Source organism: Lutra lutra, chromosome 2 (genome assembly GCF_902655055.1).
Source record: "Lutra lutra chromosome 2, mLutLut1.2, whole genome shotgun sequence".
Lineage (NCBI taxonomy): Eukaryota > Metazoa > Chordata > Mammalia > Carnivora > Mustelidae > Lutra > Lutra lutra.
The window spans coordinates 81,855,078-81,999,256 of record NC_062279.1 but is presented as its reverse complement, the minus strand read 5'-3'; the positions used below and the strand labels follow the sequence as shown (position 1 = coordinate 81,999,256).

Genomic DNA, 144,179 nt, shown 5'->3' with positions numbered 1-144,179 from the left:
CAAGTTGTCTTGTTTAATTAAAGTTAATCATTCGTGATAGTTGTTTGAATTCACATATCTTATAAATTCAGAAACCTTTATTTTATTGAGAACTTCTTTTTTTTTAAGATTTTATTTATTTATTTGACAGAGAAAGACACAGCGAGAGGGGAAACACAAGCAGGGGGAGTGGGAGAGGGAGAAGCAGGCTCCCCGCCAAGCAAGGAGCCTGATGCAGAGCTTGATCCCAGGACCCTGAGATCATGACCAGAGGCCAATGCAGATTGCTTAATGACTGAGCCACCCAGGCACCCCTATTGGGACTTTCTGGAAAAAAAAAAAAAAAAAGAATGCAACAAAAGAAAATCACAGGCAAAGTGCTGTTCATCATGATGTGTCTCTTTTTCGAATCATGAAAATACTTTGGTCAACATAAGAAGACAAAACCTTAATAAAGGCAGCTCTCCAGGAGTGGAACTAGATATCCACGCATTGTAACTGCAAATTGTGATGGGGTTAATCCAATTTTAAAAATAAAGATAAAAATTAATCTAACCATTACTGTATATGCCAACCCAAAGATATTTAATATTATTATAAAATTAAAAAAATAGTTTAGTTCTCAAGGTTTCAGAACCACTCACTGTGGCCTCCTATGAAACTGAGAAAAATCTCACTTCATACATACTGTGTATTTCATCACCTTTAACATTAATAGTAAATTGTTTTATGACAGTGAAATGTATTAACATGTCAAATGTAAGAATTATCACTGTGAGTCTTAGGTAGATCATTTGAATATAATTATGTTCTACATATTTGTTCTTGAAGATGAGTATTCATTTCTTTACAAAATGCCAAGATTCTAAGATAAACAGTTCTTGTAAAGATGTATAGGGCTTGGTTCAGGCTCTGAAGATAATTAGAAAGTTTCACAAATGGGCTGGTCCTGAATTCCAACTCTTGAGATAAACCAGGGATCCAAATAAAATAAGCTAATCTGGCTCAAGTCTTATAAAATCATGCCAAAATTCCATCTTTAACTGGTTAAAAATACAATATACTTTGTGGTGGCCAAATAAAAAATAATCACATTATTTTGTGATGAAGACTATGGTCCATGTCTTTCTTTGAAGTGAGATTAAATTTATTTTTCTTTTGGCTCAGCTTCCTCAGTTCCAAGATCGCAATTTGTATACCTGAATTATTAAAGAATCACTTAAAGTGAAATAAAAAATTTTAAACTTTTAAGCTTGTAGACCTTCAAGGAGACCTTTCCTCTCACTCACTTAACTCTCACAGAGATCTTTTCCCTCTTGCTATATTTGATACTACTTTCTAAAGCTGAAAGACAGGATATTAAGAAGCATATGTATATATGATAAAACTAAATCACCCCCTCCCCACACTGGTTCCCAGTTGGCAAGCTGCATTAACTAAAATTTCACCATTAGAAACCTATGACTTTATCCTAAATCATATAGTTTCTAAACATCAGTTTTTGTGTTGCAAAGTCCTGGGGTAGTTTTCATTTACATTCTACCCTATGAATTCGTTTATCAGATGGCTTACCTCCAGCTGTGACAGGTTACTTGAGTTTTAAGGACTGTGACTGGGAATATATGGGACAGAAGGATCATACTAGAGCCTAGAGCACTACCTAAGGATGACAGGCTTGGCCAGGGTCCTAAGGGGACAACCTGAGCTGCCTGGTACTCTGGGATGACTTGGATGAAGAGCAATGTATTAGAAAGAGAAGGTGAAGAAACAGGTTCAAATTTTATTTATGTCCCATTTTACCCAGAACTATATATGAAGAGACTATTAGCTGAACTAGAGCTTCCTAATTCAGTCAGGAACCCTGCATCTAAAGTCTGTTGCTTGGGGAGCCTAGGTAGCTCAGTCAGTTACGCATACAAACCTTAGTTTCATCTCAGGTCATGATCTCAGGGTTGTAAGATTGCGCCTGTTGGGATCCCACCTCAGCACAGAATCTGCTTGATATTCTCTGCCTCTCCCTCTCTCTCTGTCCCTCTCCCAACTCATGCGCGTATGCATGCTCTCTCTTTCTTATATAAATAAAGGAAAAAAAGAAAGAAAAATCTTTAATAAAGAATAAATGAAGTCTGAGGCTTGGTGAATTTTAAAGACTAAGCTTATTAATTAAGCAGATGGAGTTTCAATTCAAAGATTATGCCAAGTAAAGTATACAAAGCAGCAAAGGCTTTTCAAATACCAATAGAGATGATTCAAATAAACACTCTTTTTAAAAAAAAAAATTGGATATTTGTGAGAAAATATTTTTTGTCTGAACAATGTGCTGGTAATTCTCTCAAATATCCACTTCACTGTCACACAGCTCATGGTCCAAGACAGTAGCTGTATTATAATTCACATACTTCTGGACTATAATAGAATAGTCAATGCTGTCTTACCAGTGAAAGTATCATAGTAAAACACTTTAATAAAAAATAATAAATAAAAGAGAAGAATACATTTTAGTAATTGAAAATTATAAATATATACTGTTGTAATTTTCCAGCTTGTTTTGTACAATTAAACAAATTAGCCATTTGCCGTAATTATTTATGCTGTTAGGGAAAATAGTTTTTCTAAAATTGTATGAAATAAAATGCATAAATAAATGCATAGAGAATAACATAATCAAATAAATGTATGGAGAGCAGAATTGACAGTAATATAAATTCTAAGAGAACATAAAATTGCCTATAAAATTATCAAAAAACTACATTTCCAGGAATCACAAAAATTCACCTGGATAAAAATGAACTATATTACAAAAACTAATCATTATACTTAAGATTATATAAAAAGATTCCTACCTGTAAAAACTTGCATTTAAAAAATCTAACACTCTTTGTATATCTTTATGATACTATGCATCAATGCGATGAGAACCACCTGTAGCAAAAAGTTAAAAACAACAGTTTTGAAAACACGAAGATTTTTATATTTCCAGAGTAATATTATATTCTGTTTATAAATTAACAAAAAATTATAAACATTTATTTTATTCATTCTAGTTACTAAGGCTTCCTAGGAATTCTTAAAAAATACATGTGCTGCAGGAGATATATTAAATCATTTTTAATTAGCAGAAGTACTTCCATGCTTATATAAGCATTTTTAAATAGTTATATTTATAGACAACTAATACTTGGCTAGCTAACTTACACTTCTTGAATTCCAAAACTATATGCTAGGAAACATAACAACATTTTAATTTTACATCCCCTCACAATTCCACAAATATCTGACTTAGTTGCACTGCTTTAACATAAACTATAAATATTCAACAGTAAATTTTTAAAAACAAAAGTAGTCATTTATATTTTCCATTGAGTACTTATAAAAATATACTGTGCATTTTATACACACTTTGTATAAATATTTTAAAGGTAGTACTTTACACAGAGCTACATGTGATATACTCATGAACCATTAAGGGATTTTAAAGGATAATCTGATTGAACCATATTTCTGTTTTGCATATTAGCTTTAAAGTCTAATTCTGGCATAAGATCTGTTATTTTCTGTTATTCGTTATTTAGGTGACGTTTATTTCTTCCAAGGAAGGTAGACATTTAGACATTAAGTCTTCCAATTTTCTCTGTCTCTTTCTAACTCTGATAAAATGATAGAGAATTCTGAATTTAAAAGTACAAAATCCCCAATAATGCTGATAAACAGATGTCAAGTTTTCTTGATGTGGATAACCTTATGTGTCAGGCGTCAGAAGTTTTCAAACAGGAGGATTTAATACAGAGATTTTGCCACTCACATGTAGTGGGCTATTTAGGAGCAAAGGGAACCAACAAGGAGTTAGAGCAGAAAGTAGCTACCACCTTGGGGTTGGGGTGTAAAAGGAAGAGCAGCGAAAGTGGAAGCTGGAGGCAGACCCTTGGGCAACCCGTGCTCCCTGACTGCCGCTGAGCCCTCGAAGCCTGAAGAGGGAAGCAGAAGAGGCTAAATGTTAAAACCACCTACCACTTGCTGGCATGATGGTGGCAGGCACTGAAAACAGTAATGAAGAAATCCCTCCTCCCTTCTCCCATCTTCCAACCTCCCTCTAGTTCTTCCTTTTTGGCAAAAACAAATGGAAAGTTGCTGGTGAAGAAGTCTATGAAGTGTAACCTGTAGAGTTCCAGCTATAGCTTTAGAGCCCCTTATAGAAGATGAATTTGGAACTGAGATACAAAGGATCAAAAACCCACAACTATGAAAGCAATGATCAGCAATGTTTAGCTATTACATTCTTTGGATATCCTATCAAAGTACACTTACTTCTAAATACAAATAATGTTTACATCAAATTAACCAATACTGATAAAGTCTTTTTTCTGCTACAAAGCTACAACTTTTACACTCTTTGATACTTAAGTTCTTCCTGTATTCATAGACTTACAATGTCTACATATTAGTCATATTTAACTCTACATTTCGTTAAAAGTTAATGAAATGGCAAGTTCAGAATATGGTGGTATGGAGAAGAAAGAACCTTAGATTTTACATCAGAAAAGCTGTTTTTTTTTTTTTAAAGATTTTATTTATTTATTTGTCAGAGAGAGAGAGGGAGAGAGAGCAAGCACAGGCAGACAGAATGGCAGGCAGAGGCAGAGGGAGAAGCAGGCTCCCCAATGAGTAAGGAGCCCGATGCGGGACTCGATCCCAGGACGCTGGGATCATGACCTGAGCCGAAGGCAGCTGCTTAACCAACTGAGCCACCCAGGCGTCCCAGAAAAGCTGGTTTTTAATCCAATTTCAATCATTAATTAATTTTGGACAAATTTAAATTGCCCGAATCTCATATCCCTCATTGTGGGGTTTATTTAATGATATTGAATGTTATTTCAAGATTCATGGATTAAAAAGTATTTGATTCAATGAATTATAGAAGAGCAATGCAATAAATTTTGTTGTTTTCAGAACTGTGTGGTGATATGCTATAGAAGTGACTTCACATAAATTAATGGGGTTATAAAACTATGAAGAAATTATTTGATCCACTTATTTGCTTTCAAATACATAGATGTCTTGGCATATAAAATGAAAAGAAAATATTCTCTTTTGTTAAAGCACTTTGTTGAAAGAAGTATAATAGAAATGGGTCTTTGTTTTGCATAAAATTGTTGCATCATTGTTAAAGTTGGAGAAAATACAATCAGATATGCCCAGAATCAGAAAGACATTGTTAGTTATTGTCTAAATTTTGCTTTTCTTCATAAATGTTATGATACTGTGAGGAGTACAAAGTAGTTACTTTAAAAGTCAATAAATAGAAATCCCTAAATAATCAATCTAGCATACATAAAGGAGCTGATATGTGGAATAACTTAGCATTTAGAAATCTTGCCATTTTGCTGAAATGTCAAAATAAGAATCAAAGTGACATTAGCAAAAATATTGGTTTCTAAAGCACAATAAAATTCAGTAGAAATTAAAAAAAAATGGAAAGGACCGACCAGGCAAAAATATAAAAGAAAAACCTGGAGTCTTGATGCTGAACCCAAGCTATTATGATTCTGGAATTTATTAAAAGGAATAATTCATGGGACATTTGGAAGTAATCTTTCTGCTATATTATGCATTCATGAGCTCTTTATTAGGATATTGTGGCTACTTTTTGGTCACTGCACTTTTTAAAAGACATGGACAAACTGGAACAGATCAGTGAAGAATGAGGAAAATGAATAAAGGGATAGAAAATAATAACCTGAGAAAAGGTTTAAAGAATTGTGTCGCTTATAATAGAGAAGAAAATCCCACAGGGCAGTCTGATTATTGTAATTAGATACATGAAGTATTTTCACAAGATTATAACTAATTATTTTTTCTTCATGTGAATGTTAGCTAGAACAAAAGAAAGGTATGTAATCAAAGAGCATTTTATTGTATACATATATCCCCCAAATTAAATTTATATTTGTTTGTTTTTCCATTCCTTTGATCTAGTGAGAGAAATACAAGAAAGTTCCCTCAGTAATCTTTAAGAAGACAAATTTCCTTTGAGATCTGAAAATAGATCCCTCTTTCTTTCTAAGCAAACAGAGTGGCCTCCTTTATCTAGGAAATGGGCTACCTAGGCATTTTGTGTTTTAGGTGGTGTTGGCCCAGGACATTTAGTCTAACAATTCTTAAGAAAGCAGGTAGATAAACTGAGAAGAAAAGATATCTGGGGTCCTTTGAGTTTTGAGAAGTTTAAAGGCAAGGCTCTGGGGATGTTCAAAACTGCAGAAAAATTTCCTGAAAAATTTTTGAAACAGCACTCCCACAGTCTGGGTAATGGCTGAGTATGGCTGAGAAAGATAAGCACAAGTGCCTTGACTATATCAATCAAAACCGTGTAGATCCTTGTTCCATAAAATTCTCAGAGAGTAGAGTAGACTGCTTTGGACATTTATGGACTTCATCACCTGGCTGATTGTGGAGGACCAGTTGTCAACGGAGACACCATGTGGCAGGGAGAAGCAACAGCAGTAAGAGAATAATGAGAAACTCAACTTTCCCACTAAAGTGGGAGGCATTGAAGCTCAATGAAGAGAACTGGATTTTCCTTCTAATATGGGTATTTCAGACTGTAATAGAAATATGGTTTTGTTTACAGCCCGTCCTGGAGAAGGAGCTATGTAGAAAAGCAGCTGTGTTAAGAGAATATTTTTAAAGAAAAAAGAAATAAATAAAAGATAGAAAGATAAGTTGAAAACATTAAATTATTTCAAATATTGTTTCCTCAAGAAAATCTTTTTTAATCTGCCTGGATGAGATTTCCCATTACCAGCTCTCGTGGCACCATGAACCTCTACTCACAAGTCATTAAAATTGAAATCCTGTATTTATTACTGTATTATAGACAAAAGTCGATCTCCCTCTTTAGAATGTATATATTCTACAAGAGCATATCTCACCTTAGGATCTTCAGAACAGGCTCCCTTTAGGCTCACAGGATCCCCACTGTATTGTCAACCTCTGTCACAATGGTGCATAACACATTCTATACATAACTTGACAGATAACATACATTCAGTAAACAGGGACTGAATATCATTCTTTAAAAGTCTAGAAATTAAAATTGAATACATTATTAAAAGAAAAATTCTCCTCACAGTAGAAATCCCAGACCCAGAAAATTTCACTGGCATACCCTTCCAAACATTTATAGAAGTAATGAAAATAATAATTAATACCAGTCAGACATAAATTCTTCCAGGAAGTGGGAAAAAAAAAAAGACAGAAGAAGAGGGGAGGAATAATTCCTTATACAAATAGCATCCAATGTTTGATTCAAAACCCTGGCAAAGAAATTACAAGAAAGGAGCATTACAGATCAATTGTAAACGTGAGTGCAAAAATCTTTAACAAGGGGCACCTGGGTGGCTCAATGGGCTGAGCCTCTGCCTTCCGCTCTGGTCATGATTTCTGGGTCCTAGGGTTGAGCCCCGCATCGGGTTCTCTGCTCAGCCGGGACCCTGCTCACCAGTCCCCCTGCTCTGCCTGCCTCTCTGCCCACCTGTGATCTCTCTCTGTCAAATAAATAAATAAAATCTTAAAAAAAATCTTTAACAAAATATTAGCAATTAGAATTTAGTACAGTTGACCGTTGAACAACACAGGTTTGAGCAACACAGATTCACTTATATGCAGATTTTTTTTTCAATTACTACAGTATAGTTTACTTTATTGTAAGAGTAGAATATATAATACATATACAAGATATGTGTCAATCAACTATTTATGTTATCTATAAAGCTCCCCATCAACAGTAGGCAATTAGGAGTTAAGTTTTGAGGGAGTCAAAAGTTATATGTAGATTTCTGACTGCCAAGGCAGGAGATAGGGGGTCGGGGGGGTCGGGTCGGGTGGTGGTGGTTCTGCTTTGCAAACCACTACATTATTCATGGGTCAACTGCATATATATATATATATATATATATATATATATATATATATATCCCCCAATACCAAGTGGGTTTTGTCTATTTATAAATTTAGTTTAACATTTGATCAATCTTCTTAATTTACCACACTAAAAAAAAATAAATAGGGAAAGGGAGAAAAATCACATAATTATTTTGATGGAGTTATAAAAATCATTTGACAGAATTTAACACTCCTAATAGAAATTCTGAGAATACTAGGAATAGTAGGGAAATCTGTAAGTAATTTATAAGTAATAATCTGTAAGTAATCTATAAGAATAAGTGCAAACATCTGGGGTGCCTGGGTGGCTCAGTGGGTTAAAGCCTCTGCTTTTGGCTCAGGTCATGATCCCAGGGTCCTGGGATCGAGCCCCGCATCTGGCTCTCTGCTCAGCGGGGAGCCTGCTTCCCCCCTCTCTCTCTGCCTGCCTCTCTGTCTACTTGTGAGCTCTCTCTGTCAAATAAATAAATAAAATCTTAAAAAAAAAAGAATAAGTGCAAACATCTTATATAGTGCTGAAATATTGAAAAGATTTCCCTTCAAATTAGGAGTGAGACAAGGATGTTCACTATCACTATTTCACTCACTGTTGCACTGGAAGTTTAGTCAGTAAATAGGGGCAAGAAAAAAGGGATATAATAACCTGAAAAGACGAAATGAAATGATCACTATCCATAGACCTAATAATTGTGTACCTAGGAAATATAAAAAGCTTACATTTAGAATTAATGACTGAATTGAGCAAGGGTATCGGATATGTGTCCAATCTATAAAAATTGTGTGGATTCTAGCTACAAGACTATAAGAAAATGAAACAGAAAAAAAATGTGTCATTATAATAGCACCCACAAGCATCCAATGTCTAGGAATAAATGTATCAAAAGATATTCAAAGCCTCTACACGAGAAACTAAAATTCTTGGGATGAAGAAGGAGGAGGGGTAGTTTGTTTATTGGAATTCACAGTATTGTAAAGATATCAATTTTCCCCCAAGTATGTATAGATTCTATGCGATCACAACCAAAATCCCAGCAGTTTCTTTTAAATCAAAAGTGATAAGCTTATTTTAAAATGTATATGAAAAGAACTAACAATATCAATATCAAAGGAAAAAAAAGATGCTGGGCGCTACCAAGACCTATTTTAAAACTACTGTAATTATTAAAACATGACATTTGTGCAAGGACGGAAAAGTTGAATAAAGGAATTGAATAGAAAGCGTGGGAACAGTCCCTATATACTGTCCTCTTATGGTGGTGGGTACTCTGATGTGCAGCTGATATTTTCTTTAATAAATGAAGGACTTCTTATTTCAGTAGCTGGTAAGGTTGCTGAAAGATTGTTCAGCCCTTTATGGGGATTGTCTTGGCTAAAGGAAACTGTCTCATTGGAGGTTGCATTTATGTCAAGGGTTAGCCAGCTTCCAGTGACTGACCAGCACAGAGACACAAAGGTCCAACACTCTTTTCCTATATCAAGACAACTCTGAGGAGACCATTCTAGCTCCAGGACTTTCCGTGGAATCCAAAGGCTCTTGTTGGGGCAGCATTATGGAACAACTTCTCTCTTTGTCCAGTCTTCTCTCCTTTCTATCTCATTTACATTTCTGGGTTCCCAAGAGCACTCCTTAATACATGTCTGGCAAGCTAATCTTTATATCAGAGACTGTTTAACAGAGGAGCCAAATTGCAGCACTTAGTGCCAGGAATGTTCAAAAAAGCAGATGCTGATATGCAATTTCAGAGCTGGATCATCTGTCGCCTGACTGGAGGGTAACTGGACTGCCACAGAGTCAACCAGGTAGGAGCCCAAATTGTAGCTGCTGAGCCAGATGTGGTTGTCTCTCTAGAGCGGAATAAGAGGAGCATGGTATATCGCCATTGACTTAATGAATGTGTTCTTTTCCATTCTTATCAGAAAAGAGGATTATAAACAGTATTTACTTGGAATAGAGGAGACATTTATAGACATTTGGAGTTTTGTACCAGGGGTATGTTAACTCTCTTACACTGTACCATGATATAGTCCAAGGGGATCTGTACCTATGAACATCCCACAGAACATCATTGGTCTACTTTATCGATGCCATTATGCTGATTGGACAGAATGGATCGAAGGCCTCAAGAAGACCCATGTGGGAAAAATGAAGAAAGACAAAACCATAGAGGGAGACAAACCATAAGAGACTTTTAATCACAGGAAACAAACTGAAAGTTGCTGGAGGGGAGGGGGATTGGGGGATGGGGGGATGGAGTGGCTGGGTGATAGACACTGGGGAGGGTATGTGTTGTGGTGAGTAGTGTGTATTGTGTAAGACTGATGAATCACAGACCTATATCCCTGAAACAAATAATACATTATATGTTAATAATAAAAATTATACATATATATATATGTGTATGTATATATGTATATATATATCCATGTGTATGTGTGTATATTTGTGTGTGTGTGTGTGTGTGTGTGTGTGTGTGTATACACACACACACATATCCATATGTTCCAAAGGGTGGGAAATAAAACCTGCAAAGATTCAGGGACCCATTGCATCAGTAAAAATTTCAGGGGTCCAGTGATCTTTTACTCTCCAAAGTAAAGGGTAGATTACTGTGTTTTGTATCACTAAATAAAAAGGACTGTGGTATGCAGGCTCATTTGTGTTATGGAGGCATCATGTGGCATATCTAGGAATTTTCTCTGATTTCTGTATCAAGTAACACAAGAGTTGGTCACCTTTGAGTAGGGCACTGAGCAGAAAAGGGCTTCAGAGTCTGGTCTCTAGATAAGCTCTAGAGTATTAAAACTGACAGACCCTACAGTATTTAATGTATCAGTAGTAAAAGATGCCATGAGAAATTTTTGGAAAGTCTCAATGAAAAAATTATAACAGACCCTTAGGGTTTCTAGCAAGACCATGTTCTTTTCAGTGGATAATTACATTCTTTTTGAAAAGAAGCCTCCCGGTTGAAATCACTGAATTAAAGTTAAAAAGATTAATGAAACAGCATAGAGAGTCCAGAAGCCGTTTCATAGATCCAAATTAGCATGGAAGAGATGGACTAAACTTTGAATAATCAACTAAATGTTCAGGTAAAAAATAAAATTAAGTAAGACTACTTTTTTCACACTAGCACCAAAGTTAACTCCATATGGATTAAGACCTAACTGTTAAGATAATAACCTTTGGGCCTCCAAACTTCTTGAGGATTTCATTGACTTTACAGATTAATTTGGAAAGTGTCATCATCTTTATAGTATTGAATAATTCCCATTTAGGAGTATGGTCTGATACTTCATTTATGTTGGTCTTTCTTTACACTCTTCAGTAGGGTTTTAAAGTTTTCTTGATGTACATGTTACTTATTTGTTTTTTGGGGTTTTATTCCTAAGTTTTTTGTTTTTCTTATTACTCTTATAAATTAAATCTTTTTAAAATTACATTTTTCTCATTTCTTTTTAAAGATTTTACTTATTTATTTGACAGAGAGAGAGAAAGAGATCACAAGTAAGCAGAGAGGCAGGCAGAGAGAGGGGGAGAAGCAGGGTCCCCGCTGAGCAGAGAACCCAATGCGGGGTTCGATCCCAGGATGCTGAGATCATGACCTGAGCTGAAGGCAGAGGCTTAACCCACTGAGCCACCCAGGCACCCCTACATTTTTCTCATTTCGTATGTACTGAAAATGTTCTGTCTTTTAGAATATTTTTGTATGTTGTATTTACAATATGTATTATTTGTCACTACAGGTTTAAAAAAAACCTTGTTGGTATCTTGAGGTTCTCTTCCCAAATGTCACCATTCCTCTTTCCCCAGGTTCTACATAAACAAAGAAACTAAAGAGATGGGAAATGGAGGCCAAAATGAAAATGCTAAGCTAAAAATCTCTAAGCTAGAGAATGTAACTTGATGGGAGAGCCAAACAGGCTTACTGACTCAATCCTACAATTTGGCCAATGTAACCCACCTAGTTACAAGCTCTGATAAACTGTCTGCAATTGATTCTGAACAATAATGGCTTACTCCTATTCTTCCCCTGTTTATATCACATGTGAGTTTCTGTTGTTTGCTGTTTCTGTTGTTTGTGGACTCTAACCCATGCCAGAAGTAAATTTTGGAAAATATAATCCAGGCTACTCCTCTGAAATATAGAGGGACCTGAAGAAAGAGTAGCAATGATTTGAGTTGACATTAGACAGGGGACCTAGGGGCTATTCCATCCTGCCACATGCTTTTTTCAAACACAGCCACTCAAAGGAATTTTCTATAACTACTTTCATGCTGCAATGGCAGAGTTGAGTATTTGCAACAGAGAGTCTTGTTGACAAAGCCTCAAATGTTAATTATCTGGCCCTGTGGAGGAAAAAATTGGTCAACCTTTGCAATAGAAAATCCGGTATGCTTTTCAGTATATTCTGTGCGTATCGGTCTTTGTGTTTTCTATGTCTTCTTGAGTCAATTTTCATTACATATCTCCTTGAATACCAGCTATGGCATCTACATTTATCCTGTATCTTTTAAATTTCTCATAGTAATATGTAATATGTTTCTAATATCTTTCGTTTTGGGACAAAATAAGACTTTGCCAGAAGTTATTTCACTTAGTTGATATAATCTGTTATTTATTTTAATGAATTTTTGCTTTTGTTTTTATATTTTCTTTTATATTTAAAGGAAATAAGCTTGTTCTTTTTATATAACTTCTTGGATTGAATGTCTAACTCATTTTTTTCAAGTGTTCTTGTGTTCTAATAAATACACTTACAAATTTTTGTCTTGGTACTGCTTTGGTCTAAATCCATTACTTCTGAAATACAGAGATTCATGATTAATTTTGAAAGATTATATTTTTAGTTTTGATTTTCTCTTTTACTCAAGTTGTGTATTGAAATGTGTCTTTAATTTTGGAAATTAAGGGCTTTATGTATGTGTGTATGTTTCTAGTCATTTATAGTTAATTTCTAGTTTATGGCATTGTAGCTTGAAAATGAAGGCTGTGTAGATTTTTTTCCCCTGAAATTAGTTGAGTTATTTACTATGGCGTTATAAAGAGTCATTATCTACTATTGCAGATGCAAAGAATTTGGGTTTGGGTAAGATTAGATGTAAATTTAAAAAATGTAACGTTTTTCTTTTATTAGTTATAAAATTCTCTCTGTATTAAATCAGTCCTGTTAATTGTGCCATTCAAATTTTATCTTCACATCATGTGGTCCTAAACCAGACAGAGATGGGAAAGGGGAAGGGAAGGGAAGGGAAAATTGACAGCAGGAAGACAAAATTTAGGGTGGTTTCAGTTACTCTATGTTTCAGTCATCACAGACCAATTCAGGTGCAAATAGGATCATGTATCTTATAAATAAAAGAAACAGAAGAAACAAAAAAAACTGAACAAACTAACTCTATATCTTTCAGGTTTTTTTGTCCATATGATCTGACAATTTTTGAAAGAGATATGTCAAGAATCTTCCACCATGATTGTAGAATTGTGTACTTCTCCTTTTATTAGAAAATTTATTATTATTACTATTATAAAGTGTTTATTTGGGGTCTTAGAATTGCAATTTGAGATCAGAGATTCAGGAAACAACCCAAATTGTGTTCTAGTAGGAAATAAAATTTAGGGGTTTTTAAAGACAAAAGGGAATGCCACATATGTTGTTTACAAATAATTGTGATTGATGTTTGTGGCAGAAATCTATTCTTGGCTAAACAGAATTGGTTGCTAAGGCTGTCACTGAGTAAAAGTCCATTACCGCAGCAAGTTGCAAGTGTTCCTGCGGAGCCCCGGGAATATTTGTGGTTTGGCCTTGTTCAGAAGGTTATGGTCCACCTTAAAGACTTAACCAAAAAACTACTAGAACTGATAAATGAATTCAGAAAGGGATCAGGATATAAAATCAATATACAGAAATCCATTGCATTTCTATACACTAATAATGAACCAGCAGAAAGAAAAAATAAGAAAACAGTCCCATTTATAAGTGCATCAAAGATAATAAAATACCTAGGAATAAACAAAGAAGTGAAAGACCTGTACTATGAAAACTGTAAGACACTGATGAAAGGAATTCAAAACAATGCAAAAAAATGAAAAAAAGGCATTTCCATGTTTATGGGTTGGAAGAACATATAGTGTTGAAATGTGTATACTACCCGAAGCAATCTACAGATTTAATGAAATCTCTATTAAAATGCAAGCAGTATTTTTCACAGAACTAGAACAAAGAATCCAATGACCTCAAATTGCCAAAGCAATCTTGACAAAGAAAAACAAACCTGGAGGCATCACAATTCCAGGCTTCCAGCTCTATTACAAAGCTGTAGTGACCAAAACAGTATGGTATTGGCACAAAAACAGACACAGAGTTCAGTGGAACAGAGCAGAAACCCGACAAATAAACCTGCAATTATATGGTCAATTAGTCTTCTCTCTCTCTTTTTTTGATTAGCAGAAATTTTTGTTATAAATGTCTTAACTATAGAATGTGGTGAAGGAAAGTTTATGATCTCATTCTCTAGCTAAGTTGTGTCTCGTGTTCTAATGAGGTCATCAGAAGTGTTCCTCATTTCTGATATTCTTATCTTTTTTTACTTTGTTTCAATTTTTTTCTTTTTTATTATAGTGTAGTTAATACACAATGTTACATTGGTTTTCAGGAAACAACATAATAATTTGAGAAGTCGGCTTCTTATGCTATGCTCGCCACACGAGTGGCTACCATCTGTCACCATACAATGCTATTGCAATACCACTGACTGTATTGACTACATTGTACCTTTCACTCCTGTGACTTATTCCCTGACTGGAAGCCTGTACCACCTGCTCTCCTTCACCCATTTTGCCCATCCCCTCAGAGAGAATTTTCATCTGTCTGCCTGTATTACACCTCTATTCTTTGCACGTTGCTGCTTTTCCCATTAGAGCCCTTACCATATCCATCATAGCTATTTTAAATTCCCTGTTGGATAATTCCAACACCTGTATCCTATCTGAGTCTGGTTTCTGATGCTTACTTCGTCTCTTTTGATTGTTTTGTTCTTGTTTTATATTGTGCTTTGTGGTTTTTTCATGAAAGCTGTACACGTTTTATTGGGTAATAGCAACTGAGGTAAATGGTCTTTAGTGTGAAGTTTAATGTTAATCTGGTTAACAGTTGGACTTTACTTACTGTTGACTTAGTTATAGATGCCAAAAACTTCCAAAATCTTTCCTGTGTTCCTATTGTTGTCTCCTTTTCTGACCTAAAAAAAAAAAAGAAAGAAAGGATGAATCCCCAAGTTTTGTAGCAACATGGATGGGACTGGAAGAGATTATGCTGAGTGAAATAAGTCAAGCAGAGAGAGTCAATTATCATATGGTTTCACTTATTTGTGGAGCATAACAAATAGCATGGAGGACAAGGGGAGATGGAGAGGAGAAGGGAGTTGAGGGCAATTGGAAGGGGAGGTGAACCATGAGAGACTATGGACTCTGAAAAACGATCTGAGAATTTTGAAGGGGTGGGGGGTGGGAGGTTGGGGGCACCAGGTGGTGGGTATTGTAGAGGGCACGGATTGCATGGAGCACTGGGTGTGGTGCAAAAATAATGAATACTGTTATGCTGAAAAAAAAATAAAAAAAAAACACTTAGTTAAGAAAAAAAAAAAAAAGTACTTTTCAGGGAAAGTCTGTTTCTCTCAGCTTTAACACACCATTATTATCCAGGAGACCTTAAAGCGTGACAGGAATGGATGAGGGAGGGCATTTTATAATCTCCCAATTAAATCTCAGTCTTTCACTGGGGCCTGTGTATCTGGCGCATGACCTTCACAGGTGTTTCTTCTTGTACAGCTTCCCCCATAGGTGGACAAGGAAGGCTGCAGGGAGCAGAACAGCTTTTCCCACTGCTCTAGAATAAGGCTCTGATCAAGCCTTTGTCCCTGGAGAGTAGATCTTTGTTACAGAGAAGGCTCTGGGTGTCCATCACTAGCGTTACTCCTCCTTCCCCACTCTCTCCAGTCTTCACTGTGACAACCTGTGGGGACTCTTCAAGGTAAAATCCATGAAATGTGGAACTCTCTGGGATATCTGCCCCCAGGAGTATCTCACTCTCATGTTAGTCCACACTCAGCCTCCAGTAATTTCTCAAAATTACCATTAAAGCTTTCTACCAGCATATGTCTCCAGGAGTTTCTGTCCCACGGGAGCAGATTTCCTGTGAGAATCTGGATTTTCCTGTCTCTCCAAACTGCAGGGTGGAGGTTAGCAGTACAAACTTAGTTCTCTGAAAGGCCTAAGAAAAACCATTGATTTCCAGTGTATCCAGTTTCCTCTTGTAAGGATAGGATTGGCAACTTCCAAGTTCTTTACATCTGAAATTGGAAACCCTTAATCTAGTCTTTATCATTATAAATATGCTTGTTTGGGGCCTCATTTAATGCTTTTAGCTTTATATCTTACTCTAACTGATTTTTAAAAGTATCATTTGTTTAGGACATTCTTAGTCATGTCATTAATGTTAGCCTTTCTATGTAATTTTATTTTGTGCCTCATAAAAAGCACATAGTTGGATTCATTCCTTAATCTAATCTGACATTTATCTATTAATAAGGTAATTCAACCCATTACTCTTGTACTGTCATTGCTTTGTGCTGTGAGGATTCTGACATTTGATTTTCCAAATTGATGATTTGCTTTTAGCAGTCTATTTTTAAATTTTCTTTATTAACCTTTTTTATACAAAAAATCATGTTATTATTTTTAACATTGTAAAGCCTCTTTTTTCTTCTCTTCTAATTTCTTTGAAATGTTTTCTTATATTATCTTAAGGATTCATTTTTATTTCCTTATGCTTTTCTGGGGGATGTCTTAGCCAGGTGCTAAGAATTTAAAAATGAATTCAGTCACAAGTTGGCTAAGAATCCAGGGACTGGCAAGCTGTCCTACCCAGGTTGAGAGCTCTGTTTGGAAGACTCTGGGTTGCTAAGCTCTTATGGAGTGAGAAGTAAGATGCATTTTTCTCCTGGCTTCCCATTTCCCTGGCACAGTCCTTTCTTTTAGTGGGATACAATAGGCAAGTGCATTACACTTTTCCCTGTGCAGTGATCACCATGCAGAGAAGAACAGTTCCTCTGTGAAAGCCAGGGCATGGGATGGTGTCACTCCAATTTCCTCATGCAGGTTCTCCTTTCAGACTACATGGTCTTGCATGACAGAAATTGCTCCTTACAGAGTCTCCTTATAAAAGAAAACTGTTTTGAGATTGATTCCCATGTTGGGGCACCTGGGTGGCTCAGTCGGTTATGCCTCTGCCTTCAATGCAAGTCATGATCCTTGGATCCTGGGTAGAGTTCTGTGTGGGGGTCCCTGCTCAGTGGGGAGCCTGCTCTCCCTATGCCCTCCCCACTCCACCTGTACCTGCTCTCTCTCTCTCTCATGCTCCCCCCTCAAATAAATAAAGTCTTTAAAAAAAATACTGATCCCCATGTGAGGTGGATGGGGAGAGGGTGTAACTGGGTGATGGACATTAAAGAGGGCACTTGATATAATGAGCACTGGGTGTTGTATGCAACTGATGAATCACTAAATTCTATCCCTGGAACTAATAATACACTATATGTTAACTAAATTGAATTTAAGTTAAAAAAAAAAGAGAGAGAGAGAGAGAGATTGATCCCTATGCTTCTCCTTAAGGTAGATCCCTTGGCCCAATCCCCCAACACAATTTCTCAATACACACACACACTCACACACTATTACCAAAGAGGTAATTTTTAAAAGAAATTATTTATTAGTACCCTAAGAAGCCCTATTTATATGATCTCATTAGTCATTATTAACTCGTTCCATCTTCTTGAATAATAATATTAGATAAAGTACCTTTCATATTGGAGTCTGTTTAAATACAACAATGTATAGCTGAGAAAGACTGAAGAGGTTTTTTTTTTTTTTTTAAAGATTTTATTTATTTATTTGAAACAGAGAGAGAGATCACAAGTATGCAGAGAGGCAGGCATAGAGAGAGAGAGGAGAAAGCAGGCTCCCCGCTGAGCAGAGAGCCCGATTCGGGCCTCGATCCCAGGACCCTGAGATCATGACCTGAGCCGAAGGCAGAGGCTTAACCCACTGAGCCACCCAGGCGCCCAAGACTGAAGAGTTTTTATATTTTGTTCTTTGTAAGGAAAAGAGAGCCTTACATGTGAACTAGCCAGAGTAAAGAAATATATCTGTATCTATGTAGTTAGAAAAATGCTTCAATTTTTATATGTATCTAGCCAAGTTAAAACCCTTACATCAGACATGCCCTACTTATCCTCAAAACTACCCTGATAAATAGTGAAAATGAAGAGACCTATTTCTTGAAATGTATTTATGTCTACTTGTCAATGTGGAGATAATAAAGTACATCACTTCAAAAACAATGGAAAAATATTAAATTAACCAAGCTTTATTCACATGTTAACATTCCAGTTTCTTTTGATCTTCTTAAATTTTGGCATACTTCTTCCTTCTCTGCTTTTCTCATCTTCTTCCAGATCAATTCCATTTGGAGCTACAAATTTGTTAAAAGCAACATCTAAGTGTTCATAATGAGATCAGTGAAACTGCACTAAATGCCATCTATTGTAAATTTTAAAATATATTCTTTCACTAACCTAATAAAATCTCTATTGCTTTTAGCTATTTCATCAGTAACACTGAACCTGATTTGGCATCTGTTTGAGATACCTTCTGTCTTGGTTTTCAAAAGGAAGGAATTAACTCAGTCAATTGTTCATAGTTTCCCTAGGAATTACACTAACTAAAATAGAATGGCAATATATGAAGAATTATTTTATGCATTCCTATATTTCTTCTGATAACACACTAAAACACAAACAAGAACAACAACAAAATCCCCAAAATTTTCTAAGAGGCACAGACACAGGTCTCAATTATCATATTTACCTCTTTTATATTTGTTTTCTTAAATATGTCTCATTTTGTTCTATATTAGACAAAATTTGATAAATATTTTATCCTTAGGAAAGTCAATTTTGTGATTCATCTGGGAATTTTCCATGATCCATGGACAGAGATTTATGTTAAATAACTAAGAATTCTGAACTTTTTTTTTATAGATTTCTTAAAAAATTAGGCAGATGAAATCTTGGCCTCAAATCTAATGGAAAAGATTTCCTAGGGATGCTCCAAATCCCAAGTCTCAGGATGAATGACTCTCTTCCTCTTCTTTACATATTCCCTGTCTGTCTGTTGCATGCAAATATGCAACCTTCTTTTTGTGCATCTGCCTTTTGTTTTGGCCTCAGTTTTTAGTGGCTCAGAGATTCCACAGGTTACTGGCAAAGCAGTCAAGGTGGACGTTCTTTGAATAACACTGATGTCTGTTAGACCGGCCGTTCTTGCCAATAAAATTTTTATTTTCAATTTTAAGATACGAAATTGTTTTGTAAATGGCATTGGGATAGAGCCAGTTATCAATGAAGAATACAGGTTGACTGATTGACACCGAAGTTTTGTACATAATTCACTAGTGGAGACATTTACATCCTTAAAAAATTCCATAAATAACCCCGTAAATCAGCTTTACAGCTATTTAACAAAAATTCCACGGGGCGCCTGGGTGGTTCAGTGGGTTAAAGCCTCTGCCTTCGGCTCGGGTCATGGTCCCAGGGTCCTGGGATCGAGCCCCACGTCGGGCTCTCTGCTTAGCAGGGAGCCTGCTTCCTCCTCTCTCTCTCTGCCTGCCTCTCTGCCTACTTGTGATCTGTCTGTAAAATGAATAAATAAAATCTTTAAAAAAAAAAATTCCAAAAAGGAATTAATAGGTCACAAAATTGAAACAACAATGATAGGCTATTTTGAAATCACAGTGTTACATCAAAAGTGGTTTTCTTTCAGTGCAAATTCACCACATCGTTTGCTTAAACTATTTTATTGAAACCCTTTAATATTTGGAAACAATTCAAAATCAACATATTCTTTTTTTGAATCATACTTCTTCAATGTAACTCTGCTCATATTTCATCTCCTGCTTAAGATTTTACCTCGTTAGGGATGCCTGGGTGGCTCGGTTGGTTGGGCAGCTGCCTTCGGCTCAGGTCATGATCCCGGCATCCTGGGATCGAGTCCCACATCGGGCTCCTTGCTTGGCGGGGAGCCTGCTTCTCCCTCTGCCTCTGTCTGCCTGTGCTCACTCTCGCTTCTCTCTCTATGACAGATAAATAAATAAAATTTAAAAAAAAAAAAAGATTTTACCTCGTTAGCATGGTGCTCAATGCTCTTCATTTCCTGATCTGACTTACCTCTCTAGTTTTTATCTCCTTCCACTTTCCTATCTGTTTCAGCCATCCTGTAGTTCTGAGTACCTGTTGGGCTCACACTCAGTTCAAATGTCCATATACATCCTGCTCTGTATCTTTGGAAAAAAATCTCTGCACCAGAAGGTCTTTCATCCAGCAAACTTCTAATTATTTTACAAGGTTCATTGCAATCACCTCTTTTGGGAAACCTTCAGGATTCCTCCCATATGAGCTATGTGTTGCTAGTATGCTCTGCATTTACCTGTGTGACAACTCTTAACCACACTGTTTGACAAATGTCTGTTTCCTCACTTTCGATCACTTACAGGTATCTATCATTTCTTACCAGTTTTTTTTTTTTTTAAAGATTTTATTTATTTATTTGTCAGAGAGAGAGAGGGAGAGAGAGCAAGCACAGGCAGACAGAATGGCAGGCAGAGGCAGAGGGAGAAGCAGGCTCCCTGATGAGCAAGGAGCCCGATGTGGGACTCGATCCCAGGACGCTGGGATCATGACCTGAGCCGAAGGCAGCTGCTTAACCAACTGAGCCACCCAGGTGTCCCCTCTTACCAGTTTTTATACTTAAGTTGCCTATAGAAGTTTGGCATATGGTAAATATCCCAAACATGTTTTTATTCAAATAAAAATGAATTAAAGTGAACTATATAATATTCCTTCAGCGATTATTAGTAATTTTCTTACTTAGAAAGTACTGTTTAGAGTGCCTGGGTGAGTCAGTCAGTTAAGTATCTGCTTTAGGCTGAGGTCATGATTTCAGGATCCCGGGTTTGAGCCTGAGTCAGGCTCCCTACTCAGTAGTGAGTCTGCTTTTCCCTTTCCTTTTACCCCTCCCCCTGCTCATGCTTTCTCTCTCTCACACTCCCTCTCTCAAATAAAAATCTTAAAAAAAAAATTACTGTCTAGTGATGTCGTTCTAGCCCTCCAGCATTTCTATCTTTATAAACTTTTAATGATCAGGTCACTCCTAGGTTTGATTAATTTACAAAGAAAGTGTAGGAAATTGAGTTGAAGTAAATGGAATTAATAAATAAAAGAAATTGAACACAAGAATAAGAAATAAATATCAAAAGTGCATTAACTATTTTGTCTTGGAATAAAAAGTTTTTACTTTGAATATCAATTTTGACTAATGACAAAGTCCATAAAAGCTTATGGAATTCTCTTCCTATTGGCACTTAATTACATAAATATGATGTTGAAAAATTTCAGACTTTGCACTCTGTTAATATTTTTGGAGACTATATCTCTATCCACTTATCTGTTTTTACCAATTCTATTTTCCCTTCAGTACTGTGTTTTGGCTTTCCATATATTGTCTTTAAAGTTCTATATAGATAATTTATTATAACTCATTTATACAAAGCAGAATATGAAAATGAAAAAATCTAGATTTCAGTTATGACTCTAGTACATAGAAAAAAATGAGAAAAGATATCTACCCCCAGAGTTAGAAATACTGTACATAAAGCTTCTGGTGTAGGGTAAATGATTTTATGCTTGTTTTGGGTTTTTTTATCTCATTCCCACATCTTTTTCCAATTAACGTCATTTCAGTTATTGAAGATGACAGACTACAACCTTTTGCTATGTTAATCATTGTTTTCTCTTTCAAAATCTCTCCTCTCTGTACTTACCTTAATTTTATTTCCTTATCTATTTTAATAATTTTTTCCATCTTTCCTTTAAGTGGAAGACTCTCTATCAATATAGCCTGTCTCCTTCCTCTCCATTTTCCCTCAGTGTATCAGTTGGTATTGTGCTTTATATTACATTGTCCATCCTTGGCTTTCTCCTAAGCATAGGTTTTCCATTTCTTACAGCCTGCCAGACATCACTATTTGGTGCCTCAATCTCAGTGCATATGAAGTAGAACATTTCATCTTTCTTTCCACAATTGCATTTCTTCTTCTCTTCCATACTTCTAAAATATCCCATGAACTACCTACTAGTCCAAGTTCAAAAACCATGAGCTCTACCTGAGTGTTTTTCACTACTCTTCACATGGAATCTCATTATAAATAACATGGATCCTTCTTTTGAAATCTCTCTCACATATATTCTCTTTTCTATTTCAGCTCCTTTTTCAAAGTCCTATCACACATCTATCTCTAGGTATTATGCCCAAAGTCCAAAATGGTGGATCTGAAACTTTTCCCTCTACCTTAACAATAAGAAAATACATTAATATATTAATAATTAATAACTAATAATGATAATTATTATTAATATAACTAATAATAATAATAAATAATTAATAACAATATCTAAGTAGTCAATAAAGTTGTGAGAGTCTTCACTGTGCTCCTGTTTTATATCTGTGCATAGTGTCATGGGCTAAATTATGCTCCTTCCCAAATGTCTACATTGAAGTCCCAACCCCTCATACCTGAGAATGTAACAGTATTGGGAGATAAGATCTTTAAAGAGGTGATTAAATTAAAAGGAGATGGTTAGGAAGAAGCCATAATCCAATAAGACTAGTGTTCTTAGAGGAAGAGGGAGGGGGGAAAAAGGGCAGGAGTTGGGGGGGGGTGCCCGGCAGATCAGTTGGTAAAGCATGTGACTCTTGATCTCTGGGCTGTGGGTTTGAGCCCCATGTTCGGTATAGAGATTACATAAAAATCAAAATCTAGGGGCACCTGGGTGGCTCAGTGGGTTAAAGCCTCTGCCTTCGGCTCAGGTCATGATCCCAGAGTCCTGGGATCGAGCCCCGCATCGGGCTCTCTGCTCCACGGGGAGCCTGCTTCCCCCTTCTCTCTCCGCCTGCCTCTCTGCCTGCTTGTGATCTCTGTCTGTCAAATGAATAAATAAAATATTTAAAAAAAATCAAAATCTAAGAAGAAGAAAAAGGAGGAGGAGGAGGAGGAGGGAGTGGGAGGGGGAAGAGGAGGAAGAAGAGAAGGGACACCAGGGACATGTGTGCATACATTGGGATGACCATATGACCATATGAAGAGGCAGCAAGTGGGCCAAAAAAAGAGACTTTAAAGGAAACCAACTCTGCTGGCACCTTGATCTTGGACTTCCAGGCCCCAGAACTCTTAGAAAATTAATTTCTGTTGTTATTTTGTTATGATGGTCCTAGAAAAGTAATATGATTTTGAACTTGGGTCAAATACTTTCCAGTCAGTAGGGATTCTAATGTTCTTCCTCTACATAGTAAAGTTGATCATGGAAAGGGAGAGAAAGAAAGTTCTAGCCAAAGAAGAAAGCAAAACTGTAGATGCAGAGCTTCAGAGTCAGAATGTTTTTTACCCACTGTTTTATTTTTATTTGATATTAAAGTTTATTGTGGATTACTTAGCCTTTCTGAAGAAGTTTTCTGTTTTTAAATATCTGAAGGCTTTGGTATGTTTAATGATCGAGTTAGTAGAGAAAGGGAAGGTGAAAGTAAAGAGAGAGGAGAATGGATGTGTTATACTTCCTGAATATTATACAGGTGATAAAATTCAAAGAACAGGTAAGGGAGTTGATCTTGGAGAGGACAAGAAGCATAGAAGAAGAAATGTTTTATCTAACTGAATGGAAGGGAAAAGAAAAGTTCTTATCATGAGCAGGTTTGTTGAATAAACCTTGAAGAATATCCATTCTGATGGCTTCCAATTTCTCATGAGTTGAGAATAGGGAGGAAGTGGGATGCATGGAGGTTTGAGGAGAATGGAGAATGTATGAAATAACTATGGAAAACAAGAGCAAACATAGTAATATTGTTGTGCTTTTAAAGGGCCAATCTAGTATAAATGTCATTTAAGCTATTGTTAAGTAATTCATCTGTTCACTCAGTTTTTGGAGAATGCAGGTTGTTGGGTTTACCCAGGATTGGAATTTTATCAAAGGGATACAGCAGAAGAAGAAAGAAGCAGTGTAGCTCAGGATATTAATTAAAACGTTATTCCTTGAAACTGCCTAACCATAATTTATATTCCTGTTTCGGCCACTGAACTGAAATAAAACAAACAAAATACACAAAATAACTACACCATTATTCTTATGTTTTTGGTCAACCACATGCTTGGTTCTGCCATCTTCAAACTGTCCATGTTCCATTATGCATTCCTCAACATCTAATCATCACCTCTCCTGGGAATTTTGCTTCATAGGTATCTCTTATAATTTCTGGCTTCTTTTATTTTCCAAGATTTTCCTTATGTTTGGACCCATATTATCTTGTATACTTTTACAACCTCCTCAGTGGTCTTCTTGTTCCTTGTTTTGTCTCTTATCATTGTCTCTAAATGGCTTCAAGTAATCATTTTACAAGACAAATCTGATCCTGTAATTCCCTTTTTTTATGACACTTTGCTGCTAATTAAGGAGGGCACATGATGTGATGAGCACTGGGTGTTACATGCAACTGATAAATTATTGAGCACTACATCTGAAACTAATGATGTACTACATGTTGGCTAATTGAATTTAAATAATAAAAATAGGGGATCCTGGATGGCTCAGTGGGTTAAAGCCTCTGCCTTAGGCTCAGGTCATGATCCCAGGGTGCCGGGATCGAGTCCCACATTAGGCTCTCTGCTCAGCAGGGAGCCTGCTTCCTCCTTTCTCTCTGCCTGCCTCTCTGCTTACTTGTGATCTCTGTCAAATAAATAAATAAAATCTTTAAAAAATAATAAAAATAAATGTAAATATAGCCTAGGAAATGAATATTGTTGTATATTTGGCCTTCCATAATCTGGCCCATCCTAATTTCTCTAGCTGTTTTCTGTCCCTCTCTCTTTTACTCATGTCATTAACTCTTCATATTCCAGCAAAATAAAACTGTAGAAATATGGATATATCATGTAATCTACATCTATGTCCCACACATGTTTTTCTACTTGTTTTGAATTCCCTTTTCCCTTTGGTCAGTCCCGCATATTGATTTTATAAAACCAAACGCAGGCATCATTTTCATGAAAAACAGCAATCCTTCCCTCATAGCCTTGAGCCAGTTAATAACTCACTCTCAGGAGGCCATGAATGCCTGGTACATGAGTTTTTTTTTTTTTATTGTAATGATGATACTCTTAAGTTACACTCTTAGGAAGTGGTGCATTTAAAAGAGGGGGTAGTATTGTGTTTGACTCATTTTACTATTGATTGATGGACATGATATTCTTTGGTGTGACCATTGTGGACCTGCACCCCATCTTGTTCATTTTTAGTGAAAACTCTTAACTTTCCTTTTCTAAGGCTATAGTCTTGGAATCATTGTGGAATTTTTCTTCCCTTCTATCTGTTACTAAGTTCTCATTTTTCTCTTTGCTAGCAATGCTGCCCTCTATTCTTGCTCTTGGCAAAGACCCTACACCTGACTGAAGATATTTTGCTAATTATTATTGACTATCCACTGCATTTACTATTAGCACCCTCAAGATTTAATGCTAGATGTTGAACTCTCTCATATTGCTTGTAGTTTCTCAAATCTATGTTTGCTATGGCTCTCACAGAGGGATCGCCCATTAAGGAAATTACTATGTTTTATACTTTCTAGAACTATTTGTATAAACTATTGCATAAACTTTCTGAATTAAGAGTTCTCCATTGTCTCTCCAGAATATCTACAAGATTTCATCATTTCTATTTACTTTCATGGACTTCATTTCATCTAGTCCTTCACCTGAGGCCATGATTACTCTAAAATCCTTTTAGACAGGCACTGTGCCACTAGTCTCTTATTTTAGCTAATATTCTATTCTTATATAAACACAAAAAACATTATTTTCAACATCCCTCTTCTCTATCAGGAGCCTATTCTTATACTGCTTGTTTTGTATTATTTGTTTTTGTTTTTTTATGGAGCAGCCTTTTCTGAATACTATTTCTTGGAACACTAGGTCTATAGAAATTTAAACTTGTGACATTAAAAAAAAAAAGAAAAAAAACCTTGGACAAACATGTTACAGAGATATTGAGTTAAATGACCTTAATATGTTTCTTTATGACATAGCAAAACATGGAATATGTTAAAAGAATATAAATCTGAGTAGGTACAATAGACAAAAATTTCCAAGTTTCTTTATTCATTGACTATTTCTATTTTCTCATGAAGCATACTGAAGCCTAATGTTGCACAGAATATACTTTAGGAAATGTCAATTGAGAGATTTTATCCATTTTGTTATTATTATTTTTTTAATATTTTATTCATTATTTATTTGACAGACAGAGATCACAAGTAGGCAGAGAGAGAGGAAGGAAAGCAGGCTCCCTGAGGAGCAGAGAGCCCTATGTGGGGCTCGATTCCAGGGCTCTGGGATCATGACCTGAACCCAAGGTAGAGGCTTTAACCCACTGAGCCACCCAGGTGCCCCATATCCATTTTATTCTGATCCCATTTTCCCTAAGTCAACCCAATGCTTCATTGACTATCTTTTTGGCTTCTCTCTCCCAATCAAGCCAGTCTCAGAACCGAGTCTTTATCTGTCACCCCTCACCCCTTCTGTTGACGCTGCTGCCTTAAAACAAATGTTTTTCTCCTACACCAATGCTATATATAAATTCTATTGATAAAATAAGTTTTAAAACTTGGGCTAGAGAGACATAAACCTTACAATCCACAGCAAACTTAAATAGTGAATAATGACGTGAACTTAATATCCTTGGTGAGCCTGATTTTAATATTTTACTTTAAAAAAACCATAATAATTTGATAAATACCATGGTTTTCTTTATATAAATTACCTTTAGTATTCACAGGATCATTATGCATTTACTTGCTTATTCTTAAAAGAAACCTGCTAAAATAGAATGTTCTTATTCATCATCTCTTATTCCATATACATAAATTATAAATGGGGTTTACTGGTGTGGTAAATATGAAACATTTGCCACAAAGGCATAGATTTAGAATCTATTATTTGCATGCTTTAAACTTTCAGTTGCTGTAGCTTGATATTAGAAAACCTAGAGGAATAAATTTTTAATATTGATCATACACAGTACTTCAATATTAATTATTCAACTATGTCTTTAAAAAAAGAGAGACAATAATGTCAAACCTGACATTGTTTCAGGTTTTGAAAAAAAGAGATTCTTGGATTGCTTTTTAAACTGATGTGACATATTTGCTTTGGATACTGGAGAAGAGGGTAAGTTGTCATAAACATTTAAGAGTTGAATTCCTGGCTGCTGGAGGAAAGCGTGACCTCTCAGATCTGCAGCAATTCTGATAGGCAGATTCAAAGCTTGTCAAAAGAGGCAACTCTAACTTTTCTCAGACTTGGTTAAAACTGCAAGTACTTTTGAAAGAGATCCCATCTGAATGGAAGATCTGTGGGTCTCTTAGTAGTCACACTCTTCTGCCGTAATAATTGTTACTATTGCTCCAGAAGAAGGTATGACTTTGAGTAGTCCTGAATGAGCCAACCTATCACGTGCTAACTATAAAATAACTTTGGATGACAGTTGTTCTGTAATATCTACCTGGATGCAAAGAGCTTTGGCTAAAATCAATAATTTTGATATAATTGTTATTGGACTAACCTTGATGACTCTCAATAATAGGCTTATTTGTTTTTTCCTAAAGCACACTCTTAAAGTACAGTAACAGTATCATGTTATTTCCATAGAGGTCAGTAATTTTTTGCCTTTTTTCCCCCTAAGAACAGGGATCATATATCTGATTTATCTAAAAACTATTATCATATCATGTAGGCATTTTTGCAGTAAATATTCTGACAGAACATTAAAATCTTGATCTATTTTTAGTCCCTGCACATCCATCCGCAGATTGTTTTTCTCCATTCGAGTAAGGGCTGATGATGGACTGATAGATGGTACAGGGGACCTTTAATTGTTCAGAACTGTTCCTCAATTAGATGAAACGGTACAATGCTCAAATTCATAAACAGGAAGATCTTACTCATAGTTCTTATTTTATCTTCTCAAAATTACATTACAATTAATGTGGTGTTTTGGTTGCATATAAATGTTATTCTAGGTGTCATGGGATATGATTGAATATATAATTTGCAGTCACACACCCACACAAATATTTTAAGGGCCAGTTTCCAGAATTAGACATACTTCATCGCATAGTTCTTGCAATCATTTATTAGCAAAGTTATTAGCAAAATCTGTAAGAGCTGTATGATGCCCCTGAATCTCCATCTATAAATTGTAATAAAAATAGTACTGTCCACATAAAGTTGTTGAGGAAATAATGACGGTAACATGCTTTCTGCATATCTGAGAAATAGCACACCTCAATCAATAATGGTAATTAGTATTATTGCCATTATGTCAAACAAACAAAAAAAAATAAGGGAAAAGTGATTCTCACATTAGTTCATATTTAGGCCTAACCTGGACTTGGAAGTAAGAGCCTGAATCTATACTACAACAGTCTCTTTGACTCCAGCTTCCTAGTCTATAGTCAGAGTTCTGTATAAGCCATGTCTATGTCTAAAAACCAAGCTGCTTTAGATCACCTCTATGTAACCAGAATCAGAGTCTTTTAGTTTGCTTGTTTTTTTTTGGTTTGTTTGTTTTTGTTTTTGTTTTAAAGATTTTATTTATTTATTTGACAGAGAGAGTCAGAGAGAGAGGGAACACAAGCAGGGGGAGTGGGAAAGAGAGAAGGAGGCTTCCTGCAGAGCAGAGAGCCTGATGCGGGGCTGGATAGGAGAACCCTGGGATCATGACCTGAGCCAAAGACAGAAGCTTAAAGACTGAGCCACCCAGGTGCCCCTCAGAATCAGAGTCTTAATGTTTTACAGGACGTTAAAGATGGAACAATCCCATCTCTTCACCTTCCAACTCTATTATACTATATGAGTGGATTTATCTTTGAAGTGTTTGGTTTCTCATAAAAAATACAAGTATAAGAATAACTTGCCAAGATATCTTGAAGTTTTTAAAGCATAATTCAATGACATTTCTTGCAATTAATCAATAAAAAGTGGCTATCATTTAAAAGTTAGTTTTAAAATAATTAGGAGATTGGAAAATATTTTAAGGATAATACACTATTTGAAAAAACATGGAAGTGATCTTGGGCTATCAAGTATTGTTTTTGTTATTCCAGTATGTTAAAATTGACTGCTCATTGAAATTTCCTAATACAAATTTTGTTCTCTTTTTGAAATCGTGAATAGTACTTAAGAGATTCTGAATAACTGACACATTATCTAATTATTCTCTGTTGTAATCTTCCCTTTATATTTTAGTCCCATTATCTATTTTTGAATCATTTTTAAAGATGATGAATTGGGGAAAAACACATCTAAAGTAGCTGGACATGGGGGTGTCTGGATAGCTCAGTGGGTGGAGCCTGCTACTCTTGACCTCAGAGTTGTGAGTTCAAGCCCCACATTGGGTGTGGAGCCTACTTAAAATAAATTGATTTAAAAACTAATAAGAAAGCTGGACATAGTGGAAGAACTGGATAAAGGCGTCAAAGGGTACAAACTTTCAGTTTTAAGGTAAGTAAGTTTTGGGGATGGAAAGCACAACACGATGTCTATAGTTAACATAGTATATTGTATATTTGAAAGTTAAAAGTTCTCCTCACAAGGAAAACAATGTGTGAAGTATGCATGGTGATGGATATAGTAATAATCATTTTGCAATATATACAGATATCAAAATATTATGTTATACACCTGAAACCTATACAATATTGTAGGTCAATTGTATCTCAATAAAATGGGGAAAAATAAAGGAGCTGGACATGCTTTTCTTAAAAATCTGTGGTGGTAATAATAGAATTTGGACTGAAGTTATGATGAAAAATCTCATTATGACTTACAATTTGGACTAATGTTAATAAATCAGCATGACCTGCATAGAGAAAAAATAAAAAGGGAATAAATGTATGTATTCCAGACTAATGTTTTAAAGCTACTTAAGCCATAGCAAGAGTGTTAAGTGCTTATGTCATATAAACAAATAATATGGCAAGAAACTTGTCTTTTCTTCTAATGTTTGGCTACTCAGTCTAACACAGGATATTTAGGACAGCATTTACATTTGATTTTCAAGTAAAATAGATATTATAAGCCACATAAAGCTGGGTACATAAGAAATAGGGTTCTTATTGGATATGTTGAGCTAGGTTTCCTAAAATGATTCCAGGTAGATGTAAGTAAAGGCACAAACAAGCAGAAAGAAATGTAAAACAGGATCTTATTAATAAAAAAAAAAGTATCATTCCGTTAAGCAAATAAAATTCTGTTTAGTTCTTAGAACAATCTGAAACTTATGTACTGTTCTTTTCATTTTGCTGATAAGAAAACACAACATTTAAAGAGATTAAGCAAGTAGGCCAAGATTTATTCATCTACTCAACCTTGTTTTAGGTGCTTGGGCAGTATCAATTGACAAAAACAGACACAAACCTCTCCCTTCATTGAGCTTACATTTTAGTGTGGAAAGAGAAGCAACACATACATTAATAAGTCATGTAATATATTAAAAGGCAATAAGTACTATGAAAAAGAAAAAGAAAAGCAGGAAAAACGGGATCAGAAATCCTTGGAGATGGGACAGTTTTCACTTTAAAAAAATATTAGATAAATGCCTTGAGAGGGTTACATCTCAGAAACAACTGAAGAGGGACGCCTGGGTGGCTCAGTTGGTTAAGCGGCTGCCTTCGGCTCAGGTCATGATCCCAGCGTCCTGGGATCGAGTCCCGCATCGGGCTCCTTGCTCAGCGGGGAGCCTGCTTCTCCCTCTGCCTCTGCCTGCCACTCTGTCTGCCTGTGCTCACTCTCTCTTACAAATAAATAAATAAAAATTAAAAAAAAAAAAAGAAACAACTGAAGAAATTAGGGAACTAGACATGATTGTCTGGAGGAAGAGCATATTCATTCATTTATTTATTTATTTATTTATTTATTTTCAGTGTAACAGAATTTGGAGGAAGAGCATTTTAAGCAAAGAGAACAGCGGTAGCCAACAGCCTAAGGCGGGCTCTGTGTGGCATTGGCAAGTTGGAGAAGCAGCAAGATCAGTATGGATGGAACCAAGGGATCAAGGGGAAGAGGGAGAGAAGACAGTATTTGGAGAGGGTACATGACATTAGGAACCTTGTGAACTACTGTGAACACTTTGGTTTAGAATCCAAATAAAATGAGGAGCCATTGCTGGGTTCTGGGTTGAGGAATGACATCATCTGACATATGACTTGTTTTAAACATTTCTGTTGCTGTGCTGAGAATATTAGAGGATAGGGGAGACCAATGGCAGAGGAAAGGAGAGCAAACAGGAAGCTATTACAATAATCCAACCTAGAGATGAAGGTGACTCAGTCCGTGTTTGTTATAGTAAAAGTGGTGAGAAACAGTTTCCTCATAGTTTGGATGTGAGGAGGGAGACTAAGAGAGGAATCAAGAACAACTTTTAAGAAATTTTGGCCTAAGCAACTGGAAGGAAGTGGTCGTCATCAATTAAGAAGAAGACTGAATTGGAGCAGATTTGGGGGAGAAGAACATTAGCTCCATTTTGGACGTGTTGAGTACAAAGTGTTTATTAAATGTGCAAGCTGAGACATTGAGAAAGCAATTGGATATTTGAGTCTAGAGTTCTGGAAAGAAGTCTTGTTTGGAGAAATAAATTTGGGAGTCATCAACAATGATGCTGAAAGCTACATACCTGGATGAAATTACTAAAACAGTGAAAGAAGATTTAAAGAAAAATAGAGAAAGTTGGCCAACTCTTGATAGGATTGGGGAAAATCAGATTATTTCATGACATTATTGGGAAGGTTTCCCTTTGACAACATAATACAAAAAAAAAAGCTATATAAATATAGGTGACTTGATCATCTTCATAGAAAATATTAAAAATTCTGAACTTCATGGCTTCACAAGCCTGGAAGAGGTCTTTCTAGGTCACCAACTGTTCTTTTTAAACTTTGGGCAAAAGAAAATGAACCCAAACATATCTAAACAGTTGGACATGCTTTTCTTATAGATAACTAATTCTCCAATAATACATCGATAGATGGCATAATTACAAAATAATACTAGGGGAGGTAAACCAGTCAATTTTAGGTATTTGCACACATAAGCTCTTCTAAATGTGTTTCTAAGATTTTTGTAAGCAGAAGGTGGGTATATTTCATTACAGGAATCTGAGTATCCTATTATTCCAAACTTTTAGTGATACCTTGATTATGAGAAAACAAAGTTTATGGTTTTCTTTGACCTCTGAACTCCCTTGGTTGCATGAAACTTTTCTTTTGTCCTTCTGTAGGGGATGAAAAAAAAATTTCCCTTTACCCTTCTAGGTTCTTGGCTAAGAACCACCTCCCCCTGTCCTCTCCCCTAATAAAAGATTAACAGGAGAAAAACAAACAAAAGTTTAATAACATGTATACTTCTTATATACTTGGGAGGCATCCAGGAAAACTGAGTAACTCTCTAAAATGGCCCAAGCCATGGTCTTAAATACCATTTACTGCTAAAGACAAAAGAAGATATTGGGGGGCAAGAGGTTGTCAGGAAGGCCAGTTGTGGAGGTTACCAGGAATAGCACAGTAACTAAGGGTATGTTGTTATACAGATTTAAGTCAGTAACTTCTCCATCAACAAGAGTTTCTAGAGATTTAGTCACCCTCCTCCTCTCCCTGGTATAGAGAAAGAGAGAAAGGGAGAAAGACAGAGAGTGAGACAGAGACAGAAACAGAGAAAGAGAAACACCTTTGCAAATGGAGACTTCCCTTATAAATGTGAATTTTATTATTATTATTTTTTACAAAAGGTAACTTTTTCCCCAGTTTTCAGAGCTTCTCTTATGTCTGCTGTTTTGTAAAAATAATCAGCTCAAAGTAATCCTTATTCCAAAGACATATATCTTGGGGTAGCAAATTCTGTTCCCATTCATTTTCTTACATGACTTGTTCGCCAAAACTTATATATTATTAAACTTATATGATCAATGAAATTCTCCTTTATACACTGGTAAAATCCAAGATCCTATCCTGATCCAATTTGAAGACTCCAATAGGATAGCTCTTTATTTTTTTTTTAAAGATTTCATTTATTTATTTGACAGACGGAGAAGCGGGCTCCCTGCTGAGCAGAGAGCCTGATGCCGGACTTGATCCCAGGATCCTAGAATCATGACCTGAGCCAAAGGCAGAGGTTTTAACCCACTGAGCCACCCAGGTGCCCAGGATAGCTCTTTAAATAAAATAATGATCAAATGCTAACCTTAGGCAGCAGAGCACCTTGTGAGCTTATAGAACATGGTTATACATAGGAAATATTCCCTTCCTGGCATAGATATGGGTTGAAGTATTTATTAGTGAATACATGTGTAGGTCCAAATATATGATGCAAAGTGGTGCTCACCTGAAACAATGATTTTTTTTTTTTAAGGTTTATTTATTTGAGAGACAGAGAGCACCCACAGAGGGGGAGTAGCAGAGGGGAAGAGCTAGGAGAGAGAATTTCAAGTAGACTCCCTGCTGAGCCCAAAGTCCAACACAGGACTCCATCCCACCACCATGAGATCATGACCTGAGCCAAAATCAAGAGTCCCACAATTAACTGACTGAGCCACTCAAGTGCCCCTGAGACAATGCTTTCTTAATTAAAAAAAAAAAAGTCAATTAGCCCTAGCATCAAGAGGTAATGGGAAAGTTTTGCCACCCACAGGTGCTTTGTCAAATGAAAGCCTTCATCTTAGAAAACGACCACAACCAACACTTGGCTACCAGAAGGCAAAGGTCATACCTGACTCAAAACTGTAAACATCAGACTGAGTCTCTGGTAAATTCCATTCAAAATATGTAACACTAAATAATCCCTTAATGTATTTGAACTTCACTTTCTTCATCTGCAAAACGGGAATGACGACATAAAACTTGCCCAGGAATGAACCTTGTGAGGGCCAAAGGAGACAATGCAGGGCAAGGGTTTTGAAACTGTCAAGTGCAGGATTACATGATTTCAGTGATTTTGACTAGTTTACGTTTGCTTAGAAAGGTCAGGCTTTTGGAAATTGTTGGTAAGACTCAGAGATTACGTTAGATGTCAGGAGTCTGATGATTAAATTAGAGAAACTGAGTGTTGTCCGCCCTGGTCCAAGAAGGTCATCCGTTATTCTCCTGTTTCTGTTACTAGTGATTCAAAGGTGACCCTAAAAGAATTCCAGCCCCTTGAAAAGCACCCCCCCTCTTCTGTATCAAAACGGTCCTCAACCCCCATTCCCCGCGCCCGTCTTTTCTAGTCCCTTGCAGGGGGACTACATTTCACAGAAACCGCTCAGTGCCGGAGGGGAAGGTGCTGTGACGTCCTTCCACGCGCTATCGGAACACCTTTTCCCTCCTCCGGCCCGCCGGCCCGCCGTCACGCCAGTCCGCCGTCCCGCCAGCCTTCCGTCCCTGGCTCGCGGCAGCGTGGCCCGCGGACCCGCAGCGGCTCGGAGCGCGGCTGCGGACGCCCGGCGGCGGGGCGCCACGGCGCAGGCTCCGCGGCCCGAGCAGGCGCGTCAGCCGAGCTCGGCGGTGGCGCGGGCGGCGGGGACGCAGCTGCCCCCGCTCTGCTCCCGCCGCACCCCCAGAAGCCACCGCCGTCTGGGCCCCGAGCCGCCGCGTCCTCGCCTGGCGGCTGCGGGCGGGGGCGCCTCGGGTAGGTGTCGGGGGCTCTTGGCTGGGGTGAGGGAGGAGGGCAGGAGAGGACCCGCAGTAGGAGGCGGCGGTGGTCTGGGGACGGGAATAAACGCTCTGCGGAAGGACCGGGTCAAGCCTGGGGTGGTGGAGGCGCGGGGAGCACTGCGGCGTGCAGGGGGAGGAGGCGAGTGCTGCCCTGCGTGGGTAAAGGGGCGCGGGGCGCCCGGCAGCCGAGTCAGGGATGCACCGATCCGGTGGCGTCCGCGGATACGCTCCGGATGGAAGGATGCTGAGAGCCGGGGGGAAACTGGGAAAACGCAGGATTTGCGGGGAGGGCTCCTTGCGTTGTTTTGTGAAGCTCCTTCAGTCATTGCAGCTGTCCCCTTTGAAAGGTTGGAGGTGAAGACAGGGAGCATAGGGTTGGATTTCTCTGGACCCTTCAAACCATTGGGACGGCCCGCCTGTTTTCCTGGGGAAGAATGTAGAGGTGGGAGAAGTACCTGCTGCTGTGGGCAGAGGTGTGTGGAAGCTGATGCCACCGTAGGATGGGGGAAGGGAACGTCCAGTGGGAAGTTGACAGAGGAGAACCTTCTGTTGTTGCTCTGGGCATGATAAGCCCCCTCTGGTCCTCGGAGAGGGGGCCTGGGAAGAAGCCCTCTGGCTTGCCATAGGTGCTGTAAAGGATACATGGGAGAAAATAAGAATTCCTGGGAGAAAGGGTGGTGAAAAATATGACACAGGAGAAGCAAAATTATAAGGGTGAGATAGGAATTAAGAGAATGGTGAGGAGTCTGATAGATCTCTTAGTCTGCAGAAAACAATGATGGAGAAAAAATTTATGGTTTGGAAATGAAGGACTTCAATAAATATTCTAGTGTTACTAGACGCTTAAAGTTCTTCTTCGTCGTCGTCGTCTTCTTTTTTTTTTTTCTTGATGAATCGGACCGGCAAGAATATAATTATAATTTGAGCATAGAAAGTGTTATTAAAATAGGTCTAAGAAGATTATTTTGAAGGGTCTGACTATACTTGCTAGTTTTTTTTTTCATATTATGTTACCTAGAATGTAGAGTCAAAAATCATCTTCGATCAATCTTAATATCATCAAAGTGGGAAAGCCAATAAAATACCTTAAATCAATATGCACCCTTTTTGGGTAAAAGGTAACTTGCAAATTTAATGTGTTTAAATAAAAACAACGAATTTAAAGTGTGAAATTTTGATGCTAATATTTTTCTTTTATCTCTGTCAATTCTTTAATCTTTGCGATTAGAATAGTTTTATTATTTTTGAAAAAATATACATGCAAAGTTCAAAAATATAGAAATTGAAAAAGGAAATAAAAAATCCAAATGTACAAGAAGAAGGAAACCATTTTAACACTGTGTTAAACATTCTTGCAGGTAGTTTTCTAAGCATATATTGAATATTGTGCAATTCAATGTCAACTTACGATTTTCTCTAACTATAAAATCAGAAATTTTGCATACTTATCTTTTATACCTCCTTGGGGTTGTATTTTCTAAGAACCGTTATTCCATTTAACCTTTACTCACAAATATATAATGAAGGCCAACCACATAGGTTTGAGCAATGAGAATTTCATGTACAAATGTACTTGTCCTTTGGGTAGTAATGGTCATACTCCTTAGAGTCGTATTGTTATCATGTTATGTAAACCTTTTCTTGTTCTTTCTTGTAGATTGATCTCCTGAAACTTAACTTTCAAGATGAAGTTTTTATTGGCGATTGCCTTTTTTATTTTAATTTCCTTGTGGGTTGAAGAAGCTTATTCTAAAGAGAAGTCTTCAAAGAAAGGGAAGGGGAAAAAGAAGCAGTATCTATGCCCATCGTACGTCCTTCATGTCTTATATTATTATATGGAGAAATGTTATTGCATTTTTTATCAAAGTAAGGTGGTTTGTTGAAACATATCAGCAGAACTTTTCATATCAGAATATGTACCCATTGGTTTCACAAGAGAGGTTTAGAATGTGATAGCTAATACCTAGTGCTTAAGATAAAGTTTTATAAAGTTTTGTTCATGCTCTAGGATTACATAATTTATGTACATATTTTATAAAATTAGGAAAAAATTACTATTTCTTTCTTACCATAAATATGGAGCTATAATTGGATACTAGAATTCCATGTTTTGAGCAACAACAGTTCAAAAGGATGGTTTTAAAAATTCCTAAAAATGAATATCAATTTAAAAATTAGCTAAAGTATGATTTTTAAGGTATATTTCATTTATGTTGATGCATGGAAGAAGAAAATTCACATGGTAGATCAGTTTTCTATTTCAATATTTTTCTGCAAAGGGCTTAGATTGGAAAATTATTTTTTTCAAAATTGGATATTTTTCAAAAAAGATGTTTTTCCTTTTCAAAAAAGGAATATTTTTTCAAATATTTCAAATATTTTTCAGAAAAGGATATTTTTCAAAAAATATATCACTAAATTTGAAGTTACTTGTAAAAACAAAATCTAAATCTGAAACACCAACTCCTCCTTTTGTGGTTTGGACTTTTTTTTTTTTTGAATAGGGATGGTTAATATTACTGGAAAATCACAGCATATTTTTTATAATACCTAATGGTTACAGCAATTGAAGAGTTTGTAAGTAAATAACTTTCATAAATATAAGGGATCTTTAGGTAATAAGATCACATACGCAGTGATCTGGAATAAAAATTAATTTGCTGTTACAGGTCATTTTTTAATTAAGATGTTTTAAATGTCATATTGATCATGGGTGACATCTCAGAATCAACATTATTTTAAGGTAGACCATGATAGTTTTGTAGATATTCCGTATGAGATAGGAACATTTTGGGAAGTTTATTTTGTTAAGAAAGGATATTAAAATTGGTATTTTGGGATGGATATCTGTCTGACCATGTGAGACTGGAAGTCTAGAGTCAGTATCATGTACATATAGGTTAGCATTAAATAAAGTTCCTGATTTAGAAGTATCTCTTGGTTTTCAAGTTTATTAGTCCTACTTATTTCAGTGCTGCAGAGTCTGATGTCAGGGCCAGATTTCTGTGTGTATTACGGGATGGCCCTGAGTTACATTCATGTGTCCCTCCTTAGCTGTCTGCCCAGTTGGATATGAAGTATCTGATGGGGTAGATTTAGGAATAATCACCATCTGCAATTATTACTATTCTTCAGTGTTCAGAGTTTTTGTGTCACAACCAGGAGATAAGCCTGTTAGGAAAATGGACGTTGTCAGGCCTTACTCCTCCCAAGGGAAAGGACACATTCTCATGTTTTAGCTCTTTTTGTATTTTTTACTTGATGAATGTTGGCATATTGATACAAACTGTTGCATACATGTTACAGTCATGGTGACTCTATGTGTGGGTCAGGCCAGCTTTAATCAGTCAGGTTTCTCTATATGTGGAAGTTGATAGAACTCTCTTCCACTACCTCTTGCCTGTCTCCCACCCCCCATCCCCAATCAAATGTCATGAATCAAAGAGTTCGGAAGATGGCAACACAAGTCTTAGAACTACCATATATCTTTTTTTTTTTTTTAAGATTTTAAAGATTTTAAGATTTTATTTATTTATTTGACAGAGAGAGACAGAGAGAGAGATCACAAGTAGGCAGAGAGGCAGACAGAGAGAAAGGGAGAAGCAGGCTCCCCACTAAGCAGAGAACCTGATTCCAGGCTTGATCCCAGGACCCTGAGATCATGACCTGAGCTAAAGGCTCTGCCTTCCCTGCAGAGCTTCCCTTCCCCCCAAGCTTTCTGATAAATTTCCTTTCAAAAACTTTAGAAATTTAAAACACATTAAGATATAAGAAATAAACTATAAATGAGAAAAAAATTGATTACGTCCTTGGATATGGTAAGCTTTTTATTTACAGCTTGAATTTGATGTTAACCTTCATTTATTGGTCTCTCCTCTTTCTATACAGTCGGCCTGAGTGATTCCATCCAAATCTATGGCTGTAACTACCATGTATTCACTGTTAGCTCCTAAGGCTCTATGTCCATCTCAGACTTCTTTGAAGAATGCCATATCCATACATCCAATATTTTCTACCTGGCTATCCTATTTTGACCTTAAACTCAACTTCAAATGATAACACCTGAATTCAGAAATCCTCCCCATCACTCCTGATGCAGGAGTAATGCATTCCTTATCTAGGAAATGCATTATCTAGGAAATGATACCATTATCTCTTTTACCAACCAAAATGCTGGGCATCTCCTTAGACCTTCTCTTTCTACTGAAGCATCTCAAATTCAGTAGTGTCCAAGACTTCTCAATTCCATCTTTCTCACCTCCAGAATATGTCCTTCATTTTCACTTCCCTGTGGGCACTGCGTTAATTACTTCTCCTCACCCATTTTCATGAACTCTTTATTAGTCTCCCTTCTTCTTGTCTTCCTCCATCAATTCATATTGGACCTGACCCTAGAGGATGTGTTCTAAATCTTCAGTCTAGGCAAGTAATTCTAATGCTTAGAACCCTTCAAGGGCCTCCATAGCTTTCTGTGGCTCCATAGAAAAAGCTCTTGCTGATCTGGCCTCTGGCTCATTTATTGGTTGCACATTTCTTGGCTCCACACACACAGCTCTTGCTGAACTGGCCTCTGACACCTCCATCTGTGTCTTTTTATCCAGCCCCCCTCACATATGAGTCAGGTCTCATATACACTTGATCTTTCACACCTCTTGGAAGTATGCTTTCCTTTACCTAAAATGCCAATGCTTTCCTTTTATCTTTAGTTAATTCCTGCCCCAGTGGTCTTGTCCAAATCTGTGGCTATAAATATCATCTTTCACTGTTGACTCTTCTTAGAAAACAATATTCAGCTGAGTAAACTGGAAGATCTAATTGGCTTTATTAAGAAATTCAAGAATTGGGCAGTATTCCATCTAGCAAGTAGAGAGATGCTCTGAAGAGTTATACAAAATGGAAGGTTTTTATGGGAAGGGCAATGTGGTAAGAAGTTATTAGCAAAAGAAAGGATTGCTTCAGGCAAGGCTACCTTCCCTTAAGGGGAAGAGCAAGGGATTTTATTGGGTGGATTACCTCATCTTTTGGGCGATGGAGAGGGCACATGTGACAGATTCCTCATTGATGCTGGTCAGGAAATTCCTGACTGACCAGTTAACACTACATTTTTAGGGTAGGTTGAAATGTAGTCAGGTAAGGTATTAGGTCCATATTTGGTCACTTGATTGAAGTGACACCATTTTGAGCCAGTGGTTTTCTTTTTAAGACACCTAAGTCTGTATGCCTGGCCCGGACCTCTCTCTGAAGAGCACCACACCCATATAACCAGATTTTAATCTGACTGACCCACAGTGACCTCAAACTCAAACCTTGGCTATCTCCTTTGGGAAATCTTTCCTAATCTGATAGTTTGATTTAGATAATTACACTCTATACTTCCATATTTCCCTAATTGTCTATCATGTTTATAATACTATGGCAATCATCAATTATAATTTTTGCTTTCCCCACCTGATTGTAAGCTTCTTGGGAGTAGCATCTAATTGACTCAATCACCAGAGATGATATCAATTTAGTGCATGACACAAAGTATACATACAATAAAAATTTGCTTAAAGAGTGAATAAAAATACAAAGATTTTTGGCTCTTATAAATCTTATATTTAGATTTTGTTAAGGAACTTGAATATAACTTATATAGTCCCTATCGACCATATTTAGAAGTATGGTCTCAGTATAGGGATAACTAGATAAGTTAACAACTGGGTAATTAGTGAAACATTTCCAACCTGGATGATGTTTCCTGATGAAATTTTGGCCTTATCATGTTTAACATTTTATCAATGACTAAAATAAGACTGTATGGAGGAGATACTTATCCAAACTGAGAATCGTGTGACTTAGGGACATAAAATGAATATCTGAGACAGAATTAGTATCCACTATGATCTTGAAGGGTCAAAGTAATGGACTGAAACTAAAAAAGATAGATGGAAGTATAAATTGCACTTTTGCCCAGAAATCATCTGTGCAAGTATAGGATGAGGGAAACACAGTATGGTAGAGATCATTTGAAGGAAAAAAATAGATAATACAGTAATGATTTATATACATATATATGTATTACATGTAAACAATATATATGATACAAATGAGTGTACATACTTAAATTAATATTTTTATTTTACCAATTTTATGTTTACTCTATTACTTCACTTAATAGGATGATATTTAAAGCAAGACTTACAGAGATTTCTTCATTGTGCTAGTTGTATTTTCAGGGGAGAGAAATAAGAACAATTGAGATCATTAAAATCATTATCATATTAGGGAGACTGAAAAAAACTGAGATATTTAAAGTTGTTTTCAAATCATTGAAAAACTATAATGTAGATGAGAAAGTAGACTTGGCAGTTGGCACCAATAATGAAAACCAGGACTAATAAGCTGAAGCTATGGGTAGGATATTTTTAGCTCTCAGGAAGAACTTTCTGATAAGAGTTCTGCCTAAATATAATTGACCGGGAAGGGAAGTAGTAGAGTTCTATATGACTGGTGTCACTTGGCATTGAGGGGTAATTATTTGGCAGACATTTTATAGAAAGTTTGAACATTGGTTGGGTGGTTAGACCAGATGGTGATTCTTAAGGTCATTTCAATTTGTCAGATTTTTAAGATTCTTTGATTCTAATATATTGTATTTGATTATGGCCTTACTATTGTCCAATAGAATGAGATAGAATAATTTGAAAATTTTATCTCAATATATGTTTAGACAGATCTGCCTTTATTTTTGGTGCATTGCCTTGGGATGCGCTACCATATAAAGTAAATATTAGCTTGGTCCTGTATTAATAATAAGGATTTAAAAAGCTTCAGTAGTAGAATTTCATCTTGGAATTTCATGAATAATCATATTTTAAAAGTATCTCTTTCAAACCCAGAAAATACTTCTCTTTTCTGATCTAAACCAATAGGCAGAAGTATGTCTTACATAGTGATTGGGGGATGGCAGACATAAGTGATCCAATTAATGCTTACCATAATTTATAAGCAGGTGTAGGTTTGCAAACTTATATTTATATGTGTATTATATATGAAACCAGAACATGTTAAAATATACTTTCAGTGTTGCCTGAGTGGCTCAGTCAGTTAAGCATCTACTTTCAGCTCAGGTCGTTATTCTGGGGTCCTGGGATGGAGCCACGCATCAGGCTCCCTGCTCAGTGGGGAGTCTGCTTCTCCTTCTGCTGCTCTCTCTCTGTCAAATAAATAAATAAAACCTTTCAAAAAATAAAATAAAATACACTTGCAGAATTTTTGTTTGAATAAACAAAAATAAAACAAGACAGAATTATCTCAGGAAAAACATTACTTGTCATTTCTATTTGTGTTCCCAGCAGATATAATAACATTTCTAAATACTGAATTTAGGGGCACCTGGGCCACTCAGTTGGTGAACTCTTGATTTTGAACTCTTGATTTTGGCTCAGGTCGTGATCTCAGGGTTGTGAGATCCAGCCCCATATTGGGCTCTGTGCTCTGCTGGAAGTCTGCTTGAGATTCTCCCTCTCCCTCTACCCTCCCCCACTCACATGTGCTCTCTCCCATGCTCTTCTCTCAAGTAAATAAACAAATCTTTAAAATTAATACATACATACATACTGAATTTGACCAGGCTGTAACCTCTTGGCACGTGCTGCCATAGTTTACTATCATTGAGCTTAGGGAACCTTCCACCATTTGTTGAGGACTATTTGAATTTCAAGTGTCTGATAGCTTATAGTAACTGCACTAATATGTTTACAAGTTAAATTTAAAATCACTTTTCTCCTACTTGGCCCAAACTTGTATCTTAGGTATGGAGAAGCTTAATAATGAGCCCTAAATTAATGCTAGGTGAGGGCTGCTATTACTTACATTAGTTTGTGGTCATGTTAACATGAATTTATCCTGTCTTCTTCATGATCTTTCCTCCAGACCATTGGTACTCTACCTTTAAAATCACGACAAGGAAATTTTTACTGTGATTCTGTGTGCACTAATGGAAAAATTATGATTTCTTTATATTAGTTTGTTCATATACTAAAAAAAATGTGGGTTAAAGTGTTGCTCTCTGTTATGAGAAATTTTTTGTCTCCTTTAGAGAGATACTGTACCACTTGATAATAATATTTGTACCCATCAGTTTTATGTGGTAGAAGGGTAGGAATACTGAATAATCAAAAAGCTACTCTGTATTGTGTAAGTATACTATTAGCCATTTTCTTCCTATTCTAATTTACTTACCTACTATTGATTTATAGAATAGAATAGGTTGATTTTAGTTTAGTTCTAGTTTCTTCCTAGTGGAAATGTTGAAGATAACTACATTGGCCAAAAGATGAAAGGCAATTGCAAAAGGGTATGGGTAATCTTGGTAATGAATACGGTTGGAAATTGCCTACATTATTCTTACTATAACATATTTAGGTTGAATATTTCACTGATGTTCAGTTATATATTTTCTTACTACCTATTGAACAGTCCCAGCTGAGTGGCATGCTTTTCTTTTGCCATCGGCTGAATTAATGATCTCCCCTTTCCAAATAATTTCCCAGGTTTTAAAACTGGCATCCTCATTACTCTAGCTACTCAGGCATGAAATTTAAATGGAACCTGTCTTTCTTTCTCTTAGAATGATTTCCTATATCTGTCATGTTCATTGCATCTCCACTTACCATCATTTTGAACAGTTTTCATCAATATTTTTCTAATTATTTACCCTATTTTTTTCTGTTCATTATCATTCATTTTGCATATGGTTTCCATTTTCATCTTGTTAATATTATATTCAAGACCCACAGTGTCTTCTTATTGCCTGATGGGTCCCAGTGCAGACTCTCTACTTTGACTTTCAAGGGCCTCTCTAATTTGCATCCCAAACTTTATGTGAAACTACCCTATTTTATTTTATTTTTCCTTTTGTAGATTTTTTTTTCTCATCTGTTTTTTTGTTGTTGTTGTTTTAAATTTAATTTTTTTTCAGTGTTCCAAAATTCATTATGTACCACACCCAGTGCTCCATGCAATACGTGCCCTCCTTAATACCCACCGTCAGGCTCACCCAACCCTCTACCCCCGTCCGCTCCAAAACCCTCAGCGTGTTTCTCAGAGTCCACAGTCTCTCATGGTTTCTCTCCCCATCCAATTTCTCCCAACTCACTTGTTTTAGAAAGGCTGATCTGTCCTTGCTCCTAAACTTCTTTTGCCATTGTTTATGCTTAGACTTCTTTATGTGTAGAATGACAACTTCCTGCATAGTCCTTCAGGACTCATCTCAAGTAGTACCTGGTCTTATGAAAGTTTTAAAATAATTAGAAGTTTCAGTTGAGAATAAGATTAATATAAATTGATAGTATGTGATGGGTATTTAATACTTTGGTCTTGGACACTGATAGAAATACTACGTTTAGAAAGGAAAAAAAAGTTAATATGGTGGGTATAATTTCTGGTTGCCATTGTGTGTGGTGGTTAGAATTACATCAGAGTTTGTTCAGGGAATCATGATCAGGGTTTGAAGGAACATGAAAATTTGTTGTTTGATCAATTGCACTGTGGGTTGTTTTTCTTGAAAAATAGAAGAATAATTACTTGCTGCTTGAGGAATTATCACATGAGGTAAACTTGACTTCTTTTGTATGATGTCAAGTTACAGAACCAAGACCAAAGAGAAACATTGAGGAAGACAAGTTCAATTTTAAAGGATATGATAGAACTGTCCAAAAATAAAATGAATTTCTTTGGGTGGTTCTTTGTTGCTACAGTGATTAAACATAGTTTGGGTAGGGATATTACCCAAGTCAAGCATCACTGGAAAGTTACAGAATGTGAAAGTTCTTTTTGTCCTCAAAATTTCATGAGTCTATGATTAGAACGTATGTTCACTCCCTCTTCTTTTTTTTATTTTTTAAAAATTTTTTTAAAATTTATTTATTTATTTATTTGACAGACAGAGATCACAAGTAGTCAGAGAGGTGTCAGGGAGAGAGAGGAGGAAGTAGGCTTTCTGCAGAGCAGAGAGCCCGATGTGGGGCTCGATCCCAGGACCCTGGGATCACGACGTGAGCCGAAGGCAGAGGCTTTAACCCACTGAGCCACCCAGGTGCCCCTTCACTCCCTCTTCTTGATCTTTTGAATCCCTTTTGACCATACTGTATTATTTTTAAAGATTTTATTTATTTATTTGACAGAGAGAGACACAGCGGGAGAGGGAACACAAGCAGGGGGTTTGGGAGAGGGAGAAGCAGGCTTCTAGCCAAGCAGATATCCCGGTGTGGGGCTCGATCCCACGACCCTGGGATCATGACCTGAGCTGAAGGCAGACACTTAATGACTGAGCCACCCAGGCTACCCATACTGTATGTTTTGACATTTGATTTTATTTAATACAAGTATTCTTTATATGATATCTTTTATTTTCTAGTTGAACTGTATTATGTATGTATTAACTCTAATACATGTATATATACACATCTAATATATATATGTGTATATATACACATACACCCATCTCATCTCAAATATTTACAATTTATTTAGATTGTTAACACAATGTATTAACTCTAACCATATATAACAAGTGTGTTCATACACACTTATTATGTAGCATACATAAATGAGACTCTTATGCAAAGAATCTTGAAGTGGGCAAAACATAAAAGTGTGTGTGTATATATATATTCATGCATGTATGTTTAACCTATATGTGAAAGTGTGTGTGTGTGTGTGTGTGTGTACACAGATACATACATAGTTTTATATTCTGCTTGCTTCAAAATTCTTTCCTTAAGAGCCTCACTTATGCTTGCTAAATCAAGCGGAATAAAATGGGTCACTGACTCTAAAGAAAAAAACAAGTCTTTTGATTGGTCAGTGGCTCACTGGAACTGTGATTAAAGGTAGCACTTCTAAACCTGTATTAAATGTTTAAAGTTCCCTTTGTATGTCTGCTAACTCATGATGGCATGGTAGTATAGGAGAAAGAACACTGCTGTATCTCAATTAGAACTGTTGTTGAGTGGCTTTATGACTTTCAGTAATTCACTAATTTTAGGGGGCATCTCATTTGTATAAGGAGGTTTGATCCCAGTGGTCTCCTAATTTCACTCATTCATTCATTTATGACAGCTGTATCTTGTAAGACTTTATCAAGTTTTATTCATGATTTTATTCATGATTCTTTATATCCTGTGTTAACTATTTTTGTTTTTGTCACTGTTTTGCTTTCAGATTCAAAACCAGTCAAGCCAAACCAACAGAAAAATACACAAAACTCTGTTTCTTGACCAAGTTAATTACAAAGAGATCTAAATTTCGAACTTGGTTTATCAAAATGTAAGCATTTAACTGAATCCCAAAGTAGAATAATGTATGCGGAAGTTGAACTGTTTGCTTTCTTAGCTTACCAATTTTTCACAAATTAAAGAGTTTAACTTATGAAAATGTACTTTTTTTCCCTTTTTGGAGATGAATAATACAATAATATAGTAAAGTCTTTTCAGAATATATTTGCAGAACTCTTCTCTATTCTCTTTGTGCTACTACCTAAAAGAGGCACATCGCTTCTGTGTTCCAGAAAGCAGAGAACCTTTTTAAATGAGTTCCTTTACCATAGATATTTCATGGAAATTTACAGTTAGAATTCATGAAGCAAATTATTCAAATTTATGTACATGCAAATAGCTCCTCTGAGAGATGATGTAAATACAAAATAATATTTCTAGAGCTCTGATTGGAATAACGGCAAAACACTGATTAAATCACTAATAGAATATGTTGGGTAACTTGAAACATCTGACCTTTATTAGTCCTCTTGTGAGAGAACAATAGTATGAATTTGTGATATTTAGGGAAGATTACTATTCTGATTCCTGAGAATAACCTATAAAAAGGCCAACTTATTAATGACTGGATGTGTAGTGAGTATTCTTCTCCACTGATAGTTAGCTTTCCATTATACCATGGGGGTGGCTGACAAAACGATCCAGGGGTCTAACTGTAACACTCCTTAATATCATCCAGAAGTTTCGTACTCATTTGATTATAATATTTTTGGCTTAATTCTACAGATGTAGATGTTTTCAGTTATTAAGAATCTGTATTGATTTATTTTGTGTGGTGATCTAGTCTTGGCTGGGTCCTCACTATGTTTCCAATAATCCTTGTACTTGGCCCTTAGTGCTCTATTTTTCTCTCTGTCTCTCTAATAATTGTATCATCCTTTATCCTGAATCTTAGCATACACGCTTAGCTTTTGCTTAAAAAAAAAAATAGAAGCCATTGGGCAGGAACTTGACCAGTGTCTCCCTGTCTTCACGCTAAAGCTACCTATAACATTATCCTTTCTTTTCTCCTTTGCTTCTGACTTAACAGGAAGTGACTTCTTTTGTTCAGTCCCTGTTCCATCTCTTCCACCCTTTTCTGACACCTATCTCTATTATCTTACCTTTGCTGTCTCAACTTTTCAATATGCTTTTCTTCTTTGGCTCTTTTTTTTTTTTTTTTTCCTCTGAGGGCTTACAAAATTACAGAAGGGTCTCTCAGTTGAGAAAAAAAGAAAGTTTTTATAGTCCTGTTGCATTAACTTTGTTTTGTTTTCCCTGTGTTCACTGCCATATGTCTTAAACTAATTGACTACAATGGTCTATACTTTCTCAGGGATATTCATTATTTATTTTTCCCTTCCCTTCCTTTTCCTTCACTTCCCTTCTCTTCCCTTTCCTTTCCTTTCCTTTCCTTTCCTTTCCTTGAATTTCTTTAAATTATGAAAGCCGTACACTATTGGGGTAACACATGAAACAATATGTACCACTTAGTATTCTGAATACTTACTCTCCTGTTGACGTTATCTCCTGCTCCATTGTACTTTTTGGCAAAGATACTTTATTCCTTTTAACCAAATCTACTGACTTTTCTTTGAGTCCTTCTATTACTTGGTAAGAACTAATGATTGTATGTTACATCCTGACACAGTCTCCTGCCTGACCCACCCAGCTTTTGGCTACTAGTGCTTGACCCACTCCTGGAGCTATTTTTCTACCTCTCTGACTACAACTGATTAGCCATCTTCACTTGCTATTCCTTTTTGTCTGTCCTGAAATACTGGCTTTTACCAGATATTCATTCTTGGTCCTTTTAGTTTCTTACTCATCAATTTTCCCCTGAGTAATTTCTGCTTTATCTGTAGCTCCTTCCACATCTTTACCTCTAGGTGTAACTACTCCTGTGAGTTCCCGATAATTATTTTCAGTATCCTACTGGACCCCAGAGTTAATGTATGGAACCAGCCCTTCCGTCTGCGTTTCTCAGCTTTGTATGCAGTCATTCGTGAGAAACAGCTGAAGCAACTTTCTTCCATGAGATGTCTCCCTGATTATCTCATCAGTTACTTATCCTGTTGATTCTTGTTTAGAAATGACTCTTGCATCTGGCTGTTTGTCCCCATCCCCACTAGTATGGTCTTCGCCAGGCTCTCATCATTTCACCTGGAATCTCTTATTGCAATTACTTACCTGGAAGCCTGAATTCTGTCCTGTCTTCTCCACTTTAGTTCATATTGCATGGCAGTGGCTCTCAAATTGTTGGTCTGGGCACCCCTTTATAATCTGAAACATTGTTAAGGACACAAAGAGCTTTAGTTCCTGTGAGTTATAGCTACTCATACAGCCTTATTATAAATTGAGACAAATTTTTTAAACATTTATTAAATCACTTAAAATAAGCCTACTCATCACACGTTAACATAAACAACTTAATTCTTATGAAAATAACTATATTTTCAAAAATAAAAATAGTAGGGAGAGTAACCATTGTTTAACATTGTTGCATATCTCTTTCAGGCTGGCTTAAGGGAAGACAGCCAGAGTCTCATATTGGCCTTGTGATATATTGCTTTGATTGAAATAAGTAAAGAAAATATGACATCAGACATGTAATTAGAAAAGGGAAGAGTATTTTAATAGCCTTTCCATAGCTGAATATTCTTTAATGCCATGTCAAAATTTAACAAGTGATAGTTGCAGTGTAAATTCTGAAATCAGATTAGTGAACACTCTATTTTCTGTTGCAATAAAATCCACTCGTTTTACACTTTTTCTTAGAGTTTCTTACTTTTATTACTGTTCACATTTTTTTGGTGTCTTAATTATTTTCAAACAATTTAATTTCCGCTTTTTTTCCAGTTTTATTGAGATGTACTTGACTTATAACATTGTATTTGTCTAAGGTGTACAACATAGTTATTTGATATATGTAAATAGGGTGAATGGATTATAATTAAGTTTAGATAATATCCATTAAACCTCACAAAGTTACACATTTTTTTTCTTGTGATGAGAACTTTTAAGATTCACTCTCTCAGCAATTTTCAAATATACAGTATAGTCTTATTAACTGTAGTTACAGTGAATGGCTATTCTGCCCAAACCTGATTTTATAACATCCTGCATTGGTCATTAGGAAAATATAGGTATGCTGGACTTTGCAAATGTTGACACATTTCCTTATAGAATATCAAAAAGTCACATCCATTTAATGTCACTTCTGATCTCATTGGAAAGTCTATTAAGTATTGAAAAGCTGTCAGGGTCATGGTGATGAATATTAAGTTTCCCCAAATTCCACATTTTGTGTGAAAATTTACATTATTTTATTGGCAACAAATGCTATTCCCTTTTTAATTTTTGTTGAAGTTGTAAGCTGTCTTGATTTGCTGTTGAAAAGTTATTTGTTAAATATCTTAAGACTAAATGCCCATAGCTTTTCTGTGGTGTTCCATGAAAATACCTAGTTTAGCTAAGAACATCAGTCACCTGAGTGCTTTTCATAGGAACAGTTAACATAGTTCAGTATGCCGCAGAAGTGCTGTATGGATACTTCCCATTTTTTCACACAGAATATTAAAACAATGTGGGCTAAAATTTTAAAATTCAATACACTTAGAATTTTTTAATTGCTCCTTCAAGAACATCACTTATGAACACTATTTTTAAATTATTTATTTATTTAATTCCTGCTAGCATGCAGTAGTAAAGAATACAATGACTATTAGTGCAGATTAATATTATTTTCTTGATTTGTGCAGCAGCAGTTTTATCCACTATTGCTTTTGCACCATCAGTGCAAATGTCAGTATTGTGAAACAAAGTAAATAGTATTTTAAAATAATTATTATTATTATGAAAATAGTTTTGACTCTGTGGACCACTAGAAAAGGTCTTGGGTACCTTCAGATCCTTGTGGACTACACTTTGAGACTTACTGTTTTATAGTGTCAACAGGTTTGTAATGCTCAATGTATATGCAAACATTTATTTCTCTCTCTTTTTTGAAAGATGTATTTATTTGATTAAGAGTGTTGTGGGGAGGGGCGCCTGGGTGGCTCAGCGGGTTAAGCCTCTGCCTTAGGCTCAGGTCATGATCTCAGGGTCCTGGGATCAAGCCCCGCATTGGGCTCTCTGCTCAGCAGGGAGCCTACTTCCTCCTCTCTCTCTCTGCCTGCCTCTCTGCCTACTTGTGATCTCTGTCCATCAAATAAATAAATAAAATCTTTATTTTATTTATTTATTTCAGTAATTCTAGTATCATCTTTTAGTTGCTTTGTACAGTCAATCTGTCTCTCTTTCCGTGTGTATATATGCAGGTGTTTGTGTCTGTCCATGTAGGTGTAAACACACATACAGTTAAACCCAAAAGTTGTTTATGTGTGTATTGTTTTAAACATTCTGAATCCCAATATGCATACAGAAAAATGCACTAATCATAAGTATACAGCTTAAGTTCACATTTAACCATGTAATCAGCACTTGAGACCTAGAGATAGCACATTACTCAAAAGCTTAGAAGCCACTTCATGTCCTCTTCCAATTATTCATTGCCTTCCTGAAGATTACCATACAGTATATTAAACTTGCCTTTCAACTACATATAAATGGAATAATCCAGTAAATATCTTTAATGAGTAACTTATTTTGTTCATTTTACCTATGAGATTCATCTGCAATATTCAGTAGCTCATTACTGCATAGTATTCTATGAACCACTACACTTTATTTTTCTCGTCTACTTTGGAGACTTTGGGTTGTTTCCAAATACATGGACATACACAAAAATAAAGACTTTTATTAAGGACATATGAAAAACTAGAGATTATTGAGAAAAAAGGCAGGCAACCTAATTGAAAATGACTAAAAGTCTATAGACAAAAGGCCATGAGCATCTTCACTAGTGATTAAGGAAATGTGAATTAAAATCACAATGGGATACTATTACACATCTGCCAGAATGGCTAAAATTAAAAAAAAAGTGGGGGGAATACCAAGTGTTAGTCAGAATGTGAACTACAGCTCTCAAACACTGCTGGTGAAAGTTCAGATTGGCATAACACTAGGTAAATTGACAGCATCTAAAAAAAACCCTGAAAATTCATATTCCCTATCATTCAGCCATTCTGTTTCTCTCTCTCTATATATATACACTCAGTGGCAATGTGTACATATTTACTCAAAGATATGTACAAGAGTGTTCTTAGAAACACTATATGTAATTACCAAAAATATGATTCATTTTTTAAAGTTTGGATGTGGTTTTTTTGATTCAAAAAATACAAATTTTTAGATAAAATAATATTTGGCATTGCATAAAGAATTAGAACTTTGGTAATACTAATATAGATGTCTAGAATGAGAATTATATGAAAAAGGTGAAAGAGCCATTTGGAGCTGTGGTTAAAATATTCAAGATAAAGATGGACTCCTGTAAGTTATTTCTGGAAGTGTGCGTCTTCTTGCTTATCAAAATTAGGTAGGTATAGTCAATGCTGGCTTATCATTGGAATGGAAGAAAGTAGTTTTTTTTTTTTAAGTATTTTTTTAAGACTTTATTTACTTGACAGAAATTAGAAGTAGACAGAGAGGCAGGCAGAGAGAAAGGGGGAAGCAGGCTTCCGTTGAGCGGAGAGCCCAATGTGGGGCTCGATCCCAAGACCCTGAGATCATGACCCGAGCCGAAGACAAAGGCTTAAACCACTGAGCCACCCAGGTGCCCCTGGAAGAGAATAGTTTTAAAGGTAGCTTTAAATAAAAGGCTCAAGGGCCCCTGGGTGGCACAGTCAGTTAAATGACTGACTCTTGGTTTCGGCTCAGGTGTTAACTTCAGGTTGTGAGATCAAGCCCTGTGTTAGGCTTCATGCTTGGCGGGGAGTCTGCTTGGGATTCTCTCTACTTGTGCTTTCTCTCTCTCTCAAGTGAATCTTTAAAAACAGACAAGTGGTGGGGCGCCTGGGTGGCTCAGTGGGTTAAGCCTCTGCCTTCGGCTCAGGTCATGATCCCAGTGTCCTGGGATCGAGCCCCGCGTCGGGCTCTCTGCTCCGCGGGGAGCCTGCCTCCACCTCTCTCTCTCTGCCTGCCTCTCTGCCTACTTGTGATCTCTGTCTGTCAAATAAATAAATAAAATCTTTAAAAAAAAAAAAAACAGACAAATGGCAAAATCATTACTCTTTTGAATACATCTATATTATTTCACAATTCTTAATGCAAATTTTCAACTTAGAATAAACAATCTCTTTCTGACCCTTAATGAACATACTGTCTACTTCTCATTTCATGTCTTAAAAATTAATCACTTTGGGGCGCCTGGGTGGCTCAGTGGGTTAAGCTGCTGCCTTCGGCTCAGGTCATGATCTCAGGGTCCTGGGATCGAGTCCCGCATCGGGTTCTCTGCTCCGCAGAGATCCTGCTTCCCTCTCTCTCTCTCTCTGCCTGCCTCTCCATCTACTTCTGATCTCTCTCTGTCAAATAAATAAATAAAATCTTTAAAAAAAAATTAATCACTTTTTCACTTAATCTTTATTGAGCATTTAGTTTGTGCCAGGCACTGACCCAGGTGCTTGGGATATAGCTGAGACCAAAACAAAGTTCTTTGCCCTCAGGAAGTTTGATTCTAGTAAGAGACAGAACATGAACATGTAAACATGAATTTTTTTAAAATTAAATTTTTTTTCAGTGTTCTAAAATTCATTGTTTCTGCACCATACCCAGTGCTCCATGCAATACGTGCCCTCCACAATACCAGCAATCAGTGCTGTGGGGAAAAATAGAGCAGGATAAGGAGAATCGGGGGTGTGAGGGAATTGCTATTTTATGCATGTTAGTTAAAAATATCTTTCTGATAAGGTAAGATTTGAATAGAAAGCTAAAAGAAGTAAAGAAGAAAGCCATGGCAATCTCTAGAGGAACATTGATTAAGGGAAAGAGACACCCAATACCAAAGTCCTGAAGCAGGCTTTATGTGTTCAAACAACAGTCTGGAGTCCAAGAACAGAGTGATGATGGAAGAGTCAGAAAGCTTATAGGTCACTGTAAGGGTGATTCTCATGCTTTGTGTCTGAGCAACAGAAAGCATGAAGTTTTTTCATTTACTGAGAGGTCTATCAAAGATTACATTAAGAGTAGATAGATAGGAAGTGAGGGAAAAATCAGGAGTTTGGTTTTGGTCCAATCATTTGGGGGTCTCTATTAGACTTTAAAGAGGAAATGTCTCCTAAGCTGTTGAATATAGATCAGAAATTCCAGGGAATGGTGCAGTCTGGAGGTATAATTTGCAAGTTATAAATTAATGATGTGGATGAGGTCGTGTAGAAAATGTCTTAGGAAAGTAAAAACATCTGAGAAATGACTGGAGATGACGTTGAAGAAATGAAGAACAGCAGGCAAAGGTGAATGGGAAGGAGCAGCTAGTGAAAGAAAGACTGGAATTAAAGGGCGTGTCTTTTACTTGAACTCAAGTCAAATTAAAAAAATCTTTTAAGAAGGTGGGTAGGGAATAATAATGTCAGATACTGCTGTTAGCTGGAGAGAGGTGAACATTGAGAATAGGTCATTACATTTGACAACATCATTGACCTTGATAAGACTTTTTTCTATAGATGGTTACAAAACTCGCTATATTGGATTTAATAGACATTAGTGAAGAAATGGAGGCTGAGGGGCGCCTGGGTGGCTCAGTGGGTTAAGCCGCTGCCTTCGGCGCAGGTCATGATCTCAGGGTCCTGGGATCGAGTCCCACATCGGGCTCTCTGCTCAGCAGGGAGCCTGCTTCCCTCTCTCTCTCTGCCTGCCTCTCTGTCTACCTGTGATCTCTGTCTGTCAAATAAATAAATAAAATCTTTAAAAAAAAAAAGAAATGGAGGCTGAAAGTATTAAAATTCTTCTGAGGAATTTTGATGTAAAAGGAAGCAGAGTAGTAATGAGCTATAGTCAGAAAGAAGTTAGGGTCAAGAGGAAAGTTTTTACAGATGGGGGATGATAAAGGATATTTACAAGGTGGTGAAAAGGTTCTGGTAAAAAGAGAAAGCTCGTGATGCAGGAGAGCAGGGACAGTTGCTGGAGTGATTCCACAATGGCAGAAACTCACAAAGAAGTAGAAAATGTAACCTTCAGTAGCATTTTTATCTTTTTTTTTCCAGCTTGTCTACAAGGTTCACAATGGTGGAAGAAAAGTAGACAATTGTTTTGTTTAAGAGTCTTATTACATGGGAAACATAAAAAGGGACTTCATCTGGTAACAGTATATTGCACTTACTATCCTTGCCACTTATTCTGGGCTAGAACACAGATGCCAAAACAAAATCTTCTGATATACACCAGTGCGTCAACTATATTTCTCTTAAGTCTCCATTACATAACCATGCAGGATCTGTACAACCCACACAGGTTTTAATTGACTGATACTTCTATACCATGCAGTAGATAACTGGTTATGGTTCATTGGTCTGTCTCTGTGGGCTCCAGAAGATTAGTTTACAGAGCTGCAGATTGTTATTTTTTCCATATACTTGTTTGTCTTTGGAATCCCGTTTCTAAGCCATATTGCACAAATTGCCTTTCAACAGTGTGTGAAATTTTAGGGAAAAAACCGCTTGAACAGGAATATTAATTAAGGCTTTCTTTTTTTCCCCAATTCTTTTGTTTTATTTCTTTCAGTGTTCCAGAATTCATTGTTTATGCACCACAGCCAGTGCTCCATGCAGTACATGCCCTCCATACTATCCACCACCAGGCTCACCCAACTCCCCACCCTCTCCCCTCCAAAACCCTCAGTTTGTTTCTCAGAGTCCACAGTCTCTCATGGTTTGTCTCCTCCTCCGATTTCCCTCAACTCCCTTCTCCTCTCCATCTCCCAATGTCCTCCGTGTTATTCCTTATGCTCCACAAATAAGTGAAACCATATAATAATTGACTCTCTCTGCTTGACTAATTTCACACAGTATAATCTCTTCCAGTCCCATCCATGTTGATACAAAAGTTGGGTATTATCCTTTCTGATGGAGGCATAATATTCCATTGTATATATGGACCATATCTTCTTTATCCATTCGTCTGTTGAAGGGCATCTTGGTTCTTTCCACAGTTTGGTGACTGGGGCCATTGGTGCTATGAACATTGGTGTACAGATGGCCCTTCTTTTCACTACATCAGTATTTTTGGGGTAAATACCCAGTAGTGCAATTGCAGGGTCATAGGGAAGCTCTATTTTTAATTTCTTGAGGAATCTCCGCACTGTTCTCCAAAGTGGCTGCACCAACTTGCATTCCCACCAACAGTGTAAGAGGGTTCCCCTTTCTCCACATCCTCTCCAACACACGTTGTTTCCTGTCTTGCTGATTTTGGCCATTTTAACTGGTGTAAGGTGGTATCTCAATGTGGTTTTGATTTGAATCTCTCTGATTGCTAGTGATGATGAACATTTTTTCATGTGTCTGTTAGCCATTTGTATGTCTTTTGAGAAGTGTCTGTTCATGTCTTTTGCCCATTTATTGATGTAATTATCTGTTTTGTGTATGTTGAGTTTGAGGAGTTCTTTATAGATCTTGGATATCAGCCCTTTGTCTGTAGTGTCATTTGTGAATATCTTCTCCCATTCTGTGGGTTGCCTCTTTGTTTTGTTGACTCTTTCCTTTGCTGTGCAAAGGAACTTGATGAAGTTCCAAAAGTTCATTTCCACTTTTGTTTCCTTTGCCTTTGGAGACATATCTTGAAAGAAGTTGCTATGGCTGATGTCAAAGAGGTTACTGCCTTTATTCTCTAGAATTTATAATTAAGACTTTCTTTGGATAGCAGTGATCTTATAGAGGAAGAAATAGAATTTATAAGACATGAACTGTTCTTATTTTTACATATTAATCTAAACTCTTCATATTTAAATAAAATAGAGGTGGTATTTTTGAAATAGAGGTTTTTTGAGCTCTTCCCATAGAAATGACTGATTGTTTATTTACCTATTAATTAGGACAAAGCACTTTTATTTAAATAGAGAGGCAAGTTATTAAAATTCTAATTTGTAATTTCATAATTCTTTAATCTTAGCTCATGAAAATTCTTAAATCTCTACTTCAGTTAAGTCTGCCTGTTTCAATTCATAATCACCTTCTGTATATGAAAGTCTTTTATGCCTATGTGATGTCCTACCAGAATCCAAATTATAGAAATCATAATTGATTATTTGGTATTAAGGAGCATCTTGCTACTTTAAACTTCAAAAATGTAATTACTTGTATTTAATTTTAAGTAAATATTAACATTTACTTTATTAATTAAATAAATAGTCTATAATTACCTACCTTTTCTGTTAAAAAGGACCACTAAGAGCAGTTAAAATTTAATTTAGTTTATCAGGAAGTTGAAGTAGGATTCTTTCTGACTCAGTCTTGGATGAAGCGCTAAAGGCCACAAACAAAATGATAGGTGCCTCGATGGCCTTACTGGGTTAAGACTGAGACCAAGTAGAAGAAATTCTTTGGAGAAAGTTGCTGGAGCCCAGTGGCATTTTCCATACCCTTTGCCACTGGAGATGGGAGGAAAATGTATTTCCTCATTCTCAAATCCTAGTGAGAGGCAGAACCATATCTGTCCCCTGTATTTTGGGGGGCTCATAGTAGACTGGTTTCTGACTCACATCAGAGAAGTCAAAGGCAGGGCTGTGACCATGGGTTAGAGGAGATACAGCAGAGAGAAGAGGGCTACCACAGGAGATTCACTTTCTGTTTGTCAGGAAAAAGAATACTTGAGTAGTCGCTTGACTCTATGATAGAGACCAAGAGAAGTAGACAGTGACAGCGAGAGCAAAGTGAGCAAGAACATGCCCACTTGATGTTTAAATGGTATTTTTTTTTAAAGATTTTATTTATTTATTTGACAGAGAGAAATCACAAGTAAGCAGAGAGGCAGGCAGAGAGAGAGAGGAGGAAGCAGGCTCCCAGCTGAGCAGAAAGCCCGATGCGGGGCTCGAACCCAGGACCTGGGATCATGACCTGAGCCGAAGGCAGCAGCTTAACCCACTGAGCCACCCAGGCGCCCCCCACTTGATGTTTAAAACCAAGGAACTTTGCTCCAAAGGGCCTAGGAGTGTGTTGAAACCCAGTAGTGGGTCTGTGAGGTGTGGACTGCAGAATACCTGGGGTGAAGGTTAGAATCAGGAGCTGTTGGCTGAAGAAAAGCCATGGCCATTTCATGGTCATTGAAATGAGAGGTTCTCAAAGAGAGGATTTTGAGAAACCCACAAATATGCTGTAAACTAACAAGGCAGGAGAACAGAACAAAAGCTAGTCTAGCCCGCAGCACCTTTCTGAGGAAGGCTTGTCTAGGGGAGGGAGGGCATATCATTTTTGAATCAAGCTGAGGATTTTTATTATTACCAGGGACTGGGCAACTGAATTATAAAAGTGACAATTCTAGAGGGACTTAAAGTGCCATGGAGACCTTTTATTATCTGAGAGTGACTGTAAATATTATGAGATCTGCTGGAGATTTCATGCAAGTACTAGCTCACAAAGTGAATTTGGATGGGTGTAGAGGGAAAAGCAGAGTATGTTTGTGTATATATATATATATATATATATATATATATAGAGAGAGAGAGAGAGAGAGAGAGAGAGAGAGAGAGAGTGTGTGTCTTCTAGAGTCTAGCTCATTCAATAAAAAGTTACATTGGTTTCCAAACAGTGGCTGATAAGAACAACAACAACAAAAGGCTTATCTTTCATTATCCAGATGCCACCATGTACTGCAAGGAAGCAGTTCATCTCACTGAATGACATTCATACTTGTTGCCTTTGTATTTTTAGTGGGATGTTTGTCTGAGACACTTATCATTGTTCAGACATGTGTGACTGTGGATGTTTTAATGAAGATATCATTCAAAAGAGAGAGTTTTCTGATCTCTATCTCACAAATAATCTTATACCTTAGAAATGCTGCAAAGAGAAGCTACAAAGAGCAGTTACAGCAGAAACAGGGTCAATAATGACAGCTTTTCCCCGGCTCACTCAGCTCACTCCTGAGCAGCAGAAGCCCCTTTATCCAAAAGCTCGGCAGTATCTCTTGGAGCTCTTTACTCTAAAGGGCTGTGAGGCTTAAATTGTTTGTTTCAGTTCCCAATTTCTGCTCTGGTCTCTCAATAGCTTGTTTTTAAGTTTTGGTTTGTATTAGCAAGAAAACTACTTCCTTTTGTTAGCTCAGTACCATAATTTTCTAGAAAGCAGTAGAACTAGAGTATTGCTTTGGAAAATGAACTCACAATATGTATATATGTAAGAAATGAGAATATTTTACATATTTGCTTAACCAAACCACATAATTGATAAGTTTCAACTGGTTTAGAGTCCACTTTTTTTTTTTTTCCCCTGACTGGTTTATCTTATTTTGTAACTGATTTCTCTTCCTTTGCCTATGACACAAAATAGGTTACTGTGAAGTGATATGTAACACAAAGAATATAAATAGACCTTGTTCAAAGGTCTTTATTTAAGTTGTCTAACCCTGAAAACGGGTCTTTTATGAAGAAATGGTTTTCCAGGATTTTAGCTTCTGTGCATCAGTTAGCTCATCTGGAAACGGGGCTAATAACATTAGGAAATCACTTCACTTAACATCATCATATTTGCAAGATTTCATCCATGTTGTGGGTATAGCAATAGCACTTTCCTCCTCATTGCTGTGTTGTATTTAATTGTCTTGACTATACTGTCTTTGTATATTTGTCCACTTTACACGTCAAATGAAAAATACATCTGAACATAGGTAGAGGTTCGATTTGAAAGGATTATTGCAATAGACTGAATGCTCTGACTTTAAGTTCTGTAAGCATCTCAAAGGTCAGGCAGAAGGGGCTTCTCTTTTATAGGAGTAATTGAGGCTAGAAGGAACCAGGTGTTGGGGAGTGCAGTGAGCAGGTGGCAAAGTTGGACAATTTTTCTTTGCCACAAGCCAGTTCTTGGGAAAGTCCATTAAGGAGGGTTTGTTCTGCTCTCCAAGTGACTGCTTAATCTCAGGGGCATGAGAAAATTGAGGATTCTGTGGGGAGAAGAGAAGCTTAACCCAAGTTTGTTCAAGTGAAGTGGCCAGGCATCTAGTTCAGGTTGGTTAGTGGGGACAAACAGTTCAGGTACTCATTTATGAGACAAAAAAGGGGAGTTTAGGGGATTTCTGGTCTTGTCATAGGCAAGCAAGGGGTTAACCATGAGTCTTACCAGCTCATCTGGGGATAGGATCTTTGCAGTAAGGTGCTTCCCTGAATGCTAAAGGGCAAGGGTATTTCTTAATGTCCCAGTGTTCTGGGAATTCAAGTGAAGTTTGAATATTACTGTTATTACTCTTGATGAATATTCATAATGCTTCCAGTTTGGGGTCATTATTATTTGGGTTTATTAAAGGTGTTATAAATATTTTTATACACATGGTTTGGTGGACATAAGCATATACCTAAGAGTGAAATTTCTGTATCAGAGGCTATGTGTATACTGAACTTTGGAAGATATGGACAGTTTTCCAATTAGACTTCATCATTAATATATGAGAGTTCCAGCTGCTCCATGCTCATGTCCAAAGTTGATATTATTAGCATTAACTTGAATTTTAGCCATTTGGTGTAGGTACAATGATACTGCAATGTGATTTTAATTTGTATTTCTCCAATGATTACTATTGTTTGAGCATCTTTTCATGCATATATTGGATTTTTAGCTGTACTCTTTTGCAAAGTGCTGTTTCAAGTGTTTGCTCACTTAAGTGTTTGTTTTTTTTATCCTGGTTGGTATGTGGAAATTCTTCATACATCCTAGACAGGATTCCCTGTCACAAGCATGTACAGCAAATCTCTTCTCCATCCTCAGATTCAATTTCTTAATGGTAACTTTTTTTTTTTTTTAATTTTTTTTTTCAGCATAACAGTATTCATTATTTTTGCACCACACCCAGTGCTCCATGCAATCCGTGCCCTCTACAATACCCACCACCTGGTGCCCCCAACCTCCCACCCCCCACCCCTTCAAAATTCTCAGATCGTTTTTCAGAGTCCATAGTCTCTCATGGTTCACCTCCCCTTCCAATTGCCCTCAACTCCCTTCTCCTCTCCATCTCCCCTTGTCCTCCATGCTATTTGTTATGCTCCACAAATAAGTGAAACCATATGATAATTGACTCTCTCTGCTTGACTTATTTCACTCAGCATAATCTCTTCCAGTCCCGTCCATGTTACTACAAAACTTGGGGATTCATCCTTTCTTTCTTTTTTTTTTTTTTTTACAGCTTTATAAACATATATTTTTATCCCCAGGGGTACAGGTCTGCGAATCGCCAGGTTTACACACTTCACAACACTCACCATAGCACATACCCTCCCCGATATCCATAACCCCACCCCCTCTCCCAACCCCCTCCCCCCATCAACCCTCAGTTTGTTTTGTGAGATTAAGAGTCACTTATGGTTTGTCTCCCTCCCAATCCCATCTTGTTTCATTTACGCTTCTCCTACCCCCTCGACCCCCCCATGTTGCATCTCCTCTCCCTCATATCAGGGAGATCATATGATAGTTGTCTTTCTCCGATTGACTTATTTCGCTAAGCATGATACCCTCTAGTTCCATCCACGTTGTCGCAAATGGCAAGATTTCATTTCTTTTGATGGCTGCATAGTATTCCATTGTGTATATATACCACATCTTCTTTATCCATTCGTCTGTAGATGGACATCTAGGTTCTTTCCATAGTTTGGCTATTGTAGACATTGCTGCTATAAACATTCGGGTGCATGTGCCCCTTCGGATCACTATGTTTGTATCTTTAGGGTAAATACCCAGCAGTGCAATTGCAAGGTCATAGGGTAGTTCTATTTTCAACATTTTGAGGAACCTCCATGCTGTTTTCCAGAGTGGTTGCACCAGCTTGCATTCCCACCAACAGTGTAGGAGGGTTCCCCTTTCTCCGCATCCTCGCCAGCATCTGTCATTTCTTGACTTGTTAATTTTAGCCATTCTGACTGGTGTGAGGTGATATCTCATGGTGGTTTTGATTTGTATTTCCCTGATGGCGAGTGATATGGAGCACTTTTTCATGTGTCTGTTGGCCATCTGGATGTCTTCTTTGCAGAAATGTCTGTTCATGTCCTCTGCCCATTTCTTGATTGGATTATTTGTTCTTTGGGTGTTGAGTTTGCTAAGTTCTTTATAGATTTTGGACACTAGCCCTTTATCTGATATGTCATTTGCAAATATCTTCTCCCATTCTGTCAGTTGTCTTTTGGTTTTTTTAACTGTTTCCTTTGCTGTGCAAAAGCTTTTGATCTTGATAAAATCCCAAAAGTTCATTTTTGCCCTTGCTTCCCTTGCCTTTGGTGATGTTCCTAGGAAGATGTTGCTGCGGCTGACGTCGAAGAGGTTGCTGCCTGTGTTCTCCTCGAGGATTTTGATGGATTCCTTTCTCACATTGAGATCCTTCATCCATTTTGAGTCTATTTTCGTGTGTGGTGTAAGGAAATGATCCAATTTCATTTTTCTGCATGTGGCTGTCCAATTTTCCCAACACCATTTATTGAAGAGGCTGTCTTTGTTCCATTGGACATTCTTTCCTGCTTTGTCGAAGATGAGTTGACCATAGAGTTGAGGGTCCATTTCTGGGCTCTCTATTCTGTTCCATTGATCTATGTGTCTGTTTTTGTGCCAGTACCATGCTGTCTTGATGATGACAGCTTTGTAATAGAGCTTGAAGTCCGGAATTGTGATGACACCAACTTTGGCTTTCTTTTTCAATATTCCTTTGGCTATTCGAGGTCTTTTCTGGTTCCATATAAATTTTAGGATGATTTGTTCCATTTCTTTGAAAAAAATGGATGGTACTTTGATAGGAATTGCATTAAATGTGTAGATTGCTTTAGGTAGCATAGACATTTTCACAATATTTATTCTTCCAATCCAGGAGCATGGAACATTTTTCCATTTCTTTGTGTCTTCCTCAATTTCTTTCATGAGTACTTTATAGTTTTCTGAGTATAGATTCTTAGTCTCTTTGGTTAGGTTTATTCCTAGGTATCTTATAATTTTGGGTGCAATTGTAAATGGGATGGACTCCTTAATTTCTCTTTCTTCTGTCTTGTTGTTGGTGTAGAGAAATGCAACTGATTTCTGTGCATTGATTTTATATCCTGACACTTTACTGAATTCCTGTACAAGTTCTAGCAGTTTTGGAGTGGAGTCTTTTGGGTTTTCCACATAGAGTATCATATCATCTGCGAAGAGTGATAGTTTGACTTCTTCTTTGCCGATTTGGATGCCTTTAATTAACTTTTGTTGTCTGATTGCTGAGGCTAGGACTTCTAGTACTATGTTGAATAGCAGTGGTGATAACGGACATCCCTGCGGTGTTCCTGACGTTAGCGGAAAAGCTTTCAGTTTTTCTCCATTGAGAATGATATTTGCGGTGGGTTTTTCATAGATGGCTTTGATAATATTGAGGTATGTGCCGTCTATCCCTACACTTTGAAGAGTTTTGATCAGGAAGGGATGCTGTACTTTGTCAAATGCTTTTTCAGCATCTATGGAGAGTATCATATGGTTCTTGTTCTTTCTTTTATTAATGTGTTGTATCACATTGATTGATTTGCGGATGTTGAACCAGCCTTGCAGCCCTGGAATAAATCCCACTTGGTCGTGGTGAATAATCCTTTTAACGTACTGTTGAATCCTATTGGCTAGTATTTTGGCGAGAATTTTTGCATCTGTGTTCATCAAGGATATTGGTCTGTAGTTCTCTTTTTTGTTGGGATCCTTGTCTGGTTTTGGGATCAAGGTGATGCTGGCCTCATAAAATGAGTTTGGAAGTTTTCCTTCTATTGCTATTTTTTGGAACAGTTTCAGGAGAATAGGAATTAGTTCTTCTTTAAATGTTTGGTAGAATTCCCCTGGGAAGCCGTCTGGCCCTGGGCTTTTGTTTGTTTGGAGATTTTTGATGACTGTTTCAATCTCCTTACTGGTTATGGGTCTGTTCAGGCTTTCTATTTCTTCCTGGTTCAGTTGTGGTAGTTTATATGTCTCTAGGAATGCATCCATTTCTTCCAGATTGTCAAATTTGTTGGCGTAGAGTTGCTCATAGTATGTTCTTATAATTGTCTGTATTTTTTGGTGTTCGTTGTGATCTCTCCTCTTTCATTCATGATTTTATTTATTTGGGTCCTCTCTCTTTTCTTTTTGATAAGTCTGGCCAGGGGTTTATCAATCTTATTAATTCTTTCAAAGAACCAGCTCCTAGTTTCGTTGATTTGTTCTATTGTTTTTTTGGTTTCTATTTCATTGATTTCTGCTCTGATCTTTATGATTTCTCTTCTCCTGCTGGGTTTAGGGTTTCTTTCTTGTTCTTTCTCCAGCTCCTTTAGGTGTAGGGTTAGGTTGTGTACCTGAGACCTTTCTTGTTTCTTGAGAAAGGCTTGTACCGCTATATATTTTCCTCTCAGGACTGCCTTTGTTGTGTCCCACAGATTCTGAACTGTTGTGTTTTTATTATCATTTGTTTCCATAAATTTTTTCAATTCTTCTTTGATTTCCTGGTTGACCCATTCATTCTTTAGAAGGATGCTGTTTAGTCTCCATGTATTTGGGTTCTTTCCAAATTTCCTCTTGTTATTGAGTTCTAGCTTTAGAGCATTGTGGTCTGAAAATATGCAGGGAATGATCCCAATCTTTTGATACCGGTTGAGACTTGATTTAGGACCAAGAATGTGATCTATTCTGGAGAATGTTCCATGTGCACTAGAGAAGAATGTGTATTCTGTTGCTTTGGGATGAAATGTTCTGAATATATCTGTGATGTCCATCTGGTCCAGTGTGTCATTTAAGGCCTTGATTTCCTTGTTGATCTTTTGCTTGGATGATCTGTCCATTTCAGTGAGGGGAGTGTTAAAATCCCCTACTATTATTGTATTCTTGTTGATGTGTTTCTTTGATTTTGTTATTAATTGGTTTATATAGTTGGCTGCTCCCAAGTTAGGGGCATAGATATTTAAAATTGTTAGATCTTCTTGTTGGACAGTTCCTTTGAGTATGATATAGTGTCCTTCCTCATCTCTTATTATAATCTTTGGCTTAAAATCTAATTGATCTGATATAAGGATTGCCACTCCTGCTTTCTTCTGATGTCCATTAGCATGGTAAATTCTTTTCCACCCTCTCACTTTAAACCTGGAGGTGTCTTCAGGTGTAAGATGAGTTTCTTGTAGGCAACATATAGATGGTTTTTGTTTTTTTATCCATTCTGATACCCTGTGTCTTTTGATTGGGGCATTTAGCCCATTCACATTCAGGGTAAGTATTGAGAGATATGAATTTAGTGCCATTGTATTGCCTGTAAGGTGACTGTTATTGTATATTGTCTCTGTTTCTTTCTGATCTACTACTTTTAGGGTCTCTCTTTGCTTAGAGGACCCCTTTCAATATTTCCTGTAGAGCTGGTTTGGTATTTGCAAATTCTTTCAGTTTTTGTTTGTCCTGGAAGCTTTTAATCTCTCCGTCTATTTTCAATGATAGCCTAGCTGGATATAGTATTCTTGGCTGCATGTTTTTCTCATTTAGTACTCTGAATATATCATGCCAGCTCTTTCTGGCCTGCCAGGTCTCTGTGGATAAGTCTGCTGCCAATCTAATATTTTTACCATTGTACGTTACAGACTTCTTTTCCCGGGCTGCTTTCAGGATCTTTTCTTTGTCACTAAGACTTGTCAATTTTACTATTAGGTGACGGGGTGTAGACCTATTCTTATTGATTTTGAGGGGGGTTCTCTGAACCTCCTGGATTTTGATGCTTGTTCCCTTTGCCATATTGGGGAAATTCTCTCCAATAATTCTCTCCAATATACCTTCTGCTCCCCTCTCTGTTTCCTCTTCTTCTGGAATCCCAATTATTCTAATGTTGTTTCATCTTATGGTGTCACTTATCTCTCGAATTCTCCCCTCGTGGTCCAGTAGCTGTTTGTCCCTCTTTTGCTCAGCTTCTTTATTCTCTGTCATTTGGTCTTCTATATCGCTAATTCTTTCTTCTGCCTCATTTATCCTAGCAGTGAGAGCCTCCATTTTTGATTGCACCTCATTAATAGCTTTTTTGATTTCAACTTGGTTAGATTTTAGTTCTTTTATTTCTCCAGAAAAGGCTTTTATATCTCCCGAGAGGGTTACTTTAATATCTTCCATGCCTTTTTCAAGCCCGGCTAGAACCTTGAGAATCATCATTCTGAACTCTATATCTGACATATTACCAATGTCTGTATTGATTAGGTCCCTAGCCTTTGGTACTGCCTCTTGTTCTTTTTTTTGTTGTGAATTTTTCCGCCTTGTCATTTTGTCCAGATAAGAGTTTATGAAGGAGCAAGTAAAATACTAAAAGGGTGGCAACAACCCCAGGAAAATATGCTTTAGCTAAATCAGAAGAGATCCTGAATTGTGAGGGGGGAGAAAGGGGATAAAAAGGGGTTCAGAAAGAAAGAAAAAAAAACTATTAAAAAAAAGAAAGCCGATAAAGAAAAAATATAAAAAGAGGAAAAAATATATATATATTAGATAAACTATTTAAAAAACGTTAAAAAAAAGAAAATGGTAAAAGTTAAAAAAAATTTAGCAGAAGAAGAGAAAAAGAAAAAAAAATGAAAAAGAAAAAAAAATTAAATTAACTGCAAGGCTAAAAAATCTTGGGGAGAAAGCCATGAGTTCCGTGCTTTGCTTTCTTCTCCTCTGGAATTCCGCCGTTCTCCTTGGTAGGTGAACTTGGTCCTGGCTGGGTTTCCCGTAGATCTTCTGGGGGAGGGGCCCGTTGTAGTGATTCTCAAGCGTCTTTGCCCCAGGCGGAGTTGCACCGCCCTTACCCGGGGCCGCGCTGAGTCATCCGCTGGGGTTCGCTTTCGGGAGCTTTTGTTCCCTGAGCGCTTTCCGTAGAGTCCGGAGGACGGGAATAAAGATGGCGGCCTCCCGGTCTCCGGCCCGGAGGAGCCGAGAGCCCGGGGCCCCACTCCTCAGTGCGCCCTCAGAGAACAGCGCCAAATGACTCCCGTCACCCTGGCCTCCGGCCGCGCTCCAAGCTGACCGAGCCTGCGACCGGTTCAAGGCAACCCTGAGCTGAGAGTCACTCCTCGGCTCTGTCTCTGCAGCCGGCTTCCCCGTTCTAATACCGGTAAGCTCTGCGACACTGAGACACCCCCGATCCTTCTGCGACCCTGTGGGACCTGAGGCCGCGCTGACCCCGCCTGGGCTTCACCCCAGTTAAGCCTCTGGAGCAATGTCCCTCAGCGGAACAGACTTTTAAAAGTCCTGATTTTGCTCCGTTGCTCCGCCGCTCGCCGGGAGCCGGCCCCTCCCCCCGCGGTCTATCTTCCCGTCGCTTTGGATTCACTTCTCCGCCAGTCCTACCTTGCAGAAAGTGGTTGATTTTCTGTTTCTGGAATTGCTGTTCTTCTTCTCTTCAATCTCCCGTTGGATTTGTAGGTGTTTGCAATCTTTAGATAAGCTATTTAGCTGATCTCCCGCTACCCGAAGTAGTCTCAGCCTGCTACTTCTCCGCCATCTTGACTCCTCCCCTCTCTTAATGGTAACTTTTGATGAGTTGAAGTACCTATTTTGAATGAGTTCTGATTTATTAGTTATTCTTAATGCTTTTGTGTTTTTTTTTTTTTACATCTTTCTTTGTTCCAGGGTCATGTAGATAGTCTGTTTTTTTTTTTTTCTGAGAGCCTTATTGTTTTATATTTCACATTTAGTTGTGTAATCTACTTCAGTTCATTTCTCATATATGATGTGGGGTAGGTCAAGACTCATTTCTAAAATAGGCATATTGGTTAACACAGCACATTTATTGAAGAGGCTATCCTTTCCCCGATTTCCAAGTAATAGCTGTACAAATAGTTCAATAATCAGCCATTTGATTCAGTTAAAAAAAAAAAAGCGAACTTATTTTTGACTTTTTTCTTACACTCAATTGAGCAATAACTCATTCAAAACTTATTATAGTGCGCCTGGGTGGCTCAGTGGGTTAAGGCCTCTGCCTTCAGCTCAGGTCATGATCCCAGGGTCATGGGATCAAGACCGATATCAGGCTCCCTGCTTAGGCAGGGAGCCTGCTTCCCCTCTCTCTCTGCCTGCCTCTCTGCCTGCTTGTGATCTGTCTGTCAAATAAATAAATAAAATCTTAAAAAAAAACCTTATTATATGTATACATACAGTATAGATTTTCTTTTGGGGGGTTGTCACTCGAAATTGTGTTTTTAAATTTTTTCCATCTTATTGTGGTAAGAACACTTAAATAACATGTAGCCCTCATAACAGATTTTTGTGGTGATATGGTATTATTAGGTATAGACAGTGTTAAACAGCAGACCTCTAGTGCTTTCTCATTTTGCATAACTGAATTTTACCTTTTGATTAGTCACTGCTCTTTTCTTCTCACTGCCAATCATTATTTCCTTTTTTGCTTCTCTGAGTGTGACTACTCTAGATACTTCATATGAGTGGAATCGATCATGCGGTATTTATGCTTCTGTGACTGGCTTATTTCACTTCGCGTAATGACCTTAAGATTCATTCCTGTTGCATGTTGCAGGATGTCGTTCTCTTTAATGGCTGGGTAGGGGAACGCCTGGGTGGCTCAGTGGGTTAAGCGTCTGCATTTGGTCAGGTCGTTATCTGAGAATGAGTCCCTGCATTGGGCTCATTGCTGTGCATTCTCCCTCTGCCTGTGGCGTTCCCTGCTTGTACTCTCTCTCTCTCTCTCTCTCTGACAAATAAATAAATAAAATCTTAAAAAAGTGAAGACTGGATAGTAGTTGATTGTATGTATATGCAGGACTTTTTATCCATTCCTCTGTCAGTGGATATTTAGCTTATTTCTGTATTGTGGCTACTGTGGTGCCCTGACTCCGGTGGTGCAGACACAGGGAAGAGCTGTGTTTCTAGCCCAGTCACTGTGCTGCAAGGTGGTGGGGGTAGAACTGTGGTGAGTGCTGCTTGTTGGCACAGCTGCTCTGTTCTCTGTCGTCCCCAGGGACTAGCATTATTGCTGGGTCCCCTCAGTGCCCCAGATGAGATAGGAGCTGGTCCCTAGGGTAGCACCTGGCAAAGCTGGTGTATTGGATACGAGGTCTGAGTCTTTCCCTCTTCAGGGAGAAGCTGCAAACTGAGGACACGTTTGGATGGGATTACACTGTGCTGTGCTGTGCTAGGGTGGGGATTAGGGCAAGAGGGCGTTTCCACTTTTCCTACTAATTTCATTGAACCTGCTTGGGTGTAGAAGCCTGTCAACTAGCTTTTGGATTTCTGACAAGAGAATTCATCCTTGTAGTGCTGTTGGATGAGATTTCATTCTTCACCTTAACCTCTCAGTGGCATTTGGTCCCATTAACTAACCCTTGCATAAAATATTCTTTCTCCTTAATTCTGTTGCTACTACATGCTTCTGGATTTCATCTTCTTTTGCAGTTTATTCATTGTCTTAATTGTTGGCTTATCATCCTCCATCTGCTCATTAAATGTTGGACTTCCCAGTTTTTAATTTCATATTATTTCACTGTAAACTCTCTTTTCTAACAAGTGGTTCATTAGACTGTTAGAATCATCCGAGGAGCTTCTAAAATCCTGATGCTTGGACTTCATCCCAAACTAATTAAAGCTGGGGTGGGACTAGGCATTAGTTGTTTGCAGAGCTTCTCAGGTGAATTTAGTGCACAGCAAAGCTGAGACTCGCTAGACAAATCCATCTGAACCCACAATCTTTAAATACTACTTTTTCTTCAGAATAACCAACACTCGTGTTTGATTCGTAAATACATGGTATCGTGCATGGCATATAGAAAATGCTCAAAAACTTTGTTAAACGAATTCAAGGAATTACTAAAGTCAGGGAAGATAGTTACATTTTTGTTGTTCGTTAAGGAATTGTATTATTTAGTTGATGTTGTGGGTTGAGTTGTCTCTAAGACGGTCTCTGAGATAAAGATTTCCGTGCAGAAAGAGCTTGCTTTTGGAAAAACACTTCTTGGGAATGAGGAAGCAGGTTCAAACACAGGAACGGTGCAATTGCACCTGCAGCATGGGTTCGATGCTACAGGGAGTGCTGAAGCTGGGATGGTCCTTCAAAGTTATCTCAATCAGTAAGAAGAGACTTGAACACTTTTGTGTCCCCATGTTGAAGCCTTTGGGTTTGAGTTGCCTCCAGAGCAGGACACCTTCCTTCAGCTGAAGGCTATTCCAAAAGGGACCCAGCTCAGAGCCTTAAGCAGCCAGCATTCCTGGCAGAAGCCTCAGATCCGAAGGGGTGATGGGGAGGATCCGGCACCTCGGCATCTGCTACAAGTAGAACCAGATTAGCAACCAAATGGGATCTTACCGATCATCTTATTTAGACCTTTGATTTAAAGGTGACTTTACTGAGGCTCAGAGAGGGATTTGCCCCATATTATGTAGTAACCTTAGAGTCTGTCGGGGTCTAGAATGCTAGTCTCCTTACTCTTAGACAAGTGTTTCTTCAGTTATACCCACTGTGTGTGAGTGAGTGTGGGATTTATCCTATCACCATTTCTGTTAGGCCAGAAGGGAAACATTTTATATTTATCTCTGCAGGGAAATAGAAAATTGAGAAAAGATAATTACAGTTGTAGCAGCAGTTAGAAGCAGAGTTAGAGGTATTACTCCAGATTCACCTTTTCTTGGTGAGGATGTAGTACTCTTTCTGCAGAGCATGGAATGTAATTGCTGAGTGAATGTTTTGAGGTTTATGTGTGCGTCCTTTGGTTATGAGGTTTATATCAACTTAGTAAACCAATAAGAAGTAGCGAAAATGTATAATATTTACCACTGAGAAACATACCCTGTCAGTAGGCGACTCTTGCAGTATTCATATGATGAGGAATATCACATGTGATCGGAAATTAAAAGAGACCACAACCTCTGATGAGACTGGGAAGTTGCTGGTCTCCAGAATCCAGCATCTCTGCAGATAGATGTTTCTACTCTGTGAAAAATGTTTTTCTTTGAGCCACGGATGATGTAAGTGCATAACTGAAGGTAGACAAGATCTGGAAGTATTTCCACAGGACCCAACAGTTCCTGAGGCCCAGTTGAGGGATAAACAGAAGGATTGCTGTGAAACACTGTTCTTAATTATGATTCTTGGCCTGTAATGACACAGTAGACTTTGCCACACACAGGCACACATACCCATAAACACATTCTTTTCAAGTAAATATAAACTAATTAAACCAATCATGTAAAAGGTATCACTCACTGTATTCATAAACCTTCTGTTCATAGTTTCATCTGGAAACAGAACAGAAAATAAATATAGAAGCTGTCAAGAGAAGTAATAATAAGTTTTACTATAATTAGGAAAATACAAAACAAACAAAACTCCTCTATAATAACCTTGCAGTTCCCTGGATTCATACATAACTACCGACTCAATTTATTACCTGAATATTTAAGGTGTTTGTCTTTGTATGTCTATCTGTCTGGTTATCTAGAAGAGTATTTTCACTGCTCTAAAAATCCTCTATGCTCTGCCTATCAATCCCCCACTCACCCCAGTCCCTGGCAACCCTTTTTACTCTCTCCATAGTTTTGCCTTTTTCCACAATATCATATAGTTGGAATCATCACATAGTAGCCTTTGCATATTGTAATATGTATTTGTGGATGCTCTATGTCTTTTCATGGCTCAACAGATCATTTGTTTTTAGTGCTAAATAGTATTCCATTGTCTGGCTGTACCACAATTTACTTATCCATTCATGTACTAAAAGACATCTTGGTTGCTTCCAGATTTAGCAATTATGAATAAAGCTGCTATAAATATTTGTATGCAGATTTGTTCATGTAGACCTTAGGTTTTTATATCCTTTGGGTAAATACCAAGGAGCGAGATTGCTAGATCATCTGGTAACAGTTATGTTTAGTTTTGTAAGAAATTGTCACCCTGTCTTTCAAAGTGGCCGCACCATTTTGCATTCCCATCAGAAATGCATCAGAGTTCCCATTGTTCCATATCTTCATTTGCATTTGGTGGTATCAGTGTTGTAGATTCTGACCATTGTAATAGGTCTGTTGGTGTCTCATTGTTGTTTTAATTTGCATTTCCCTGATGCCATATGATGTCGAGCCTCCTTCCATAGACTTATTTGCCGTCTGTGTGTCTTCTTTGGTGAGGTATCTATTAAGGTCTTTGGCTGCTCTTTTTTCCCCCTCAAATAAATTTTATTTTAGAACAACTTTAGATTTACAGAAAATTTGGCAAACACAGAGTTCACAAATACTCTGCTCCTAATTTCTCCTATTATTAGCCTTTTGCATTTGTAGGATACATTTTTTTTTATAATTAAAGAACCACTGTTGCTACACTGTTATTAAATAAAGTCCATTCTTTACTCAAGTTTCCTTAGTTTTTACCCAATATCCTTTTTCTGTTCCAGAATCCCATTCAGTACATTACATCTAGTATTCAAGTTTCCTTAGGCTCCTGTTGGCTGTGAAAGTTTCTTTGTGAAAAGAAAGTGAACTTTCTTTGTGAAAGTTGTGAAAGAAAACTTGTGAAAAAAAAAACTTGTGAAAGTTTTTCAGACCTTCCTTTTTTTACATGATGGTTTTGAGGAGTACTAGTCTGGTATTTTGTAAAATGTCACTCTACTGGGATCGGTCTATGTTTTTCTCAGGATTAGACTGGAGGTATGTACTTTTACGAGGAAGGTCACAGGATACAATGCCATTCTCATCACATTTTATTAAGGGTACGTAAAATCAACATGACTCAACATTATTGAGGTTAACCTTGATCACCTGGCTAAGGTAGTATGTGTCAGGTTTCTTTGCTGTAAAGTCACTTTTTTCCCCTTCCCATTTTATATTCTTTGAAAGAAAGTCACTATGCACAGCACATGCTCAGAAGTTATGTCCCTCCAGTTGAGAATAGAGGATATATTTGAAATTCCAGTTATTTGGAATTCTGCTTGGGAAGATTGACTATCCTCCTTCATTTATTTATTTAATCATTTATTTGTATCCATATGGACTCATGGATTTTTACTTTATACTTTGGAATATAACCCGATATGACTTTATTTAATTGCTCAAATCCTTTAGAGTTGAGCATTTGGGAAATCTTTTTATTGGCTTCTGTGTCCCTTTGACACACTCTGATTATCTTTTCTTTCTTTCTTTTTTTGAGTTTACTTTCAGTTGCTATGAGATATCTGATCTTTTCTTTCTTTCTTTTTTTTTTAATGTTATTCTTTTCCTCTCATTTTAGATGAGGATACCAGCATTTGTTTCCACAAAAGAAAGTTTCTACAACCTTAGGTGTTCAGGCCCAGGATCCCTCAGCATTGTAAATTTTGTGTGAATTTTTCAGGGAAGAACATAGATTTTGCTAGATTCTTAGTGTTGTCCATAACCTAAAAAGAGGTAAAGAATCACTGCCCCAGTGTAAAGAGGAGAAATAACACAACCTACACATTTTACATACCTTGCTCTTTCCTAACTGCTTTGTGCTTGCCTCAGTTCATGTCCAGCTGGAAGCTTTATAGCTCCCACACCCAGATTCCTCCTCCAGCATATGCCAGACTGCTTTCAGGTCCAAAAAGAACTTTGACCGTTGTTGTTACAGTTATAACTCCGTAAAAACATAAGCATCCCTTTGGACTCAGACTCTTGACTGGAGGGAAGATATTCAGTTAATATGCTCATACGCACCAGTTTTGATATTGAATTGTGCAGTATGGTCACTAAAGGGTCAGGTAAAAATAAGAGTATTCTACAGTTGATGGAAAACTGAGTTTCCCCTTTGGAAAGAAATTTCTGGATTTGTCCTTTAGTTCTGGAAAACATTACATCATCCAACTATACAGCCTGGTACATTCCTTGCATAACTTCACATATTAGTAATGACATTGGTTCAAGTTTAGGCAAGTGAACAAAAGAAGACTGGTTGTAAAAAGGCTTTTGATATAAAACATTATTTTCTCTAGTCATTTGATCACTTTGCCTGAGTAAAGTAAGTTATTTTCTTAAATTAATATCATATTTCTGTGGAATAAATCCTGTTTTGTCATAATAACAGAATTATTGATAGATTTCTTGAAATAAAATGGCATAGTCAAAATGGATAAAATGTGGACTGAGTTGCAGAATATAATGACTAACAATGAAACATGTAGTGTATGACTTAACTAAATGCATTTAACTCTTCTTTTTCTTGCTTGTTTTGTGTAAATAGTAGTAGACATTTTCCCAAATTACAGGGTTTATATACTAAAGTGCAGAGAAAAATTGCAGATTATTTCAGCTCTTTGGCAGAAAGTGCTTTAGCTTCTAGACTCTTAAAATATATCTTAACATATAGAGATGACTTTAACGTTGTTTTAGTATTGAGTGAGCTAAACAAAAGATTTCTATTGTTTTCAGGTAGGAAAACCCCCTGAATTCATGCATGTGAATATGAACTACATGGGATTCACTTAAATTTTAAAATAACTTTGAATTTCTAGTACAAGGAAAGGTGAACTATCAACAATATTCATATAAGATTAACTACAACAGACATGAGAATATATATTTATACAAATAAGAATAAAAGAAAGGGGCTGTAATGTATTTGATATATTTCTTTTTTATTAATTTGAAGAGATTTTTCTTAGCTGACATTGATTTTTTTATTGTTAATAAACAAGAATTTTTGTTGTTTTGTTTTGTTTTTGTTTTTGTTTGTTTTTAGCTGTGGAAAGAAAGAAAAATATTTGGGGATGTCTGGATGGAAGAGTGACTCTGATAAATTATAGAAAGAGCAGATTCAGATTTTCCAGGACTAATGATAAGTAAGGCTAATAGAAACTAAGAATTTCTCTCTCTCTCTCTCTCTCTCTCTCTCTCACACACACACATATACACACACACACATCTATACATATACATTTATATAATATATCCTAAAGCAATATATGGGTGGATGGTGATAAGATAAATACTATTTCACTCCCATTATGGCAGGTTTATTGTGAAATGACAAGTAGGAATCAGGATTACCAGATTTCATAACTCTCCCACCTTAGGATACCCTCTTAGCCTTGCTGTCTTAGTTTCTGTGGGTGCATCCTCTGTTGCTCCATTAACTCACCTAGTGTGTACTCTTTTACCAGTCCAGGTTTTCCTCTTTCACTGAAGAACAGCTCTCTGGGTGGTTAATAATCTCTCCTGTTTCATCAAGGGAATGTTTGTGATTATCAAATGAAAGAATGTAATAGACATGATAGTTGATTTCTCAGTGTTTCATTCTGGACTATTGCTCTGAACCAATCATGGTTGTTTTTTTCTTCTTGACAGTGATTGGTTCAGCAATGGCCAATGCTGGAAAACTTCTGAAGAAAACAAAAAAACAAAAGTAACCCTTATTCTGAGAAGACATCTCAGGAGGAAATGCTCTTTACCTGATTGTGATGTGTGGAAATGCCCTTGCTTTAGTGCACGCAGGCTTCCTGAGGCTGTAGTCAGCTTAGAGGACTGGCAGATAGGAGATGCCTGGGTGGCTCAGTGGGCTGAGCATTTGACTTTTGATTTTTGACTCAGGTCAAGATTTCAGGGTGGTGAGATAGAGCCCTGCTGATGGGTTTAGTGCTGAGGATGGAGCCTGCTTGAGATGCTCCCTCCCTCTCCCTGTGCAACTCCCCACACCTGTTCTCTCGCTCCCTCTCTCTCAAATAGATAAATCTTAAAAAAAAAAAAAAAAGAGCTGGCAGATGGAAAGTGCTTGAGAGAATGTGTATTTCATACTATACAGGAAGTATATTGAATTACAAAAATACAGAAGCCATGATTCCCTCAAGAATCATACTGTCTGGATTCAGTCTAGTTGGTAATAAATACACAGATATGAAAAAAAAAAACTATAATATAATTGCCAAACAGTCTGTTTATGTTTGTGTTTGTTAGAATAAGATGGGATGATTGAAACAAGATTTTAGGACAGCAGTCTTAAAGGACAGGTTGGGGTTAGAGTGGTACAATGAGAAGTGGAAGTTACAATATTCCAGGAAGGGAGATTTATGCTGAACCAGTGAAGGGAGGAAGGACAAAATTTGGTAGTGAGTTCCAAGGACCAGAAAGTAAGTTTGTAAGTTTGATTGATCCAACTTACAGTGGTAAGGGAGGAGAGATTTTTTTCCTTCTATCCTCAACAGCTAGGTCTATGAAATAAATGACAACAGGCATATTAACAGGAGAAAAGGTATAAAAATTATTAATTTTTAATATCATATTCATGGGTGCATCAGAGCTAAAAAACAATAGTGAATACCCACAGAGTGATGAGATTTGAGAGCTTATATTGTGTCTTCATAGAGAAAGGGGAGGAGGATATGTTCCTCTTAGGGGAAAATATCAGATTTTTAGGAAAGATGAATGAGCCTTTAGAAGAATAGTTGGGAGGTATGATCGAATATGACAAAGTTTGTTTCGGTGTCCTGTCCTCTGATAGGAGTCAATCTTATTTAGTTGATGAAACTCCAAGGGAGGGGATTTATGATGGTAAATTCTTTTGGGGGAATCTGTCTGTAGGCAGATAGGAGTTCAGAGAAAGCCTCCCCTGCATTTGCTCTTTTTCAAGGGCTTTAGCTCAAATAATCTGTATGCCAAAGAGACATCTTCCACAGTTGGAAGAAAAATCAGGCTGGAAAGTTCTCATTATTAAAATTAGTGTTAATTTTTTTATGTTGTCTGGTCATTTCATTGGTTAAAAGGGATGTACTTGTAAAGGATTTTGCGTCAAGAGACACAATAATGCAGTCCTTAATTGATCCAATACAAGTGTATTTTGTAATCAATCAATTCTGTTTTCCTCCCCTGAATGGAAACCTTGTAGTTGGGTTTGAATACTAATTTGCATCCTAATATCCAATTTTCCCACATACCTTCATTTTCTTCAGAGTTTTCAATCTTTTGATAAGGGATGACAGTTGGCTCTAGGGAGGTTACAATTTCACCTGCAATGAAATGGGAAATCTCATTACTAGCCCTCAAGTCCCTGCAGCTACAGTGTTGGCACTGATAAGGCCACTAGAAGCAATTTTTAAAAATCTACATCATCTCCTGAACCTTTAGGAGGTTTAACTAACTGATAAGCATATTTTTCTTTAATATTTTGGACTCTGATATCTACTTGAAGAGATTGTCTGTATCAGTTTGTAGTGTTTTTTGAATTTTATAAACAACTTAGTATCAGACCCATCCCACCTCTAGGGGTTATATCTTATCAGCAAACTGTATGTAATTAAACTCAGAACAGAATTGCCTGATACATGAGAGGTTGGATTTCAAAACAAACCATGCCCCTTACTTCTAAGTTTGCTTTGTATAAATTACTATCATTTTTTGAAATTGAAACTTTCATCATATCAATACAGAATAGACTAGATAGGGGTAGATACTCCAAGTATAATTTTAAACTTCCTTGTGGGGGTGCCTGGGTGGCTCAGTGGATTAAGCCGCTGCCTTCAGCTCAGGTCATGGTCTCGGTGTCCTGGGATCGAGCCCCGCATTGGGCTCTCTGCTCAGCAGGGAGCCTGCTTCTCCCTCTCTTTCTGCCTGACTCTCTGCCTACTTGTGATCTCTCTCTGTCAAATAAATAAATAAAATCTTAAAAAAAAAAAGATTTAAACTTCTTGTGATTGTCATGGGTTTTTTCTTTTGTATTGTGACAACGATTATATAAGACTTTATGTGTAAAGATATGTATTGTTTTACTTTATGTTAAACAAACCAACAAACAGTAAACAACAAAGCATTTTTCATTGGATTCCAAGAAAGTGGATTTTTTGTTTGTGTTTTTTTTTTTAAGATTTTATTTATTTATTTGGCAGACAGAGATCACAAGTAGGCAGAGAGGCAGGCAGAGAGAGAGGACGAGGCAGGCTCCCTGCTGAGCAGAGAGCCCGATGTGGGGCTTGATCCCAGGACCCTGGGATCATGACCTGAGCCGAAGGCAGAGGCTTTAACCCACTGAGCCACCCAGGTGCCCCTGTCTGTGTTTTATAGTGCTTTCAAATGATACCAGTTTGGTCAAAACTCATTGTTCAAAGTTAATTAAAATAGAAAAATGTGCCAGTTTTTTCCTCATTTTGATAGCTGACAAGCAAACATATATAGAAAAGAGATAGCTGTAACTTGTAGCTCTGTATTTTCCTTGTTTAATTGACCTGGTAATAGAGAAACTTCTTTTACCACTTCCCCGCATCCCCCACCATTCTCCCCAACATATTGAACGCAGTGAGGACATCATCGGTTATTTCTTGGGGAATACCATTTTATAAATGTCAGCGTGATAGTTTTCTGAATTGTTAGACTGTCTCTCTGGCCATATCCTCTTAGGGTATGTACATACTCCTTTGCTTAGGCAGAAGGTTAATATACATTATTAAACTGTTTTTTGCTCTTTTCTTTTTCCCTTTTATCTCATTGTCTGTACTCCCTTTGTGCATCTCTAGATTTTGATTGCAGATTGCTTCTGAACTAGTAATATATCTACTTAATTTTATTTAAAAGAAAACAACATTGAGTACTTGGGGCAGTGTTGCATGAATTTAGGAAATTAAGTGCTAAAATACTTTCTTCATCTTTTATTTCTCATGACAACTATCTTTTGGGCATTTGACAATGCCTACTATTTTTATTTACTTCTATTTGGAAAAGCCATGCTGTAGTTGTGAATGTGTCTCAAAAAGCATCTCTTCTCCATGGAGAATTATATATTTCTATTGCTGGCTATGTCTAAATGCTTACCAGAGTTTTGTTTTGTTTCCTTCTCCTATAGCCAGCAGTCAGCTGAGGACCTTGCCCGAGTACCCGCCAACTCCACTAGCAATATCTTGAATAGGCTATTGGTCAGTTATGATCCCAGGATAAGACCAAATTTTAAAGGTTTGTTTCTTACCCCCTCCAAAACCTTCAATCTGTGCAGTTTAAAAGTTAATTTTATGTGTTTAATCATTGAGTTGTGATATTCAAAACAATAAGGTTTCAAATTGGCATGTTACTGTCCTGTGATGTTGCTTAGGTTTCGAGCAATTTAGTGACAAAAATATTCAAAGACAAGAAGAATACTAGTTCTGATAGTTTCATATGGTTCCCAGTTAAAAGAACAAAATAAATATATTGTGGATTAGACTAACCTCCATCGTCGGTTTGCTAAGCAGTTAGTATTCCAAAGCTTAGTGATTTAAATTTCAAGCTCTGGACACAGATCTGGCTTTCATTCACAGACACCAAAGTTATAATTTGTAGAATAGCCTACACTTGTTAGGGATAGACAATAGTTCTGATATGTTTTTAGATTCTTTTAAAATTTTTGCTAGCATTTCACATTGATAAAAATATCCCTCTATGCTTTTGCTGAAAAAAAAAAAAAGATGGCCATATGGTTTTTAAAAACATGCTAACTTTGTGAATAAAAGCAACTGTGTTTTCTACAACAGATTGTTTCTACTCCAACAGAATATTACTATTTATCACACCTTTCAAGAACTAAAACCATACTTGCCATAAAAGTCACGAGAAGATTATATAGTTGTGCAAACTTTCTTTCTTTCTTTTCTTATTTTCTTTTTTTGTCCTCTTGACGAGCTGGGAAAAGCTATCTGAAAAAAAAATATCCTCTGGAAAACTATAATCCTTATTGCTGGCTAAGGACAGGTATTAATGTAGATCAGATTAACATTATAAGGCTTGATATTTTTTTCTTCTTCCTTTACAGAAAAAAAAAAAAAAAGTCTGCAGCTGTTTCTAGTCAACTGAAGTTATACAACTATGTTGTAAAAACAGGGTTTTTTGTTCATTACCAGAACCTATTCAGTTACTTTCAACAACAGCCTTGGTCTGGGTTGTCACATGTCTACCATATATTGATTCACCACCTGTTTTCCATCAGTCAGTGGTTATGTGGCTAAAAGGCTAAATTCACATTTTCCCTTTGTTAACCTAACCAGCAGCCCACAATGAATAAAAAGAAAAAAGAAAAAAACAAAAAAGCAAGCAAGCAAGAAATTTGCAACATTATACCTTAATTCTCACTCCATGAACTTTCAAATTATTTTCCAACAGGTCAGGCAAAAATCTTTATAATGATTCTGTTATATGTCTCATTAACTTTGTATATTTATGAATTAAAAATCAAAATATAGTCATTACAAGTAATATGTATTGAACACTACTTTACTAATGAAAGTAAGACTTGAAATGATTATAAAAATACAAAAAACTAAAACATTAAAAAAATATTTTTAAAGAATATTTTACATTTTCTTAAGTGCATTAGCTCATTTAAAAACTTCTTTAAAGGTTAACATATTTACTCAGTCTTAACAATTTAAGAAATAAATATTTCTGAATAATAACATGAGTTAATACAACTTAACTCATTTTTAAATTTTTATTATGATGCCTTACTTAGGAAAATCAGTTAATAGCAATTGTGAACATGGAATACTAAGACCATAGTTTGAAAGTTTTGTATCTCAAGTGGATTGGAAAAAATATAAAATTAAGTACATAAACCATAAAAATATGATAATCTAACCAAATTCTTATAGTTACTGAGTATGTTCTTAATTTTTATTTATAGGCATTCCTGTTGATGTAGTAGTCAACATTTTTATCAACAGTTTTGGATCTATTCAAGAGACAACAATGGTAAGATTACAGGCAATTTAATATTTTTAATTATCAAAATTTTAACTAGAAGATAGTGAAAGATATAGTAAAACTGAAAATAAGGAGTAACTATGGAAAAATGCAATCTTTCTTCTAGTATGAAATATCCAAATTCCAAGGTGTGTTACATCAGTGATTTCAGTGCCTATATAATTTTGCAATTCAAATGTAGCCTTAATGCTAATTAAAACTTACAGACTTGGAAGAATTAATTTACTCACTTCGAACTACTAATTGGATACCACCTGGGAAAAGCATTTATGAATATTCTGGAGCAATGTTTATTTCCTAGTATACATGTATGTATGAACATTAAAAAATACTTAAGTGTTCACGGTTTATTTTTCTTCCTTTTTTAAAATTTATTTTAATTTTTGTAATTGTTTATTTTTCTCCTAGTTTCCTGAGGAGAATCTTTGTTTCCTCTGTTGTGCTAATATTGTGGTGCTTGGATCAGATAATTGTAAAAAACAAAGAGGAGAATTAATTTTTATAAGATAAGGCAACAGAGCTCCGTGAAAAAATTATGTAATAAGAAGAAAGATCAAGGAAGGGCAAAAGGGGAGCAAGAAAGCGGTGACAGGCAGGCTCCTGTCTTGAAAGGAATGGACAAGAAGGGTTTGAAGGAGTGGCTGCTATCCATGATGAGTTGGACTACAGGGACAAAGGCTTCTATAAAGTAGTAGTTTTGTTAGTAGGTTACTAATTAGTAGATTACATTAGAAGATTTTCTGAATGATGTGTGATATAATTACTTCTGCTTCTTAAAAGGCATTCAATAAAGTCTACTTGCTCTTTGATGTTTTAGAATATTAGGCTTTCTGCCTTTTTGAAAGATGACGTGCTGAAATGATACTTCAAGTGGGAGAAAGAAGGCCCAAGTTTTTTGTATTTTTTTGAGATACTTATATTTTATTAATAATATACACTGTGGATCGAAAGGCCAGTAATGGATAGGTCACAGTACAATTTTTCAGGGACTATCTCAGGCTAGAGAAAGAATTATTTAAAATATTTATTCCTTTATTCCTCATGGCAGCATAATGTGTTATCAAAGCAACTATATATTGCATTTAATTTATGACACCCATTTTTGTATCTAATTGCAATAAGAATGTTATTTATTTTTTGTAGAAGCATGTATTTAGCCCCTGAATAATTGGTTATTTTCTTAGTGTGTAAATATTTTTAGAGAATCATTCAAAAGTAGATTTTGGAATCAAATTCATTTATTTCTGGTGACTTTTTAGTTTACTTAAATGACAGAAACAGAGTACAGATCACTAGAAGACAGCTACAGAATAAGATACAGACTGCCGTATAGCACTCAGGAGACAGGTGTAGCACTTGTTAACCAAAAATGTGGTTAATCTAGCTAAGCACTTCACTTCGTAAGAATGAGAGATGTCCTTTTTTCAAGGTGAAACTTCAAACTTCAAAGGAATCCATTTTGTCTGGATACTCTTCTCTGTGCCCTCTTGTATTTCTTGGCATCACTACACTAATACTAAATCATCCCTGAAAGATGTTCTGGCCTGTTGGAAACACTCCTACTCTGTCTTGCATTTTGGGACAGTTAATGCAAGGATATTTTTTCTCATTTGCATAAAAGCCACACATGTGTCCAGCTCAGTAGATATCATTTATGTATCTCTACTTCAGTCATCATTGAACGCCTTCCAAATGTTAGACACTTCAACTTCTCTAGGCCCCGTCTGTAGTTACTTGATGATATCCAGCTGAAAACACCTGGGGGAAGGGTATGCTAGAAAAGGGAGAGGAACTTTCCTACAGATTATTTGAGGATTATAATAAAATATTGCATATTTATAACATATTCTCATATTGTCCTCCTCCAGGGATTCAATATAGTAGCTAGCCCGGGGTACTTATTGCTGGGACCAGATTCAGCCTATTCTGTCCCTGCTATTTATCCCTGATTTCCATTTCTTCTAATTAGAAGCTTTTCTGGCTGCTCTGACTCACTTTGTGCCTTCTTTTCAATCCAGGTCTTTCATCTCTATCACTTGTTACTTAAATCTGATAGCTTTATTTTTATCTCTCTCTCTTTCTTATTTATTTATTTTGCTAATAGCCCAAGAGCATATTTCTTAAAAACAAAGCAAACAAAAAAGTCCCCCAAAACAAGAGGTTGGGAAAATAGAGAGTATTAGATTTGTGTAAATAAAGGATATATGTTCAGGGAAACAATATGGTGACCAGTGAGTAAGTTGCAATATAAGACTGGCTTGTGCTTGAATCTGTTGTGTAAATTACAAAAATAAAGCGACAGTAGCTTTCAGTAATGGTGATTCTTGGGTTGTTATGCATTCTCAAATTCATTTAGTATTTCACAATAGAATTTCAATCCAAAGAAAATGCTAAAGAAAATGAACCATTTATAAGTTTGTTAGTAGCACCATTATACAGTTGGGGTTTTGTTTATTAATAGCCCACTAGAAATTTCCCCTACAAAGTTCTGCTGAAATAAAGGAACTCATAAAATCTGGGAAGATTTGATATTGCCCCAAACTTTTCTCTCCCATTCAGACCTTTCTATCTCAACTGGAAGTTGCTTATTCCAGAAGGCATAATGCAGAACCCAGAGCTTGGGAGTGACTGTGACTTCAGTAGCTTCAAGTCAGATGGTGGACACATGTAGGGCAGTTTCTGAAAGGGGAGAGCGACCATTCCATTTTTCCAACAGATAATGCTGATTATCAAAGAAGCAATCAAGTTTATAGGAATTCACATTGTTGTTAGGAAATTTGAACCAATTCCATTTGGAAACCATATCTTTGTGCTTATTTGTTTTTTTTTTTTTTTTTCTTAATTCAGATGCTAACTATTGGCGACTAAATTAAAAGTAATCTCACACTTATTCAGAAGCCATAATTGTGTAGTGAAGGAGAAATTATAGCCATATTAGTATTCCTTAAGATCTTCTACACTTCCATGGTTATAGGCCCCTAGAGCTTGTTTTATTATCTCATTTTATAGCATTATAATTCCTTTTTCTCATATCTGTGTTTATTTACATTCCACTAACTTATATTTTTGTAAAGTATCATTATAAATACTACACATGGTATTTACTGACATTAATAGTAACATCACCAAAATTATTTAATAAGTATAATCATCCTAATTTCAAGTTCTGATTTTATCAGTTTGTATGCTACTGCCTGTGGCAACTGAAATGAGTATTCAGAACAGTGAGAAGAATGGTTTTTTAGAGGTCAGGGGGCATCTGCTCTGTGGTTATGATTGTAATATATGTTGATTTTTCCATTCGGTTCTTATCTTTGGCTTAAATCACTGGTCATAAATAAAAATGTGAACTATTGCACTTGTGAGGAAAAATTAGGTAGTAGTATGTTTTATTATAATAATTAATGCACAGACTTCATCAGAAACACATAAGAGCTATTTCATGGAAATAGGAGCCTGTTTGTATAATCCATGTTCTTTCTTTGGTTGAGGCATGCTTCATGATTATACTGAATTATGATTACACTACAATTCATGGTCCCATCAGACTTTCAAAGCCTTTCTACTGCACGACTTATTATTTGTCTCAGTAGATTTCGATTCTTTTTGAGCAACCCAGTGTGCCTGTCAGGAAAAAAAAAAAAAAAAAAGAAGTCACATTTGGGAACTGTTAAAAGAGCTGAATTATGGTTCTTGGCAATTATTTATCTCTGTTGTTTTAGAAACAATTTTATGTATTTCCCTTTATATAAACTTGTTTCTTTCCTTAAAACTTGTCTTAGCTTACTATTCTTTTTATCTTGTTGCTTTTATTATTAACTTTCCAGAATTATTTCACTGTAGAATAATATTAGACATATTTTCCCCATTTTCCTCTATTTTGCATCTTAGATGCACAAAGTTTCAAAAGGTTTTTATATTTATTTTTTCTCATATGATCAATATTCAGGTCTGTACCCTGTGGTAGTCTAAATAATGTTCCTTCAAACTGTCCATGTCCTAATCTCAGAGACTGTGAATGAGGTATTTTACACAATAAAAGAGACTGTGTGTTTATAATTAAAGTAAGGATCTTGAGTTGGGGAGATTATTCTGGTTATCCAAGTGGGGCCACTATCATCACAGGGTCCTTCTAAGCAGGAGGCAGGAAGATCAGAGTCAATAGTGGTAGATGTGATCAAGACAGTGTGAACGTGGAGTGACACAAGGAAGTGATGTATCAGTCAAGGAACGTAGGCGGCCTCTAGATGCTGAAAATGCAAAAAAATGGAGTCTCTCTTCAGCTCCTCAAGAGGGAGTCAGCCTTACAGATACTGTGACTTTAGTCCCATGAAACTAATTGTGATGTTTCGAATTCCAGAACTGTAAGTAATAATTTATGATGTTTTAAATCACTAAATTTTGATAATTTTGTTACAGCAGCAATGGGAAACTCATACATGTGCTGATGAACACTTTGTTAATCCATTTTTTTCCTCCCAAATTCTATTGGAAGATTATCTAATTGCATATAACTTCATCCTAAATGCTACTGGAGAGTTATCTGATTATATATATAACTTTTTCATATATGGATATGGGAAAATAATCAATGGTTTTGAATTCAGTGATTACTAAATACTCTCACTTGTTAATTGAAATAAGGACATAATTTGAAAGAGAATATATTTTTAGTTGTTAAAAATGTATTTCATTCTCTTTTTTTGTCACAGTTATTAGTATCTGCTTTAAAATGAAGAATAATATGATTTGTCACGGATACTTTCCTCCTCCCTTTTTTCTCCTAGCTGTATTATTTAGAAGTATTGGTGATTAAACATCATATTAGGCAATAAGGAAGGATGAGAAATGCTCAAGTTTTATTTTCTTCTTCCAGTAATTTGTCATTGTTATCAATTGATATAGGAGAAATTAAATTAATGGTATTAATAATAATAGACAAATATCCTAACCTGTCAAAATGTGACAGTAATATGTATTAAGTAGAATCATGCTGGGTACTTTCTATTCAGCCCAACAGACTGCCACTCTTATGGAGTTCATAGTTCAGGGAGGCACCACTGTACCACCTAGCAGGCACTCCTAATACACATGGAATATTGGAATAGGTCTAGAATTTTTTAAATATTTATAGGTGTTACTAAACAATATTTAACTAATTTTTTTAATAAAATGACATATTAGGAATAATTGCTAAAATATAACCTAAAAAACTTTAGTGGCATTTTGTTAACTCGTAATTCTTACATGAAATATCTAACCTCACTAATGACTAAATTTAAATCTTTTCAAACCAGGCTTATAACAGCTCTTTGACAGAACTTTAATTATAATGCTGCCAGATGCTATGAGAGCTGATCTCCCTCATTGCCTTGAATGTTAATATTTTTATTATAATGTAAAGACTACAGATGAGTTAGAGATTCCCTGTGTGAGAGGCAGGTAAAAATTATAACTAACCAGAATAGCTATCCTAACAATAATAGAAAGTATAAATATTTTTTTAAATGTTAAAATATCAATAATACAACTTAACCAGTTTTAATGTCTTGTTGTGAAATGTTTTATTGCCTTGAAGAAATAGTTGAATTTGGGTCTTAATTGGGACTGAAAATTTTGGAGAACATCCATTTTCCAGATAATGACTAATAGTGTGCTCTTTGGAATGAACAATGAGTAGTATTTGTCACCAAGTTCTTTAAAAACAATTAACTAATTTCCCACTGATAAAAGAAGTCTGTTTCTGATGGGAATTTGTTCATTGCAAAATAAACGATAAAGCTATAATTACTGTGATTGACTAATTGAAAATGAAAATAAATAGGTTTCAAAGATAGTTATCTTAATATAGAACATTTGAAATGCCAATAACTAGTAATTATTTAGAAATGCTCATAAAACATTAACCAAAGCAACTAATGAGCTTTTATCTTTTAATGAATGTTAAACTCCAACTATTAATTTAAACTATAAAATTTTAAAACACTCTTAAAATATATATAAACTTGCTACAACTTGGATTGAATCATAATGATATGTGACTACACAGCTAATAGAAAAGCATCTTTGAAGTACTTTTATAAGGAAATAATAAGATATAATGGCCAAGACTGATACAGTGAAATAAGCAATTTCCAGATTTTTGTGATGCTCATTATAATACAACTCTGGAGTTCTACTAAAAAATTAAGAAAAGGATTACAGTGGAGACTTGAAGTTATGTGGTGTGTTAAGCTTACAGTGGAGCAGTTGAAAGCACAAAGAATAATTCAGGAGATGCTCAGAAGCAGATTTTAGCACTGTGTCAAGATTTGTGACTTTGAAGTAGATTACTGTTAAGAATAATTGTTGGTTGGGGGCACTGGGTGCCTCAGTCGGTTAAGCATCTACCTTCAGCTCAGGTCATGATCTCGGGGTCCTGGGATCAAGCCCTGCATTGGGCTCCCTGCTGAGCAGGGAGCCTGCTTCTCCCTCTGCCCTTCCCACTCATGCTTTCTTTCTTTCTCTCTCTTTCTCTCAAATAAATAAGCAAACAAAAAAATAATTGGTTGATCAACACAGTACAGAACAAACTAAATGAGTTAGATTAGATGCAGAATTTTTTTGAAGCAAAAAAAAAAAACTTATTAAACTGTGTTACCAACATTATAGAAGGATAACAGCAGCATAAAAGGTATATCCTAATAAGGCAGTATGCTTGTCTAGCCTTTAATATGGTCAAGTGCAGTTCATATACTTTGTATACTATCTCATTTAATCTCTATAAAAACCCTATCTTTGTGGGCAAGTTATTACTATCCCCATATTATAGATAGGAATTTTGTCCTTTGTTCACTTCTTAATCCTCCATAATCTTGCTTTTAATATGCCACTCTACCAAAAATGCTTTTGCTAAAATTTTCAGTGGTCTTCTCATTTGCTGAGAGTATTCAGTATGACTGTGCTTGACACTGTATGATACCTGCTGCTGTTGACCTTCTCAAAGCTTTCGACTATTTGGTTTGGTGAAATCACATTTTCAAGGTTTTCTTTTTTCCTCAGTCTTCTAGCCTGCCCTTTGAATGCATGTCCTTCCCAGGGTTATTTATTTATCTATTTTTTTGCTTTGGATTCCTACTCTTACTAATACTTATGGACAAACTCTTCATTAATCTTCTTCTTTTTTTTCCTTTGGTTATGTTTTCAAGATTCATTTATGTCATAACAGGTATCAGAATTTCATTCTTTTTTTTACAGCCAAATAATATTCCTTAGGACGTATGCATATACAGGCATACCTTGTTTTATTGTGCTTTGTAGATACTGTGTTTTTTTACAGATTGGAGGTTTGTGGCATCCTGCAATGAGCAAGTTTATTGGTGTCATTTTTCCAACAGCATTTGCTTACTTGCTGTCTCCTTGTCACATTTGGTAATTCATACAATATTTCAAACTCTATTATTAATATTATATTTGTTATGATGATCTGTGATCTGTGATCTTTGATGTTAGTCTTATGATTGTTTTAGGGCATCAGGAACCAAGGTCATATAAGATGGCAAACTTAATCGATAAATGTTGTGTGTGTTCTGACTATTCTATCAACCAGCCATTTTCTGTCTCTTTCCCTGTCCATGGGCCTCCCTCCCCTGAGATACATAATACTGAAATTAGGCCAGTTAATAACAAGACAATGGCCTCTAAGTGTTCAAGTGAAAGGAAGAATCACATACCTCACTTTAAATCAAAGGTAGAAATGATCAAGCTTAGTGAGGAAGGCATGTCAAAAGCCAAGATAGGCTAAAGGCTAGGTCTCTTGCACCAAACAGCCGCATTGTGGATGCAAAGGAAAAGTTCTGGAAGAAACTGGCTACGCCAGTGAACACATGAATGATAAGAAAGCAAAGCAACCTTGTTTAGTGGTCTGGATAGAAGGTCAAACCAGCTACAACATTCCCTTAAGCCAGAGCCTAATCCAAAGCAAGGCTCTAAGTCTTTTCAGTTTTATGAAGGCTAAGAGAGGTGAGGAAGCTGCAGAAGACAAGTTTCAAGTTAACAAAGGTTGGTTCATGAAGCTTAAGGAAAGAAGCCATCTCCATAACATCGATGTGCAAAGTGAAGCAGCACGTGCCGATAGAGAAGCTGCAGCAAGTTCTCCAGAAGATCCACCTGAGGGCATTCATGAAGACGGCTACACTGAACAATGGATTTTCACCGTACATAAAACAGCCTTCTATTGGAAGAAGATGCCATCAAGGACAATCATAGTCTGAGAGGAGAAGCCAGTGCCTGGTTTCAAAGCTTCAAAAGACAGACTGACTCTCTTGTTGGGCAGCTGACAACCTGAAATGGAAGCCAGTGTTCATTTACCATTCTGAAGACCCCAGGCCCTTAAGAAGGTAAATCTATTCTGTGCTCTGTCAGTGGCACAGCAAAGCCAGCATCACAACCGTCTGTTTACAGCATGGTTTACTGAATATTTTAGGCCCACTGCTGAGACCTAGTGCTCTAAAAAAAGATTCCTTTAAAAGTATGACTGCTTCTTCACAATACTTTTGGTCATCCAACCGTTTTGATGGAGATGGGCAACAATATTAATGTTGTCTCCATGCCTGCTAATACAGCATCCATTCTGCAGCCCAGAGATTAAAAAGTAATTTTGACCTTCAAGTCTTATTATTTAAGAAAAGCATTCTGCAAGGCTATCGTTGTCATAGATAGTTATTCCTCTGATGCATCTGGGCAAAGTAAATTGAAAGCTTTTGGAAGGGATACAGCATTTTAGATACTATTAAGAACATTTGTGATTTGTGGGAAGTAGTCAAAATACCAACATGAACAGGAGTTTGGAAGCTGATTCCAAACCTCATGGATGACTTTGAGGGGTTCAAGACCTGCAGTAGAGGAGGTTGCTGAAGATACAGCAGAAATAGAGAACTAGAATTAGATGTAGAGCCTGAGGATGTGACTGAACCACTGCAAGTTCATGATCAAATGTGAATGGATGAGGAGTTGTTTCTTTTCAATGAGCAAAGAAAGTGTTTTCTTGAGATGCAATCCACTCCATGAAGACGTTGTGTAGATTGTTGAAATGACAACAAGGGATTCAGAACTGGACATAAACTTGGTTGATAAAGCAGCAGCAGGGTTTGAGAGGACAGACTCCAGTTTTGAAAGAAGTTTTGCTGTAGATAAAATGCTATCAAACAGCATCACATGCTACAGAGAAATTGTTCATGAAAGGAAGAATCAATGGGTGTGGCAAACTTCACTGTTGTCTTCTTGTAAGAAATTGCCAACCACTTTGATCTTCAGCAGCCACCAGCCTGGTCAGTCAGCAGCCATCAGCATTGAGGCCAGACCCTCCACCAGTAAAAAAAATACTATGACTCATTGAAAGATTAGGTTAGTGTTAGTATTTTTTTAATAATAAAGTATTTTTTAATTAAGGTATGTACATTTTTTAGACATAGTGCTATATCACACATTAATAGATTATATATAGTACAACATAAATATAACTTTTATATGCACTAGAAAATCAGACAATTTATTTGATTTGCTTCATTGCAATATTCACTTTATTGCAGTGATCTGGAACTAAACCCACAGTTTCTCCAAGGTATGCCTGTATACCCCATTTCATTTATCCATTTACCTCTTGATGGGTGCTTGGGTTGTTTCCACCTTTTGGCTCTTGTGAATAATGCTGCAAAGAGCATGGTGTGTAAGTATTTGTTGGAGTCTCTGATTTCAGTTCTTTTGGATTTATACCTAGGAGTGGAATTGCTGGATCATATGGTATTTCTATTATGTTTTTGAGTACAAAGTATAATTACTTAAAAGTGAAAAATGTACATTTAGTGAGGAAGTATGGACATGTTAGTGATTTATTTAACTCATTAGTGAAGGACCCAGTGGGATAATAAAGCTGCTTCACTGGAAAATTCAGGAGCTTGAAGTGAAAGAATGAATGCTGAAATTAGATTGCTAAATTAGACACAGGCTTGTTAATGTCTCACAGGGCAATAAAGGTGTAATCTTTGGGGATATCTTTTCTCCCTGACATAGAACATTTGCATCTGTACCAGTCAGATACCATTTACAATTTATGAATCTTCTGTATCTTATCTGCTTTTGCAGAATCTAGGCCCTGACTAATAGAAGATGGCAAGTCAGACAAAGATACACTTTCCTAGAGAACCCCACAACACTTAGGTGGGCTTGTTATGAATTGTTTCAGCAGGATATTGAAAGGGTGAATAATAATCTTTTTTCCTTATTTCCAAATTTTGATTTTTCTTACCTTCATGTCTATTCCTTTCCTTTTGTTTATACTATATTTTGCATCCACTCTTTGTAACTTTTGTACATATCTTTTTTAGAATGTATTACTTTGTTGAAATTTATTTACTTTTCTTTAAATTTTGATACATATTGCCAAATAACTGTCCAGGTTAGCTTATACTCCAGGAAAGTTTATGCATTTATGTTGCTTTTGGTGGTGTATGAATGTGCCAACTCTCTATGCCTTACCAGTGATAAGTAGGATTACTCATCATCATTTCTAACTTCATGGGCAAAGGGAAAAATATAATCTTGTTTTTCATTGTTTTTCTTTTGTAGTGGGGCAGAACATATCTTCATGTTTATTGGTTCTTCATAGCAAATTTTGCTATAGAGTTTTACATGAGAGTACTTTCTCAAAAGAAACTTGCAGTACCCCTCTGTTTTTGAGAGAACTATCAGATTGTTTTATATAAATCATGTTCATATTTTTAATGTTAAATATCACTCTTTCATATGAAAATAACACATTTTACTAATCTGTCCTCCCTGATGGATTTTAGATTGTTTCTGGGTTTTTTTGTTTGTTTCTTTGTTTTGGTTTGGTTTTTGCCTATTACGTAGTTGTATGCAGTAGACATCTTTGAAATGTATTTATGTATCAAGTACCTTACTTTTAAAACTGGACTTTTTTTTGAGAGCAGTTTTATCTTCACAGCAAAATGGAGCAGAAAATACAGAGAGTTCTCATATACTCCTTACGCCCCCTACCCAGGACCTCCCCCACTATCAACTTTTGCACCAAAGGGGTGTATTTGTTGCAATCAGTGAACTTACAATAACACATCATCAACCAAAGTCTGTAGATTACATTAGGGTTTGCTCTTGTTGTTCATTTTATGAGTTTTGAAAATGTTTGAACATATGTATCCAGTTATAATGTCATATAGAAGAATTTCAGTACCCTAAAAGTTCTGCCTGGTCATCTCTCCGTCCCCTATAATCCTTGACAACCACTGATTGATTTTTACTGTATCCAAGTTTTGCCTTTTCCAGAATGTCATGTAGTTGGAATCATGCAGCATATTGCCTTTTCAGATTGGCTTCTTTTACTTATTGGCATGTATTTAAGTTTCCTGCATGTATTTTTATGGCTTGATAGCTCCTTTCTTTTTCTTGCTGACTAATATTCTTTTGTCTGGATGTACCACAGTTTACCCATTCACCCACTGAAGGACATCTTGGTTGTTTCCAAGTTTAGGCAATTATGAATACAACTGCTATAAACATGGACGTGCAGGTTTTTGTGTAAGGTTTTAGTCCCTTTGGGTAAAAACCAAGGAATGCAGTGTCGTAAGAATATATTTAGTTTTGTAAGAAACTTCCAAACTGTCTTTCAAAGTGGATGTACCATTTTCATTTCCACCATCAGTGAATGAGAGTGCCTTTTGCTCCATATCCTCATTTGCATTTGGTGTTCTCAGTGTGATGGATTTTGCCCTTTCTGATCATTGTGTAATTGGTATCTTATTGTTTTAATTGTTTCATTTGCATCTCTCTAATGACATATGAAGTGGAATGTCTTTTCATAGGTTTATTTGTCATCAGTATATCTTCTTTGGTGAAGTGTCTGTTAAGATCTTTGGCCCATTTTTTTAATGGGGTTGTTTGTATTCTTATTGTTACATTTTAAGAGTCCTTTGTGTATTTCTTCTTGGTCTTGACTTTAACTAGTGTCTTTCTCCTGGCCACTCCCAAACCTCTGTCTCATGCTCTGGCCTCCTTTTAGTACTGATTTTGGTTATTTCTGCTACTTTATGTTTCTTGGTATTCAGTGATTCTTTTGTATTGCTGATGAAACACTTGAGAAACAGTGACTTTTGCCTGCTACTCTAGTCCTGCCCTTCCCTAATATCACCACCTGTCAAAATTCTGCCAACTCTTAGAGAACTCCTCAGACTCACTTTCTGCAGGCTTTCCTGACCTGTGTCTGTAGTGATCATTTATTCTCTGGTAAGTGCTGTCACCCCTAGAATCCTTACCATTTATTCCCTTCTTGTTTAATCATCACTTCCTGTTTGACTTATCATATGGTTTCACTTATTTGTGGAACATAAGGAATAGCATGGTGGACACTAAGAGGAAGGAAAAATGAAGGGGGAGAAATCGGAGTAGGAGAAAAACCATGAGAGACTATGAACTCCGGGAAACAAATGGAGAATTTTAGAAGGGAGGGTGGGGAGGAGGGTGAGTGAGCCTGGTGATAGGTATTAAGGAGGGCATGGATTTCCTGGAACCCTGGGTGTTATACACAAATGATGAATCATGGAACACCACATCAAAAACTAATGATGTACCGTATGGTGACTAACATAACACAATTTTTAAAAAATCACTTCCTGAGGGTATGGCCCTCAAATTTTTATCTCTCTCAGACTGGTAGCTCAGACCTTCAAACATAGAAAGCTCTTAATGAATTACTATTTAATGAATGAAAAAATGAAGGAAGAAATGAATGTTTAACCTAGCAAAGTAAAACTGATTGTTAACTGAGTCTCTTTTGTAACCTTTGAATTTAGTCTTGAACATAAAAACCAATAGATGTTTTATTTTGTCAGTCCATAAAACAAACTTGCCATTGTTAGTCGATGTATCTTAAGTCTTTGAAATCTGAATAATATTAGATTGATCAGATATTAATAATTCATATTAATAATCAGAAATTGCCTTGTTTTCTAGTACTATATTATATTCATCTTTTTATAATCAGCTACCAACATAGTCTTCACATCTGTTACCCAAAAAATAATGTTTAAAATCTTTTAAAGAATAGAATTAAAGTCAGTTTTGATGTTCAGTAACCAATTGAAACTTTCAGGTGGTATCTTTGTAACTATAGAAAAGGAATGCTGTCAATGGTAGTTGTGAACCATTTCAAAGTGGTGATAATAACTATAATGGTAATAAAGTTAATAATGCATATAATAAATTAGTTAACTTTTGAGTACCCTCTTTGTTCCAGGTTTCATGCTTTAGGTACAACCTTTCATTTGATTCTTGAGAATAACAGGATTAATTTTCTTGATGAATTTAAAGTTCAGAGAAGTTAAGTGACTAGCCTTAGGGCACATAATAGGACATAATTCAGACCTACATTTGTCTAATTGTCCTGTCTTCAAGCCTCAGTGTAGGTGTCAGTTCACTTTGTTACTTTTAACTAATCCTGAGTCTACATGCCCCATAGCAATCTATTTCCATTTTTAGAGTCTTTTTCAAATTGTTTTATATTTGACTGATTGTCAATGTAACTGACAATTATTTCTTTGAAGTCTGAGAGTACTCACAGTGTGTCCTTAGTACCTAGAGCATGGAAAGGAATATATGGTTAATAAATAATTTTTGAATTGAATGAGTGAGCCAACCCATCTACTAGAGATTTAGGAGGAATTTAAATAAACATTTTTGGGAAGTAAATGATATACTCTGTAGCTAGATTCTCATGGATGTTTAATGGAAAGGAAACTGACATTTATATAGCGGGTATTATCTTAATCTTTTATGTTGAGCATTTTATTGAATTATCATATTAGGAATTAAGATTCTTATTTTTTTATGTTAAAAATTGATCTCGGACAATTTAAGAAACTTGCTCAGAGTCAAAGCTATAAGATTCAGAGCTGAAACTTGAGTGAGAAACTTTGTATTTCCAAGTCCATGTTGACTCCATTATATTAGACTCTATAATTTGATTAATATAACTACAAAAATTACTTATGATGATAGATAGAATTTTAAAAGGGATGGCATTAAAACATTCTTATATAATTTGTAATTTTGTAATTTTTCCCACAGATAGGTTTTGTTTTGTCAAAACCTTTGATACTATGTAAGACCACGCTGGGCTTTAATCAGCTTTTGGCTGGTTAAAATGTTTTGAACTTAATAACTGATATAAAGATATAAGCGTTATAAAGTTATTCTTGGATTGATGGAAACACTGATTAGACTTCAAGAAGGATTTAGAAGAATGAACTTCACATGGGGAAGCACCATTCGAATTACTTTAAAATTTTAAAAGAAAAATAACTTTGCTGTATAATTTTAGATGAGTTATCCATACAATTTTTGGAGATAGAATTGTGGAATATAGAAGAGTGTTCCCCAAAGAATGTGTGTATGTATGGAGATTTTTAAGGAGAATTCAGTAGTAATTCTGGGGTAATTTCTAAATTTCTACCCCAGACATTACAAGGTGGCTTATTTTTAATTATGCAAAATATGTCCAAGTTAAAGCTTAGAATTGCTTTAACTCCTGTCAGCTATCTTGAGTATTGTTATAAAATATCGATATGTCATTGGAAATTAATTACTACGATGAAAACTAGCATACATTCCAAATTTCATCTACAGAATACCAATAAGTCTTAATATATGTATCTCTAAACATAGAGCTAACATTCTATTAAAATATGAAAACCTAATTTTATTTTATTTTTAAATTTATTTTTTATTTTTTTTCAGCATAACAGTATTCATTATTTTTGCACCACACCCAGTGCTCCATGCAATCCGTGCCCTCTACAATACCCACCACCTGGTGCCCCCAACCTCCCACCCCCCCACCCCTTCAAAATTCTCAGATCGTTTTTCAGAGTCCATAGTCTCTCATGGTTCACCTCCCCTTCCAATTGCCCTCAACTCCCTTCTCCTCTCCATCTCCCCTTGTCCTCCATGCTATTTGTTATGCTCCACAAATAAGTGAAACCATATGATAATTGACTCTCTCTGCTTGACTTATTTCACTCAGCATAATCTCTTCCAGTCCCGTCCATGTTGCTACAAAACTTGGGTATTCATCCTTTCTTTTTTTTTTTTTTTTTTACAGCTTTATAAACATATATTTTTATCCCCAGGGGTACAGGTCTGCGAATCGCCAGGTTTACACACTTCACAACACTCACCATAGCACATACCCTCCCCAATATCCATAACCCCACCCCCTCTCCCAACCCCCTCCCCCCATCAACCCTCAGTTTGTTTTGTGAGATTAAGAGTCACTTATGGTTTGTCTCCCTCCCAATCCCATCTTGTTTCATTTACTCTTCTCCTACCCCCTCAACCCCCCATGTTGCATCTCCTCTCCCTCATATCAGGGAGATCATATGATAGTTGTCTTTCTCCGATTGACTTATTTCGCTAAGCATGATACCCTCTAGTTCCATCCACGTCGTCGCAAATGGCAAGATTTCATTTCTTTTGATGGCTGCATAGTATTCCATTGTGTATATATACCACATCTTCTTTATCCATTCGTCTGTTGATGGACATCTAGGTTCTTTCCATAGTTTGGCTATTGTAGACATTGCTGCTATAAACATTCGGGTGCATGTGCCCCTTCGGATCACTACGTTTGTATCTTTAGGGTAAATACCCAGCAGTGCAATTGCTGGGTCATAGGGTAGTTCTATTTTCAACATTTTGAGGAACCTCCATGCTGTTTTCCAGAGTGGTTGCACCAGCTTGCATTCCCACCAACAGTGTAGGAGGGTTCCCCTTTCTCCGCATCCTCGCCAGCATCTGTCATTTCCTGACTTGTTAATTTTAGCCATTCTGACTGGTGTGAGGTGATATCTCATGGTGGTTTTGATTTGTATTTCCCTGATGCCGAGTGATATGGAGCACTTTTTCATGTGTCTGTTGGCCATCTGGATGATACTCTATGTGGAAAACCCAAAAGACTCCACTCCAAAACTGCTAGAACTTGTACAGGAATTCAGTAAAGTGTCAGGATATAAAATCAATGCACAGAAATCAGTTGCATTTCTCTACACCAACAACAAGACAGAAGAAAGAGAAATTAAGGAGTCCATCCCATTTACAATTGCACCCAAAATTATAAGATACCTAGGAATAAACCTAACCAAAGAGACTAAGAATCTATACTCAGAAAACTATAAAGTACTCATGAAAGACATTGAGGAAGACACAAAGAAATGGAAAAATGTTCCATGCTCCTGGATTGGAAGAATAAATATTGTGAAAATGTCTATGCTACCTAAAGCAATCTACACATTTAATGCAATTCCTATCAAAGTACCATCCATTTTTTTCAAAGAAATGGAACAAATAATCCTAAAATTTATATGGAACCAGAAAAGACCTCGAATAGCCAAAGGAATATTGAAAAAGAAAGCCAAAGTTGGTGTCATCACAATTCCGGACTTCAAGCTCTATTACAAAGCTGTCATCATCAAGACAGCATGGTACTGGCACAAAAACAGACACATAGATCAATGGAACAGAATAGAGAGCCCAGAAATGGACCCTCAACTCTATGGTCAACTCATCTTCGACAAAGCAGGAAAGAATGTCCAATGGAAAAAAGACAGCCTCTTCAATAAATGGTGTTGGGAAAATTGGACAGCCACATGCAGAAAAATGAAATTGGATCATTTCCTTACACCACACACGAAAATAGACTCAAAATGGATGAAGGATCTCAATGTGAGAAAGGAATCCATCAAAATCCTCGAGGAGAACACAGGCAGCAACCTCTTCGACCTCAGCCGCAGCAACATCTTCCTAGGAACATCACCAAAGGCAAGGGAAGCAAGGGCAAAAATGAACTTTTGGGATTTTATCAAGATCAAAAGCTTTTGCACAGCAAAGGAAACGGTGAACAAAACCAAAAGACAACTGACAGAATGGGAGAAGATATTTGCAAATGACATATCAGATAAAGGGCTAGTGTCCAAAATCTATAAAGAACTTAGCAAACTCAACACCCAAAGAACAAATAATCCAATCAAGAAATGGGCAGAGGACATGAACAGACATTTCTGCAATGAAAACCTAATTTTAGACTAAAATAAAGCATTCTGATTCTAAAAGCCATATTGGCAACGTTTCTGGGAAGTGGCATCCAAACAATGCTGACAGACTCTTGTCAAGAATATGACAATCCAGGGTGCCTGGGTGGCTCAGTCGTTTAAGGGTCTGTCTTCGGCTCAGGTCATGATCCCACAGTCCTGGGATAGAGTCCCGCATCAGTCTCCTTACTTGGTGCGGAGCCTGCTTCTCCCTCTCCCTCTCCCTGCTACTCCATCTGATTGTGCACTCTTTCTCTTTCTCTCTGTGTCAAATAAATAAATATTCTTTAAAAAAAATGACAGTCCCTCAACTCTTATTTTACTTTTGATTCATCTGTATTTCTGTCAAGTGTTTTAGGTGTATCATAATAACAAAAAAATGCAAGGTAATAATTGAAATAGGACTAAATATGCAAGGGCCATGCAGAGATAGTCATACAAGGATATGGGAGAGAAATTATTAATTCAACTGGCTATAGAATTTAGTCTTCAGTGCCGTAGCTGCCAGGCGAAAAGAAAAACATGATACAATAGTTCAGTCTTGCTTCCTGTAATAGGAAGCATATAAGAGAATCAGGAAAGTATTTTTAGTATAAACTCTGAGGAATAGATTTATTTTTGCAAAGCCTTTGACTAAATACACCTAGCACATAGTAAATACCTAAATAGTTGTATTATAGTTATATATGTATAAACAAATGAGAAATTACATAGAGAAGAACTTACCTTGTGTATTTTAATGTGATGGTCATTGACCAAAATAAGGAGTCATGGCTTTAATAATGTGTTTACAGATACATAGCAAAGTCATCTGGTTATTTTTCATACTAACCCTTGTAAACAAGTTAAGGATGTATATTTTACCATGACATTGTGAATGCATATTTTAAATATAGAAGTTTAAAGATGTAGTTTTTGATGATATACCTTTTGATAAGACACAGTACATAGAGAAGGTAATAAAATAGCTTTAGTGTACCTAATTTTAGAATGCTGATAATTTAAGCATCATTCCAAGGAAGCTTCTTAGCAAATAATTTAAAGTTGAATACTGTTAAGTGTTCAAAGTAATGTCAAATGTATGTCAGCCATGTGCTTTAGCTAAGGTAATGTAACCAGTGTCTTATTAGAAAATTAAACCCCAGGGCACCTGGGTGGCCCAGTGGGTTCAGTGTTGGAGGTTTGGTTTTGGCTCAGGTCATGATCTCAGGGTCATGGGATGGAGCCCCACATTAGGCTCTATGCTCAGCAGGGAGTCTACTTGAGATTCTCTCTCTTCTTCCCCCTGCCCCTCCTTGTGTGCTCTCTCTCTGTCTCTCAAATAAATCTTTTTTTGAAAAAAAGAAAATAATTGAACCTAATGTGTATTCTTTTTAAAGGGGAGGGCCATGCATGTTTGCCTGGAATGGAAAAAAAGCTTGCATCAGGAAGCAAGATGAGGTCTTCTGGAAGTCTCACCATGTGATGTAGATAAGCCTTTGTCTTGGACGCGTCTGAGTTAGTTCTTTTTGTCATAATCACTGTCAGATGTGAAGCAATTAAGTCCCATTATGAGTTTTAAGATAGTTGTATATTTTGACAGTTCATGTAGTTGTACAATGTAGCTCTTTATTTTCCAGAGTTCTAGGCCTCCTTTATTCCCTCCTTAATTCCATGTTCATTTGATTAGAAAGATCTTATCTTTTTTTATCAGTGCTGCAGATATGTTCAGTGCCAGCTTATATAATCTTTAATTTATTTGACTTTGGTCCTCTAGCATCATCTGCATATGATTTTTAAGAATCTATTTGTATGATACATGTTGAAATTTTTTTCATAAATCTTAAGTTTAGAGTAGCTATGAGATGTAGGTAGTTTAAATTTTATTTCACTATCTATACATCAATATGTGGATGTCATTACTACATACTTTACCCTTCTACAATTATTACAGAGAGTCTGAAGATCATGTAAGAAAGTAAATTTTCCAAGCTTTTTTACTGGGACAGTTACTGCTCCTTGATTATGTTTTATTTTATATGTTATACATATATAAAACATGTGCACTTAGTTTTCATAGAAGTCTATTCTTATAACTTAATAAAAGATGCTCTGTAACCTCTTCTAGTTACTTATTTGGATTTTTATTTGAAGTCTAAGATTTTAATTCATTTTCATCATGTTGAAAAGCTATGGATAGACAGCATTTTGTGAATTTTGAATGACTGAAAGCAAGGAAGCTGAAGCCCAAAACAATTTTTACCTTGAGCACTTCTGTGCATGTTCTGAGTACAGTATGTAAAATTAAAATCAAAAGGCCTGACCACCATGCTCAGTGCTAAGTACGTATATGCTAATAATCTGATTTGTGGCAGACCCCCATTTCACTGGTGATATAAAATGTTTTAAGCTACTAAACATGTTTCTAGGTTCACATATTAAGATCTATGTCTTGACATAATTCAATTTTTACAAAGTTTTAAAATGAGAATTTTTGAAGATAGACAAAAAACTGAAGTAAAATGGCCAGCTATTTAGTGGATTTCATTTTTCTTCTTATTTAAATAAACGTAACTCAAATTTTGATATACTTAATCTGTTTTGCATAATGCAAGTCTCATTTGACTTTCTCACATTCTCTCTACAATCATATACACATATGAGTAGTCAAGAATAGTTTATCTTTTCCTTCTTACATATATGTAGATAAGTATGTGTTATAGACATATATACATGTTATATATTGTTTTTATAGCTTGCTACTTAGTAAAAGGCAAGTAGAAATATTTTCCCTTGGCTTCTTATCTATTTTTAATTAAATTTTATTCTACTTTTTTGGGTGAAGAACGACAGTATTTAGTAATCTCATGTTTTTATGATAATACCACTTAACCAACTGGCATAACTGGTATTTGTAAAAAGGTGAAGCAATTATTGGTAAAGTTATATTTTGATATTGGAGCTAGCAAGTGCTAAGGAAATTTCTGTAAAGTTATTAAATAGATACGATGGTGTCTTTATATTTAGTGACCAAGCTGTTTTGATCCTGTTTGATGGGGGGAGAATAAAAATATCTGTGCTGCTTATCACTGAAACTCTTTTTATTCTGGTGCTGAATATATTCTTTCAAATAGCAGTAAACACACACATGCACACAATTTTTTCCAGGACTATAGAGTTAACATCTTCTTGAGACAGAAATGGAATGATCCCAGGCTGAAGCTCCCTAGTGATTTTCGGGGCTCGGACGCACTGACAGTGGATCCCACAATGTACAAATGTCTATGGAAACCTGACTTATTTTTCGCAAATGAAAAAAGTGCCAATTTTCATGATGTGACCCAGGAAAATATCCTTCTTTTTATTTTTCGTGATGGAGATGTTCTTGTCAGCATGAGGTACTCTTTAATAATATTTGTACAGTCCTACGTGTGTGTGTGTGTGTGTGTGTGTGTGTGTATATATAAATTCAGATTGTCACAGACAAACACATTAAGTGACATCTAAGACCTCTGTTTCTACTTTCAGGTTATCTATTACTCTTTCATGCCCTTTGGACTTGACCTTGTTTCCCATGGATACACAACGTTGCAAGATGCAACTGGAGAGCTGTATGTAAATGAGACCCTAAGTGACTATAGGAGTACAAATTCTTAAAATCTCTAAGCAGTACATTCTACTAATCTCTTAGATAACAATGGTTAAACTAATGCTTTTTATTACAAATAGTAGAATAATTTATTTAGGAAAATTGTTATTCTTTTACTGTAATAATTACTAAGATAGACACATCTTTTGGGTGCTAGGTTTTACTTTCAGTTTATGTAGTTGTACACTTCTAAATTGTTCCAACTGCCATCATCATCTGGATTGATAATATAAATAAAGGAGAAAACCATATCTTAATAACTGTTCTACTGTTAAAGCCACATGTTCAGATCAGAAAATTTGAAAATATTAAAAAACAGCACCTAAATCCTACCAAGTAGTCATTTTCTGTGGATTGTCTAAAAAGTTTTTTTTTTTTTTTGCAAAATTGGGATTTTTGTGTTTCTATGATCATATGTTTTTCACTTCATGAAAGATATACCACATTAAGGTATAAGGTATATTAACTGAAATAATTTTTGAAATAATTATCTTTAAAATATATCAATTAATTTGCTAATCATGCTTATCTTTTGAAAATAAAAGTAGGACATAAAACTTGAAAAACTAACACTAAAATAAGGAAGCCTTAGCCTGAAGACCTATATTCAATGACCTCTTTCAGCAAAAAAATAAAGAATAGCCTTGTAAAATATCTTATATATATACTTGCTAGATGATATGCTTTAAAGTTACTTTGTGGTTATCTGCTGTTTAAAAAAAAATTACTGAAGCTGGAACCTAAATTTGAACAATCTCAACTGCTTTCTAAGTATAAATTGAGATTTTGCAGATGTAAGTGTATGTATGTGTGTACGTTTTTGTGTGTTGTATCTATTTATGCCTGTGTTAATATGTATTTGTGTAAGAAATTCCAACTGGGTATTTATATTCAAATCTATTGTCAGATGCACTGAAGTATTGCTTTGAAAAATCCAAGTACTTATAGTTGAATGGTAGGCTGTAATACCCCATAGGATCCTTGAGTTGTAGCCGTATTACCTAAACCGTATTACCTAACCCAAAATTAGGTGCTTTCGCATCTAATTATGATGTCCACTTGAGAGACTGTTTTCCTGCTTTCCTGTGCAATGCAACTCCCTTAGGGAAGTTTGTAGTTATTTCTTCAAAAATATAAGTGATTTGTGCTTAAGGTTTTTTTTTTAAATTTTCATGTAGCATATTGTATAATTGTGAATGAGTCTATTCTGAATATATTCAGAAAGCTAATATGACTTATTTATTACTTTTTATTGATGACAGCTCTGAAATCTGACATAGCACAGTATGCTACTATATAGGAGGCAGTGAGATTGTAACTGTGTACCATATGCTCATTGTTTTAGCTTGTTCTTTATTTAAGTCAATTATCTGTAAATTTGTGCTACTGTTTTCATTGATAGCCATAGATTTTATCTCTGCATTTTTAACAAGAGTTTCAAAGAAGAATGACCTGTTATTTTACCATTTATGTGTGTAATAATTAGATTCTTAAAATACTAAGAAAATATCAATTACATTTCAAACTAATATTTTTATTTATTTGCTTTTGTTTATAGTTGGCTATACAACTGATGATTTACGATTTATCTGGCAGTCAGGGGATCCTGTTCAGTTAGAAAAAATCGCCTTGCCTCAGTTTGATATTAAAAAGGAAGATATTGAATATGGCAACTGTACAAAATACTATAAAGGCACTGGTAAGTAATATTCTTTGACTTAAACAAAACTAAGTCCTGCTTCAAAGGTTTGTTTCAATTTTAACATATGCCAGGAGCAGAATAGAAGAAAATTTTTTAAAAAGTGAGTTCAGTATTTATAAGTAGTTTATCTTTACCTTCATATATTTAAATCTTTCATAAAATGACATTCACTAAAATTCTTAAAAATGTTTATTACTACATAGTTTTGCTTTTATGTAACTCTACATAACAAAAGGTTTTCAATTTTTTATTTTAGTAATACAAACTCTCCCAGGCAATAGTGTTCTTAGGTGTTGCCAAGAAACTTTTTTTCTGGCAAGTTTCAGTTTGGGACCAAACATCATGGATTTGATGAATGTAGTCCATACACACTTGTCGCCTGTCTTTCAGGCAGGTTTAGATGTTGGTTGACCCATATTCTTAGTTGCAGAAAGCACTGATCTTTATGCTGCGCAGGAAGCGGTAAGTGTGGAGAATAACTGGGCATTGGTTAATATTCCCTGTATAATATTGTTGGCCTAGGTTATGGAACAGCTAATTGTGAAAAGCACAACAAATTAACCTCATTCACTACATTACCTCGAACTTTGCAGAAATGAAAATATACCCACTAATCAATACTTTAATAATATGATTCATATTCAACATTTGAGTCACAACTGACAGAGTTATTGAGGCTTTTAGTTATTAAATATAATGGTTTTTCCTGTAGTAATATGCATAAAAGGCTGATTGAATTTTGCTCATTATTTTCAAACTAATCATTTCAATTTTGAATTACGCAATTCTAATTTTCTATGAGGAAGTAAACAAAGATATGACAAAGGTGTTCAGAAATAAATATAATTAGGAGCATCTGGGTGGTTCAGTTGGTTAAGCGCCAAACAGTTGATTTTGGCTAGGATCCTGAGATCAAGGTGGTATAGAACTCTGTACTCAGGAGGGAGACTCTCTCTGCCCACCCCCCACAACTCAAGGCTGCTCTTTCACTTTCACTCTCTCTTAAATAAATAAATAAATCTTAAAAAGTGAGAGAGAGAAATAGTATTGTAACATTTATGTTGACTTGCAAAATAAAAATGTATAGTGTAATTGTATAGAATTTGGGGAGATCAGATGTTTGAGTTTATAATGCTGCCATCATGGCATCATCAAAGACAAAATATAATATGAAAAAAGGCAGAGTGAACTTTGACACACTTACAGTGCTACAGTAAATGCAACATTTAGGCAACTTGGAGATAAAGTTAGATTAAGCATCTGTTGTCATTGACATTCACATAATTTAATGGATTATATAGCATTTATATACAAATAGCTCCTTCTGTTATAGAGTTTATAGTATATTAGAATAAGGGAGATAAAAAACAAATACACTGCTAAAAGAAATTAAAAAGTTTTTTAAAAAGGAAAACCTGAGAACTCTTAAAAAATTTGACCATCAAAACACTCATGTATCATATAGATACATAGGCTTTTAGTGATCTTATTGACAGTTCTGAACCAGTTCCTTTATTTAACACAGAAAATAACTGAGGAGCAGAGTGATTGAGGGACTTACGGAATGTTGCAGGCAAATCAGTGTCAGCTGCTGCACGAAGAACTGTACTCCTTTTCTCTGTACTCATTCAAATTAAGGAAATGCACTACAGTGTTTAGACACTTTGACAGGTCACCTAGTAATTAAAAAAAAAAAAAAAAGCTTGAAAGCCAAGGACAATCCTTTTGGGATTGTTGTATGGAAACATATTTAGTAGATAGCTTTTGGATTTCTTGCTGTTTGTTTGGCATTATTTTAAGTGCTCTGCAGGAACTCTGTATTTAAATTCTCACAACCACCCTATGTATCAGTACTTTTATTTTTCCTTTTTTACATGTTAGGATAATTGACAAAAGACACTTACCCAAGTCATACTGTTACTGAGTGATGACTGGAATAGTGAGTCTGACATTGCTATCCTACCTGTGAAGTCAGTCCTCCTACACTTTGCAAATAGTTATCCACATCTAGATTATATGGTTAATATTTCAAAATGAATAGGCTCAAAATTGTTTTGAGAACTTTGAAATGACCCTATTGAAGTTTTAAACTTTGTCTAAAGATGAAAATAAAGCTAGTAATTTTATTTCTGATTTTATGTAATAGCATAAAATTATGAGATAACATTGAAAATCCTGGGGGTGCTTATTTTTTTTTACCTTTAAGCCCTACATCTAAAAACCTTCATTGGGGATGCAACAAGGAATAAAGGAGACATCTCTGCCTTTTTATAGATCTAGATTCTAATATGGTACACACATAAAATAAGTAAGATTCATTTTTGTGCTTGAGAGGTTACTTAAGATTATAAACACGAAAGTTTTTTGCAGTCCTTTTTGAGCTATTTTAAGTAAGTTGCTGATCTGTCATTAGCTACAGAAAATAACGATAAAAGAACTTATGTCTAACATAATGATAATTGTCATGTACTGTGTTTCAGTAAGCATGTTATCAGCGTTTACGTGAATCATCATATGAATATAAGTAAAATATTTTAATACTTGGATAATATTTAGATATGTATTTATAAATATGGAAACTTCTAAATATATGAATGCCTAATACGTAAAATAGTGAAAAAGATATAGACAGCAACATTTATAAAATGATGGACAGTATTTTCTTTAACTAGTACAGAAATAATCAGAAATGATGATTTGGCTTTAACTTTATTAAAAATTACAGTTTTTTATAATTATAGATGTTACAAAGGTGGAGAGATGGATAGGAAAACAAGTATACAGAAATACTTAAATTGAAAGCCTAAGTGAATAATAGTGAAATAAAACCTCACAGGAAATAGAAAGTAAATTGAATTTGCCAATGAACATTTATATCAATTAGCTGCCCACCTGCCTCTCATAAATGTAACAGTACTAGGAAAAGATAAAAAAAGATCAAGAAATGTTTCTCATAAAAGTTTATGGAGCAAATCACTATTATATCCAAGCATATATTTTATTGCCAAATTCATCCCAGTCCTGGGAAGCTCCCCTAGTGGGTGCCTTCATAAAAGGAGGGGCTGGAAACCGGCTTCAGACTATAGGAGTCCTGTTATTTAGGCTGTTATTTAAACGTGGTGGGATGGAATGCAAAATTCATTTTAAAGTGAGCAACCCTATAGTAAGTTGTTGTAATATTTGTGACAATTCAGGCTACCTAAAAATATGCAGTAAACACATACATGTTGTTCTCTATCTTACAGGCACTAGGTATACATAAAATGAACTTGAGTAAGTGATACTATTGCAAAGCCAGGTACTTCAGAACCACTTTTAGGAGGTACCGTGAGTCTTTTAATTGTGGAAAATTGGAATTATAAAAGATTCTATTTTGAAAATTTTGCACATGATTTTCAGTTAGAAACATGTTCTTGTTTATGCAGGCAGGAAGTTAAGATGAGTGGTGGGAAGACACAAGGGAGGGAGTTTTCATTGTGTGACCTCTTGTATCTTTTAAAAACCTGTGAATAATTTAAATTGATTTTTTACTTTTAATGTACTTAAAATAAAAAAAAGACAAACATGCTGTTTTTTTTGTTTGTTTTGTTTTGTTTTATATAATTTGGAAACATTTGGCATAATTAGAATTTACTTCAGTTCCAGTCAGTTCCTTATTTTTGTTACGTTAGCCCCAGTATTCTTCTCATCTCTCAGAGTTAGCAATGATTGTAATTCACACGGGGAAAAGGATAGATTTCTGGTCTAAGCTACTCAATAAGAGGATGTGAATAGCTATTCTTTTATTTAACATTTTTTAAGATCCTATTGTGTGCCAGTACCACCATAGGTATCATTAATGAATGAATTTGAAGATTGCTCTAGTGCTAGAAGTGTGTATATTCTTCCTAACTAGGAAAACTAAGTAAATGTTACTTTTAAAATATAAAATAGCAAAAAACAATAATATTGTCCTTTCCCCATAATTATTTTATTCATTTATTCATTTATTTACTTTAGCATTTTGAAATACTGGTGTTTAAGCTAAACACAATTGGAGACATATTAACTTTCTGTTATTTGCACATAGCCTTGCTTTTTTCTGAATGGTAAATGAGATTTTTATCAAAATTAAACACTTCAAGCATTAGCTATTATATTTAAATTGCTAACTGAAAGGACTAAAGCATTTTTTTAAAAAAAGTCTCAAACATCTAGAAGTCTCTCTTCTATTCCAGTGCTAGAAGAATATCTTGTCACTTATTTTCTCAAGTCAGCAAAGGCTCTGATGAGGCTGCCCATAATTTGTGATTAATTTGGGGGACTAGTTGATATCATGGCATCCCTAGAATTATGTTGTAAGGCAATTTCTGCATTTGTCTCAGCTTCTGACAATGAAGTCCTTTCCCTCATAAAGCATGTTTGAGCACCTGGAGTGGCGGATGGGACAGAATTGAGAGGAATATCAGATAACTACCCTGTATAATATTTTATCTCTTTAGCCTGAAAACATGTATTTCTTATCCTTGCTAAGATTTACTTACAATATGCTTAATTTTTTAAGGTTTAAGTATGCATAGGAGTTATTGTAGACTGCTATGCTTTCTAGATAAGAAGTGGTACACATAGCCGAAAAATTATACTGACAATACATAGTCGTGGAATGTTTCTTTTTAGACTTGTCCCACTTTGATTTACTGCTCCCTATATGACTCCTTCAGATCAGTTGCTCTGACAGTGCCCATGGGTAATGAAAAGTTTAAGTTCATTGCCAATTCCCTGAACAAAGACTTAAAAGCTGTGACCCTGACATAGTGGAACAGCATGTGGTATCTATTTCTCAACATCATAATAAGGTTGTGAAAGGTCAGGTTAGACGGGTCCCATCATGTCAACCTTTACACCAAATAAATTATATATTTATAAGAGAAAACTCTCTTTGTGGAATTTACTTTGTGAAACTATCTCAAATAGAAGTGACTTAGAATTTACAGGTACATTATTGGTTTTTGCTGTTGTAGGTAGGTGGGCCCCTCTGATTTCTAACATAAAGTTTGTTTCCGAAAGGGTACTACACCTGTGTGGAAGTCATCTTCACCCTGAGGAGACAGGTCGGCTTTTACATGATGGGTGTTTATGCCCCAACCCTGCTGATAGTGGTTCTCTCCTGGCTCTCCTTCTGGATCAACCCGGATGCAAGTGCTGCCCGAGTGCCCCTGGGTAAAGTATTCTGTGCTTTTCTCTCGTGTCAGGAACGTGCTATGTCCTTGCATAACTCACTATATACTCAACACTTTCAAAATAGACTTTTAGAATTGAAGGCAACCTTATTCTCATCTGTTTTTAGACTTCCCTCAAAACGTAACCTTGAGGGTACCTGGGTGGCTGAGTGGGTTAAGCCTCTGCCTTCAGCTCAGGTCATGATCTCAGGATCCTGGGATCGAGTCCCGCATTGGGCTCTCTGCTCAGCAGGGACCCTGCTTCTCCCTCTCTCTCTGCCTGCCTCTCTGCCTACTTGTGATCTCTCTCTCTCTGTCAAATAAATAAATAAAATCTTAAAAAAGAAAACTTGACCTTTAACTAGAACTTCTCAATGTTTATGAACTCTATAATTAAACCAAGTTTTTTTTTTCTTTTCATGTATTTGGATATTTTAAACAGTTAATCTATCCTACTTTGACTTTCATGCAATAATTATTAAGTAATTTTCACAGATAACTAAAATATAAACTCCCCAAGAGTGCCAAACTAAACATAAAACTATTTTGATGGGGCTCTTTCTAAATTATATTGTATACCATCTCATACTCTTCAACCGGGAATATGTGGTACAGTGTATCTTTTTAAACATGACTTCATGTCATTTTCTTAAACATCAGTTATTGTGTGCTCTATCATCAGGACTGGCTAGAGAAGAAGAGCTGATTATCCATGCTCCCCCATTTGTTATTTTTAATGCTTTGCCACACAGAAACAGCATCAGCCAGTCTTGAAAACTGTGTCTATATAGGGGTGAAGAAGTCTTTGCTTCATGAAATAATCAAGAGCTCTTCTAATGGATGAAGTGATTAAACTTAAAAATAAGGACATTGTTACAACAAATTTTGATTGTTTATAGTGTTTTAAGATGTTTCATTACTGTGTGTGTGTATGTGTGTGTGTTTTCCGAATATCACCTGGAACTTATATAGGTAAGACTGTGGTATATCTGGCCTCTTAGGGACTGGTTGCAGCATTTTTTTTTTTTCCATTGAAAAGACCTTGTGCAAATCTCCCTCCTGACATAGTAGGGGAATTAAATGAAATACAGATTTTAAAGAGTAGGAGGCAACCAGGAAAGAAGCAATGAAAGTGACAGTTTTACCTGGATAAGAAATGTGATGGTTTGTATTTAATAAGAGCCACAGAGACCATATCTATATCTTAATAACCAGAAATGTGGGAAATTTCATCCTACTGGTTATGTATCTGGAATGAAGACAGTGACAACCCAGATTAACTCCTTTAGGGGATGAGAATGAACTATGTAGTATACTGTCCTAAGAATAAAACTCCTAAAAAACTAGATTTGTGTCAGACTTGTCAAAAATATCATGCATTTCCTCCAAATAGTTAATTTTTTGCTTATTAGGAATATCATGCAGTGATATAAATTGAAATGTCAGGCTTCCAAGAGTACTCTGGAGACATTTCAATCCCTGACGTATTCTTGAAGGATTTTTCTCTGTAAATCCCCATCTATTACGAGACTTCTGTCATGAAGTCCCTTAACTTTCCAGTTAACATCCAGTGGAACTGTTGTATGAAGTAAACATGCTTAATGGTTGAAAGTCAGTCTCTTCTGTTAAATCTGGATTTGAATTCCTGCTCTCTGCTTTCTAACTGTGACAGTTTAGACAGCAAGCAGATCTAATCTCTTTAAGCCTACTCTGTTAAAATGTCGATAGGGATGAAAAAATACTCAAAGGCTAATTGGAAGATTGAAAATATGAGTGGAAAGTGCTTATTACCCATTCAGGAGTTAATAATATGCCTCATTTATACATTACAGTTTATAAAGCACTTTTACACATTTGATTCATTTAGCAAGTATTTATTGTGCACCAGCTATGTCCTAAGCAATGTTCAAGAAGATGGGCATATAGTTAAAGTAAATAGAAATTAGATAAAATAGATAAAACAAAAGAAAAACACTGAGCCTCAATGAGTGTACTTTGTCTTGGAAAGAAAGAGACACCAAATAAGCACAATATGTAATCTCTAAGATGTTGACATATAACTTCCAGTTATCGAACAAATAAGTCCTAGAGATGAGAAGTACAGCATAGGGAATATAGTCCATAATACTATAATAACAAGGTATGATGGCGGAATACATTTAATCATGGTGAGCATTGAACACGCTATAGAATTGTCAAATCACTATGTTGTACACCTAAAACTAATATAGCATTGTATGTCAACTCTACTTCAATTTAATAATCCTAATGCCCAGGGAGTGGTAGAAGGATGATGTAAGGACAGAGAGTTCAGGGACAGCAGCCTGCTTGTCAGGAACTGCTCAGAAGGAAGTGATATTGGATAAAAATGTGACAGAGGTGGAGAAATGAATCACTGTGTGTATCTAGCAAAGAATGAGCTGGGATAGTGATCATCAAGTCCAGCATTCCTGAGGCAGGAGCATGCTTGGAATATTTTGGGAATGCCAAGGCCAATGTGGCTGGAGCAGAATGAGTGAAAGTGTGATTAGTAGATGAGGTCAGAAAGACAGCAGTGTTGAGGAGCATGTAATATCTCCTAAGGCATTCTGATGATTTTGGCTGAAATGGGAAGACTTTGAGGGCTTTTACATGTGACCTTCTTTAAATTTTAATAGATTCTCTTTGTCTGCTTTGTGTAGAACCCATTAAAAGGGGGTTTGGATGGGAGCAGGGAAGGCAATTATTAGGAAGCTCTAGTAATCCAGGTGAAACAATCACAGTATTGCCAGGGGGTAGAGATGCTTATAAATAGATGATAGTTATGGTAGACATAATGAGATTTGCAGATGTGTTGTATGTCGGATTTAAGAAAGCAGATTCAAGGGGCACCTGGGTGGCTCAGTGGGTTAAAGCCTCTGCCTTCGGCTCAGGTCATGGTCCCAGGGTCCTGGGATCGAGCCCCGCATCGGGCTCTCTGCTCCACGGGGAGCCTGCTTCCCCCTTCTCTCTCTGCCTGCCTCTCTGCCTACTTGTGATCTCTGTCTGTCAAATAAATAAATAAAATCTTAAAAAAAAAAAAAAAGCAGATTCAAGGCTGACTTCAAGGGTTTTTCTGGCTGAAAAGCCAGGAAGATGAAGCTGCCACTAAATTAGATGGGAAAAGCTGTGGGCAAAGTATGTTTGAGAAGATGCACAGATCAGGAGTTTCTTTTTGGACATGTTAAGTCTGAGATATCTTTTAGGTAGAGTTATCAGGTATTCAATTGGATATACAAGACTGGGGTTTCTAGGAAAGATTAAGGCTGGTGGTAAGAACTTCAGATTTATCAGAATATAGATGATCTTTAAAGTGAGACTGGAGTATGGGTAGAGAAGACGTCTCAGAACTCAACCCCTGAGACTGAGAAGATGAGTGACAACCAACATGATGTAGCTTCCTGGGAGCCAAATGGAGAAAGCATTTCTAGGTGAAGGGAGTGATCAGTTAAGCTGCTTGTAAATCAAGTAAGTTTCGGGCTAAATATTGTCATTGGATTCAGCAGCCTGAGGAAGTCACTGGTGTCCATAAGGACAGTTTCTGTAGAGTGACAAGAGGAAAGCTTGGTTGGAGTGACTTCAAGTGAGAATAGGAGGGGAGGAACTATTGGCATCCAGTATAAACAACCCATTGGAGTGCAAAGAAAAAGAGAATAGGGAAATAGCTGGGTGGGAATAGGAGTTGACAGTTTTGGGGTTTTGTTTTTAAGGTGGACAAAATCATATTATGTTTATTTTTGGTGGAAAACAAGCATTAACAAAGGAAAAAATGAGAGCCAGAAGAAGAGCAGGAGCAAAATCCTTGAGAAGTGAGAGGGGATGAGATCTGGTGGACAGATTGGACTTTGCTAGGACAAAGTGGATTTGTTCCAGGGAACAGCAAACTCCTGTAAAAGGCCTGATAGTAAATACTCCATGTTTTAGTTTCAAGTGTACAATGTAGTGATTCAGACATTCTATACATTACTCAGTGCTAATCATAAGTGTACTCTTAATCTCCTTCACTCTATTTCACCCATCCCCCCATCCTTATCGCCTCTGGTAACCATCACTTTGTTCTCTGTAGTTAAGAGTCTGTTTTTTATTTTTTATTTTTTAAAGTTTTTTTTTTTTTAATTTATTTGACAGACAGATCACAAGTAGGCAGAGAGGCAGGCAGAGAGAGACAGGAGGAGGCAGGCTCCCTGCCGAGCAGAGAGCCCGATGCGGGACTCGATCCCAGGACCCTGAGATCATGACCTGAGCCGAAGGCAGAGGCTTTAACCACTGAGCCACCCAGGCGCCCCAAGAGTCTGTTTTTTAATTTGTCTCTCTCTGTTGTCCTTTTTTTAAAATTTTGCTCATTTGTTTTGTTTCTTAAATTTCTTAAATTCCACATGTGAATAGTATATATATATGTATAGCATTTGTCCTTCTCTGACTTATTTTGCTTAACATTAGAATTTCTAGCTCCATCCATGTTGTTATAAATGGCAATTTCATAATTTTTATGTCTGAATAATATTCCATGGTATGTTTACATGTGTGTATGTATGGGTATATATGTGGTATATACACACACACATACATACCACATTTTCTTTATTCATCTATGGGTGGATACTTGGGCTGCTTCCATAATTTGGTTATTGCAAATAATGCTGTAATAAACATGAGGACCATATATCCCTTTGAAATAGTGTTTCTGTATTTTTAAGGTAAATACCTGGTACTGCAATTACTGGATGTAATTATGGGTAGTTCTATTTTTAATTTTTTGAGGAACCTCCTTACTGTTTTCCACAGTGGTGGCACCAGTTTGCATTCCCACCAACAGTATACAAGAGCTCTTTTTTCTCCACATCCTCACCACAACCTCACTTGTTGTTTCTTGTGTTTTGGATTTTAGCCATTCTGACAGGTGTGAGATGATATCAAAATATGTTTTACTTTTATAAAATACTACTATAGAGTTTATCAAAAAGATGGTACCATTTGCTTCACATGCTCCCTAACATTTACCAGTTACTTCACATACTCCCTAACATTTAATTTTCTCACCTTATTGTAGATCTCTAGTGTAATGTTGAATAGAATTTTTGAGACATGGGTTATTCCTGATTCTGGGTAGAAATAACTGAGCCATTCATTATTGGGTGTGGTAGTAGCTGTAGAGTTTTTGCAGCTGTCTTAATTGGGTTTCATAGATTCCATTTTCTCTCTAGTTGGCTCAGAGTTTTTTTTTTTTTAATCATGTATGATAAAATTTGATTGAATTTGGATTGAGTTTAAATTTGATTGAATTTTGCCAAATACTTTTTCTGCATGTATTTAAGTATTTAGATGGGTTTTCATATTTATTTTGGTGAATTATATTGATTGATTTCTAGATGTTACATGAGTTGCAAAAATTATTAGCACAAAAATATGCTGATAATATTTCTTTATCCCTTTAATGTCTGGCTATAGTGGTATTCCAGATCTTGTTCCTGTTATTGTTAAATTGTGAATTTTCTTTATTTTTAATCATTTTAGCTAAAGGCTTGCCCATTTCTTGACATTTTCAAAATCTCAGATTTTGTTTCATTTATCTTTTCTATTTTCCTTTTTGTTGATTTTTAGCTCTTTATTAAATTCTTCTTTTTAATTAGTTTGAATTTAATTGGATATTTTTGATGCTTAAAGTGGGAACTCAGATCATTGATTTTAGATCTTTTTTTTTCTAATATGAGCATTTAAAGTTATAAATATCCCTATAAGCACTACTTTAGGTACTATTCACATCTTTTCATCTTCTTTCAGTTAAAAATATTTTGAGATTTCTTTTGTGATTTCTTCTTTGGCCCATGGATTTTGTTTGATTTCCAAATATTTAGAGTTTTAGTAAGTACTGGAACATGATTTTAATTTTAATGCTTTCTGATTTTTTCAGAATATGATTTCAAACTTTTGTTTATCAGAACTGTTTTTTATGGCCCAAACCAGTATATGTCTCCTGGTAACTATACCATGTTCACTTGCAAAGTATATTTGTCATCTTTGGGTGTAGTGTTCTATAAATAATATCAATGGAGTCAAGTTGGTTGATAGTACTATTGAAGTCTTTTATGTCTTTTGTCTAGTTATTTTTATAGCTATTGGTGAGAGAGTTATTAAATATCTTACACTATAAAAATTATGCTTCATGTATTTGGAAGCTCTGTTATTAAACCATTACATATCTGTGATTTTATCTAAAAAGGAAATCTTATTACTTTAATGTATCATGTTACTTTAATAAAAAGATATTCCATTCAAATGGAAACAAAACTGGAGTAGCTATACTTATATTAACAAAATAGACTTTTAAATAGAGACTGTAGGGGCACCTGGGTGGCTCAGTCAGTTAAGTGTCTGCCTTTGGCTCAGGTCATGATTCCAGAGTCCTAGGATCAAGCACTGCATCAGGCCCCCTGTTCAGCGGGGAGTCTGCTTCTCCCTCTGCCTCTCATCCCACTCATGCTCTCTCTCACTATCTCTCCAATAAATAAATTCTTTTTTTTTAAAAAGGAGACTATAATGACACAAAGAAGGGCATTACATAATGACAAAGAGGCCAACCCAACAAGAGAACATAACATTTGTAAATATTCATGCACCCAGCATAGGAGCACATAAATATATAAAGACTTAAAGGGAGAAATAGACAGCAATACATAATAGAAGGAGACTCTAATACCCCATTTATACCAATGGAGAGACCATCCAGACAGAAGATCAATAAACATCAGCCTTAAGCAGCATGTTAGAACATATGGACTTAACAGATACAGAATATTGCATTTAAGAGCAGCAGAATACATATTCTCAAGTGTACATAGAGCATTTTCCAAGATAGATCATATGTTAGGCTGAAAAACAAGTTTTAATAAATTTAAGAGGATCGAAGTCACATCAAGCAGTTTTTCAAACCACAATGGTATTAAACCAGAAATTACAAAGATTTCTTTATTTGAAAGAGAGAGTGCATGTGCATGTGAGTGGGGGGAAGGGGCAGAGGGAGAGGGGGGATAGAATCTCAAGCATATTCCCTACTGAGCACAGAGCCTGACACAGGGCTCAGTCCCGTGGCTCTGGTCTGACCTGAGCCCAAACCAAGTGTTGGAAGTTTAAGCAACTGAGCCCCCCAGGTGTCCCTGAAATTAGAAATTAATTACACAAAGAAAACTTCAAAATTGACACATTTCTGGAGATTAAACAGCATGCAACTGAACAACCAATGGGTCAAAAAATCAAAAGAGAAATTAAAAATACCTTGAGACAAATAAAAATGAAAATGTAACATACCAAAATTTATAGATGTAACAAATGCAGTTTTAAGAGGGAAGTTCATAGTGATAAATGCTTACCTCAAGAAACAAGAGAAATCACATATAAACAACCTAACTTTATGCCTGTAGGAATTATAAAAAAGAAGAACAAATGAAGTCAGAAGTAAGTAGATGGAAGGAAATAAAGATGATAGTAGAAATAAGTGGAGATTAAAAGGACAAGAGAAAAGATCAATGAAACTAAAAGCTGTCTCTTTGAAAACAAATAAATTTAGCTAGAGTCACATAGAAAGAGAAAATGCTCAGATCATTAAAATTAAAAAAAGAGATGTTACAACTGATATCAACAAAAATGAAGGGTCACAAGAGACTTTTAGGAACAATTATACACCAATAAACAGCCTAGAGGAAATGGATAAATATACAACCTACCAATCCCAAATCATAATAAAATAGCAAATTCAAACAGATGGATTACCAACAAGGAGGTTGAATCAGTAATAATAAACCTCCCAAAAAGCAAAAGTCCTAGACTGGACAGCATCACTGGCGAATTATATCAAACATTTAACAATTTTTCTCAAACTCTTCCAAAAAATAGAAAACAGAACTCTTCCAAACATTTAAGGTCAGCATTACTTTGGTATCAAAAACAGACAAAAATGCCACACACTAAAAAGATTACAGGCCGATATTCCTGGTAAATACACATGCAAAAATCCTCAACAAAATACTAGCAAATCTAATTTAAGAGTAATTAAAACGAGCATACACCATGATCAAGTGAAATTTTTTCCAGAGATGCAAGAATGATTCAACATCTGTACATTGGTCAGTGTGATATACCACATTAACAAAATGAATGATGAAACCCTATGATCACCTCTGTAGATACAGAAAAAGCATTTGATACATTTAACATCCATTTATGATTAAAAAATATACTCTCAAGAAAGTAGATATAGAGAGATTGTACCTCAACATAATAAAACCCATATGTAACAAGCCCACAGTCAACATATTATACTCAACAATGAAAAGCTGAAAGCTTTTTATCTAAGATAAGGAATAAGACAAGGATACCCACTCTTGCTATTTTTATTTAACATAGTATTGGAAGTCCTAGACAGAGCAATTAGGCAAGAAAAAGAAATAAAAAACATCTAAATTGGAAAGGAATAATTAAACTGTCACTATTTGCAGATGACATATTATATACAGAAGACCCTGAACACTCCATCAAAAAATGGCTAGAATTAATAAATGAATTCAGTATAGTTGCAAGGTACAAAATCAACACATAAAAATCTGTTGTGTTTCTTTATACTAATTATGAACGATAAGAGAGATTTAGAAAATCCTGTTTGCAATTGCATTAAAAAGTATAAAATATTTAGGAATAAATTTAACCAAGGATATAAATGAGCTATATATTAAAAACTACATGTCATTAAATAAATTGAAGACAATGCAAATAAATGGAAAAATATTCCACACCCATGGATTAGAAGATTAATATTGTTAAAATGTCTATATTACTCCAAGCAGTATACAAATTCAGTGGAATCTCTATCAAAATTCCAATAGCATTTTTCTCAGAAATAGAACAATCCTAAAATTTGTATGTAGTTACAAAAAAATCCTGAATAGCCAGACCAGTCTTGACAAAGAAAAGCAAAACTGGAGGTATCCACACTCCCTAATTTCAAGCTATACTACAAAGCTATAGCAGTTAAAACAGTATGGTATTGACATGAAAAATAGACACACAGTTTAATGAAACAAAATAGAGAGCCTAGAAATAAACCCATGCATATATGGTCAATTAATTTATAATGGCGGAGCCAAAAATATACAGTTGGGGAAGGACAGTCTCTTCAGTAGTGCCGGGAAAATTGGACAGTCACCTGCAAAAGAATGAAACTGGACCACTATCTTATACATGTGCAAAAATTAATGCCAAATGGATTAAAGACTAAGTATTAGACCTGAAACCATAAATCTCCTATCAGAAAACAGGTGGTAGGCTCCCTGACATAGGTCTTGGTGATGATTTTTTGAGTCTGACATCAAAAGCAAAAATAAACAAATGGGACTGTATCAAACTAAAAAACTTCTGCACAGCAAAGGAAACCATCAATTAAAATGAAAAAATAACCTACTGAATTGGAGAAAATAATTGCAAATCATATATCTGATATGTTATCATATGATATGATATGTTATCATATGATATGATTTGCTAATATTCAAAATAAACAAAGACATACAACTCAATAGCAAAAAAAAACAAAACAAAATAAAAGTCCAGTTAAGAAATGGGCAGAAGACTTGAATAGATGTTTTTCCAAGAGATTTACAGAGGGCCAATAAACACATGAAAAGACACTGGATATTCTCCCAATCTCGTTTTGATTTACCTTTTCCATTGTTAAAAAACATGAAAGCTCCCTCTATGAATTTTAGGTGAAGACTTGTGTCCTTAGTTACTTCTTTAAGTATGGAAATAACTATGCAAACAACTATGGAACTAACTATTATAAATTATACAGAACATTCGCTTTCTCTGGTGCATAAAACTCGAACTGCTGCTAAAAAGGAATTTTTTTTAACAAATAACTTCGTCAAAAGATTTGATAATTTAGGTTACAACTCAGACCTCTAGCAGACCACACATACATACATTTCTTTCTTATACTCTTTTCGTCTGGAGCAGGACCTCTTTCAGAAATGTCAAAAAGTCTTTTTGGATTTTAATTTGGACATGATATTAATAATGGTTTTCCTTTAGTATCCTTTGATTAAGGCATTATGAAATGATAACATCCCAATATAATTTAGTAGTACTTCTAAATGAAGTTTCATTTTATTAATCACAATTCCACATCTATGAATTTGATAAATAGATTATCACTTAATGGTATAAAAATTATTTGGAGTTTAGACAGATATATGAACACTTGAAGTTACTCCTTGACCAGTTCATGGCATTTGTTATTACATTAGCATTCTATTCTACTCTCTGGCTCCATCCTTATTGCTGCAAATAACAAAATCTCATTTTTTTATGGCTGAATAATATTACACTGTACACACACACACGCACACACACACACATATACCACATCTTCTTTATCCATTCATCTATCATTGGGCGCTTGGTTGCTTTCATATCTTGCTATTGTAAATAATCCTGCAGTAAACTTAAGGGTGCATATATCTTTTCAAATTAGAGTTTTCATTTGCTTTGAGTAGATACCCAGCAGTGGAATTTCCTTTGATTGGCTTATGATTTATTAAAATGCAGATAGAAATTCACTATGCATTATTTAATAATGAAGTAATTTTATTTGAAGAATGTATTAAGATAAAGTCACAATGTTTGTCTAAAGGAATATTATTTGCTCAGATTTTCTTTTTAAAAAAGATTTTATTTATTTGTTGAGAGAGAGAGAGAGTACATGAGGGTGGTTGGGATGGAGGGAGAGAGAGAGAGAGAGAAAAATATGAAGCAGACTCTGTCTGAGGGCAGAGCCTGAGACGGGGCTCAATTTCACACCCCAAGATCATGACCTGAGGTGAAATAAAGAGTTGACCACTTTAATGACTGAGCCACCCAGGTGCCCCATGATTTCCTATTTTAGGATTAAAAAAAAAAAAGAATATTTCCTGTTTTAATATGATTTCTTAAAGAGAAGGCATACAATGATATTCACATTCTCCTCCTCCAGAACTCATCTCCATTTCTATTCTTTTGTCTTTGAAATGATAAAATCCTAATAGAATTGACTATCATGGTTTCTAACTTAATACCTGAAATTATAAATACCTCCTTTCTCCCCCCCCACCCCACATCTATTAATGTCATATCATTCCTTTTAAAAGGCAGTCCCTTCTCTCTTTCTTTGGTTTCCTTTCTCTGACACTCCAGCATCTTTTCCTCACAAAGCTTTCTGCATTTTCAGCATGACCTCCAGCTTCATATTGGCTGATCTTTCTTTCGTTTTACAAAACTCTCAGGTGCTTTGTGCTCTGTCATGGTCATCAGTTTCTTGGCCTTTATCTAACCTAACTCAGTATTTTCATTACCAAAGTCATTATCTTTTCTAAGTCTCTTCTTCCCATCTTTCATGGGTACTTTTCTAGTTATTGTTTTTCAGAAAATTTTCTCAATCTTTTCCTTCTTCCTTCAATCAATAACCAAGTCTTTTAAAATGTTCTTTTCAAAATCCTTTTTATATTAGTCCTATCCTTCTTTTCTCATGCTTTCTTTCTGAAACTGCTATTTTTTCCTTCCTTAGTCTGTTTTGTATATCCTTACCAAAGTAATGTTTTTGACATTCTTTTGATAATGTCATTTCTCTTCCCTCAGCTTACAGTTTCTTAATATTTTCTACCAAATATGGTAAATTCATCATAGGGTTTTTAAGACCCTCTATAATCTGACATTATTCTCCATTTTCTCATGAAGTTTCTAATATATCAAAAAATATTCAGGTATAATACTAAGCTTGATATATTATCTGTTATTGATGAACATGAAATGCTATGGAAACATGGAGAATGGTGTGTCAATATATTCTATCTCAAGGAATTAAGTAAGGCTTATTTTTTTTTTTAAAGATTTTATTTATTATTTATTTGACAGAGAGAGATCACAAGTAGACAGAGAGACAGGCAGGCAGAGAGAGAGAGAGAGAGAGAGAGGGAAGCAGGCTCCCCGTCGAGCAGAGAGCCCGATGCGGGACTCGATCCCAGGACCCCGAGATCATGACCTGAGCCGAAGGCAGCGGCTTAACCCACTGAGCCACCCAGGCGCCCCAGTAAGGCTTATTTTTGATTGATAGGTTGACAGATAACATTTAATTAAGAATAGAAAAATTGACTTGGAAATATCATTTGCCAAATTAATGCCCATAGGTATAACTCACTGTAGTTTCAAGAAATAAGTGATAGGACCTTGGATTTTTATGTTATTTTCCACTTCAGGTTAGAAACATTAAGACCTATATTAGCTTTTAAAATATAGTCCTATTAATTAGTTCTTAGTTTTCCTCAGGACTAAGGATAATTAGTTTAATAGCATATTAGATGTTTATCAAGTCTTTATATTCTAAGTAATATTGTTTCCATCTGCTAGAAACCTTTCTTTCTAGTAGAGACTCTTTAAACTCTTGCATACTTACAAAAAAACAAACCAACAAATTCTGTAACTTTCAAGAGCCTCAGGATTCAACTGATGGAATATATTTTTCAATGTTTTAACTGATTATTAATACTAATATAGTACTTACCATATTTCCAAAGCAAGAGAAAAGAGAGCCACGTACATCTTTATTAGGATAACGTATCATTAACTCTCAGGGGTGGTCAAATCTAAGAATTAAAAAGTGTACTTTGCCCCATAAGTGAAATGGACTCACAGAGTCAAGGCAAACCTATTTCCTACATGAAAGTGAGTCTCCCTTAACATCATATAAGATTTTTTCTGATTCGTGTATTATTGGTAGTTAGTGCCAGTGGGTCATATTTGCCCATCCCCTCTTCTGAAAATATGAAGGAAGGGAGACAAAGACTAAAAGGAAAGGCTGGGAATATGGCAAGTGGAAAGAAAAGGAGGGATATAAATTAATGCAATTTTCCTTTGGGATCTTATAATTATTTGACTTAAATTGATATATAACTAGTTAGCTTTCCATAAGTGGTTAATATTACATGTAGCAGAATATTATTCTTTCCTTGAAAAGCTGAAATCATTTGTTTCCCTGAAATAATCAGGAATACTCTATCTTTATCTTTTCTATTAGATTTTGTTTTCTAATTGTGAACCTTATCAGAAAATTGTTTTATATGTTCCATTCTGGCTCAGGTTTAGTTCTTCATTGGGTAAAATTCAGTTCTATAACTGTCTAAAATAAAGTGGAAAAATGAAATAACTAATTAGAGAGCTTTGTAGCTTTCTCTGAGATACTACAAAATAGTTTTTAGACATCTGTAGTATTTAAACCTGGTCTAAATTGTGTTTTTACACCTTGGTTTAAATTTCTGTTTACTTTTAAGTATTAAATATATATAAACATCTCCAACTACATTCACAAATCCTAAGATAAAAAGTATGTTAGTATTGTTTTTTGTACTCTTTGAGCTTGAAAGAGACCTGAGAAGCATTGCAACTTACTGGAGAGAGATATTGTCCAAAAGTAATGTTTGCAGAACATTTCACAGGGGTAAAAAACAACTTTAACTCCCATTTCTATTTCTGTAGGTATCTTCTCGGTACTCAGCTTGGCCTCTGAGTGTACAACCCTTGCTGCCGAGCTTCCCAAAGTATCCTACGTGAAAGCTCTTGATGTATGGCTCATTGCTTGTCTTCTCTTTGGGTTTGCTTCCCTGGTGGAGTATGCAGTTGTCCAGGTGATGTTGAATAACCCCAAAAGAGTTGAAGCAGAAAAAGCCAGAATTGCTAAGGCTGAGCAAGCAGATGGGAAAGGTGGAAATGCTGCTAAAAAGAATACTGTCAACGGTACAGGCACTCCTGTTCACATTAGCACTTTGCAGGTAAGATTGAAACTGTCCAGGGAAATTCTTTCCCCTATCCTCTCTGAAGTATCAGGAGAATGATACTTTTCTGTGGGTGTGAAGGTTTGATAGAATTGGTGCTCACTCATTTTTCTCTCACAGAAAAAAAGGAACTGTACACAGCATACTTTTTGGAAAAAAAAAATAAAAAAAAACACTTAGGTTAAATACTAATTAAGAAACAGGAATCCACACTGTATCAAATTTCTAGAAGACTTTCCATGGAGTTTCATGGTACATTTCTGCTTTGATGGCTACCTTTGAATGTGGAGATCTTGCCAAAGTATAGACCTTCTGACTGTCTCTCACTATACCTATGGTTTAGGATCTGTCCAGCTTAGTGGGGAGTGCTTACAGAATTGGACATTGCCTTGTCACTTGATCATAGATTTAAGAATAGTAGGCAATGCCTTTAGATTCTGATAAATTCTGGAGCAGTAGTCTATTTCATGGATTAAATATAGCTATCCACTTACCCCAGTGTACCTGATTGATGTCTTCTGTATGGGAAGAGTAGTAAACCAGGAGACTATGTCCATTGAGCTTTGCATGATAAATTCCGTAAGAGACTAATAGGTTCATACTGTCCTACAACCTTGAAAACCTTACCTCTTCCTTCTATATCATAGCTCCATTAACATGGGCCATTAGTCTATTAGTTTGTTAATTACAGCCATATCCCTTACCTAGAATGTTAGACAAGTATGCTACAGACTCTTTTTTAAATACAAAAGGAGGCAAACTGTTTCTATGTGGTGCTATCTGAAGCTAGAATTTTTAGAAAAATTAAAAAAAATTCTAGTTAAGTCATTAAACTCTCTTTATGAAGAATATGAAGAATAAATACACTATTTTCATTACTGCAGAGTCGTCATGACCTTAGAGAGGTCATATGTTTGACATGTCTTTTCAAGCCTTTTCCACCCAGCATGTCTGTATCACTGTATTTGAAGTAAGTTTCTTGCAGACAACATATATTGTTGATTTATGGCTTTTAATCTGCTCCACCACTCTCATGTTTTGATTGGTATATTTAGATCATTTAAATTTAATTTAAGTATTGATATGTTAGGATTTCATTCTATTGTTTCAGTGTTCTTTTATGTTTCATTTTTTTTTAATCTCCCTCTTTTCTGTTTCTTGTTTTCATGAAGGTTACTTTAACATTTTTTAGAATGACATTTTGAGTTTTCTATATTGTTTTTAAGTATATTTCTTTGTCTATCTTGTTTAGTGGTTGTTCTAGATACTAATTACATGTACATAACTTGTTATGGTCTACTAGTGTCATCATTTTGCCAGTTTGTGTGATGTTATATTCTTTAACATCCCTTTAACTTTCTGTTTACGATAGAATTGTAAATATTTCTTAGAACCTAATTAGAAAGTGTTAAAATTTTTGTTTTGTTATCAAATATAGTTTAGAAAAACTGAGAGCGAGAAGGAAAGCTTATTATATTTATATATCTTTTTGCTTACCATGTTCTTTTTTTCTGATGTCTTTCATTGTTTACTTTTAGAGTATTTCCTTTATCCATTATTTTGGATAATGCTGTTGGTAACAAATTGTTCTAGTTTTCCTCCATCTGAGGAAGTTTTGATTTCCACTTCATTTCTGAAGGATATTTTCACTAGTTATAGGATTCTGGGTTGACAGTTCTTTTAGCACATAAAAAATAATTGTGCTACCTCCTTCTGACCTCTGTGGCTTCTGAAGAGAACTCCACTTCATTTGTACTGTTTTTCCCCCGAGGGTAAACTTTCGTTTTTCTCTGGCCACCTTTAAGACTTCTTTTGGTCTTTATTATTGGGAAGTTAAACTTTATGTTTTGGTGTGGATTTCTTTGCATGTATTCAGCTCCTGCAGAGAAAGGAGGCTGATGTGGGACTTGATCGCATGACCCTGGGATTATGATTGGGCCAAAGTCAGACATTCAACCCGCTGAGCCACCCATGTTTTCCTCAGCTATTATTTTCTTGAGTATCTTTTCAGATCTGCTCTTTCTCCCAACTTTCTGAGTCTGAGTATCTTTTCAGCTCTGCTATCTTTCTCCCAACTTTCTGAGTCTCTGATGACACAACTGTTAGATTCTTTGTTATAGTCCCACAGATCCTTGAGGCTTTTCATTTTTTCTAGTTGACTTTCTCTGTTTTATTGGGATGGGATAATTTCTTTGGTTATATCTTCTAATCCACTGATTTTTTCCTCTGCCCCTTCCATTTTTCTGTTGAACTCATCTGCTGAAATTTATATTTTGCTTAATATATTTTATAGTAATAAAATCTCCATTTGGTCTTTCTTTCATTCTTTCTTTGGTTAGATTTTGTATTTCTTTGCTCAGGCTCTCTATTTTCCAAAAGATTTTGAACAATTGTTCACCATACCTAATTGAAGCATTTTTATCATTCATGTTTAAAACCTTTCTCAGATAATTCTAATACATTTTTCATCTTGGTGTTGGTATCTACTGATCATATTTTTTAAAAAATTCAATTTGAGATCTTCTCTGGTTCTTCATATGATGAGTGATTTCTGTTGAAACCTGAACATTTTCATATTATTTTTTGAGACTCTGAATCTTGTTTAAACTTGCCTTTCTTGTTTTAGTGGGCTTTCTCTTACTGTGTCCTTCCAGGAGAAGGAAGGGTGCTGCATCAGTACTTCCAGAAGTAGAAGTTCAGATCCTCACACTGTGTGGGTCTCTTCATTATTTCAGGGTGGGATTGGGAATTTTTAATATCCCATGTGGTCTCCACTGATATGACAGGGGGAATGCCCTTGTTACCACTCTGTGGTGATGAAAGTCCTGCCTCTCTGCTAGGCCTCCTGTGACATCATCCTCAGTGTAAAAGAGGGGAAGCAATTTGTTTCTGCTGGGTGGGGGTGAACGTCCTTGTTGCTTACACAGTCTCCACTGATACAGTGGGAGAAGCAGACCCTTGTTAGTGGTCTATGGAGATGGAAGTCTAGAAGTCCCAGCTTCCTGTCTGGCCTTCTCCAATACCACTGCAATGAGAGTATTGGGTAACTTGTTACTGCCTCTTAAACATGGAAGGCTCAGTTCCCCGCTCAGCCTTTGCTGCATGAGTGGAGATGGGGTTACACTTTTTTTTGTGTGTGGTGTTTGGCTCAAGTAGAGAGATTATTAGCCAAAAGGGTTTTCGTCTTGCTAAGCTGCTTTTTTCTTTGTTCTGTGACTAGAGGAAGCAGGCTTTTATTGGGGCTATTTTTATCTGTGCCTATTGGCATATTAATTTCAGCTCCTTCAGCTTCAAATCTGGGATGTATAAGGCAAAAAGGACACACAAGAACTCACCACCAAGTGAAGGTGCCCAGCTGATCTCCATTTATATCTCCCAGTCTTTTGTCAGTTTCTCCTTCTTCCAACCTACTAATCCTTCTACTCACTAACTTGAACCCTGGCTAGTGATCTCAAGACAGAAAGCAAAGAAGTTCTACAGAATAGGTGCTATTTATTTTGTAGATGGAGGAAATTTTCAGAGTACCATAGAATATATCAAGATTTTTATGACAATAGATATAAAGGATAAATAAGATCTAGAACATTAGACTGAATTATGTTATTTTCTATTGAAGAGTAATTACACACAATATTATATTAGTTTCAGATGGGAAACATAGTTATTTGATATTTATATGCATTAGGAAATAATCAGCACAGTAAGACAAGTCACAAGCTTTCACCATACAAAATTGTTGCAAAATTATTGAATATATTCCCTATGCTGTAATTTACATACTATATCTTTACTTATTTTATTTTATTTTATTTTATTTTTTAAAGATTTTATTTATTTATTTGACAGAGATCACAAGTAGACGGAGAGGAAGGCAGAGAGAGAGAGAGAGGGAAGCAGGCTTCTTGCTGAGCAGAGAGCCCGATGTGGGACTCGATCCCAGGACCCTGAGATCATGACCTGAGCCAAAGGCAGCGGCTCAACCCACTGAGCCACCCAGGCGCCCCTCTTTACTTATTTTATTAATGGAAGATTGTACCTTTTAATTCCTTTCATTTATTTTTATCCATCTCCTACCCCCCTCCCCTGAAACAACCATCAGTTTGTTCTCTGTATCTCTCTGTATCTCTGAGTCTTGTTTGTTTTGTTTTTGATTCCAAGTATAAGGCAAATAATACAGTATTTATCTTTCTCTGACTTTTCTCACTTAACATAATACTCTGTAGGTCTACCCCTCTTGTCACAAATGACAAGATTTCATTCTCTCTTGTGGTTGAGTAATATTCCATTATATGTATTTACCACATCTTCTTTATTCATTCATCTATCAGTGGATACTTAGGTTGCTTTTGTATCTCGCCTATTATAAATAATACTGTAGCAAAAATTGGGATACCTGTGTGTTTTTATTTTTTTTTAAAGATTTTATTTGTTTATTTGACAGAGAGAGATCACAAGTAGACAGAGAGGCAGGCAGAGAGAGAGAGAGAGAGAGAGAGAAGGAAGCAGGCTCCCTGCTGAGCAGAGAGCCCGATGCGGGACTCGATCCCAGGACCCCGAGATCATGACCTGAGCCGAAGGCAGCGGCTTAACCCACTGAGCCACCCAGGCGCCCACCTGTGTGTTTTTAAATTAGTGTTTTTATTTTCATCAGATAAATACACAGAAGCAGAATTGCTGGGTCAAATGGTATCTCTATTTTTAATTTTTTGAGGAAACTTCATTCTATTTTCCAGAGTGGCTGTACCAGTTTACATTCCTGCCAACAGTGCACAATGGTTGCCTTCTGTCTGCATCTTCACCAACACTTGTCATTTCTTTTGATACTAGCCATTCTGATTGGTGTGATGCGATATCTCAGTGTGGTTTTGATTTGCATTTTCCTGATGGTTAGTGATGTGGAACATCTTTCCATATGCCTGTTGATCATCTATATATATACTTTGGCAAAATGTCTTTTCAGGTCTTCTGCCCAGTTTTGTTCTTTTTTTAAAGATTTTATTTATTCATCTGAGAGAGAAAGACAGAAAGAGCACAGGCAAGAGGAGAGGCAGAGGGAGAGGGAGAAGCAGACTCCCTGCTGAGCTGGTAGCCTGACGTGGGGCTGGATCCCAGGACCTGGAGATCATGACCTGAGCTGAAAGCAGACACTTATTTAACCATCTGAGCCACCCAGGTGCCCTTTCTGCCCAGTTTTTAACTGGACTGTGTTTTTTGATATTGAGTGGTATGAGTTCTAATGTGAATATTAGTATACTTAATGTTGTCCCAAAGTCCCTTAAACTACCCAGTTTTAAAATTATTTTTCTCTTCGTTGTTCGGTTTGGGTTATTTTCATTGTTCTGACTTCCAGGTTGCTGATCCATTTTTATGTATCATCTAATCTACTGTTTATTCCCTCTGGCGTATTTAACATTTTGTTATTGCATTCTTCAGCTCTGGTTGGTGCTTTCTTATATTTTCTATCTCTTTGTTGAAATTCTCACTGTTTTCATCCATTCTTCTCCTGAGTTTGGTGAGCATTTTTATAACCTTTACTATGAACTCTTTATCAGGTAGATTGTTTACTCAATTTCATTTAGTTCTTTTACCAAGATTTTGTCTTGCTTATTCATTTAGAACATATTCCTCCATCTCTTCATTTGCCTGACTCTCTGTGTGTGTTACTAAGTATTAGGTAGTCCAGCTTTTTTTCCTGGTCTGGAAGGAGTGGCCTTATGTAGGTGTTGTCTTGTGGGGCCCAGAAGTGCAAATCTTCCTGGCCACAGGAGCCAGGTGTTCCAGGAGTATCCCCTGTGTAGGCTGTGTGCACCCTCCTCTTGTTGTGCATACAAGACTATTGTGGGCATGTGATAGGTGGGAGTGGGCTCTGGCCCAGCTGGCTGGGATACCTGGCTGTGACTGCTGCAGGGGCATAGTGGATGGGGTTATTGTCTTGTCAGCTGCAAGGCTGACCAAGGCATAGGGTTGTTTGATACCCTTTATGGAGCATGCCCTCTGACCTTAGCAGTCTAGAGGAAGGATTCTAAAATGGCACTCACCAGTGCCAGGATCAGCATGGAAGAACAAGGTAGTAAAACTGGCTGCCTCTACTGTCTAAGTTCCTGGGGGAAAAGAGGCTCAGCTGCCTCCTGTTCTTGCACTGGTTTCCATGTCAAGTGAGTCAGCACCTGAGCCTTTTAAGAGTGGGTTTTTCAATTACTATGGTTCTGTAGTTTTCCTGGACATATTCCTTATCGGTTTTCAGAGTTAGGTATTTTGAGGACTCATGTCTCCTGTGCAGAATCTAAGGGTTAAGTTGCAAGACCTGGAGCTCACGTCTTTCCCTCCTCAGGGTAAAGCTGTGTAACTTTGAGATCCCTCCTAAACATGGAGTGCTGCGCCTAAGGTGTGTTTTTTTTTTTTTTTTTCCTTAGTGAGACCATATCTCTGCCTCTTCTACACATTTTGTTGATGTCCCTTAGTACAGAGGCTCTGTTCATCCACTTTCTTGATCCCCTTCAGAGGGAATTTTTCCATATATGGTTGTAGATTGGTTAGGTCCATGGGAGGGATGAGATCAGGTTCTTCCAAGGCCATCTTGAATTCTCCACAGAATTGTGTTATTTTAAAATTTAGCTTTCAGACATTAAAGTAATTACCCAATGAAGGAAAGTTGAACATATTTAAGAACATCTATATTTTAATTCCTTGTGTTTGAGCTTACTAATAGAAAAACATGTGTTTGGATTCTGAAACTGTTACATTTTGCTACAAAAGTCATAGAGTGATACTTACGGAGTTTAAAAGTTCACCAGAAATTTTAGTCTCCAGAAATAAATATGAGTTATTTTTATTGTTTACAGGCCAAACGCAACTTCTAAAATGAACATTGTACCCATGTAACATTTGTATCCTGAGATAGACTTCAAAATGAGAATGAGTAAAAAAACTAAAATCTTTAATATATATGCCAAACTTAAAGAAAAAATGTAAGCTTGATAAATTCATAAGACTGTTACACATTGACATAAAAATATAAAAGAGAGAAATTAAAATTTGTTGTCTTTTTAATTTAGTGGCTTTGCTATGAAAAAATATACTTTCTAGTTTCAAAATGCATTTGTTCCAGTATACTTTGCTTTCAAAACACAAACTTTTGCATAGTAATTTCTATGAAATTGTTATTGAAACCCAAGTTTGGCTGCTTGTCACTCAAAAGACAATACTCAAGAGACAAGTGTTGGTTGAAAAGGAAAGAATGCTTTGTTTAGGAGGCTGGCAACCTGGGAAGATGGTGGATTGGTGTCCAAGGACCATCTCTGAGGTTCCAGGTGAAGAAGTGGGGTTTTTAAAGGGGAAATTCAGGGTAAGAGATTACATACATATTGATGAAAAGGACAGAGAAACTTATGACTATTCATGAGGAAAGATGGACCACACATACTGAGCAAACATATATGTAACATAAATCTCATTTCACTTTGGGGAGGGACTTAACGCCAGAAAGAGGAAAAATTCAGCCCCTCACATCAGGAGGTTATATTAGGACAGGGAGAAGAGGTTGTGGGCATGCTCAGAGAGCTGGTATAAACTAGAATGGGGTCTTAGTCTTGTTATCTCTGTGAAAGAATGCAGGGCCTTGCTTGTTCATAGGCTGGCACCATGTCGGTTGACCTTGAGTTCAGTCTTCTACAGAAACAGCTAGTGGATTTGTTAGTAGGGTCTGAAAAGACACAATAGCTGATTAGGGAGAAACGATTCTCTGAAAAACAAGCTTTCAACATTCTGCTAGTTTCAGCCTCATGAACCCTGTGGTACACAGTTTCAAAAGGATATGTCATTTATTTTTAGACAGAATAACAATAGTTATTAATGAAAGCACAATGAAATTTGGATTATAGGGAATTTTTGATGCTGATTTTTAAAATTATACTGTGTTTGCTAAGGAAAGGAATAATTTTAAAACGTGTAATAAGAAACAGCAATGATAATGTAATCTAGCTTTTAGCATGTTTTAAAATTTTGCCTGCATACATAAATCTGTCATCATACACACATAATTATCTGGGTTATTTCCCCCTTAAATTTAGTTGAGGACCTACTGTTGTTAATATCATCCTGTCCCCAATGCCTGGTGTGTACCATGTGCTATTCATAAGAAAGATGTTGTGAATAAAAGACAAAATAGTGTCTTTGCCTTATGATTTGAACAATTAAAAACATAAAACCTGTTGTTTAAGTATGAATGAGATAGTTGTTTCCTATAGTAGTGATGGGTTTTTAAAAATAAGGAATGCCTTAAATTGGGTAAAATATATAGAAATTATTCCCTTTTGAACATATTTTTATTAACTGCAAAAGATAATATTATCCCCATGAAATCATATGTAAGTTTTCTGGTCAAGAAATATTCCATATGGTGATTTCCTTTTAAATGTGTGACTCAAACTGAAAACCACACACACACACACACACACACACACACACACACACAATCTAAAGGTTGTAATTTGAAGCATTAGGAAGTTCTTATCTGCGTCATTTTTTATTCTTGACAGTTTCATTACCATACTAGCTCATTTTTGCTACCAGTAATTTTCAGGAATGACAAGTTTATATGATGAAAGTAAATGAGACACATATTTATATGAGGAAAAATTGAGAAATAGTAAATTGGAGATTAATATAACCAAGATCACTTTTAAGAATGTGTTATGTAGGACTACTTTCTTATTAATAAGGAGTGTATTGAATCCCTCTTGATGTGATATTATAATTGCTTTAAATAATATTACATTGTAAATATTTTTGTACTTTTAAGTACATATTTGATATGATAACTATGTGTGGAGAGTATTAGCCAAAAAAGTTGTTTGTGTAAAATCTCCAATGAATGATAAAAGCTGAGCCCAGCCAACTAGTTAATGAATCATGGCCTATTTAAGGAAGCTGAGGACTTCTTATTTCTTATTTAGTTGTGTCACATAATTAAAAGATATTTCTATAGTAGAGGTTCTCTCCTTCAGTACACACATACACACACACACACACACACACAACTCTTTTCAGATAAGAGAACCTTCAAATACATTTCTAGAAGAGGTTTTAATAAATTAAATGAGTGAAGATTTAGTACAACCAAACTGAAGCTCTTTGGAGTACTTTTCTGTTATTACTTTAACATTGAAGAAATTATTCTTCTCTTACTGACATATATACTATATTTAAATAATCTGACTAAATATAGCATCCTATGTCTATATTTTGAATAAACTGTGTGGATAAAATTCTAAAATTATTGAAATGGCTAGCAGAACCCAAGAATATGTTTTTGTAAATAAAACAGATTAAAATACATTATATATTTATTTAAAAATAAATAAATAAATAAATAAATAAATAAATAAATAAATAAATAAAATACCTGTACTCCTGGGGATAAAAATGCATTATATGTTTATTTTTAAAAAAATGTAAATAAAACAGATTAGAAAATTTCAAGTATTTATGTGTGACTTAGGTTATAATATCATATAAATTTGATTACTTATTTAGTTATTTATAGATACTAAAACTATACCTAGAGCTGTGTATAAAATATGATTTAAAGTAAATGCGTTTCTGTAGTAAATATGCATGGCTTTCTTTGTGAGAAAGTAAAGTAAATGATAAGAATTGAGTCTATTGGCAGAAGCTAGAATATCCCTTTGTTTTGATAAGTGGATTCTAAAGCACAGTTAGTAAATAAAACTTTTGGAGTAGAGAATTCTAAAGGGAGAAAGCAAGATGGGATATCCACAGAGTCCCAGATTTTGATGACTGCTCTGAGAGTCTGGGGATAATACAAAGATATGATATGTAGAGACTGTTCTCAACCTCTGTTCCAAACAAGGTAGCAATTTTACTCTTCACAAAAGTTCACTGATAATGCTGACTTACTCTTCAAATAGGACTGGAAAATTAGAGCTTTAAATGTGGTCTTCTTTCTGGTACACTTATAAGAAATGTGTAGGAGTATGAATGTGAGTCTGTGTGTGCATGTGTGTGGTGGTGGAATTTAAATCACAGAATGCTTGCTGAAAATGGCCTTTTAAAACTTTAAATTGGGGAATTTAAATGGAAGGTATAAGAGTAAGTTTTATATATATAAAATATATTTTCTATTATATAATCATAATTTACAATATTCACATATTTGTGTATGTTCATATATTTATAATATATATATTCATAATTATATATATGTGATTTCCCAAAGTCGTATTTAAATAATTTCAATTTTAGTTGCTGCTTTGTTCTCATTCCACTGACCAGTCCCTATTTTTTGCCAGATATTTTCCTAGACACACTGCATAAATTGATATGGACTAGACCCTGAATTTGTGGTTGCTCAATCAAAAATAGTCAATCAAGCCATACTCTTTTAAAGTCAGTTGAGTTCTCACAATTGGTAGTTACAATTGTAGTTACTTGTACAAACTACAATTGTAGTTACAATTGGTAAATTGTAACTACACATTAGGAAAGGGGAGGGAGAATCCTCTTAAGGTTTGCCTCTGTTAGCTAAACAAAGTTCCATCAAAGCAGTATGGAACTATGTTTCTACTTTGAGCTATTTTACATCCCAAACCTTCTCTAAATATGTTAATATATTGGTGTTTCACATCTTTTTTTTCCTTAGTATGAAACACTAAGAAGGGTAAAATTCCCCCCCCAAAAACATATAATAAATAGGTAAATTTCCAGCTCCACAATTCCCATTCCTACTTATCAGCAGCTTCTTGTGTATTTTTATATAGTTATATTTATATAAACATATTTTTAACAATTCTTACTCAGCAGGATTGTACACATATCTATGTGGTATAAAGTATATACAATTAAAGCCAACACTTATATACCAGCTTAAAAAATAACATTACCAGGACATGTTCATAATTGAAGAAAAAATGGAAGTAATCTACATGTATAATGATAGGAGATACACAAACGCATCTTAACTTGTTTTGTTTTTGTTTTTGTTTTTCACCCACTATATCTTAATTTTATGTGCTGTATTCCTCTAAACACTAACATCTGGCTCTTGCCCAGAAGATATGACTCTGTTTGTCCAGATAAAGGATAGGGTCCTGCTACCTGAAGTACTGCTGGGAAATAATTTGTGTTAATTCCTATATTAAGCATGAGTTTTATCCAGCCATAATCTGGTAAAGGTGAATGGAATCTATATAACTAGTCATTGTATTATGAAAAAGGCAAAAACTAGAGTGGCTGTAGTGTACTAAGAGTATATAATGACAGGTTTCCTTTTTCAGTAAAAGCAGTAAATATCAATAATGGAGATTCCAAAGGCAAACTGTGGAACTCAGGATTAAGAACAGTAGGAAATTAAGCAGTAGAGTCAAGAGTCAACTCTTCTGTGGCCTTTTGTAATATCAGTGTTATTTTAAGATGTTGGGGTTGGCATCTATTTTTTCTTTTTTTAAAAAAATATTTTATTTATTTATTTGACGGAGAGAGATCACAAGTAATCAGAGAGGCAGTCAGAGAGAGAGGGGGAAGCAGGCTCCCCAATGAGCAGAGAGCCCGATGCGGGGCTCGATCCCAGGACCCTGAGACCATGACCTGAGCCGAAGGCAGAGGCTTTAACCCACTGAGCCACCCAGACACCCCACCATCTATATTTTCTGAGAGCATTTCTGATTGCTAGAGAGAGTTCAATGTGAAATAATTATTCTGTATGTTATAGGGAATGTTATAAATTTAATAGTTTAGAGATTATCAACTGAATAATCACTTGACATATGATCTGGCTGAAATATACATAATTTCTTTGGATTCTCTGAGTGTGGTTGGCTAATTCACCTTAGTCACAAATTAGGAATGATTGCCTTTCACCAGTTCATTTTTGGTTCATGATCACTATGACCCATTTTTAGTTCCTAGTTGTGAATGCAGTTTAGAGACAGAGTCTGTCTCATTGAAGAGATAAATGCCTCAGTCATTTAAAAACCACCATCTCCAGAAATAGAATCCATGGGGAAGTCAAAGGTTAGAAGTACCAGAAGATTTCTCTTATCCATGTATTGTAGTGATATGGTCTGTATAATGGTTAAATATTAGATTGTAGTTTATTGGTATTTCAAATGAGAACTCTCACAAACCTGGGAGTATCTAAGATAAATGTTGATTTGTGCTTTGAGTCCTTGACATAAAATAACCAATCAAAAGTTTATTCCATGACATAAGCCTTGTCATATGGGCGACATTTTAGAACCCTAAATATTCAAGTAGTCTGACGGCCTCATCAGTTACTATTGGATTTTTTTGTCAAACCGAGATAGTAGTCAACTGACTAAACTAGCAGATTTTTAAAATATCCTTTTGAAGAGATGTTTTATGAATAGAACAATTCTAAATGTACTCTGTCCTCTGTCCAGGTAGGAGAGACGAGATGCAAAAAGGTGTGCACTTCCAAGTCTGACCTGAGGTCTAATGACTTCAGCATTGTTGGAAGCTTACCAAGAGATTTTGAATTATCCAATTATGACTGCTATGGAAAACCTATTGAAGTCAACAATGGGCTTGGGAAATCTCAGGCGAAGAACAACAAGAAGCCACCGCCTGCCAAACCTGTTATTCCAACAGCAGCAAAGCGAATTGATCTTTATGCGAGAGCATTGTTTCCTTTCTGCTTCTTGTTCTTCAACGTTATATATTGGTCTATATATTTATGATAAATCTTTTTGATTTGTGTAAAATAAAATGCCATTTCATTGTGACCGGCCTCACTCATAAATGCCAATCTGAGAAATTTTGCATTTTCATAGCAATATATTGCATTTTGGATGCCATTTGATTGTAATAAAAATGTGGCACCTTACTTTTGAATGGCAGCATGATCTTGTTACTTCTGTGCTCTACTAATGATGTATATATGTATAGCGAACACATTGCTTTAAGAATAAGTGAAGGATAAGCATACTACATAAAATAAAATCCAAACAATTCTCTTCAGTTAGTGTAAATTGCAGATACTTCAGATAATTCTCATAATAAAATGATGTGCACGCTGGATCCTGTTATGATCACCATTCTAATGTATGTAGTATTTCAAATTTCCTTCCTTGTAACTTTGAGAAAAAACCATCTTAATCTTGTATAATATTAGATGGTATTATCACAGATTAAGCAAAATTATATTACATATTGTTTAAACTTTGTAAGTAGAAACATATCAACTATAATTATGTGGGCTCTGTGGAGAAATAAAGTTCAAAAAATTACTAATTTGTAAAATCAGCTCATTTTAAAGTGTGCCTGTGTTGTCAAAATGCCAGTTTATGAAACACAGAGAGCATTTTTGAAACAAAGGGAAATCTAGATTTACGTAAATTCATACTGAATTCTGACTTCTGATAAAAATAAAGGATAGATACATTGATTAAATATTTCTGGCAAAAGAAAGTCTATTTAATCCACCTTAAAGCCTAAATATATTTTCATGGATTTCATTTTGTTGATACAGAATATACAAAATCATTGTGCCTTAGAGAATCATAAATATTTTAAATTGGAATATAATAATGGATATGTGATTTCACATAATTTTTAAGAAATGAAGAAGAAAATACACTATTACTGGAAATAACTTGAGTTTGGGGGGAAAAATCATGGGAGGATTTTAACTTCTTTATTAAAATGCTTACATATTTTTTAAGTAAAATTGACTTTTTTTCTGAATTCATTTTTTTTTATTTGAATACTTTTTGGATTTGCTATAAAACATTTAAAGATTGAGTATGTAATATCTTTGTTTAAGTTCGGTCTTACTGCTAGTTGTATTTTCTTTCTTGTCAGAAGTCTAGGCTTTTTAGATTTATTTACATTGATCTTGTTTGAACCTGAAAATAGGCACTTGATGATCTATAAGTCTCCCGTTTCCTAGTGATATCAATCCAGTGTAACTTTTTCATTTCTCCATAGCTGAAATTGGAATTATCCATAATTCATATAACACAAGCATAAGACCAAGTAAGTATATTTACATTATTTAGAGAGTTTTGTTGGAGCTGAGAGTTTATATGGTCAATTCAATGATAAAATGTGTTTAAATATTGTTTATGCAAATTGATATATGTAATTCAGTGCTATTTCATTAAAGAGTTTAATTTTTTAAAGATTTTCACTGATTACCAAATTTTTAAAAAATAAGATGTAATCTAATTCTCTGTAGTCCTTCAGCACCCCCTAGCTGCAAAACTTAGCCATCTGAATAGTTATAAAATGCCACAAGTAACCCCACCAATGGACTTGAATATCCTGCGGGGATCCAGGGCAGTAACATTTTAATGGAACTGTGATGGAAAAAAAAAATGCCTTGAGATGACTTAAACCATTTAAAATTTTTACTTATAAAAATTTGATTTGATTATAATACATTTTCTATGTTGCTGCAAATTTCATTCATATTCAGTTTGATTTAGATACAGAGTTTAAGTGGGAAATGAACCAAACGGAAGACAGGTTTGATTATGCAAGAATTTATTGAAAAAAGAAATGTGAATGAATTCCATTATGTAATATAGTATTGTCGCCTCTTAAGATCAATTTTAATACCCAACTATAAATATGTCCTGTTCCAGGACTAAGTGTCTTATGAACATCAAATGGAACATTAGACCGTGATCATAACAAAGAAGTACAATCTGTGTCCACTTACAGTTGTTTTATAATTGTTACCTCAAATATTTAGTTGCTTAACCCCACAGTAGTTCTGATCTGTGTCTCTAAATATTATGTCTTTCTGGGAGACTTGCAGTATATCTACCTGGATATCAGTATCTTAGATTCAGTGTCTCCAAAATAAAAATTATCTTCTCTTCACAAATCTGTAGGTTTCCTTATTTCCTGTTCTTGTTAAAGATGTTGCTATTGTAGTCAGCCATATTAAATCTTCCTTCCTTCTCTCGTTTTTCACCCTTTCAGGAGGAATAGAGATTTTCCCTCTCACCCCTACGACTGCCTCCTCTCCATTTCTGCTGACACAACCTTAATTCAGTTGCCTTTCCCATTCTTTTTCAGACTGCTACAGCAGTTTTTAATCTCTCTCCACTCTATCTCAGCTGATTATTACTATCATTATCATTATTATTATTATTATTTTGATTAAGTAATTTCCATACCCAATGTGGGGCTTGAACTCATGATCTTGAAGTGAAGCATTGTGTCCTGCTCAGACTGAGCCACCAGGTGCCCCAACTCAGCTTATTTTGAACTAACTGTGAGATATTAATTTTTTAAATTATCCAAGTAAGATATGAATACCTGATATATTAGAAAGCAAGATGTATTTAGAGTGAGCACTAAACATTGGTGTCATGGCCATCTTTCTTCAAGCTCTTCTCTCTTTTCCCCAGAGGTTATCACCTTACTCTAGGTAAATTTACAACTCTATCCAGGTTTAAGTATAAAAGATAATTTAATTCAATGGGATTTAACATAAAGGGGATTTTACATATGTATAGTTTTGCAACTTCTTTATTTTTCATTTACTGTGTCTTGGAGATCTTTCTGTGTGAGGACATATTGGACATTTATAAATCTATCCTCTGTCTCCTGATTATTCTAAAGCATGACTGTGCTTGAATGTAGTTGCTTCTTAAGCAGAAGTTTTGATTGGTTTACTTTTCTAATCAAAATAGTATTGCACTAAGTATCTTTGTGCACACATGAATATACTTCCATGAGTCGTATGTCAGAAATGGAGTTGCTGAGTTTAAAGATGTGTACATTTTAAATTTGGGGGTGTTCTCCCAGATTTCCCTCCAAAAAATTACTAATGTTGATTTTCATCATCATATATCCAACTCTCACAACCTAGTCATCTCTAAACCTCCTTTATGTCACTGACACACTACTTTTCTTTTTAAAAGCTTTCTTGAGATTGTTACAGACTTTTAGAAAGCTTGCGAAAATATTCCAAAGAATTCCTGTTTACCACTTATACAGATTCCCCAAATGTTAATATGTCACCATACTTACTTATTCCCCTCCTACTGTGTGCGTGTGTGTGTGTGTGTGTGCACTTGAGACATTATTTTCTGAAACATTTAAAATAAATTTACAGATATGATGTCTCTTTACCTTTATACACTTTAGTGTATGTTTCCTAAATAAGGAGATGGTACCACAGTACTACCAGTTATCCATATCAAGAAATAAACATTAATACAAGGCTATAATATAGAGACCTTATTCAAATTTACCATTTGCCCCACTTTTTTTGGTTTGTTTCAAGATCCAATCCAGTATCACAAATTTCACTTAATTATCATGACATTAAATTCTTCAAAATAAAGCTTGTTCATGGCATTCTGCTCAAGCATCTCTGGTGTGTCTTGTGCTGCCCAGTGAACTAAGTAAAAAGTCCTCTCTCTGACATGAAATTTTCTCCTTTTAAATGTTTAGCTTATCTCTGCAGCTATTTCTCATACCACCCATCTCCTCACATCTTAAACTCCAACCAAACTGATTTTGACCTTTATGTGTCCTGTTTAGCAATGATTATAGTGCTAAGTTCAACCAGGCAACTTACCTTTTAGGGAAATGGTTTATTTTATGTTTCACTATTTTAAGTGTGCCACTCTTGAAGGTCCTGTCTTTACTCATTTTAACTAAAACATTTTCCTCCAATATTGTTTATTAGTCATATGGTTGCATCTCTATTAAAAAACGAAGTTAAAATATTTCCTATTACATATTCAGTGTTCAAGTTAAGGTGCTCTAAAAACAACTCAGTTTATCATCCCTATTTACTGAAAGTTTGTTTACATAAATAGTTGCATATAAAATTTTAAAGTACCAAGCCTAAGATGAGAAATGGTTTGAAGTATTTTTTATAACTTTTAATCGACGTCTTTTCCTTAAGATTTTATTTATTTGTCAGAGAGAGGGAACACAAGCAGCGGGAGCAGCAGGGTGAGAGAGAAGCAGGCTCCCTACCAAGCAGGGAGCCTGATGTGGGCCTAGGTAGGTCCCAGGATCCTGAGACTAGAGACCTGAGCCAAAGGCAGGCAATTAACCAACTGAGCCACCCAGGCTCCCTAAAGGCTTTCTTGTTAGACTATTATTGCTATGCTATGCTTTAGAAGAGCAGATTTTTTTCCAATTATATTTTCAAATTAAATGCATATGTTTACACAGCATATCAATAATTTAGCATTCACTACCCTCCCCTTATTTACTGAACAGACTTTCTTGTGATTAATATTAATGGAATATGGATACCATATTCAAGATTGGTTACTCCCTTAGTGTGTATATATACATATAGGCATAAACTTTATATTTTATATTTAATACCTTTATATTTTCTCTCTATTTTTACACCTATATTATTATACATGCCTATATATTATATTTTGTTCTTACCCAAGAAGAACAATGAGAAAATTGAAATTTCTAAATTCTAAACAATAAATGCATTTACGTTTCCACAAATACTTTAAAATTTCTCAAATTTCACATATCACGCCCAAACCATTCTCTCTAAGCCCTCTTAGAATAGAATACTGAAAAGAAAAATTGTACATCGGTAAATGCTTATTGGGTACTTTATATGCTAAAGGTATTGTGTTAGCCCAAAACTGTAAAGACCAGGACTTCCTTCTTAAATGAGAGTCAATAGTGTGAGAAGGAAGTAGATATGCTAAATACACAGATCACTATTATACAAACCGGAATGCATTATGCACATTACCAAAGCATGAGAAGGAACCACCTCATTTGTCTAAAAGAAAAAGACCTGTTTTCAAGAAAAGTAAGAAATAGTTTAATATAGCTAGGTAAACTCTTTTTTACCATAGATTGTAGAATTTTGAAGCTAGATGTTAACTAAAAAAATGATGATATGTAAAGTGTAGAAACATTGCAATTAAAAATGTTAAAGTGCTATTTGTATTTTATTTCCTAGTTAACATTGCTGAGGAAATAATGAACAGTAAAGGAAAGTTTCCTTAGCTGATGATGTAATGCACTTTACCTAATGTTTGCCTCTTAACTAAAACTCCCATCTGATCTTAATCCTATAACTTGAAACATTTTTCAGTAAATCCCAATTTGCAGCCTGAGGCAATTGCAGTTCAATTAATATCATTCACAGTAAAGCGGTCAAAAGGAATCAGAGCCCTCCGCCCCCGTTTAGCAAGAATGCTGTCAAACTACAGGTCCTTTCCCAATTACCTCATCAAATAGGGATTTTATTAGTCAATTAGCTTTGCCTCACCCTATGCCACTGATGACACATAACAGAAACCCCATTTTGTGAAATGGTAAACAAGATGAAGAGGCAAATGATTTTAATTTTTGAAAAAGCTCAGCTCAGTTTATTGTATGTTTCCATGGGATGTTCTTTCAAGTGTTTATTAGAGTTGGAAGTGTAGCAGGAGGAAAATGGCATTTAACCATAATAAACACCCCGTCCACTTCTCTTTAAGGACTACAACGTACGCCATATAGCTTTTAGGGATCTTCTCCTTCAGACAGGAAGTTAGCACACAATGGCAGCATCGTATCTGCCTACTTTACCAGCCAAACATAAGCATTTTTTAATAAATCCAAGTCACAATCTTCAGGCTCCTCAGCTACAAAGATGATCTTTAACTTATTAACTGAAAGAATTATATGGAACTCATTAAGAGGGAATACCTAATAAATTCTGCCTTGGACTATTATAAAGCCTCATTCTAAACACAGCTGCACTTGTCTGGTTCATTCATTTGTATACTCAAAAGCCCTTTCATTCAAAAATCACTGGAGTTTCCAATCAGTCCACTGGCATCTTAGAAGTGTTCAAATTTCTAGATGAATGAATTTAAATGTCTAAATGAAAATGTGAAATCTCCTGAAGACTACGTGTGGGACATGCATGATATAAAAGTAATCTCAGGGTCCTAACTAAGACGAAAGCCAGCATTGTATGGAAACTTACAGGGAGGCAGGGATGGGTAGTAGAAAGACCATTTGGATTGGAAGTAATAGGACCTGGGTTTGCCATATACAGCCCTGCAAACCTGATCTAAGAATTTTTTCTTAAGTAGTCTATTTTTAAAGAAGGAATAAAAATAATGTAAGAATGACCAATTACGCCATGTAAGTCTGCCTTTTATAGCCTGTTATAGGCAAGGATTTGGAAACACATAATCTATGCTAGAATTCTATTTACTAGTGTATATCTGGCAAGTTATTCAACATTTATGAGCCTCAGTTTCCCTATTTCTAAAACATGGGTAACAATAACAATCTCACAATGTTATTGTGATGATTTAATGTATTATTATATGTAAAGTGCTCAGCAGAGTTCCCAGCACATAGTACATGCAATAAAAATTATGGTTATTTTTATCTGATTTTACCCCTAACTAATATGACTACAGTATTTCCAGCACTAAACCTATCACTAAGGAAGTTGCCCTTTTTCAAAATTTCCTAATTAAAATAATGAGTGTTTGGCTAGAATATACACTGACATTTTGATAAGAGGCACGTATTACTTCTGCATGTTAGGTGTTTTAACATCCATAATCATTGAGATTGATTTTGAATATAAAATAAAAGTAATTTAAGGATAGAAACAATATCAGGATATAACTTGTATATTAAAATATTATTGGTAGGTATGAAAAGAATCTTTGGACTATTTACTTGGAAGTCCATAATTTAAACATTAGGTTGTGAGCAACAGAATACAATAATGCCAAAAATTCAAAATCCACATATTTAAGGGTCATATTCTACATTTATCCTATAAAAATAGCTAAATGAGAATATTTCAGAATTTTTTAAAAATAATACAGGAAGGATTTCCTAGATATGTTACCCATATTATTCAAATTGGACTCAATCTCTAATAACTCGTGCATGTATGGTAATAAAAGATAAAGATCTAATAAAAGATAATTAATGCTCATAATGATTTTCCTAGAGAACTGCATGATTCTGAAATTCTTTCTGAAAGTTAGAGGGAATACTAAATAATATTCAGTAGAATTTTTGTGTTAATATATTTTATTGTACTTTAATTCTTTGAAAATCAGTAATTCAAATATGTACTGACCATAATGGTTAGTCTCAATCAAAATATCCAATTAACTCACTTCTGTATAAATGATAATGTGTTGCATTCTGAATTCATATTAAAAATGTATGAGGCCAACCTTTAAGTAACAAAATTATATTTAAATCTTCTTAAGGCAACATATTGTATATTATAGCCATAATATTTATGCTTTATGAAAAAATACTTGTTAAACACTTTGCACCTGACAAGTATAATGCTAGAAAGATACTAAAGTAAAAAATGCATGTGTGTGTGTGTGTGTGTGTGTGTGTATAGGTGTATGTGAACACACACACACACACACATACACATACACACACACACAGTATAATAACAATTGGTTGGTGTTTTATTTGCAATTAAGACATACTATATTTTGCCCATTTAGAAGTACTAAAGGGTACCTATTTTATATATATAGGGAACAGTTTCACATTAAGGTTACATTAGGAGTTCTTTGAGAGAATGTCTATTTAAGGATCAAATAAAACAAGCGTGTTTTATTTGTGCTAATTGATATGAACCAGATGGCCCAGAGAGAAAAATTTAGTCTCAACAGATTGTTCCGTTTATTTATTTGTATGCTATTCATTGAAAAACACTCCCATCCTTGTATATACTCCAGGTTCATTCTGCCCCACCTCATAAAAGGAACTATATATGCCTCTCCCACCCCATCACTGAATACTTCAAGAAAAACTCCTGTTTTCTATGTACAAAATGGTTCAGGAAGGGAACACACCCAGCTGCCTCCCTATTCACTTTGTCCAATTCTTTTGGGTTTACTCATAATTCAGGCTGAATCTAACTCCTTGCACATAGGCTAGGTCAGTCCTGTCCTCCAGGGGGGTCTGGCACTTGCAGAGTATCTTATCTTACTTCGTAGGATACCTTTCTTGGTATCTACACATGAGCCATCATCGTTCATCCCAGCTCAAATCCCAGCTCTTCTTCTCTCAATCCTCCACTTCCGAGGCTTAACCTCCTCTAGTTCCCGCCTTTCTGTATGTTTCCACATGTTTCCTCTGTGTCCCTGGGATGCCCATGCCATTATAAATGAAATCTGAACATCCTTAACCTTTCTTTTATTCCTTCCCCTACCTTGCCTGTACTTAGTCAGAGCTCTTCAGAGAAGTGTGTAAGTTCAATACCAAACTGTGAAATAGCTGTCGGACTGTATCTGTTTCAGGTGGGCCCTGTTTATTTTCTCTCACCATATATAGGATATGAGACTTGAATAAGCATCTTTCTTGCTAATAATTTCGCAGATTCCTTCTCCACCTATGTGTCTTAGTCTGTTGAAGCTAGTATAGGAAATCACCATAGACTTGGTGACTTTAACAACAAACATTTATCTCTCACAATTCTCAAGTCTGATTTTGAGATTAGGGGGCCAGCATGTCTGTTCTTGGAAAATGCTCTCTTCTTGGTTCAGAGGGGGCCATCTCCCGTGGTGCCTTCACAGGGCGAACAGAGCTAGTGAATAGTCTGGCCTCTTGCTGTAAGAGCAACAGTCCCGTTCATGAGGCCTCCACCTTCATGATCTAATTAACTTCCTCAAAGCCTAGTCTCCAAACACCATCACACTGGAATTAGGATTTCAACATTCAACATGAATTTGGCGGGACACAAACATTCACAGTATTGCACACCACTACACTGTGCAAAACTCCTTTTTTTAAACTTCTTTCTTTTGAAACTTGAACTTTTTTTTATGATTTTAAACATGTGTATGTGTGTGTATCAATGAATGAGAGAGATTGAGAATGAGAAGTCTCAGTGGAAATAGAAAATAATCAGAAAAATGGAAAAGGAAATATAATAATTACCTATATTCCAACACTAAGAATTAAATCGCTTTAACTTTCTAGCATATTTGATTTGAATTATTTTATTCATTTTATTGGTAAGTAACATAAGAATACTTTGTCTTATTTGTTCTTTTAATTAGAATTATGAAAATTAATGAAAGGAAACTTCACTAAAAGGAGTTGGGAGGCCAGAACGGGAAACTCTTGGGCCCACTTTTCTTCATTTGCAGAGCCAACAGGAAGAGATATACCTTGCAAGTGACAATACTTTATCTACTTCTTTACTACCCAGCAGGAGGAAGAAAGGTTTTGTTCCTCCCCAGCAACATTTCAGCCAATGAGAGACAGTCACAACTCAGCCAGTGAAAAGCCATCATATTTCAAACCCAGTTTTCACCATTGGGCTTTTTATAATATAAACAACTTGTTTATATTTTGTTTATAACAGGCCTTCTATAGAAATCTCCTTCCTCTATAAAAAAGCATACTTTTCCTTTGTTCTCCAGACTTGTCCATGACTTGCCATGGCTTGTTTGTCCTGAATTGCAAGTATCTGCTATTTCCAGATGAACCCATTTTTTGCTGGTAAAATAACTGGCAGTTTTATATTTAAGGTTAACAGACCCTAAGGGATAAAACTGAAATAGTCACCACCTCTTGATCCTCTGCACTTACACCTGGAGGCAGTTATGATTATCAGTTAGTTTGTACTTTTTTCAAAAATTATTGCTTAATATTCTAAAGGAACAAGACACTAATATTCATGTTTTTAAATGTACATAAATGATATGTAACCATATGTTTTACTCACAACTTTAGGGTTTTTTAAAGCTATTCATACATAACCAGATTATTCATTCATATGCATGTATCACATTTTATTTAATTAAGAATATTTATGTTGATTCAAAAATTTCA

The 144,179-nt window shown here is 35.8% G+C and overlaps 1 protein-coding gene across 1 annotated transcript; it reads left to right on the top strand.

Moving 5' to 3' along the window:
* The first annotated feature begins 34,388 nt into the window (after positions 1-34,388).
* Positions 34,389-136,239, top strand: GLRB (glycine receptor beta). Its single transcript, XM_047717816.1, has 10 exons — positions 34,389-34,788; positions 36,472-36,621; positions 77,936-78,042; positions 79,742-79,809; positions 100,104-100,333; positions 100,464-100,546; positions 102,143-102,283; positions 107,333-107,485; positions 121,057-121,349; positions 133,772-136,239. Exons 2-10 carry the CDS (start codon positions 36,500-36,502, stop codon positions 134,066-134,068), a joined length of 1,494 nt encoding a protein of 497 aa, XP_047573772.1. The 5' UTR covers positions 34,389-34,788; positions 36,472-36,499; the 3' UTR covers positions 134,069-136,239.
* The last annotated feature ends 7,940 nt before the right edge of the window (positions 136,240-144,179 follow it).

Excerpts from the sequence above, each read along its gene's own strand:
- GLRB (XM_047717816.1), top strand. The coding sequence starts at position 36,500 with ATGAAGTTTTTATTGGCGATTGCCTTTTTTATTTTAATTTCCTTGTGG. Across the intron at positions 102,284-107,332 it reads AAAATACTATAAAGGCACTG|GGTACTACACCTGTGTGGAA; the intron begins GTAAGTAATATT and ends TGTTTCCGAAAG. Across the intron at positions 121,350-133,771 it reads TTCACATTAGCACTTTGCAG|GTAGGAGAGACGAGATGCAA; the intron begins GTAAGATTGAAA and ends TCCTCTGTCCAG.